We start from the raw sequence: 124,738 nt of genomic DNA, 5'->3' as shown, positions 1-124,738 counted from the left end.
CACACTCCAGGGAAAGAATGGCCAGTTCGGGACTCACACAGTAATGACTGGGAGGCCAAATTCCTGCCTTCCCAGAATCTCGCTGACAGAGCCCAGGGTCCCCTCATGAGGGTTTCTTGGTTTGGGTTTTGGTTTTTTGAGGCCATTTCTGCTTTCTTCAGACTTTTCTCAGATATTTGTGGCTCGCTTAATGACATTATCATTCAGACTGCTTGAAATCAATCCATGCCTGTCTCTTGGTTCCTTCTTACATAAAGTAGTCTCCTATTTGTCCTCAGCTGGCCTCATGGTTTCGAAGGCAGCCCTCCCTCTGAGTCTCTCAGGGGTTAGCGAGCACTTCCATCCATGTGGCTGGGAGCACCTGGTGAGCCTTATAGAGGCGGCACAGTGTCCCCGGGAGCTAGTCCCATGGTGATTCCTGCCCAGATTCTGTGGTCACACCGGAGAGGTCCCAGGTGACAGCTCAGAGACCAGCTCCCACACCACCTCCTGGGAGCTCTGGGGGCTCCGCTTCTGATTAGCTTTAAGACATTCTCTTGTATATCCCGCCTGGGCCCTGGCAGCCCAATGGCCAACGAAGAAAAGTCTGAAGCTGAGTAGCTTCCACTCCACTTTTACCCCCTCTGGTTCCTTTCCTGGAGCTTCCAGATCTCTGCCCTTCTGGCTCCAAATGCTCCCTACTAGTTCGGGCAGCCGAAGGACCGAGCACTCTCACTACTTGGACTGTTGAGGCCAGTTCTTATCACAAGCAATTTGATCTTCCTATTGTGCCCAGGCCCAGCCACTTCCTGCTCTCAGCTCTGCTTGGGCTGCCTCCTGCCGTCCGGCTTCACCCCTTGCCTCTGCCTGGGGGAGGACAGGTTCCCTAGAGGAAATGGGGAGCATCATGACCCAAAGGAGTGAAGAAGGGGTGCCAGGCTGAGAACAGCACGTCCATGCACTTCCAGGAGGTGAAGGTTCGAAGAGATACAGCAGGGGAAACCTGAGCTGTCTGTTGCTCCAGAGCCCTCAGTAAGAGTCAGCGGCAGTGTGGTGGCGTGAGGAGGGGGGGGAGGGGGAAATGGAAGGAGCAGGAGGAGGGCTGGGCTGTGCTCTGTTGCTCCAGAGCCCTCAGTAAGAGTCAGCGGCTGTGTGGTGGCAGTGAGGAGGAGGGGGAGGGGGAAATGGAAGGAGCAGGAGGAGGGCTGGGCTGTGCTCTGTTGCTCCAGAGCCCTCAGTAAGAGTCAGCGGCAGTGTGGTGGCGTGAGGAGGAGGGGGAGGGGGAAATGGAAGGAGCAGGAGGAGGGCTGGGCTGTGCTCTGTGCCTTGTATGAGGGCCGCCAGCTGGTGGCCAAGTGGGCTGTATGCCAGCCCTACCTCCCCTGTGTGCTCTGGCCCAGGCTTTGTCTGCTCCGAGGGCCAGCCCATTCCCACAAAGGCCCTGTATGAGCAGCAGTGGCCTTTCGGAAGAAAAAGATGTCTTTGTGTTGAGACACAAAGAGCTAAAATCCCTGAACTCACAAAGGCCAGCGCTGGAAAAATGATTCTAAAGTCTTGTAAAGGAATGCTGAGTGGGAGAATGAATTTGTGGCTGGTGGGGTAGTGAAATGAGGAAGGGTTTTGGAAAATCACTTTCTAGAAGCCAAGAGGATGGAGCCTGTGTAGGTTTCCAAGTGGAAATCAGCCTAAGGCATTAGGGCCTTAGCTTGGGGCCCCAGGGAGACCCTGTCCTGGGCCGAGGGGAACTGAGCATGGACAGCAGAAGTCTAGGGGAAGGGAACTAAAGCTATGGAGCACCCAGTCTGCGCCATACGCTCTGCACACACACTCTCATTTAATCCGCACGCAAACCCGCGAGCTGTGGGGACCCCCAAAGGGAGGCTGGGAAAAGGGAAGTCACTTGCCCAAGGTCACTGAGCTGAGCGATGGAAGGACGGCTGCCCCCCATGCCTCCTGCCCCCCCCCACCCCTGTGAAGTGCTCACCGAGAGAGCACTCCCCACGCAGAGACCGGGACACGGAGACTCAGAGGGCTGGAGGACCTCGCCCAAACTCGCTGGGCTGGCAGGGGCAGGGTCGGCGGCCACATTGGCTCCATGATGTCTTTGTAGGAATCTTGCAGTCAAATTCCGCCTGTGGGGTGAGTCGTGGTCTGCGGAGATTTCAGTGTTTCATTTCTCATGTTGATGGGTCCTTTCTCACCGTGGCAACAAAATTTGTCAGATTTTCCTCCTTCTTGTTTGAGAGATGCATCTCCACGCTGTTTATCAGGCACTTTTGTAGCAAGATACGTTCTCCCTAATTCCTCCTGGGGTTGACTGAAGTATGGGCTGGACCCATGTGCTGGGGAGAGGTGCGTAAGGGGTGGAAGTTGGCTGCTGACGCCGCCCAGCCTCCCTTTACTGGCTCACCGGAGCGCTGCTGTCCAGGGACAGTCTGGCCCCAGGCAGCTGTCTTCAGTGTATCCATCATCTTCTCATTTAGCTCATTTTGCTGGTTTCACAATCCCTCATGGAGAGTCCAATTAAAATCTTGGAAGGAATCTGGGCTCTGTACATTGTCCTCAGTGGAGCAACTAAGAGCTGAAAAGAGTAAAATGAAAAGTGAGACAAAGCCATTGCTCAGGTTAGGACAATTAGAATTCAAGGCTTCTTCCTTGTATAAAAGGAAAAAAAAAAAAACATTATGCTGGTGGTCTCCATTAGAGAAAGAAATGTTTTATTAAATCATATGTAATCCTGGCAATTGCTTTTTATTGGAGCTTGAAGAGAGGACTGGGAATGTTTCATCTCCCAGCGCATTCTTTCTCTGTACCTCCCTTATGACACTCTTTACTTGCTGCCAAGTTATTTGTGTCTGGTCTTAATGTTTAATTTTTGCTTCTAGATGGTATGTCCCTATATCTACTTCTGTGGACAATTTGCAGTGGTTTGTGTGCATGGAAGGTGTTCAATAAATGATGTAATATAAATACGTGATGGTTGGATGGATGGACAGACTGATGGATGGACAGCTGGTTGGATGGATGGCCCCTGATAGGCAGGTTGGCACAGGAAGAGTAGAACTTGAGGATTCAGGAGGGGAGGGGAAGAGGGGAGCGGATATCCATTGAACGTCTGTCCTTGCTAAACACTGTGTTTGGCACTTTATAACCATTTCAGTAATCGTTACACCAATGCAGTCAGGTGGGTTGTTTTCTCATTTCAAGGTGTTTAATGCCCAGAGGGTTAAGGAATTCGCTTAATGAGACCCTCATCTAGACCAGTCTGAATTGGAAAACCCACCACACTCTAAAAGTCAACCCAGCACCAAGTGGGCACCAAGAGTTGACTTTTATGATGTTGTTTACCCAGTGCACTGACCCCAAAAGTATGTGGATGCAGATTGGTGGAGCAGGTTTGGGCATGACCGAGGGTCTGCTGTGGGAGTGAGCGAGGTGCTGGCCTCCCCCTCCCCAAGGCCTGGCTGACTGAAGTGTCAGCCCAGGAAGACTGGCTTCCCTCTTTGGTTCCAGAGGAGCCAGGACAGGTGTGGCCATGCCCTGAGCATACCTATCCTAGAATGCTGTGTGCCTGGGGGCGCCTGGGGGTGGGGCGCAGTTAGTTAAGCATCCGACTTGGTTTCGGCTCAGGTCAGGATCTCGCAGTCGTGGGATCGAGCCCTACTTCGGGCGGAGTCTGCTTCAGATTCTCTCTCTCCCTGCCCCTCCTGCTCACACACATACACTCTCTCTCTCAAATAAAGAAGTAAATAAAAATCTTAAAAAAAAAAAAAAGAAAGAGTGCTCTGTGCCAGCAGAGGTGTCCTTCTCCCCTCACAGGTCCCCCAGCCCTGCCTTTCCCCGCAGACAGCCGACTGTACCCTTCTCGGTGCCTACTGCAGAGTGTAAGAGCTGAGAGCAAGGGTTTCCTGAATGGCAGGCCTCGGAGGAGGAGAGAGAGGAGGCCGCATTCTGCTAGCTGGGGGCTGGCTGGGAACACGTTTGCCAGGCCTGGCCTCAAGCTGATGTCACCGTCAAAGGAGACAGGGCTGGGAGCCAGCGGGCAGCAGGGTTGGGAGCCCAGACTATGCATTTGGTTCTGGAGATTGAATCCTTGGTGTGACTCCCCACATGGTGGCCGTCTGCCCTGCGGGAGCATCCTGGTTCCAGAGTCTGTCCCGACCAGACCTGGTGGGCCTGTCCCTCACAGATGACCTGTCTTGTGGGGTGGGGGGAAGGCTCCTGTCAGCAGGCCCACCCCGACGAACAAGCTGCCACGGTTACTCTGTCCTCTTTGAGGTGGAGCTTCTGAGCTTCTGACAAACCATAAAGCTACCCAGCTTTTGTGAACTCCTCACAGACCCCTCTCCCCACCCCTTGAGATACCAGTGCGGCCTACTGTTTCTTCCTTTAGCTTTGCCATCAACTACCCTCTGCAAGGCTTCTGTTATCGGTCATTTATTGGTGTGGGAGTCTAAGTGGAAACCACAGTATCTCTTTCTCTTATTTACACTTCAAGTCATTTACACTTCAAGTCATCTTATGGAGAAAAAGTTTGTCAGTCAAAGAATACTAATCCTAATTTCTGTTCATATGGCCTTCAACAGTAGACATTATTTTTTCACATATGTTGTCTTTCGGGGTGATTATAACCCTGTTTTATTTGCATCTCTGTGGGAGACTCATCTGCCTACCTGAACGCCTTGGCAGGCCCAGGCTGTTTTGGCACACATCTGTATGGGGACCCTCAGGAGTCCTCGTGCCCTTTGGAGTGGGTGCTTGGTTCCTGGAACACATCCCCAAAATGGATGAAGAGAGCACCCCCTCCCCTCCACCAGGGAGCTGACGAGGTAGAGGAGAAAGTCCCCGTGAGGTGGCAGAGGCTGAAGACACTCGTGCTGGACCTTGTAATTCTGTGGGGAGAGGCACTTTTGGGTAGGAGTCTGTGTAGTGCCCTATGAGTGCCCTATGACCCACATTATCCCTGGCTCCTTGAGCAAGAGGGCTATAGGAAAAACAGACAGCCAGCCCCTTTTGGAGACACTCTTAGAAACTGTAACACTGGTTGGGAGAGAACCCCTAACCCCCCCAAAGAGTGGAAAACAAGATGTGTGGGAAAGTGATAGGGTAGAGAGATGTCAACAGTGGCCATGGGAGAGAAGTGTGTCGGCACCCCCCTCACTGCGGGGCATCGGGAAGGAGAAGGGACAGGATGTAGTGAGTCACTCGTGTGAACCCCTATCTGTTCACCTGGGGCCCTGATCCCTGGAGGGGCTGAAGCATGAGTAGCTGAGGTCAGTCAGCGGGTGCTCCATGCCCATGTGACTGACCCCCGACCCCAGTAAAACCCTAGACATCGAGGCTCAGCGGCGCTCCCCTTGCTGGAAGACTTTGTACGTGCCACACATTGTGACTGGGAGAATAGGTGCCCTCCGAGCGAGCCCACCAGGAGAAGACCAGTAGGTGCTGCCGCTGGTTTCTCCAGGATTCGGCAATCTGTGCTTTTCTCCGTCGCTCATCTTAATCTCTACCCTTCCTCTGTGATCAGCCACAAGTGTGCGTAGCATAGCTTTTCTGAGTTCTGTGAGTCCTTCGTTGAACCTGAGGGTGGTCTTGAGGACCCCCGACAAAAGGTGCCAGGACCTGAGCCCCATGTTTGTTTCAAAGGCCCTACAGCAGGTGGTCTCACCCGCGTTTGGCACCAAGAAGCTGGTGGGGAGTGTGTATATTTTTCTTTAAGTGAAAGGGGGAGGAGATGCCCTGAAATCTCACCTCAGAGGCAGATCTGCTTCTGTTCTGGGCTTCGCCCCACCCACCCCTCCAGCCCCCCACCCCCCCACCCCCCCACCCCTCCCACCCCCGTCCTGCCCCGCCCCGCATAAAACCAGGACTGCAAGTCACTTCCCTTTCGCCCTCAGGCTCCTCGTCTGTAACACGGGAGGGCAGGCTAAACCGTGGGGAAGGGTGGCCAGCGCAGGCTCTGGAGTTCGGGGGGGTGTTCGGGCAGCTCCTTCCCTTGTGTCCCTGGCCTCCCCAGTGCGCAGCGGGTGAGCTGGAGGGGGGACCGAGAGGCCGGCGACGCTCGGCTTGTGTTCCCACTGCGCCGAAGGGGGCACTGGGCTCTGATGGCAGATCTGTGTGGAGGTTCCGCAGCAGCAGCCAAGCTCCCGAATGGCAGCGGTGTTGGAGCAGCGGGGCGTGAGCCCAGCCTGGAGTCCGCGCGCAGGCCCCACAGAGGTCGGGGCGCTCACTGCGCGGAGGCTGCGGGCGGAGAGGGGCTTTGATGCCGTCAGGGCAAGGGGGGGAGGGGCTGCAACGCCAGGAGAAGGCTGTGCCCTAAGACGTCTCCTGGCTGGAAAGCTCGATTCCGCCCCCAGTGCTTCTGCGTTATGCCTGTTAATTTATTTAGAATGAACAAAACTGCCGTAATCATAATTTCCCCCCACTTTTATTATTTTGATTTTTAACCAGTGGAAAAGGAAATCCCTTACCGGGGAAGGTGAGGCGAGGATAAGTGGGCTGTGGAGGAGCAAATGTTCCCCGTTTCTGGAACAGAGAGACTCTCTAGCCAGTAGAAACCTCCCTCCAGCCCTCTTGCCTCAAGCTCTGGATGCTGAGAAGAGAATCTAGGGAAGTTGGAACATGGAAGAAGGAGACAGATTGAGAGACTCTTGGGAATCTTGGGGTGTTTGGTTAATAGTATCAGAACTGGGCTGGCAGAGACCCTGTCACATAAACACTAAGTCAACGCTGGAGACAACATTTGTTAGAAATGTAATAGGAGATGGCTGGAAATTTGTCTTTTTTTTTTTTTTTTTTTTTTTTTTTTTGTGAGCGAGGGGCGGGTCAGGGGCAGGGGCAGAGGGAGAAGGAGAGAGATAATCTCAAGCAGGCTCCATGCCCAGCGTGGAGCCCAATATAGGACTCAATCTCACGAACTTGAGATCATGATCTGAGCCAAAATCAAGAGTCAGATGCCTAACCGACTGAGCCATCCAGGTGCCCCAGAAATTTGTCTTTTAAAGGAAGGAATGTTAGGGCTTACATCCAGCTTCAGTCCTCTGAAGCCCAAAGTCAGCAAGGTGGATCAATGATGCCCTAGAATGGCCTTTTCTGCGGCCTTTATCTGATGAGTAGGGTCCCCATCTCGATCTGCTGGGAGCCCAGGCTTCTGCTTCCTTCTGATCCATCAGAACCTGGTCTTGGAAGAGGCTCCACGGACAGTCATTTACACTTTAGTGAGAATATGTCATTGTACTCTCTGTCCCACAGATGTCTGCATTCCAAGACTGAACTTTCCCATGAAAGTTGCTACTGCTACGAAGGACATCCCAGCCCTCCAAGAGCAGGGAAGGAGTTATCCTGGGTCAAGGACAATGTTAGTTCACATTTTTTCAGTTGCAGGGTGACCTAACTCAGTCATAGACAAAGAGGGAAATTACTGGCTCGCACCGGTGGGAAGGAAGCTGAGGATCCTCCCAGATTTGGGGGAAGAAATGCAGGCGCCAGCCTCAGGGGGCACAGCTGGGCTAAGGCAGGCCTGCCTCTGCTTCCCTTTGCATAGAGGTTTCCTTCTCTCTTCCTGCAGGTTGATGCTCCCTGCAGCGGCGGCCGAGGGAGGACATCCACTGCCCCACAGTCCTTGCAGGCAGGATGTGGTGGACAGGCACTCAGCATCCATTCCACACTCTTTTTAGAGGGCTGCCCTGTATTGCAGAGACTAAGAGGCTGGAAACTATGTTCCCCAGACTCTCTTGCAGCTACCAATCTGGCTGAGGTTTAGATTCTGCGTGTTAGATGCATTTGCACAAGATTTGAGAGGCAGATCAGAGGTAGAGCCTCTGCTTCTGCTGTTTGCTGCTGGCAGCGGGGTGTGTCTGATTTTTCTGGAGTGACTTCTTTGTCAGGGTGGCCTTTATGCAAACGGCTGCTTCCTGATTGTAGGAGAGGTAGCAACCCTCTTAGGGACCTGGCTGCCTGGGTGTGTCTCTCCCCGAGAGTCAGTCCTGAGAGCTTCACCCAGAGTCTTTTCGGCTTTCCCAGTGACATACAGGCTATTTGATAGCCCAGGTTAAATACAAAGTAAAGCTCATTAGACCAAAAATAGAGTGAAAACAATGTATGGCCAAGCAGGAAACCTGATCCAGGACAGGGTCTGGGAAGGCTGTTCAGATGAGGTTTAGGGAGGAGAGATGGGTAACGTCTTTTAAAATCAGAAGACTGCAAATTCTGTGTCCCAGAGCAGGAAAGCAAAGTCTCCTAGTGATGCTGACAGATGTGTCCGTTGTGGAAGCACAGGGGGACTGGAAGGGGCCTGCTGGGTGCTGGTGGCGCTTGTCTCAGGATTATGGGTCCAGGTGTCTCTCCCAAGCACATAAGACCCTGGGGGGGGGCTATGGCACCAGGGCCCTGCAAACTGTTAGGCTGTCAGTGTCAGTGACCTCGGTGGCCAGGTCAGTGTTTATCCCCTGTAATAAATCTCACCTGCTTAAACCGGCTGCACTGGATTCTGTTGCATTAACTTGGCCCTGACCAGGGCACCAGGCCTTGCTTGTAACCTACGAGAGGAAAGGGCCACTCAGTCACCCCTGATCCTTGGAAGGTCAAGGAGGTGCTCCCTGGCCTGGGCCATGTGCCCTCCCTTAGACCAATGACCGTGTCTGAGGATGTGGAACCAGGGGTGATCCGGCCTAGAGAGAGGGTGCCAGGTACTGTATGTAGGTGGTCTCACTCCCTACATCCTCTTGTAGAGGGACTGTTGCAGGTGATGGTGACCATCTTCTGGTCAATGAGATGTCAGCAGAATGGCCCCAGGGAGGCCTAGGAATGCCACCTCCTGGGAAGGCTCCCTTCCTACTGCCTGCTGCTGGTGACACAGACGTGGGACTTGGAGGTGTGGCTGCCTCGGCACCTGAGGTGACCAGCATGAGGACCAAAGACAACATGCTAAACATGGCAGGTGGGAAGAGAGGAGGAGCCGGCCTTCCTGCCTTACGGCAGCACCTGCCACCAAACTCTGGTTATGTGAGTCAAATCATCCCCTTCTTCTGCTTTAAGCTCCTCTCTATTGGATTTCCTGTTACTTGCAGCTGAACACATTCCTAACTAACCCAGGAAGCACCCTGGGATTGACAGGTCCACTAGACCACAGGGAGAGGGGGTAGTTTTTCAAAAGGACAGGACAGGGACATATTGTTCCCAGAAGAAGGGGACAGGAGAACGTCCAGGACAGATAAAGGCAAAGGCTCCACGATGTACTCTGATGGGCCTTCTCAACACCCCTAATCCCTCCCCTGCAGGCGGGACTACCCCAACTACGGGTATGCCCAACTACCATGGTTTGTGCCTCCTGAGTGGAAGCCAGCAGGGCTGGGACCTGATGAAGAAGAGAAGGACTTGAAGAACCTGATCTGGAGCCATCTGAGGGGGAGGAACAGAGAGGATGGGGGTTGGGTAGAAGAGGTCTATAAACTCCCATGTTCACTGGCTGCTGAGATTACATACCAACTCCCCCCCCCCCCGCCCACCCCAGGGCGGCCCTGGACGTGGAGCTTTCTGAGGCCAGAGCTCTCGAGCAGCCCTATGTAACAGGCCTTGCGATCTGTGCCGTCCAACATGGTAGCTATTAGCCGCATGTGAGTGTTGAACACTTGAAATGTGGTTTCTGCAACTGAAGAGCTGAGCTGGTAATTTAATTAAATTTAATTTTAAATTCATTTGAATGGAAACAGCTGTGTGTGGCTGGTGGGTGCTGCACCCGACAGGGCAGCTCTCCAGCACGGTCCTGTATTGGTCCCGGAGGAAGCAGAGACACGTAAAGACAAAGGCCTGGAGCTCACAGAGGTTCCCACAGGGTTGGGAGTGTGTGTGGAAGCCGCAGTTTTCAGCAGGAAGCTGGCCAGCCTGCCACGGGCACGTTTCCTTCCATTCTGCATCCAGATGGCCGGTCCTGCTCAGTGTAGTCCATGGAGAAAGAAGGGGCACAAATGGTCCATGTTGGGTTAGGCACTCGGCAGATGTTTGCTAAGTGTGGTTCTTGAAGGAATCCCCGTGGACTCCTTCATTTCTCCCCTCACCCCCTGTTCCCCTGAGCCTCAGAGTGACAGAGCCCAAAGGCCCAGCCCTCACAGGGCTGACATGGACAAGGAGCCCCAGTGAGAGGGAGAGGCCTGCTGGCCATCAGCGAGAGGCAGCCACAGGGCAGAGGGGAGCCCTCATGGCCTCTCGTTAAGCCTTTCTTTAGTGATTCCATCAACATCCGTTCTGTGAACATTTCCCTCCAAATGGAGTAGCAAGAGGCCAGGGATATAATTTGCTTTGCCCAGACTCCAGTTCTTTTTTTATTTTTTGTATTTTTTAAAATTTAAATTCAATTAATTAACATATAGTATATTATTAGTTTCAGAGGTAGAGTTCAGTGACTCATCAGTCTTTTTTTTTTTTTTTAATTTTATTTATTTTTGACAGAGAGAGAGCACAAGCAGAGGAAGCATCAGGTAGAGGCAGAGGGAGAAGCAGGCTCCCCGCGGAGCAGGGAGCCCGATGTGGGAACTCGATCCCAGGACCCTGGGATCATGACCTGAGCCGAAGGCAGACGCTTAACGACTGAGCCACCCAGGCACCCCAAGGTTTTCTCATCAGTCTTACATAACACCCAGTGCTCATTACATCACATGCCCTCCTTAACGTCCATCACCCAGTTACCCCATCCCTCCACTACCCCTTCCCCCCTCCACTCCAGCAATCCTCAGTTTGTTTCCTATGATTAAGAGTCTCTTACGGTTTGTCTCCCTCTCTGATTCCGTCTTGTTTTATTTTTCCCTCTCTTCCCCTGCGATCCTCTGTTTTGTTTCTTAAATCCCACATATGAGATCGTATGATAATTGTCTTCCTCTGATTGACTTATTTCGCTTAGCATAATACTTTCTAGTTCTAGCCACGTCGTTGCAAATGGCAAGATTTCAGTTTTTTGATGGCTGAGTAATATTCCACTGTGTTTATATATATATATACCACATCTTCTCTATCCATTCATCTGTCGATGGACAGCCCAGACTCCAGTTCTTACAGCCAAGGGAGCACTCCATGTCCTTCCCCTCTTTGGTCTTGTCACTTGCCACTGTTCATGGCTGGGACACTCCTGCCCCTCGATCCCAGGACCCTGGGATCATGACCTGAGCCGAAGGCAGACGCTTAACGACTGAGCCACCCAGGCACCCCAAGGTTTTCTCATCAGTCTTACATAACACCCAGTGCTCATTACATCACATGCCCTCCTTAACGTCCATCACCCAGTTACCCCATCCCTCCACTACCCCTTCCCCCCTCCACTCCAGCAATCCTCAGTTTGTTTCCTATGATTAAGAGTCTCTTACGGTTTGTCTCCCTCTCTGATTCCGTCTTGTTTTATTTTTCCCTCTCTTCCCCTGCGATCCTCTGTTTTGTTTCTTAAATCCCACATATGAGATCGTATGATAATTGTCTTCCTCTGATTGACTTATTTCGCTTAGCATAATACTTTCTAGTTCTAGCCACGTCGTTGCAAATGGCAAGATTTCAGTTTTTTGATGGCTGAGTAATATTCCACTGTGTTTATATATATATATATACCACATCTTCTCTATCCATTCATCTGTCGATGGACAGCCCAGACTCCAGTTCTTACAGCCAAGGGAGCACTCCATGTCCTTCCCCTCTTTGGTCTTGTCACTTGCCACTGTTCATGGCTGGGACACTCCTGCCCCTCGTCAGCATGCTCAGCTTGGACAGCCTGCCTCTAAGGGCCTTTCCTGACGGCAGGGCAGTGGGCTGGCTGCCTCCCCTGGGTACTCCCACAGCCCAGGCTGTCCCGTGGATCTGTGGCACCCATCCTGCGTAACTGCGGTGCCCAGTCTCACGAGCCTGGAGGTCAGGGACAGTGAGGACTGTGCTTTCTCACCCATGTCTCTCCAGCCCCTGGGGCGCCTGGGTGGCTCAGTCGGTTAAGCGTCTGTCTTCGGCTCAGGTCATGATCTCAGAGTCCTGGGATCAAGCCCCACATGGGGCTCCCTGATCAGTGGGGAGTCTGCTTCTCCTTCTCCCTCTGTCCCTCCCCCCTGCTTGTGCATGCTCTCTCTCTCTCTCACTCAAATAAATAGATAAATAAAATATTTTTTAAAAAAAATTCTGGGGCCATGTCTCTCCAGCTCCTAACAAGAGGGGGTGGCTGGCCTTAAATTAGACAAGTTACTTACCCCTGTGACCCAGGACAAAATGGGGGAAAGTACCAAATTCCTAGGGTAGGTAAGGGACAATGAGATAAATATGCAAACTCTCGTCCAAGGGCCTGGCTTGGAAAATATAAGTTCTTTTTTCTTATCTTCTCCTCAGGAGAAGATAAAGGTAACTGACAATAGAAGGGAGAGGGTTGCCAGTCCATTGGGCATGGCTGGCAGCGGGTCTAAAATGGCAGAAGAATCATAGGCCTCCCATTTGAAAAGAAGGTAAGGAGCACCTTGTGCAGGTAAATCCCCCGCCTGAGCTGATTACACAGCTGGGGCCCAGGGCCCAGAGAGACAGGAGGGTTGAGGGGCACCAGAAGCCAGGCCCCTCCCATGCCACAGCTGGTGAATGGGACTTAGCTGGAAGCAGGGTAAGAGGACTCTTTCATTCCAGAAACACTGCAGGCCAGTGTTTTTCAAACTGCTGGGTGTGATTCATCAGGAAATCAATTTAACAGCTTTAACCGGCATTAAGACAAAACAAAAGAGAATGGAAAATAGGATACTGCGCGTCACTACAGTGCCATGAAACCTCTGGGGTTGGGGGAGAGAGAGTGATTTTGTAGATTGAGGTGGGCGGGGCCATACTTGAGTGACCTGTAAACTACTTCTCAGCTCCAGGGAGGGCACCCCAGGGAAAAGGATGACCCGGGGACGCTGTGGAGTTTGCACTATTATGATGGCACCACGGGCAGAAGCAATCATCTAGATGGAACCTTCTTCCCCGGCTGGCCCTGCAGAAGCAGTAGGGGCTACCTGGTCCCTCTCAGGGCGACCCTTTGCATTTGTGGAGAGCTGACACTTTTCAGTTCTCAGCCTCTCATTTACTTTTCATAAGACTCCTGGTGTGGGGGGGTGTACATGGTATCATTATCCCATTTTAGAGATGAGAAAATTGAGGATCTGAGCCAGCAGAGTGACTGCCAGATGCGGAACTAGATTTCAGGCTTCCTGGCTTCTAAGTGGGTGCGCTTTCCACACAATGACCAGAGTGCTCTGTGTTTAGAGTGTGGGTTCAAGACACTCCATTAGGAGTACCTGGGCACCTTCCACAAAACTCCAGTGTCTGCCTGAGCTCCTCCTAGGACTGAAATCAGGATCTCGGGCCGGGGGGGCCAGAGGCAGGAGCGGGACAGGGGGCGGGGGTAGGTGGGGGTGGGAGAGATGAGGGGTGGGGAGTAGGGGTGGGGTAGGGCCTGGGCATCAGTATTTTCTCAAGTTGCCTCTGGAGAATCTTGTGCATCACCAGGGTTGGCAACTGCTACCACAATGGGGCCAGTTTCCTCCGCGCCCATCTTCCCACCGGGCTCTGCTCTTAGAAACCGGCCCCACCCAATTGGTCCAAGCTGCCTGCGAGGTCCATTGGCGCCTCCTGGCTGAGATGGATGTCACCGTTGTATTGCTGAGTAATGTCCGCAGGGAGCTGCTGCTGGGGCCCAATCTGAGGAGCTGAGGTCTCCTGGGGCCCCTGAGAGGAGGTGTGATCAGGGAGGTGGGGAGGCAGGAGGCTCTGACAGACAGACAGCAAACAGCTCAAAGGGGTGGCAGGCTGCATTTTATTCATCGTTAATTTCAACACCCTTCAACTCCTCTCTTGGAGTACTGCTCAGAAAAATAAATGTATTGTTTAAGAAACCCTGCAGACTTGCCCCGCATGCTCTAACCCCCCTCCTGAGAGAACACAGTAGCATAGAAAATGATCTGTAAAGCGAGGGGAAGCTTCCCTAGGGAGGGGGGGCGAGGAGGAAGAGGCTGAAGGAAAGGGGAGGAGGGTCTCGGGCCCGTGAGTACAGAAATCCCATCGCTTCTCAGCGCTTAAGGAGGTGCCTGAAGGTGCCAGAGCCGCTCCTGGGAGGGGGCACGAGTCCAGGCCCCGAGTCCGCGCGGAGGAGCCGGCCCTGGCTCGGGAATGGTCTCCGCAGCCCTTCCCCCACCCCGGGCCGCAGAGCGTGCCGCCTCCGGCCGCCCCGCGAGCAGCTCGCAGTACCGCAGCCCTGCAACAGAGAAGCCCCAGCGCCTCTTCTGGACTCAGAAGGGCCCTAAGCAGTCTGTCTGGCTGTGCTTTCCAGACCGTGTGCGGGTGGAATTGTGCTTTTCGTTTGTTAAGAAGGTAAAAAGTTACAGTAAGACGGAACCCGCTGGCCCACAGCTCCTGGGGCCGCCGCCACCTCTGTGGGCTTCCATCTGCCTCGGTTCCCCAGAAGCTTCTCCTTTGGCTGTGAGGCCTCAGCCACCCTCACCCCGGAGCACGCAGGAAGAGGGCGTCTGCTAGGAGGCCTGTCTGAGGGGTGGAGGAGCCTGCGTAAATTTAGCAGCTATCTTCCACGGTTTGGCTTGGGTTTGGACGCCGGCTTCTATGTAAAACACAGATTCAAATTCATGCAAAGTGTACTCGAAGCTCCCCCAAAGCGGAGAGGAATTTTCCAGGCCCTAGTAGATCTCCAGGGAGTTAAAAATGGGAAAGCTTTCTTCTCAACGTGATCTAGACTGGGATTTTTCCTTGGGGAAAGGGGCTAGTAGCTCTTGGTAAGGCTGGTGTGTGTGTGTGTGTGTGTACGTGTGCGTGCGCGCACGCGTGTAAGTACACATGATGCTGTGATGTGTGAAGCTCCTGGGCAAATGCCCAGGACTGTCTGGCATTTTCCACAAGCAGAGGGCCTGACACAGCCTGAGCCTTCTGACTTTTTCTCCAGGCCCCGGGGGCTCTGGCTTCGATCAGAGGACAGAGGAGCCTGACCACCTGGCCTCATTAGCAAGCAAGGACATCAGGGGGGGCTTCCCTACCTGTCTGCTCATCCCAGAGAAGTCCCAGCTGCTCACTAAGACCCTGGCCTCTGTGTCACCACAGCAGGTGGCAAGGGCTGCTTAGAGCCCCACAGCCCCAGCCCCAGAGAGGTGAGTATAGGCCTAAGGTGAGACAGCAATCCCAGGAGTTGGGGGGTGGGAGTCATAGACTACAGGGAGCTACCAGCCGTGGGTCAAACTGGAGATCCCCACATGGAGGGAGAAGCCACAGCATCTAAGAGGATGGAGCCTTTGCTTAACCTGAGGTTCAGAAGAACCTGCACCAAAGGAAGGGTTTCCTATCAACATCATTATTCCCGAAATGATGGTAGGATCCCAGTCCTGGTATTCAACGCTCAGCAGGATGCCAAATAAGCTTGAGGCAGGGGTCTAGGCTCCAGCAATCCCCCTAACTTTGGGAGCCCGGCTTTTCCCCCGAAGAAGCAGCCACTGACACTTGGGGCACTGAGCTCTTCGGCCTGAGGTGAAGGACAACGATGGAATGAATTTGGGTGGGGGGACTAGGGGAACATGGGCGAAAATACAAGCACGCCATGGGATCCTGAGCTACTTTTGTATGTTGGAGGGCTGGTGTTTCTCTGGGAGGTTGATGAGAGGGAAGGGTCCCTTCCCTGTCCCCATTAAGCCAGGCTTATGGCTCCTTCAGAAGCTTGCTCAAGCTGCTCACAATTGTCTCCTTCCAAAGGCAAAGCATAGAAGTGAAAACAGCTAAGGCTGCAGCATGAGCAATTTAAGATAGACTTTAAGAAGCACTGCTGACAGAGAAGACTGCCAAGGAAGGTTGTTAGGTTTTCTTCTCTGTAGGTGGGTCCTGCTCCCTCCCGTGGAGACACGGTTCTGTGCAGTCTTGTGCGCTGGTCAGTGGGATCCCCTGGACACCTCTTTGGCCTGTCTAGCTCAGAGAACCTCATTAGCTAGGTCTTAAGCTTCCTGTGCTGTTGCTGGGGCTCACTTCACCTGGGTTGACTGCTGTTTTGCCTGCTGTCAAGTCCTCGTGGTCTAGATGCCTCCATCATGGGGAAATCTCACCCCTCTGTATGCTTCAGATCCCCAAGTTATTGCTCGTTGCCTGGGTGACACCTCTAATTGGATGCCTTTTCATCTTCCCTTCTCCTAGAGGGATGGGCGTGGCACTTAATTTCTAGGCCCTCTGAGAGAGCCTTGGCCTAGAGTGCGTGTGCGTCTCTCGGTGTGCTGTCACGGCAGTGTGAACGAAGCCATGGCTTGGGCGGGGCAGGGGTGCCACCAGCTGGCCTGAGTGCCGGTCCCGGTGACTCCGGAAGCGTGGCTCTCTGGAAGCCTACCCTTCAGGATTTAGCAAGACCTCTCTCCTGGCCGCTCTGCCTCACTGGCCTCACCCGCAGATTAGGGCCTGTGTTGAAATCCCAATCCCAATCCCAATGAGAAATTACCTAGAGTAGCTAGAGAGTCATTCAGATCCCAACACATTTTCCCCTTCTGGTCATGAACTGGAGGGGGAGAGGGGAGGTTGACATTCAAGCAGGACTCCTAATGCTGTGTGCATGTGTGTGCTTGTGGGTGTGTGTGCATGTGTGTGTGTGTTCCAGGCACATATGCTTCCTTTGCTGCCGGGGAGGGAGATTTCACGGCTTCCCATGCCTCGCAGGCATGCGGTGTAAGGCGTCCTGCTGCTTTTCTAAGACTTCCTGGCAGAAGCTGTAGATACTGGTGGGTCACACCGTGTCTGACTAGACTCTGGCATTTGTCCTTGGGATCATCTTTTTAGATGAGGAAAATGGGCCAAAAGAGCATTGTTCCTTTACAGTTCAAGAACCCCATCCTTTCAAGGAAGAAAGCATCTGACCTTCCTCCAGGTCAGGGACCTCTCTGCAGCAGAGGGCCGAGAACCGGTCCCTCAGCTTGAGGATCATCCAGCGCAAAACTAATTCCAAAACCGCTTCCATCCACCCATTCCATCAGCTCCCCGCCCCCCGCCTTCCTCCACCTCCAACACAGACTGTCAGTGGAGAAAACAAATTCACTTGACTATCAGTGGAGGCCAAACAGGGTTTAGAATGGGATCTGTCCCCAAAACATTATGGTCTCTGGAGCTAACTTCTCAGACATTTGCAGGATGGCTGCTGTGGGTTCCTGGTGCTGGGGAGCCCTGACTCAGAGGAGAAGGGGGTTCCGGAGGCTGCACTCTGCACCCTTAGGGGGAAAACGAGCTGCTCAACGGCAGTTAAGAAACGAAATCCACACCAACAAAGCAAGATCTTGTCCGAGAAGACCCAGACATTCCTAATTAGTAATGAAAAGCATTCCCAAGGATAACGCTGGTGAAAGGAAGGAGGGTTGGGGGATTCTGAGATGGGCCCCCAGCCTCAGAGATCAGCTGGCTGAAGCAAAGCAGGGCTCCTGCAGCCTGCGTGCTCCCCTCCCTGCCGGCCACCCTGGGTTTCCGGCATTAAAAGTAGCTGCCCTGTGTGCTGTGCTAAATGCACCAACCCCAGGCTGAGAAAGGCCAGCTGAGCCCCTTACCATCCCAATTTCCAAATCTCGGGGAAATGCCACAGTCCGCAAGTTGGTGCTGTGTTTCATCTCATTGCATAATACTACACCATTCTCCGTGTGTAGCGGCTGTTCTATTTATATACATCGGTAGGCAACATATGGCTCTCCCCACCCCCACCTGTCAAAACTGTGACTACATCACTTCTGACGACCAGAAGGAAGCTGCTAGGCTGGGCCAGGATTCTAAATGCTGCGGAGGTAATTCAGAGCCATGAGAAGTTGCACCATATGCTTTGGGGTTGCCGGCTGCTTATGTGCATGGGGACGGGGTTTAGTGCCAGTCCACAAAACCCAGGGATGGCCCTCTCCTCGCTGCGATATGCACCGGGTGAGGGTCTGGGGTGCCACTTTCTCTCCCTGGAGGAGAATCTGCCGGGGGCCACGGTTCTTCAAGAGGGGACCCACGAGGAAAACAGGCTCCCCCGAAACTGCCCTGGATAACATCAGGCCTGGCCAAGTAGTATTTCTTTAAAAAAAAATTTTTTTTTTTTTTGGTTTGATTTTATTGGGTAAAGATTAAGAAAGCGCCAGCGTCTGAGAGAAGGAAAGCAAACCACGGCCGGCGGCACGCCAGCCTGCCGAGGGTCCGTGGCGCGGCCCGGCGGTCTACCTGGAGGCGCTGGTCTCCGCCAGCCGGTTGTTCATGATGCCCAGCGCGCCCACGCCGCCCGAGAAGCCGTTCTGGCGCGTGTTGACGCACACGCTGCGCGGGTAGCCGTTGGCCGTCTCGGACAGCTGCTTCTGCAGCAGCGCCAGCGACACCTTGTTAGAGGCCGTGAGGTCGCGCATGGAGATGAGCTCGCCCGACAGGCGGCGGCCCTCGGCGTCGCTGTCGCGGGCCGCGGGGTCGGCGCCGAGCGCGGCCAGGCGGCGGCGCAGCCGGGAGCCCGGCGTGATGGCGTTGCGCCGGGAGAGGGGCGCGCCGGGCGCCGGGCAGCAGCGCGCGCAGCAGCGGCAGCTCAGCTTGCGCAGCATCCAGTTGAGCACCTGCTTGATGAGGATGGAGATGACGTTGAAGAGCGAGTAGATGCAGCACACGCCGAGCAGGATGAAGAGGAAGTTGCCCAGGCGGTAGAGCCCCTGGTTCCGGTAGGCGGCGTGCTGGCTGCTCACCAGGTCCCCGAAGCCGATGGTGCTGAAGGTGACGAAGCAGAAGTAGAGCGAGTCCACGTAGTCCCAGCCCTCCACGCTGGTGTACATGGCCGAGGCGCAGCACGACAGCAGCACGGCGAACAGGCCCAGGATCAGCAGCACGTGGTACACCGAGGGCTTCCAGCCCGCCAGGCAGTCGGCCTCCGAGAGCGCCGAGCCGCGGCGGAAGGTGGCGGGCAGCAGGCCGCTGCGGCGCAACTGGCGCTCCCGGCAGGCGCGCATGATGAAGGCCAGCAGCGAGATGATGCGCTCCAGGAAGAGGTTGAAGAACAGGATGGTCCCGGCGCAGCCGAACAGCCCGTAGGCGATGAGGAAGGCCTTCCCGCCCACCGTCGCGGGGGTGGTCATGCCGAAACCTGCGGAGACAGGGCAGGGGTCAGCGAGGCCCTGGCTGGGCGGGTGGCGCCTGCTGGGCGGCGAGCCGGGCGGGCCTACGCAGGTGCTACCGAGGCTTCCACCCTGAGTGGCTTCACTCAGAGGAGGGGAAACGGTGCTTGGACATTTCTCTCTCCCTTGGCGGCACTAGGCATGATTCCCGATCGGGGCAACGCCTAAACTGCTGGAGGAGACACGGCCCCTGGTCTTGGGGATCTGTAGATTGAAATGGGTGGGGCAGGATGGTCACTAGGAAGGACCCATAAAGACGCAGGAAATGAAACCACTGCATAGGTGCAGACCACTGAGATACCTACAAAGCTACAAAGAGATGTTTTGTTTTGTTTTGTTTTTAAAGGTAACCAATGGCACACATGGGCCTACTTAGGACAGAATTCCATAAAGGCTTCATTTTAACGGGGATTATTAGGGACCAGGTAGAGTGTGTTCAGTCCAGGCAGCTGTGTGTGATGCTCTCTGAAAGAGGGTTTATGAAACTGACAAAAAAATTGTTTGAGAATGAGTCCACATACTTCAGAGAGTGAGCTGGCTCTGTCGTTGAGTGTCCGACTTGGGGCTCGATCCCAGGACTCTGGGATCATGACCTGAGCTGGAGACAGCCGTTTAACAGACTGAGCCACCCAGGCGCCCCTATCAATCCACTTCCGTAGAAGGCTTGACTTTCCACCGGAGCGCGCCGGCCCCTGCCATCCAGGGCAGCGCAGCTCTGCCCCTCCCACTGAGCTCTCAGCCCACTGCCGCTGTGGTCTCCTCGTAGGACCCATGGTTGCCTCACTCTGGTTATAGAGGGGGTTTAGTCTCTTGGCACAAAGATTCACTGCTGCTTGGAGCCTGAGCTGGAAATGGATCATCTGTCTGAGCAGTACCGTGGCACCTTTCAGCACCTATGCAGCAAAAGTTCAGGGGCATCCTGTGACGTTTATGGCCCAGGTCAGGAGGGCTGCCTGTGTGCTGCTAATACTAGTGCGGCGAGCCAGGCCTGGGAACTCGGTGGAGAAGAGTTCTGTCTCCTTTGGCTTACTATTTCCTTAAAAGAGCCAGAGAAAAAAAATTTTTCAGTAATTCCTTAAGCCGATATACTAATCATTCTCTAGATTCCCCGGAGGAAATCTCAATTGCCTAACCACGGCCTTCATCTTATGCTTAATGACTTAAGTTAGGAGAAAAGCTTATGACGATACCCAAGTTGAAAAAGATGAATTATATCCCTAGATTCAGATTTTGGCCACAAGAGAGGAAAAACAAAAACACCAAAACCATACTAGCAGTGTAACCAATTTAATAGAGGGATTTTTCCACACTTTAAAGCCAAACCCAAGGGGTGCCCGGGTGGCTCAGTCGGTTAAGCATCTATCTGCCTTAGGATTGAGCCCTGCGTTGGGCTTCCTGCTCAGTGGGGAGGCTGCTTCTCCCCTCGCCCTTTGCCCCTCCCCCCCTCGTGCTCATGCTCGGGCTCTCTCCCTCTTCCTCTCCCTCTCTCAAATAAATAAATAAAATTTTTAAAAAAATCTTAGAAAAAAAAAGCCAAACCCAAGTTCTTGAATTCACAAAGAAATCAGCTCTGAATCCATATGGTTATATGTGGAGTGAAAGTGTTTGTTATTTATGTGTCTGTGAGCACATTTATATGAAGTCCTAGATCGATGACCCAAATATCCAGCACCATACCCAAGACACGGTCTATTCATACAAGGAAATAGACAACAACGAGAACGCATCAACCACAGCTACATATTCATAATATGAATGAACCTCACAGAAAGAATGTTAAACAAAGAAGCTGAACACCTTCTGTATTATTCCAGTATTTATAAAAAACTCAAAACCGGGCGCCTGGGTGGCTCACTCAGTTTAGTGTCTGCCTTTGGCTCAGGTCATGATCCCAGGGTCTTGGGATGGAGTCCCATATTGGGTTCCCAGCTCAGCAGGAAGTCTGCTTCTCCCTCTGCCCCTCCTCCCTCGTGCTACTCGCTCTCAAAAAAAATCTTTTTTTTTTAAGATTTTATTTATTTATTTGACAGAGAGAGACACAGCTAGAGAGGGAACACTAACAGGGGGAGTGGGAGAGGGAGAAGCAGGCTTCCCGCTGAGCAGGGAGCCCGATGTGGGACTCGATCCCAGGGCCTCGGGATCATGACCTGAGCCTAAGGCAGATGCTTAACGACTGAGCCACCCAGGTGCCCCTCAAAAATAAATCTTAAAAAAAATGCAAAACCAAACTATAGTAATTTTTTTAGGGATGCATTCTTGGTTGGTAAAATTATAAGAAAAATCAAGGAAGTGGTTTTTTTTTTAGTTTTTATTTATCTGAGTAATCTCTACACCCAACACAAGGCTCGAACTCATGACCCCAAGATCGAGTGTTGGATGCTCTCCCAACTGAGCCAGCCGGGTGCCCCTGCTCCTTTTTTTAAGTTTTTATTTAAGGGAAGTAATTTCAATAAAAGTCAGAATTGGAGTTTCCTCTGGGCGTGGCAGGGGGTTAAACGGGAGGGGATACAGGGACCTCTGGGGTGCTGGAAATGTTTTATTCATCTGGATAGTGGTTACATGGGTGTTGTATAATTATCTGTGTGTTTTGTAAGGGTTTTTTTTTTTTTTTTACTCTCATAAGAAAAACTGTAAAAAAAAAACTAGACTCTTAACGGTAAGGGACCTTCATTCTAATCCACCTCTCACTGTATAGGTGAGGGAGCAGGGGCAGAGGGGACATGACGTATAGCTTTTTGGGGATAGATACCATACATGTGTCCTGGCTTCTAGCCTGGTGCCTAGACCATTCTACCGGACACTGCCTCTACACACTGAGGAAAAACAGCACCTCTAATAGGGGATCCCTTTGCTAGATTCTGGAAGAAATGGAAAGTCCTGAGCCTGGAAAATTAATACTTGCCTGAGAGAATATTGAATGGGATTTTCCCAATCTTGAGGTTTTTTAGCTGAAGTTTCAAAGCTAAGAGTGACATGTGGTATGTTATACCCTATTTGAAAGAGAAGTTCTAGATACATCTATGCTGGATTACTAGAAGACCAAAACGGGTCTGGTTATTTAGCACACCCCACCCCACACCTCCAGGCTATATGGAAAGGCTAGAAATTATCCGGGGGTAATGGGAGATGGTCATGAAGCAGCAGAGCTTCTGTAGTAGAAGGTGCTGTGCCATCCCGCACCCACCCGCAGGACAAGTGATGGGGGTGCGGTCAAGAGCACCTCAGGCTGCAGCAGAGAGCGGGCAGCTCACCTCCGGAGGCTAGCCGAGCCGGGGACACAGGCAGGCCCAGCCAGGGTCACTGGCTGCAGCATAGTGACGGTTTGGGGAGAGCCGGTGGCATTTCCTAGAGTCTGAAACTGTGCTGGAGAGTTCTCTGGAGAGGCTGGCTGGAGCAGGACACACAGGCAGGGGTGGGAAGAGGGGAGCAGTCCGCACTGCCGACGACGCTTGTTGCATCAAGGGTGTGTGAGAGTGACACGGTGGAGCGGAAGGCAGCCAGATCTGAAGAGACTCTGGCGGACGGAGGGTTGCTGCTGGACGGAGGGGCCCCTAGCAGTAAGAGGCTAAGGGGCAGGATGCTGGGGCAGCACTCCAGGTCCTCATAGGCAGTAGGATGGAGAGGGCATGCCCACTGAGGGAATAGCACAGGGCAGTGGTCTCCAAACACCTAGAGAGGGGCCCCATGAAAGGGCCCATCTGTCCCAACAGTGGCCATGGCAGCGCCACCAGCAATAGCTAAAGAAAGGATTATAGTGGGCCCAGCGATGTCAGACCAAGAGCGAACAGATTGCCCCTCCCGCACCGCAGGCCCCTGAGCTGAGGGCCAGGCCTGAGCGGGAGGGAGAGGCGGAGCTTTGATTAGAAGTGAACTTGAAGACTGGATTTAGATTGGATTGAGCTCAGACTGGATATCTGAGACTGAGTTTCAATTTTAAAGCGGCTGGTACTTAAAAAAAAAAAAAAGACTAGTTGGAAAACTCCAGCATTTGCCCAAGATGTGAAGGGGTCCAAAGGGAAGTTCTTTAAGACAGCAGAAGAAGAAGAGGCCATTTCCCGGGTCAGCCCATTGAATAAACTGGTTCCACCTGGATTTGCTCGCTGCAGGGAAGGCCACCCCCCGACCCCCCTCCAGCGCCAGCCCCGCAGGCCTCCTAGCTTCATCTCTGCAACAGCTGTGAGGGAGGCACACCCCACTCCACAGACAGGAAACCATGGACCAGGGGGTTAAGTCGTTGCCAAGGCCCCACAGCATGGAAGGGTAAGCTGAGACGGAAGCCCAGGTCTGCCGGGGCCCACCGTCCACGTCCTTCCCACACTGCCTTCCGAGGGCACCGTGGGGCCTCCATTCCTCCTAGAAAACCTAATTTCCATCCTCCAGGGCTGGCAGCCAGGAGAGCGCTTTCACATGGGGAGGCTGACCCTCAGTCACGACTCCTGTCCCCAGCAGTCCTCTTTTCCCTGGTGGCTCTCTTTCCACTGACCATTGCTGGGGGGAGGGGCCACTGCTCCTCCTTAATGTTCCCACCAAGGTGGACTCTTCACCCCTCTTCTGGCGCAGTGAAGACAAGCATGGCTTTATAACCAGACTCAACCCCGGGCTTGGTTAGAGACAGCAGGAGGAATGCAATGCCAAGGGGACCTCTACTTTTGGCTAAAGGTCGGGCTGATTGCCCACAGGCAGGGGACTCATCTGCCCCTTGGGGCCCTCACAGGACTGCCCCTACCTGACCTACCCCCCTAAGTCAAAGGCCATGCCCTCCATCAGGAGCATCCTCACATTCCTCCAAACTCCCCCATGTCTGGCTTTCTGGCCCCTCTCTGGAGCTGGATATCTTTTTTTTTTTTACAAAGATTTTATTTATTTGACAGAGAGAGCACGCACAAGCAGGGGGGAGGGGCAGAGGAAGAAGGAGAAGCAGACTCCCTGCTAAGCAGGTAGCCCAATGCAAGGCTCCATCCCAGGACCCCGAGATCATGACCTGAGCAGAAGGCAGACACTTAACCGACTGATCCACCCAGGTGCCCCTCTCTCTCTCTTTTTTTCAAAGATTATTTATTTGACAGAGAGAAAAAACATGAGCAGGGGGAGGGGCAGAGACAGAGGGAGAAGCAGACTCCCTGCTGACCAGGGAGCCCGACATGCGGCCCGATCCCAGGACCCTGGGACCATGACTTGAGCCCAAGGCAGACAGTTAATCCAACTGAGCCACCCAGGCGCCCCTAGAGCTGGGTTTCTTGTTGAGGATGTCTCTTCCCTTGACGATGGGACTGAGGATGAGATGAGTTTCGTCACCGACCTTCCCTGAGGGGGTGTGGCCTTATCCTAGGGCCCTATAAGGCACAGCACTAGATAGGCTGCTGGAAGACCAACATCCACCCATTCACTCCTTCAGCAAACACAGTTTGGCAGGCTTTGTGCTAGGCTCAGGGATATGGTGGAAAACCAGACAGAGGCAGTTCCTGCCCTCATAGAGTAGCTGGGCTGTCTTCTTAGAGGTTTTGTACTGACTTGTGTTCCCCTGCTGCCGCAGGCTCACCCCTGGGCCGGGGCACAGCGTTGCCCTGCTGCCCCCACATAGAGGCTGGGCCAGAACTTGTTCTGGGGTCTCCTCATGGCCATGACCACAGGCTCAAAATGGTGCCGAATGCTTGATTGTCTGTGGGACCCTCCTCCCAGAAGGAAGGGGACAGACAGGTTAGGAGTCTCTCTGGCAGCACAGACGGTACCCAGTCAAGTGTCCCTCTCACCAGCCCTATTCCTGAGGTCTGGCTCTGTGTCCACTGTACCTCCTTTTGCTTTCCTACAGACGACACTGTCTGCTCAGCTCAGGAGATAGGGTGGAGGTGGCATTTCCTCCCCCCATTCACACCCATAGACTCAGAGCTCTGGGGGGGGGGGCGCTGAGGCCTTGGGGTCAGGCTTCTTGCTGAGGGCTGGGGGGGGCAGGGGGGCTGTCTATGCCTGACTCTGCTGTCTAGCCAGGTGCTTCCCAGAGGGGAGGAGCCGTCTCCCCCAAGCCCTGGCAATCTGTGGGGAGCCAGGCTGGCCCTGGAGAGGGGCCTTGAAGCCTCAGCCAGAGGAAAGGCAAACCCAGCCATCCTGAGAGTCCCTTCCTTCCCCCAGTCACACCCTGCAGAGGCGTAATCTGTCCCTGGGTTCGCACCAAGCCTGCTGTTTTGTTTATGCCACAATTGATCTGCCATCCCAGTTTGCAAAGAGCAGACACTTGGGGGCTTTATTATGCCACTTTGACAAAAGCTGTGAAGCTCGTTCCCACAGCCTGTCTGGTGCCGCCTTCGCAAGTGGGGCCCTGGTGACAGGGCCTCTGGAGTTCAGCTCAAAGAGGCTGGAATGGAGATGGGGAGACCGGTACTGATCTGTACCGGGTGCTCCTGGCGGGCAGCCTCTGGGCTGGACACTGGACACATATCCTCTCATCCAACCCCTCCAACCACCCTGTGAGGGAGGCATCATCAGCCCCAACAAGGACATGGGCTAAGGGAGCTGAAGGTGGTCGGCTGAGTTCCAGTTTGTAAGTGACTGAGCTGACCCTGAAGCCCTTTCCGCTGGGCCAGACAAAGCGGGAGTCTTTGCTCTTCACCTGGGGAACATTTTTCTGCTGGCTCCACGGTGTCAACTTGGAGAAGGGGAGATATAATTTATAGCCCAATCCAGTATACTTTTGAGAGTAAAAGGGGCACTAGTAATAATTACCTCAGGACAGCATGTAGAAACCAGGGCTGATCCAAGCAATTTAACATTTGTTAAAATGCAGATTCTAAAGCAGAGGCCAGTTAGCTCAGTTGGTTAGAGGGTGGTGCTAATAAAAATGCAGATTCCAAGGCAGGTCCCACTCCAGAGGTTTATTTTGTGGGTCATGAAAAGGGTGCAGGAATCTGCATTTTAACAAATGTTCCCTGATGATTCTGATGCAGACGGACTAAAGCCCGGTCTTTAAGAAACAATGTTACAAGGTAGCCCTGAATGCCCTGCTGGTCTGAATCTGCCCGGTTTCAAATATTTTGATTTATATAATTTCTTAGTTTCTTTTAAAAAATGGCTTTATTGAGGTATAATTAATATATAAAATTGTAAGATATTTAAAGTGTATATTGTTGATTTAAATTTCAAGTGGCCTTCAACACTTGCGGTGGATATTGTAGCCGTCTCCTTAACCGCACCTCCCACCCCCAACGCCTACATGAGGCAGCAGGGCCACTTGAAGAACTGACCCAAGTCCAGGGGCGGGCTCCGCGTTAGTCTAGCCAACGGAGATGACCCGCCCCTTACTGTGATTGGCTCAAGGATGGATAGGCCTAAACCAATCAGTGCAGGGCATTTTTCGGTCTACAGAGATGGGTGCAGGAAAGGGCGTGTGACCCCATTCAGGCGAATCACAGATGAAAGAAGAGTTTCTCCGATGGGTTTTGGGCAGAAAGATTGTCACTCTAGAGCTGCCCTGGATGTGGAGGGAGCGGGAAGGAGCCCCAGGAGTGGCTGGTAGCCATCTGTGGCCGTGAGGTGGAGCCAGCCTTAGGTGAAGCCGACAAGGCAGGAGGCCAAGTGGAGGCAGCTGAAAGAAATGAGGCCCTCAGGACCCCAGTGAGCGGTCAAATCAAGCTGGCCATGCTGCCCAGCCTACCTCTGGACTTCCAGTTGCTTGAGCCCATAAACCTCTTTTCCTGCTTACACCTTCCATTACACACAAAAAAACACCCTCCAACTAATGTGATGGTGAAGGGCCTGGGCGAGCAGCTCAGGGTCCAGGAAATAGGACCAGACCTGAGCTCAAAGGTTTGACCTCTGCTGTGGCCTCTATGGGCCAAGTGTGAAGCAAGTCACTACCACGAACTTCTCTGAGCCTCCATTTCTTCATCTGTAAAATGTAAACCTCCCAATGTGAACACTCTTTGTAAACTGTAATACGATATGCCCAAGTATGCTCAAGATGATAAAACAGACTTAATGGTGGTGGGGAGAATTCCCAAAATTAAAAAGAAAAAGTGGATGAACGTGAAACAAGTTTATTTATGGCAGGACTTTTCAGAGCACTTATTGTGTTACTGTGATTTATGAATCTGAGGGGGCTGTGCTAACACTATCCAGTGTTCCCCATACTAATCTGACCACAGATTGTATTTAATTGCCTCTGGTGAACTTGAGTGTTTCAAAGAATAACCTTTGGGAAATGCTGCATTCTACCCTCATGAAGACTTAAGGCTGAGACATTTTAAAAAATGCTTGAGGAGTACCCACATTTTTCAATAGTCACCGTGACAATGCAGTGCCTAGAATAGCCCCTGCTACGCAGAACGTGCTCGAGCTAAGCTTGTCGAGTGAATAAATAGACTCTCCCTCTGCTTGTTCGGAGCAGTGATTCTCAAACTAGATTGCCTAGGACCCACCTGGGGATCTTGTTGGATTCTGGGGCAGGGCTCCTGATTCTGCATTTGTAACCTGGCTTCAGGTGATGCCATTACAGCTGGTCAGTGACTTTTACCTTAAGTAGCAAGCACAGATGACGTACCGCATGAATTACCAGCGGGGGCCTGTCTCCACAATGAGACTGGAATCCCTCGCAGGTGGGGCCACATCATATCGGCTATTTGGAACTGTGTTTCTCAGGTTTGAATCCTAGCTCCACCACTCCCAGGCTGTGTGTCTTTAAGCAAATTAATTAACTTCTCTTTGCCTCAGTGTCCTTATCTGTAAAATGCAGATAACTTAACTACCTCAATAATTTTTTGTATTGAGTTAATATATGCAAAATACTTAATGCCTAGCACATTAGGAAGCCCTTAATAAAGATTTATTATTAATCTTTCTGTGCTCTACAGTGAACCAGGGAATCTTATGTAAAGTAGGCATTGATAGTTATTTGTTGACCGAATGAAAGTAAAAATTTTAAGAACCTCTCAAGCATGAAAGTTAACTATCAGAGACAGTGGGAAAGCAGAGGGGTGGGTTGGGGTCAACAGGCAAGGATGGGCAAGGCCTCATTAGGGTTGCCAAATAAACTACAGAACTCCGAGTTAAATATCAAATCACTTTTTAGTATAAGTATGTCCCAAACACTGCATCAGGCACACTTGTGCTAAATGATTCATTACTGGGCACCTGGTTGGCTCAGAGGAGCATGTGACTCTTGATCGTGGGGTTGTGAGTTTGAGCCTCATGTTGGGCACAGAGATTACTAAAAGAAATAATAAAATAAAAAAATGTTCTTATATTTTTTAAAAAGGGGAGGGTTATATATTAGGAGCGCCTAACTGGCTCAGTCGGTACATCATGCAACTCTTCATCTCGGGGTTGTGAGTTCGAGCCCCATGTTGGGTGTTGCAATTACTTAAAAATAAAGATTTACTTTAAAAAAAAAGATTATCTGAAATTCAAATATAACTGGGTGTCCTGTATTTTTATTTGCTCAATCTGGTGACCCTACCCATGGCTGCTTAGCACAGTTCTCTGGGAAGCCTTTCCCAACATCCTCATCTCATTTGATCCTTTCTGACTGGCTGGAGGAAGGATTAACAGCCTCACTTTAATAATCAAGGAACCTGAAGCTCACTGGAGGCTGGCCTTACTCAAGGTCAGGCTAGCAGCCAGGCCCTCCCATGCCCTTCCCTCTCCAAGCAGGGAGCAGGGGGAGATTCCAGGTGGGCTGTGGGCTGAGGGGTCCAACTGCCGTGAGGCTGCTCTGTGGCTACAGCTAAGACACTGACTCTCAGGGAGAAGGAGGGCGGCTCCTCCTTGGAGGAAGGCTGAACCCTTGAGAGGGCATCAGGCTATCGGGCCAAAGAGACTTCCCTGGGACACGAGCCCCAGCCCTGGAACCTTGGGGCTGCCTATTCATCCAGCTCTAATCACTACCCTGAGGCCAGGGGAGGGGGGCAGGGGAACAACTCACCAGCCTGGGTAAGCACCATTTTGGGAGAGCTGGGACTGGAAAACTCACTAAAGCATTCCGTGAGGAATAAAAACGTGGCGGGAGCTAATAATAGCTGACATGTACTGAGCCCTCACTACTTCTGGGCCCTGGGCCAGGACTTCAGGTATATCCATGCATTTCATCCTCACGACGACTCCGTGAGGCACTGGGTTTCATTCATTCTAAGTCACAGCTTTTTTTCCTTGAATTTTAACATGCCTGAAACCAGGATGCTTCTTACAATGATGACCTGACAGTTTATTTGGCAACATTTAAAATTCTTAATGGCATACAATACTAGTGCATTTATAATCGATGGTGCAGTTATAATCTCAGATGGGATGAACCACAAGTGGGATGTTATTATCATTCCCATTTCTGAGATTAGCAGATGTAGTCTCATTTAATAAAGACTCTGAAGTTAAATAACTTGCCCAGATCACACAAGTGGCAGAGCCAGGATTTGAGAGTGGAGGAAGGAGCTTGCGATGTGCTAAGGGAGAGAGTCAAGTGCAGGGGAGTTCGGAAGAAAGAGAGGTAGGTTGCTTTTGGCTGGAGCAGCAGAGCTTCACTCCCGGCAGCACGAGAGAATCACCGGGGAGACTTAAAGCTGTCCCCAGTGCGCAGGCGCGCCCACACCAGCGCAGGTCAGAATCGGGGCTGAGGTCCTCCGGCTAGAGAGAGGGTCTGGGAAAGACTGACGGAGGAAGGCATCTTTGTCCAGAAGGGTTGGTGGGGTTTCGAGAGAGAGGAAGTAGAGGCCGGGCCTTGAGAAAAGCATGCGCGCTGGAAGGGTGCCGGGCAAAGGGCCGGGTTGCGAGGGGCTCAGCCTGGCCCCCAGACGGTGTCCGGTAGCACTCGCCTACAGAGTGCGTGACCGTGTGGAAGAAGGAAGAGGACGATGTGGGAGAACTTCCCATCCACCTTGCTCTCAGGCTGAACTTTATGGGAGCGTTGCGGGAGTGAGGCCTCTAGAAGCTTCTCCAGCATCTGAGCCTGACATCTGGCAACATGCCCTACCTTGGACAAACTTACGGGCTCTGGAAACCTCAGGCTGCATGAGACAAAACTGGCGAGTCTCCATTCCCGTTCCTGCAGGCTTGGGAAGGGCAGGTCACCTTTCTTGGAGAGCTGAGAGCAGAGGCTGGGAGCAGGGACTGTGGCGTCAGGCTCTTGCCTCACTTGCTAACGGGGCAACATGGACATGTTACCCCTCGTAAAGGGCCTGCTGACTGCCTACCTCGGAAGGTTATTGTGAGCAGTCAGTGGGGAGGTGGTTCCCCCAGCTTCCCACAGTGCCTGGGGCCTGCTGAGTGCTCCCCAAGCAGCAAGCTTGACTGGCAAACAGCACGGGAGAGGCACGGCCCCTCCATCACAGCTCAGGGGCATCAGGTGAAACGTGCGAGCCAAGGGCCAAGCCGTGACTCGAAGTTTCAGCAGCCAGAAAGAGCTCCCCATCTACACACGGCGGACCCGACGCTCCCAATGAGCGCTTTCACCTCACCGGCCTCGGTTTGCTCGCGGCTCCAGGTGAGCGGCAGCACCCCCTGCGCGGGGCGGGAGGCCGGCTAGAGGCCCGCACCGCCTTCCCCGTCCCCACTTCCGGCATGGCCGCGCGGCGGGATGCTGGGGACGCGGCTGGCGCGGCCCTGCTGTATTGGTTGGCGCTTGTGGGTTTGTCTAGATGGCAAACTCCATGGCCCGCTTCCCGAGGACGGCAGCCCTTGGTTCCCTTCTCTCCACGGCCGAGCGTGGGGTGGGGCTCACACTGGACGCTCGGTGACTCAGGACAAAGTGGCACCGCTGGCGAAGCATCTGGGGAACGTGGGCCCCTCCTCTCCCGCGTGCTTTTGGCTTGTTCTGGGGAAGGCTTTGGGGTGACCTTTGTCTGAGGAGAGCAGGTGGGGGTGGCTGAGAGGGCAGAGGGCTAGGAAAAGAGGACTGAACACCCCCGCTCCCCCAAACTGCAGGCTGGTGATGTTTCATATTAGAAAACTTTTGGTAAACTGTGAGCGATGGGCAAGTGACCCCAAGAACTGGTCGTGAACCTTGGCACGGCTTTCCTGGCCCGCCGGGGCTGACTTGAACCTCCTCCTACTCTGTGCTGCTGCTGTGGGATTAAGGTGTTCTCTCCTCACCAGAAATCATTCAGCAAAATGAGTTCTTAAAAGCCAGTTAACTACTCCTGCCTCCGGGTAGCTCCCGCTTAACAACCTCTCCCGGACAGCAGCTGTCAAAGCCGGGCCCCGCGGGGAGATGAGTCATTTACATGGAGCCCGTCCTCCGTCCTGCCCCCCAGATCTGTCCCTGCCTCTCTGATGACTAATTCTTCTCAGGGATGAGATCACTGCCCCTCCTGCCCCCCCTACCCAAAGAGCAGAGCCCTAGCCTCAGCCCAGGGCCGGGGGCGGGGGGGTGGGGGAGGAGGCGGACTCCAAGGCTAGGGGAGGCAGAACGGTCCCTGATGGGACACAGGCCTGGCGGGCAGGAGCCTGGAGCCGGCCTGGTGACATGAGGAAAGCCTGAGGCCCGCCCTGGCCTCGCTCCTTGCTCTTGGACCTCTGGGGCCCCACAGGGCGGGGGTGAGGCTGCTCATTCAGGGAGGAGCTTGAGAGTGCGCCTGCTCGGAAGTGTCACTACAGTGTCAGCTGAATCTCTTGTCACCTCAAGTCCTGTATCGTAGGGGAGCAGAGGTTTTCAAGCCCATGGCGGTTCCCGTACGGCAGAGTCTTGCTCTCGCACGGACAGTTCACCTCTACTCAGTCAGTCCCGCTTTCATGCACCCTGTCCTTCATCCCTGCCTATGGAGCTGCAAGCCACATTTGAAGGAGGGCCTCCGTGCCCTGCTGAGGGGAGACACAGGGAAAGAAGTTGGGTGCTGGGAAGCTGGGTTCTGAGCCCTCAGGGACAGGCTTCCTGTGCACACGGGGGGCACTCTTCAAGGCCCTGGTCTGTATGCGGAGTTGTCCCAGCACTTGGCTCCTCCCCCTACCTCTCCTCACAGAAGGAGGCCTGTGGGCTGCTCCAGGGGAGTGATAAAGACAGGAGGCATGATGCGGACAGCGTCACTGTGGAGAGCTGCAGCTGGGGAAATGCTCTCGACAGTCCCCGCAGAACCCTTTGTCCGCCCGGGTGCCCACTGACATGCCCCCTGCCCTGTAGACCAGCAGACAAGCTAGAGGGGCTGCCACAGCGTCTCAGCACAGGGGTCTCTGTTAGGGCCTGGCTGTGTTGGGAGGCATTGGACTTGTGGCCTCTGGACTGAGGTTAAGGGGTCAGGAGCGCCTCTTCCTCCAAATGGGACAGGGTTGCTCCTGCACGTTCTGCTCTCAGCCACCTGCAGGGAAGGGTGGTTGATCACCAGCTCGCAGGAGGTGAGGGATGGGGGGACTGGGTATGGAGCCCTACCCCATGCCCAGCATTCTGCTCTTGCTTTCCCAGAGGTGCCCCCCAGAGCAACTCTTGGAGCGGGTGCTTCTGGTCCTTATTCAGGTGAGAAAACCAAGGCCCAGAGAAGTCAAGTAATGAACAAAAGAACACCAGCACACAGGTCCCAAACCCCACACCCACGGCTCTTTCCATTCCCCGCCCCCCTTGAGGCCCGATTCAGCCTTTGGCTCAGAGAATACCCTGTGATCGGGCCCTGAAACACCACACCATGATGGGGGAACTGTGGCCAAAATGCCTATCCTGGGTCTGGACATGAGTGTGCCTCAAATCCTGAGTGACAGGAGATGGAGGCTGGGGCTCAGTGGTGTTAAGGACCTCGTCCAGGGTCACAGACAATGGCAGACAGTGGGATTCCAGCTCAGGTTTGCCCGTCCCCAAATCCCACATTCCTCATCAGCTTGCCTTTAGTCTCCCTACCCCCATTCACAGAGAAGCCTGATGCCATGAAGCCCTCCTTCTGCAGACTGTCCCGGGTGGACTGTCCTGCTCAAGCCGCAGAGAGCTCCCGACAGGAGGACCCGGAATTTCTCAGACTGGCACTCAAGGCCCTGACCCACTTTTCTCGCATCATCTTCCCTCTTTGAACCTTCTTCCTGAGGCGCTCGGGTCCCCTCACTGTCTTATGCAGACACACATTCGTTCACCAGGAATTCACGGAAAGCCTGCTCTGTGTGAGGCACTGGTGGAGAGGAGGCGAGCAGGATGGGCAAGACTGCAGCCTGCACAGAGCCTAGTGTGGGGCAGATGCACCACAGACCCTCCCCCGCCGTGCCTTTGCATCTGCCGTTCCCCGCCGTGCAAGGCCTGCGGTGACTTCTTTCCTTTCTTTATATTTCTCTGAAGCCCATTCATCACCTGGCAGCACGTTTAGCTCTGTGGTGGCCCCTGTGCTGTTGACCATGTTCCAGAGTGTTCGTTACCCCTTTGTGCTTCTCTGTGTCGCCTTGTCAACGAGGATCCAGCCCATGTCTTATATTTCCTCTCTCCCTCCACGACGCAGGTGCTTAGGGAACAGCTGCTAATTCCCAAAGGAACTGGCACTTTGTCTAGTGGTCACGAGCAGGGCCTGTCTCAGAAACATGGTTTGTACCTTAGCTTGAGTGAATTCATCTCACGTGTTTTTGAGATCTGCTCTGTGCCAGGCATGGGGCGCGGGAGGGAACACTGTGATGGACAGTATCTATCGTCCGGGCCCGGCAGCCAAAGGCCACCAGGAACACACCTGCAGACACACAAAATTGAGTTTCCTGACTCATTGCGACAAGGGAGGTGTACACCGTGGGGAGCTGTGGGGCATCTCCACCAGCAGGTATCAGAAAGGACTTCTTTAGGATTTGGGCTTGAGTTAGGTGATTTTGGGGGGTGCTCAAGGAAGCAAGGCTTTGCTCCGGATTGGATGCTGCCAGGGAGCAGGGATAATTCTAGGAGAGGACATTTTAGTAACTGTTACCTAGAAGGTGGAAGTAATGGAGCAAGGCCAGAGCCGAGGTCAGAAAAGCAACTGTAGTCTACTCATCGAGACCAGAGGGGGTGTCTGGTCATGTGGGTGGCTTGGATGATGTTCTTATGTGGTCAGTGTTCAGACATGGTCATGGGTGAGTGGTCTTGTTTTTATCTAACTACCCTGTGGTCCTCAAGTGGCCTTGTCTGCTGTCGGTGCCCTGTGGGGTTATGTTCCCTGTCCGAACACCCCAGCCTAGATGTGAGCGCCAGCCCCCTCCCGGCTCCCGGGGGCTGCTTCCGTCTCTCTCAAGATGGTTCTGCACTCAGCATTCCCTAACAGCATTTTATTGGATACCATTCATTTTTTTTTAAAAGAAATTCCTTTTAAGTCTTTCAGTTTATTAGGGAAAAAAAAAAAAAATATATATATATATATATATACATGTGTGTGTGCATGCACATGTATTTAATTCTATAAGTGGAACACACCTCTAAGTTGTAGAAATGGGGGTGATTTTTATTTAATTTTCTCCTGTATGCTTTTATAAATATTTCACATTTCCTCTGGTACAAATGGGATAGTCACTACTTTTGAAATCGTAACTCCCCCCCCCCCCCAACAATGATTTTTAAAAAAAATTTATAAATAGGGGCACCTGGCTGGTTCAGTCAGTACTGTGTGACTCTTGATCTTGGGCTCGTGAGTTCGAGCCTCCTGTGGGCACAGAGATTACTAAATAAGTAAAATTAAAATGTATACATAAAAATGAATGAGATAAGGCCCCCATTCTCAAAAGAATGACCCTGATACTCTATGAAAATGACAGCATGGGAGACATCACAAGAAGCTGGCAAATAAGAGAAGAGGCCTAGGGGGCTTCTCAGAGGAGGTGTCATTGCTGAGCAGTAAACCTCCCTTAGCCAAGCAGGTGGAGGCTGGGAGATGGATTCAGGGGTCATATGGGTGAGACTTCTCGGAGAGTGTGTACAGTATGAGAATGAGGGCATTCTCTGGGGAACCCTGGGCGTAGAAGAGGAGCCTGTGAAGGAGGCTGTCATGTACTCAACAAATATTTATCGAGGGCCTACTATGTGCCAGGTGTTAGGCTGGGCCCTTGGGATCCATCAGTAATTCAAACAGTTCCCTGCCCTCACAAGGCTTATATTTCAGCTTGGAGATGGATATTAAACTACAAACATAATATGTAAGTAAATTGTGTTAGGAAGTGGCTGGTGCCATGGAGAAAAGAAAAAACTAGAGCTGGCTAAGGGGGTGGGGGTGCCGTGGGCTGGGAGGGGGCACCTTGCAGCATGAAGTGGGGTGAGTCAGGGCAGGCCTCACTAAGGAAGGAATATTTGATGAAGTACTGGAAGGAAGTGACGTCTGGGGTGAGAATGTTCCAGGCCAGTCAACAGCCAGAGCAAAGGCCCTGAGGCAGGGGAGCTGGAGGTGGGGGACGAGAGCAGGAAAAAGAAAGAAGAGACTGGGCAGAGGGATTAGTCAGCGAATCTCTCATGGACCCTCTCAGAGCAAATTTTAACTCACACAGATGCCCCAGAACGTAAGAAAAGCTATCTCTCTCATTTGATTTTTTTTTTTTAATTTTAGCATGAGGGATAAACAGATAAGCTAGTGGTCTTTAAAAAAGAGGAAGAAATATAGTAACTATTCAAGTAGATTTCAAAGGACAGCAGAAATGCTGCATATAACTGATAACTACCTTTTTTCTCTATTAGAATCACATGCCATTTTAGAAGGAATTAAGATTATAAGAACAACCATCAGCTGCTCAGTGTACAGAGCAAATTTTTATGGTTTATTTCCTTATTATTGAGAAAGAGTGCACACGAGCATGAGCGGGGTCGGGGTGGGGAGGGAGGTCGGTGAGGGGAGGAGGAGAGGGAGAGAGAGAATCCCAGACTCTGCACTGAGCACGGGGCCCCACTCGGGGCTCCATCTCATGACCTTGAGATCATGACCTGAGCCGAAATCAAGAGTCAGACACTTAACCAACTGAGCTACCCAGGTGCCCCTAGCTATTAAAATATTTACATGACAGTAATAATAACAACAACAACAATAACGGTAAAGCCAGTCTCTGGCTGCTGTGTTGAGGACACCTGAAGGGTCAGGATCTAGGGGCCCAGTTGAGAGGCTCCTGCACCGAACAGGGGGAGTGGCCCCGAGCAGGGTAGTAGCCAGAAGGGGACTAGGAAGGGGGCGCCAAAGGGAGGACGCAAAAGCAGGAGAGAACAAAGTCCCCGAAGCTAGAACAGACAAAGGGTTTGAGAAGCACGGATGATGGAGCCAGGGGTCAGAGACTTCTAGAAGGATCTAATCAGATAGAAACCTGACAGGTCCCCTGGGATTTGGCAACTGGGAGAAGCTGGCTCTAGGAATGAAAGGAGGGGGTAGGGCCGCATGGCTGCCAGGCTGCAGGGGGGACGCAGAGGTCCTGAAAGGGGAAGAAATGGACACAGGGGAGGAGCCTGCCTTTGAAGCAGTTTATGGGGTGGGAGGGGGGAGGCTAGGACACCCCCACCTGGCAAGGCTCAGGTCCAAGACAGGTGCTTCACTTACTTTACCTCGGGGAGTGTTGCGGTCTTAATGTTTGTGTCCTAGCCCCTGAGGAGACGGCATTACGAGGTGGGACCTTTGAGAGGTGATTAGGTCAGGAGGGCTTCTCCCTCATGAATGGGAGCCATGCCTTTGTGAAGAGACCCCGTGAGCTCCCTCATCCCTGCCATCATATGAGGACACAGAATAGGTGTCACCTGTGAACCACAAACTGGGCACTCACCAGACACCGAATCTGCTGGCACCTTGATCTTGGACTTCCCAGCCTCCAGAGCTGTGAGAAATAAATACTGTTTCAGCCACTCAGTCTCTGCTACATTTGTTATAGCAGCCCAAACAGACCAGGTGGGGAGGTGAGTAACTTGCTCCAGTTATCAGAAGACTGCAGCGGTTAAAATCCCAGGCCCTGGAGTCAGAGGTTTAGGTTGTCCCCAGCTCCACCCTCACTCAGGGCTACCGGGCATGCCCGTGTCTTCATCTGTCACTTGGAGACAGCAGGACCTCGCAGGGTGGCTCTTGTACTCAGAGGAATGGACATCAGTGTGTTCAATGTTAAAGTTACACACCCTGCAAGGGCAGAGAGGGAGAAGTTCCCAGCTGGGCAGAACTCTGTCTTGGAGGAAATGCAAACAATGCTCCTAAGATTTCAGGTGTCAGATCTTGCTTTTAGGCATTCACTCCCTGTCTTAGTCCGTTCGAGCTGCTATAACACAATTCTATACACTGGGTGGCTCATAAACAACAGAGATTTACTCCTCACAGAGCTGGAGACTGGGAAATCTAAGATTAAGGAGCCAGCAGATTCAGTGTCTGGTGAGAAACCTCTTCCTGGTTCACAGGCACCTTTTCTCTGCGTTTATATGAGGGAAGGAGTGAAGGAACTCTCTGGGATCTTTTTTATAAAGTCACTAATCCTGTCATGAGGGCTCCACCCTCATAACCTAATCACCTCTCAGAGGCCCGGCTACCTAATACCGTCATCTTAGGGATTAGGTCTCAACATCTGAATGTTAGGGGGACACGGACATTTCAGATCATACCACGCCCTCACTTACATGTGCCCTCCACTGGTCTCTCGCTTCTCTAATGTAATGTGCCTCTATGTGTCCGCCATGAGGGGTGTTCGCTGTGCCAAGGGGCTTCGTGTCTGGCTCAGGAAGTGGGAGGACACAGGCTCACCCCATTAGAGGCTTGAACAGGAGCCTGGAGGCTCTAAGCAGCAAGCCCCCTCTTGTGGGGTCTCCAAATGCCATCTCTATGCTAAGTCAGGTCATCAGAAAACAGCTACTGTGGACCATACTGTCCTTGCTCCCCACGGAAATGCTTTCAGAAATGATTTAATGTTTTACCGCCTGCCTGTAAGAAGACCAGGTCTGTGTCTTCTGCAAAACCAAAGAAAAAATATTGCCCATGTCCCTGAGTAAAGATCCATGAGGGGCGCCTGGGTGGCTCAGTCGGTTGGGCATCCGACTCTTGATTTTGGCTCAGGTCATGATCTTGGGGTCCTGGGATTGAGCCCCGAGTCGGGCTACACGCTCAGTGGGGAATCTGCTTGAGGATTCTCCCTCTCTTTCTGGCCTTCCCACACTCTCTCAAATAAAAATAAATAAATCTTAAAAAAAAAAAAAATCCATGAGATTTGCTTCTCCTTGGATGTAGATCTGAAGTGTTGGTGTCCTGGGGGCACCTATGCGCTTGTTTCCTCTTCCTGAGCGCGCTGAGCGCCCAGTGTGCCTGCTCAGGGGAAGCTCAGGGCCGAGGTAGTGACCAACTGCTGTAGGACTGTGTCCCAGCACTTGGGACAACTCTCATTGGTTTTTAATTATTTTTTAGCTCCTTTCACCCCTCCCTCCCTCCTTCCCTCCTTCCCTCGTCCTCGTCCACAAGATCTGCCGAGCACCTGCTCTGGGCAAGCACCGTGCTAGGACACAGCCCTGCCCTCTTAGAGCTCACAGTTCAGCTTATTTCTAAGTTTTACCACTAAGTTTGCTCACAGTCTATGGAAAGAAACTGGCTTTTAGGGTCCCTGGGTGGCTCAGTCAGTTAAGCAGCTGCCTTCGGCTCGGGTCATGATTCCAGGGTCCTGGGATCGAGCCCCACATCAGGCTCCCTGCTTCCTGGGGAGCCTGCTTCTCCCTCTCCCTGCCGCTCCCCCTGCTTGTGCTCTCTCTCTCTCTGTCAAGTAAATAAGTAAAATCTTTAAAAACAACAACAACAAAAAAAAAACTGGCTTTTAGTTGTATATAACAAGCAGCAACAATTTCCAGAAATCAATTCACAGTGGTCCCACCAAATACATGGAATCTCTTTCTCTAAGGGGGTTTTTAAAATGCAGACCAACTCTCCTTCATCAAGGAAGGTCTCCGACAGGTTTCATTCTAAAGGCAGGGGGATGACCTCGATGACCTCTTGCTCCCCCCAAATTCTTATGTTGAAGTCCTAACCTTCCAGTTCCTCAGAACATGACTGTATTTGCTCATAGAGCCCTTGAAGAGGGAATTAAGGAAATATGAGGCCATATAAGTATAGGCCCTAAGCCAGACTGGGGTCCTTATAAGAAGAGGAGATTAGGACCCAGACACACACTGAGGCAGGACCACGTGAAGACACGCAGGGAACACAGCCACCACCTACATGTCAAGGAAAGAGGCCTCAAAAGAAACCAGCCCCAGGGGCGCCTGGGTGGCTCAGTCGGATGAGCGTCTGCCTTCGGTTCAGGTCATGATCCCAGGGTCCCGGGATCGAGCCCCCACATCAGGGTCCTTGCTCGGCGGGGAGTCTGCTTCTCCCTCTGCCCCCCCACCCTGCTCTTGTGCTCTCTCTCCCTCAAATAATTAAATAAAATCTTTAAAAAAGAAAAGAAAAGAAAAGAAACCAGCCCCGGGAACACCTTGATCTCGGACTTGGGGCCTCCAGAACCATGAGAACATAAGCCCCTGGGGCCTGTGGCGCTTTGTCCTGGGAGCCCTGTGCGAGGCTACGGGGGCCCTGCGTCGCTGCACCCTCGCTCATCCTGGCGCTTAGAGCAGTGGTGGCAGCGGGGAGCCCGGATCAGGAGGCTGTGTTTATATTTATCCTGCTAACTGCAGGGGACTGTTTATACCCAGAGCAATAACCTCCCGGGCAAGATGAGGGCAGCCGAGGAAGCAGCGGCTTCCGTCAGGCCTGCTGGCATGCTGCAGCCGGGCCCACGCTGTCAGGCCCCGTGGTTCTCAGGTGCTGCCTCCCTGCAGGCTCTCTGTGATGCCAGCTCTCCTCACCCCCACACTGGGCCGGAGTGCTTTCCGGAGCACAGGCGGATTGCATGGAAGCTGACTATAGCTCTCACGCTCCCCACAGCGTGCACAGCCCAAGGACTCCTGCCTTTGCAGACAGGTCTCCATCCTAGTCTCACTCCGATTCACCAAGACGCTGGGTGTTCAGTAGGTGCTCAATAAATAGAATGAGGAGGGGTTTGGGTTTAAAAAAGCTCGTCTAGACTTCTACCTTCGTAAACTGTCAAGTGCTTGTGCCCCCCGTCCTCCCTTCTTGCTCCCCTTCCTGGGAGCTCTGAGGGGAGGGTCTCCTGGGACTTGGGGCCCAGCCACTCTGGGAACGTTCAGGGCTCTGACAGCCGGCCTGGACTTCCAGGAGCCGATGAGAGGTTTCCACAGGACTCTGGCCCTAACGCACAGATTGTTATTTTATGGGAGAAATCACTGCCGTGCCGTGGCCGGGGAGGTCCCCGCCCGGGGAAGGAGTGAGATGCGCGAACCCAAGCCAGGTGAGGGGGCCCAGGCTTCTGCTGTCTGCAGAGAATTCCAGTGTGCGTGCACGGTAACAGGCGAGCAAAGACACAGGCCTACAGGTTTTCGGCGCCGGCTGGAGGAGACACTGTCTGTACTCCTGGGTGCATAAGTACACAGGTCGGTCTCCACACTGACACGCACACGGGTTCTCGTCAAAGGGGTTGTTTGAGCGGGAACGCTTACTTACTTGAGCAGCTGTGTCAGTGACACCGTGAGAAAGGGAGCTGTTGGAGCCCAGCCTCACAGACCCCGTCACAACCACGGCCACCACCACAGGCCCAGATGACAACTACCTTGTTGAGCTCTGATCCCTACTCTGTGTCCCTTTCCTCACTGGGTTCCCATGGGGGTGTGCGGTTGTGAAGGTCATCTTCACGTACAGTTTATTTGCCTCTCCTCCCAGCCATCTGAGGTGGGTGCGATTACCCTGTGTTTCGATGCACAATCGGACAGGCATGGTCTGAGGCAACAAAGTGGTGGAGGTGGTCTCAGAATTCGGGTCCGTGATCCCACAGTGGCTGACGCTACCCGCCTTTCGGGTCTCTGACAACACTGTCCCAGGGTTTCAGAGCAGAAACTCCTCGGAAGCTTGGCTGTCCCACTAGGTGCTGCTGTCCTACCAGGTGCTCCTGCCCCTGACTGGACAGATGCCCCGGAAGCCAACGGGCCGTATTCCCCTAGGCATGTGCTCTGTTGGCTCTCTGGGAGGAAGGGCAGCGCGGGGATCCCCAGGGTCACGTGGCCCTGACCACTGGCCACGGACTAGCCCTTTGGGAGCCAGGCCAGCGAGCTAGGGCTTGGGGATGGGTCATTCCCTCCTCCCCTCTGCTGCTATGATTCTGGAGGTCTGTAGAACGTGTGCCATCTTTACAGTCTATTTCTCATCTCTCTGCCACACAGTGAGGCATTGTCCACCCAGACTCAATTCTCATAGCTCTTTCTTTTTTTTTAAATTTTATTTATTTGACAGAGAGAGAGACACAGCGAGAGAGGGAACACAAGCAGGGGGAGTGGGAGAGGGAGAAGCAGGCTTCCCATGGAGCAGGGAGCCCGATGCGGGGCTCGATCCCAGGACCTGGGATCATGACCTGAGCCGAAGGCAGACGCTCAATGACTGAGCCACCCAGGCGCCCCTCTCATAGCTCTTTCTGTCCCTGATGAGAGGAGGTCAGGGGCTCTTTCCACCAAGGAGCCAGGAGGACGTCCTGCCCATCACTGCTCCTAGGAGCAGGGGTCCCCAGATGTGGCACTGAGTTCCCAGGGCCTGCCTTCCCTCAGCTCTTGGTGGCAGCAAAAGGGCAAGCAACATTCTAGAAACACGACCACCAATTTCACCTCTCTTTCTTTTGGACTGACTCCATGGTCTCAGAGGAGAGTGAAGACAGACCTCCACCCAGATGACAGACACACAGACATGCCCGCACTCCCGCTTCACTGCCTCATCCCCCCACCATCCCCCTCAACACACACAGGGTATATAACAGGGATAAAGCTAGGCCAAGGGGATTCTCATCATCAGCTCTTCATATAGCTTCAGCCTGTTCTTCGGCCAGGCCTCGTAGCCCGGGGAAGCCCTGGCCTCTGTGCACAGGGCCTGCACCTCACCAGCTCTGAATGACTGGGATTGTGGATGGCGGACTATGGGCAGCATCTGGGAAAGCCTTTCTCCTTCAGGCAGCACTTTCCCAGGCCCTAGAGATGGTTAGCTTTATTGTTCCCAGGGCTCTCACTAAAACACATCAGTCCTGTGTACTTTCCTGTCTGAGTAACTCATAGATTGCAAAAGCTATAATTTCATGGGATTTGTTTTAAATGCCCTTTGTTGGCAGACGTGGGCTCAGCATGAGCACTCGGTAATTTTCCAGCCTCCTAAGTGGCCCCCCTGTAGCTAACACGTATCACGCACCAAACATAACCCACCCTTTTTCCACCCGCCAGACAACCTGATTACTCACTCGCATGGTCTTCACCAAGGCCCTCCTGGCAGGGTGGGGGGTGGGGTGGGGGGTCCCTGGCCTAGGTCTTGTGGGGGAAGCATGCGTGCTTCTGACAAGCTATGGCACATCCTCTCCAAAGAATACTACGCACCCAACAACAGGGATGCTTTTAAGAAGTTTATTTCTATATTATGTATCAATAATGTAAGACCTGAATTTCTTCTCCAGAAAAAAGACTCCAAGGCAAATCTCTGTCATAGTTCTATTTTAGTGGTAGAAATATTGGAACACTTTTTCTTTCACTTCTGTGTGCTTCTCTCTTTATCAAATGTTCAATAATAAGCATATAGTATTTGAATGGGTTAAAGACTATGTCATTATTTTTTAAAGGCTGGGTGTAAGCGTCTGGTGGGAGGGAAGTCATACGTGTGTGGTCAGATAGTCTCTGGCAGGAGTGAAATAAAGGAGGGTCAGTGGAGGCTGAGTTATCAGGGTGGGCTCTGCTGAGGAAGAGGCCCTTGAATGCTGTGTGGGTTTTGGAGAAGTGAAGGGGGGAAGACGGGAGAGGGCTTTCTGGGCAGAGGTGATGTTGTAATAAAGAACAGAGGGACGCGGTACCAGGTCATTTGACTAGAGCTGAGGGCGGAGCAAGGAGAGGCTTGGAGAGGCTGGGACCAGTTTCTAGAAGCCTGGAGGACACCAGGCAGGCTGCTGCCAGAGGATGGACCCTTTGGGAGACCTGGATACAACTCCACGTCTTGCCTCAATTCAGTCATTTACTAAGTCCCTTTTCTGTCTCTAAATCCCCCATCATTCTGGCAGCACCAGCTTTGTGGCAGGGCGGGGTGGGCGGTGGGCTGGCTGAGGAGGAGGCAGGGACCCCTGCGTCAGAGTCTCCTTTCTGTCACTCGCTAGCTCTTTGATCTGAGAAAGCCCTTTAACTTCTCTTTGCTTCAGTTTTCTCACCTGTACAGTGAGGCTTTGAATTGCACCTGTTTCCACAGGACCGTGATGAGGATTAAATGAAATAAAGTATGTAAAGCGCTTAGCATCAGCCTTGGAAACGTTGACCATTTGTGCTGTTAGAGAACAAAGAACAGAATTTCTAGAGATAGGAGATGAGGAAGAATGGAGAAGAGAAAGGTGGCAGAATAAAACTCCCAGACTGAATTTCACTAAGCTTCCTTTGTTTTCTTTGGGTAAATAATTGGCTCAGGAGGCCAGCTGGTATTGTCTACATGTTCTCTTGGGGAAGAACCCACCCACATTAAACTCCCAGAGAGAGACAGCTATGGACAGGGAAAAGCCGTAAGTGAAACCCACATCATAGGTGCCCCAGGAACAGAGGAACAGCCCCTCCCTTGTCAGAAACTTCCAAGGAGTTCCAGAGCCTAGAGCTGTGGGTCCCAGTCATCTGGCTTAGATTCTCACAACTCTGCATTTATTGCAAAGGCATCTGAATCCATGTGTTCTCAGCCATAATAACTTTCTCCTACATGCCTGTGCTATTAGTTTCCAAATATATGTGAAGTAAAACCATGAATGCATTTAAAAGTGGGATTGAATTCAGAGGACTTTGTGTGTGTCAGTATGTATTTTCCCTATTAATTAACAGATACTGAAAGTGTATGTAACTTCTATCATATGGGTTCTGTAAAAATATTCTAAATAAATAAAAATATTTCGGAATGCCTGGGTGGCTCAGTCAGTTAAGCGTCTGCCTTCGGCTCAGGTCATGATCTCAGGGTCCTGGGATTGAGCCCTGCATCAGGCTCCCTGCTCAGCGGGGAGCCTGCTTCTTACTCTCCCTCTGCCTGCCGCTCCCCCTGCTTGTGCTCTTGTGCTCATGTGTTCTCTCTCTCTGGCAAATAACTAAATAAAATCTTTAAAAAAAATTATTTTTAAATAAAAATATTTATTATGTAAAAATATTTAAAGTGATCCTCACCTTTAAAAAAGGTTTGGAGACTTCTGGTTTTTAAGATGATCATCTAATCACCTGGATTGATCCCCTCTCCCTCTAAGACCCTGTTAAAATGACAGTAAAGGGATAGAAAGGCATAAAGCAGGAACACTGAAAATGGGGAGGGAGGTTTCCAGTAGATGAGGAATCTCAACATACTTCTGGAAGGTGACAGCAGGTGAAGGAGTGGTGACTGGTGAAGGTGGGTGTGGCTGAGGAGGCGAAGGAGATGAAGTGACCCTGGACAGGCTTGGGTGAGGGCAATACCACAAAGATAATGGCTGGCTGCTCACTAAAGAGAAACTTGAGCCGACAAGCCCCACCCATGCAGTCAGATTTTCTATTTTTAATTCGTAAATGTGAATGGACAGCCACAGTTCAGACATTCGCAGAAAGCCTGTGACCTCGGTTCTCCTCCTAGCTTAGCCACTCCTTCAGCTTTTGGATCACTAAGACTCAGTCTTCAGATCACTTCTGAGTCCCATGATCACTCCCTTGGCTGCACATTGGAGTTACCTAAGGACTTTAACAAGATATTCATTCCTATGCCCTACCCCTAAAGAATATGATACAGTTAGATGGTGGGGGTAGGGTGGTGGTTGGACATTAGGATTTTATTTTATTTATTTATTTATTTATTTATTTTTAAAGATTTTATTTATTTATTTGACAGAGAGAGACACAGTGAGAGAGGGATCACAAGCAGGGGGAGTGGGAGAGGGAGAAGCAGGCTTCCCGCTGAGCAGGGAGCCCGATGCGGGGCTCGATCCCAAGACCCTGGGATCATGACCTGAGCCGAAGGCAGACGCTTAACGACTGAGCCACCCAGGCACCCCTGGACATTAGGATTTTAAAAAGCTCCCCAGGTAATTTTAATATGCAGCCAGAGTTGAGAACCACTGCCCTAGCTGATTTTTGGCAGGGCATCAAATGACACTTGTAAGAGTGGTTCTCACTCCTGCCTGCACAGTAGAACCATCTGGAGAACTTTAAAAAGTATCAGTTCCTAGGTCCAATCCCCAGAGATTCTGATTGAATTGGCTTAAGGTCAAGTCTGAACATTGACTTTTTTTCTAAGTTTCCTAAGTGTTTTTAATACCACTGCAGTCAGGGTTAAGAACCACTGGTCTATAAAAAATTGATATCTCAGCCCTGAACTCTCTCTTGAGTTCTAGATTTGCATATCCAACTGCCTGACATCCAACCTGAAGTCAAGCAGGCATCTCAAAATTATTATCTTCAAAACTGAGCTCTTGATTCTCCTCTGCATCCCAGCAACTCCCGTTCTTGATTTGACTACAGCCTTCCTTATCTCAGTAAATGACAAATCCATCCTTCCAGTTGCTAAGGTCAAGAATCTTAGAGTCCTTTTTGATTATTTCTTTCACACCCTCTATCTGATCCATTAGTAAATCCTTCCATTCTACCTTTGAAACATATTCAGAATTTAACTACTGACTTTTGCTTCAGGCCATGAAGGAGTAGCTGGATCCAGACATACTTCCCACCATAAACAACGGGGAAACTAGACAAAATCTATGAAACAATTATTTTCAAACAGTGGAAAACAGGTAGTACAGGCTTATGGTCCCTGAGAGAAGGGAAACAACAAGGCGAGACCTTTGATTGCCCTGGTTTTCTGCGTGGAGGCAGTTTTCAGACAGCAATAGAGGAAATGGGGATCGAAATAGAGCCCAGCACTCACTGAATTGAGGAGACAGAGATTTGAGTTCAAGGAGGACAAGGCAGCTATCAAAAAGGCAGTACTTGTCGGGTAGTGTTTGGGAAAGGAAGGAACTACCGAGAGAAAAAGCATAGGGGTTTCCTTGAGTCTTTGGAGGAATAACAACCTGTGCAGGTGTAGGGTGAAACTTCTTAAGACCAAGAAAAAAACAACTTCCAGGAAAGGACAGCTGCCAGAGCTGTGTAAGCCAAATCATTTCTAGAGCTCTTACAGAGCCGGGAATCACCCGAATTCCCACCAGCAAAGGTTTTAATGAATACACAAGGCATTCAGTAGAAACCCCAGAAAGGTTATGCCTTAATAGTGGGGCTAAACTAGCCCTAGAGAAAAGTCTCCTTTATATCTGTCTTTAAAAAGTTTAAAAACAAGCCTGGAAAAGATAAAATGTATCTCTCAGTAACTCAGCTGTCTTCCAGAACAAAGTCCAATCCTTTTTTAAAAACAAAAAAAATTGAGAGTGAGAGAGAGAGAGAGAGCATGAGCAGGGGAAGGGGCAGAGGGAGAGAGAATCTCCAGGAGACTCCCTCTCAGGCATGGAGCCCAATGCAGGCTTGATCTTACAACCCTGAGATCATGACCTGAGTGGAAATCCAGAGTCGGAGGCTTAGCCAACTGAGCCATCCAGGCGCCCTGTCCAACACTTTTTAAAGGAGTACAGCATAATCATCAAAAATGTAAAATTCACAATGTCTCTAATAAAATTATCAGACATGCAAAGAAGCAGAAATCCACAAATGAGAAAAATTTGTCAGTAGAAAATGATCCAGAAATTCTAAAGATTAGGGAACTAACAAAGACATTTAAACAGCTATTTTAAATATGTTAAATATGTTCAAGGATTTAAGAAAAAGATGAACATAATGAGAGAAATGGGAAAAAATAAGAATTTCTAGAGATAAAAAAATAAACTATCTGAAATGGAAATTTCACACTGGGTAGGATTAACAGTAGATTAGCCACTGCAGAAAAAAAAAAAAGATCGAACCTGAAGACATAGCAATAGAAACTATCCAAAATGAAGCACAGTGAAGAAAAAAAAAGTCTGAAAAACAAAAAAAGAAGCAAAGATAAGAGCTGCTGTTACCTGTGAGACAGTATCAGGTGGTCTAACATATATGTGTAACTGGAGTCCACAAAGAGATGGTGGGGGTAACAAAAAGAATATTTGAAAAACTAGTTGTCAAAAATTTTCCAAAGTTGGTAAAATTTATAAACACACAAACCCAAGAAGTTCAATAAGACTCAAGTAGGATAAACACAAAGAAAAAACCATGCCAAAGCACATCAAAATCAAATTCCTGAGAATCAGGGTTGAAGGAGAAATCTTAAAAGCATCCAAAGGAAAAAAGGAACACTACTTACATATAAACAAAGATAAAAATCACAGACTTTTTGTCAGAGACCATGTAAGCCAGGAAACAATCTTTAAAAGGCTGAAGGAAACAAAACAAACAGCCCTTCAACCTAGATTTCTATACCCAGTGAATATATCTTTTCTGCAATCTCTTCTGAAAGATCTCATCACTTCTTCCTGGCTCCGCTGTTAAAACCTGGTCCAAGTCACCATTGTCTCTCACCTGGAATATTACAAAAGCCTCCTAACTGGTTTCCATGCTTCTACACTCACTCCCCTAAAGTTTTTTTCCTGAACAGTAGTCAGAGTGATCTTAAGATATAAGTCAGATTATCTCCCTCCTCTTCTCAGTACCCTCCAGTGGCTCCCCATTTCACTCAGTGAAATACAAAGGCCTTGCCTACAGACCCTGCATGATCCAGTCCTCGGTCGTGGTTCTGACTTCACATTCTAACACTCTCCCACTTGACCCTCCTCCAAACACTATTCCAGCCACATGGGCCTCACTGCTGCTCCTCCAACAAACTGAGGAAGCTCGTGCTTATGAACAGTGGCTGGAATAATCTTGACTAGGAAGCCACGTGGCTCACTCTCTTACTTCACTCCATGGCTTTGCTCAAGGGCCATGTTGTCAGAGACACTTTTAGATCACCCAATCAAAAACAGCACCCCCATTTCCATCACTCTTTATTCTCTTAACTTGCTTCTCTCTTTTTGTAGCCTTTATCACCATCTGACACTTATTTTTTTTTAATTTTTTTCCTTGTGATGAGATCTTTTTTTTTTTTAAAGATTATTTATTTAACAGAGGGAGAGAGAGAGAGAGTGGGTGTGAGGGAGTGGCAGACAGAGGGAGAGGGAGAAGCAGGCTCCCTGCTGAGCAAGGAGCCCAATGTGGGGCTTGATCCCAGGACCCTGGGATCATGACCGGAGCCGAAGGCAGCCGCTTAACTGACTGAGCCACCTAGGAGTCCCTGACACTTATTTATTGACTGTCTTCCTCAACTAGAATGTTAGCTCTTTACAATGGGGACTTTGTCTACTTGTTCACTGCTGGGATGTGGAATGTGAAATCAATCACTCCCACGCATACACACATATACACACTGTATCCCTACCTCATGTTTTTCTGGAACTCTAGTTCTAGACTCCTTGATGCATAAAACATTTTGGTGCCCTCAAAGGGGCTGGGAGGAGTTCTAAATGACATATGTTTTAGTACAGTGGCACCACTCGGGTTGGAAACCCTGGAAACGTTACAAGAGGCAAAGGCCAGGGCCTTACAGATGTTGGCTCATTCAATCATATTACATGGAGAAGTTGGGCCTCTCCCTGCAGGGTCTGAATCATCTCCTTCCTCCCTTCTCAGCCCTGGGGAGTGGGGCAGGGTCAAGAACTGGGATAGAATTAATCAGAGCACTCAGCTCCAAGTCTGCAGCTGGAGTGCCCTTCAGCCATAAACAGCTGTAAAGAAGAATTTTTTATGGAAAAACCATTTAAAAAGAAATCAAGCAGATTTATTTGGAGGTGAAGGTGGTTCTAGGAACAAAGAGGCTGTGAATTAAGGTCACTGCTACATACCAACCTCTGTTGCAGACTTGCCACCCTTCCCTAGCACCTTTCTCACCTGCAGGGCACAGGAGGCTGCCCTCTGCGATCTGTGGGCTGCCCTGCTGAGCCCAGATTTGGAGGAGGGGCTTTCTCCTCCGGCCTCAGCCTGACTCCCCACCTTCTGTGCAGTTGGAGCATCTTCAACTGCCTTCCCCCTGTTATTCGACACACACAACTCTGGATGTATTGTAGAGATCCCCAGGCTCACTTTCAGTCCCTTACCCTGCATCCTCATGTGTGGCCTTGATGTGGAGAAATGGCGACAGAACAGAGAACAAGAAAACCCAAGAGTAGTAGAGATGGTGTTAAGTCATGTTGAGCGCCAATCACTAGATCCTGCCATTTGGTTCCTGAAAACACCTCTCTCAACTTCTCTTCTGTTCCCTTCCAAAAGCCACAGGATCCCCGGCCCCCGTCCCTAGCCCCTCCCACCCGATTCACTCTGCACACAGATATTCAGCATCCTGGGTTGCCATATAAACAAATGAACAAACCTTTATGGACCCCTGGCCTATTATGTGAGGGTCTTCCCTGCAACCCTGTGAGGCAGACATTATTGTGGGAAAGATTGGTATGTAGCTGCGAAGTCTGATGTGCCAAATTCTGCTAGCTCTTTGTTCAATGTGTGTACACCAGTAGCCATAAAATAAAATTATAACCTTCATAGATCATGAGCCACTTAGAGCTCATGAAGAAACAATACACATTGGCAATCCTTTTGAATGAGTTTGGAATCACATTGCAGTTCAGAGCTAAATATACAAACTAAGTACCTACTCCTCAAGGATTTACCACCCATATAGACATGTAAGCTCCCCAAAAAGTGCAGGGGACAGCTGGTAGTGGGCTGATTTAAATGTTTGAGGTGAACAGCCAAAACGAGGTACTTCACAATTATCTGGTGGTTTCCAGGCAGTCTAGAGAATGACAATTTGGACTAACTAGATTGCCTGATTTAATGACCTACTACATAGTGACCAATAAGCCAGAAATCTCCTCCGAAACACTCATCCTCACATTGCCCTCCTGCTCAAGAACATATAATGGCTCCTTACTGCTTTCTACGCCAAGGCTAAACATTTCTGCCTGGCTTTTCAAGGCCTGCTGATACGACCCAAACCTATAAAATCAGTTTTACCTGTCACTGCTCCATAACATGCCTAAGACAGGCTGGTCCTCATGTCAATCACTGTTCCTCCAGGCTCCCTACCCTGCAGCCTGAGAGGTGGTGTCAGACACAGTGGAATGAGCAAAGGCTCTGGGGTCAGAGAGCTCAGCTCGGGTTCAGCTTTGCCACTCACGGTGTGACCTCAGCCACATTATTAATAAAAACACTAGCTCGGGACGCCTGGGTGGCTCAGTTGGTTGGGTGTCTGCCTTCGGCTCGGGTCATGATCCCAGGGTCCTGGGATCGAGCCCCGCATCGGGCTCCCTACTCAGCAGGGAGCCTGCTTCTCCCTCTCCCTCTGCCTACTGCTTCCCCTGCTTGTGCTCTCTCTGACAAGTAAATAAAATCTTTAAAAATAAATAAAAAATAAAAACACTAGCTCACTTAGAGCGCTTATTAAATGCCAGGGCCAGACTAAGCACCGCACTCATTATCTCCTGTCATTCTCTCGACAACCAGTGAGACAGGCATTATTATTACTTCCATTTTCTAGATGTGAAAACTGAAGCTCTGGAAGTGCATTCACTGGTTCAGCAAACACCTGGTGCTCTGCTCAGCGACAGGAATATAACCGTGCATGAGAGAGGGAGGAACTCTGCTCTCAAGGAGAAGGCAGTGGCCAGAGGTCAGGCAACTGAGAAGCAAACAAACAGATACACGAACCAGATCATTTATGAAAGCGGTTCCTGCTCTAATAAGACATGGAAGTGTGATGAGCAGGGGTCGTCAGGGGGGTCAGGGAGGACTCCTCAAAGAGGCACATTTTAGCTTTCGACATTGAGACTTGAATGCGGTTGAGCAGTCAGCCATGCTGAGACACAGGGAACAGTGCTCTAACGAGCAGGAACAGCAAGTGCAAGTCCCTGAGGTCTAATATCCAGTTTGGGTGGAGTGACAGGAGCAAAGGGGAGAGCGGCACCGGTGAGGCTGACAGCAGGCAGGGCCAGATCCCACAGGGCCTTGCAGGTCACAGTTAAGGAATCCGATTTCCTGCAATGGGAAGTCATTGAAAGGTTTCAAGTGGACAACTGGACAAGAACTTGATCTGATTAGACCTTTAAAGATCTCTGTGGCTGCTGTGTAGAGAAGAGGTTGTCAAGATGCAGACAGGAAGCTGAGGGTTGGTTAGGAGACTGATTCAGTCGCCCCAGTGACAGGTGGTAGTGGTGGTGGTCGGAGCAGATGGTACTGATGGGCATGGGGATGAGGGGATGGGATTGGCATATATTTTGCAGACTGAACTGACAGGAGTTGATGATGGATTGGATATGGAAGGTGAGGGAGAAAAAGGAATCAGGACAGCTCCTTATGTTGGTGACATTTATTCAGATAAGGAAGACTGAGCTGGGGCAGGAATCAAGAGTTCTTTTGTTGGTCTTTTTAAGTTTTGATACCAAATTAGCCATCCACATGGAGATGTCAAGGAGGCCGTTGGACCTATAGTCTTGAAGCTTAGTGGGGAAGATTGGGGTTATTCTTCTGGAATTCATCAGCAGATAGGGTTTCAAGCCATGGGCTGCAAGGGGATGGGAGTCTGCAGACCCAAAATATGCAACTTTGGTGTAGGATTATTTTGAGCTGAAGGCAATGGAGAAACAGCAGATGCAGGAAAAGCTCTCTACCCTTCCCCTATCTGCCTAAATGTAGGGTATAAAATTTCCTTTGTGAAGATGTCTTCCCTTCCCTCAACTGTACCAGAAAGAACTCTTAATCACCAGAGACCCTCTTATCACCCTGATCACCAGAGACCCTCTTATCACCCTGGTACTGCATGAGATTGAGTCTGCATAAGAAACCCTACTAAAATAACCCTTATGTTTCATTAGTTTCCCCTGCCTACAATTTATTACTCCTAGAAAGCTAAACCCCCTTTCCTTTGTCTTATAACTTCACTATTTATTGCTCTTCATTAAGATGGCATATAAGCCCCTGGCCTAACTGCTTCTTTGGGTATTCAGTTCTTTCCTTAAAAGACCTCCACGTATAAACATAATAATCCCTTTCTACTGCGAACCTGGCTTTTGTCAGTTTAATTTGCAGGGCCCCAGAAACTGAATCTAAGAGGGTAGAGGAAAAAGACCTTCCCTCCCCCACAGGTGAAATGAGATTGTCTGAAGAGAGAGCAGAGAGAAGGGTCTGAGGACTGAGCATGGGGCTCTCCAACACTGAAAGGCCACACAGAGGAGGGGACCCAGTGAAGGAAACTGAGGAAGGCAGCCAGTGAGGATAAAGGAGAGCATGGTGTCCCAGAAGCCAAGAGAATAGAGGATTTCAAGAAGGAGGAGTGGTCAGCCATGTCTAATATGCTGGGATGCTGCGTAAGATGAGAACAGGGAAGTCATCATCGGATTTGCAGGAGGCTGCCGGGGATCTTGCAAGCTCAGACTCTGGAAAGGTGGCATGACCTCTTGATTGATGAGGATCCGGAAGAGAAGGGAGGGGAGGAAGGGAGATGTTGACTACCCTTCTGAGAAGTTTTCCTGTAAATGGGAGCAGAGAAAGGAGGAGGTAGCTGGAGGATGATGCAGGGGTCAAGGGAGGGGTCTGTTAGGAAGGGAGAAAATGCAGCATGTTTGCATACTCATCGAGGACACTCTGATAATGCATGGGAGTGGGTAATGGCAGGAACAGAATCTTTGAGCAAGTTAGAGGGGATGGGTGGAAAATTCATCTGCTGTCGTAACAGGGAAAGCAGCTCCATGTGATGAGTGGATTTAGGGGTGTGAAGAGAAGAGAGTCCCTGTCTGATTCCTTTTATTTTCTCCATGAAGTGTGAGCAGAGTGAGGGGTGTGGGAGGCTGGAGGTCGGAAGACAGGGAGAAGCGGTGAACTGACATGGTAGGAAGGCGGTAGGAGGGCCTGCCAGCTGGAGTGTCCAGCCGGCACCTGTGGATCACTAACATAAAGTTGGATCAACCAGCATGTTGGCATTGTTTTCTCCTGCCACATTCAGCTGCTTGGGTGCAGGAGAGGGATGGGTGGAAAGCTGGTGTTTTGATGGTGGCAGAGTGGGGGTAGGGGCACAGCACACAGGGAGAAGGGCAAGGAAGTTAAGGGTCCCTGCAGAGGGAGTAAATCCAGGCTGGGTTAGAAAAGAAGTGAGGGCCCAAACAAGATGACGGGAACATAAGAGCAGGACACCGTAGGTTCTGAGGTCCCAGGATCGCTGTTTTGGGGCAAGAGAGGAGGAGAGCTGGAAGGACAGGAGGTGATGGTCAGAGGGAGGGATGTTTGGAGTCAAATGCTTTGAAGGTAGGGCAGGATCATAGCAAGAACAGCGGGAGAACCGCGTACCTGCAGAGGGGGACAGAGAAGAGCATGGTGGTAGATGAGATGTTCAAGGGACATGAGCCCTGGGTCTTCAACGGGTCCCGCTCGGCAAACGGGAGTGGGGTGCAGAGGAAGGCAGTGAGCAAGGCTTCCTTAGTGATGGAGCAAGAGACGTGCCCCAGCAACTGGCTAGTGAAGGACAGAGCTGAAATTCAAACCCCGGACCAGGGCTCTCAGCGCTCTCCCTGTCCCCTGTGTCCCACTGCCAGGCGTCTGCTGGCGATGCAGGTTTCCTCATTCTGCAACACCTGCCGCCTGCTGACCAGTGCGAGCCAGGGAGATTCGTAAAGCATTTTGCACGCACAGCAGGTGCGCAGTCCAGTGTGCAGCCCCGTGGGTACGAGGGCGCGCTAGCCACGTAGGCTCTTGGCACTCCTGCTTCTCAGATGCCCACCGGGCCGTGCGGAGTGCTCACTCATTTGACCACAGTGGCCTGCCATTAGGGACTGCGCTGCCTCAGGGGTTTAAGGCTGGTGTGTAGGTGGTGATGGCAGCAAAGGGGACTGTATACGGCTGCTGGGCCCCTGACATACTGTTTGCATGGTGCGGTGCACTCTACATGCACTGAGGTGGCTGGCTCTACTTCCAGAAGCCCTGGGATGACTCCTTCCACAAACTGAAGCTTTCTTGGACACGGCAAATCGTCGGATTTTCACATTTTACTTTTTCATAAACGGGTGCCTAGGTAGACTTGAGAATCTTGCAAACAGCCATTCAGCTCACAGATATTCCTGGAGCCCCTCCCATGTGCCAAGCCCTGTGCCAGCCATGGCGGCAGCCGGGAGCGGAGGGGGGGGGGGCCGCACAGCAGAGATCAGAAGATGCAGGAAACCGCCCCCCCCCCCCCCACTGGCTGCTGGCGGGGTAGGACCCTGCGGTTCTGCATCCAAAGGCAACGTCCTCTTCCCTGCCTGCTACCCGGGGCTTTCAGATCTTCCCCAGCACTGGCTCACCTGCCATCTCACCTTTCCTTCCCTACCCTCCATTTAAAAATAGAAGCCAGCCATCAAAACCTGCATGGTCTCCAAAGTGCACCCTGACCTCCTCAGAAAAGCCAACAAGTTCAACGTGGGCAGAGTTTTGTGTATTCCTTTCCCTCTGGGCCCGGGCTGTCTCTGCAGCATTTCTGGCAGGCCCCGGTGTGAGGAGCTCAGAATTCAGAACACTTGGCAGCAGGGAATGAGATTGCGGCCATTTGGAAAGGATTAGGAAGAAGTTACACGGAGTGCGGTTTGGGGTTTGTGTTTATCTCAACTGTAACTTTCCAGAAAGCTGGGACACCCAATTCCAATAAAAGCCTCCCCAAGTATTTTTGGGAGGCATTGTGATGCCGCTGGATTATGTGGGTGGGGGTGGTTTTCCCAGTTTGTGCCGTGTGTTTAGTTACTGGGACAACTTCTGTCCAATTTGTGAACCAACATGTGATTCCCAAGGGATGTGCCCTGGGCAGGTGAGGAAGGTAGCACTGCTGGGCTGAGGGGTACAATTCAGCAGGGCCTCCTTAGAGCAGGGGCTGTGGCCAAGGCCAGGCCAGACAGGGAATCAGAGTCGGTGGGAGAGCCGGGACCAGGAGTCTGGCTTCGTTGTTCCGGACTGAACTTCTGCTACCACTCCTGGGGTGACGGGCTGAGGCTCTGAATCAGCTGGTGTGGGTTCACGCCAAGGATCGTGTAGGGCCCCAGGCAGGGTAGGAAAGGACCAGGCAGACTCAAGAGAGCCTTGGAGGCAGCGCTGCAGGCCCAGGGGAAACCCCCCCAGCACGAGCTGGCTGCCTGGTGCACATCTGTCAGCCGCTGAGATCGGTAAACCAGTGGCCCAGCAGAGGGGCCAGGGCCCAGCCCGCCCCTCTGGCTCCAGGGCAGAGGGAGAGGGAGGTGCAGGGAGATTCCTGGAGCCCAGCCTGGGCCCAGCTTTTTGCATTAAAAAAAAATTTTTTTTATTACTATGTCTAGCAGTCCAAGGTTTTCAGTTACTCACACTCATTTATTCATTCCATCCATTCAACATACGTTGATTAATCACCTATTTTGTGCCAAGCATTCTGCTCCATGATTTACAGAAACTCTCTCTTTGCTTTAATTATCTCCATCTATCTCCAGACACAGTGCCCCTTTATAGTAGTCGTTCAGCGCACGGCCATTATTAACTGTAGCAGTGACAAGCCCTACTAAGACGGAGTTCCTAACGTGGAGGAAGAGGGAGAGTAACTTCTGACACCTACTGCGTGCTGGGTCCTGTGGCAGCTATTGACATAGCTTGCATTATTTCCAGGGAAACTGGCATAGAGACATATAGTTACCACAAGTCTGGGAGCGGTAAAGGGGACTTCATAGAAGGTCTCGCGCTAGTGGGCCCCTTTGAGCTGGGCCTTGAGGACCAAGTTCACTGGGTAGAAGAAGATGGAGAGAAAGAGAAGAGTATTTCGGGTGGAAAGAACAGCACAAGCCATGGCCTGGAGACTTGAAGTGCCTGTAGTTTGGGGGTGGGGGTGAATGGGAAGGGTTGGGGTGGAGTGGGGTAGGGGAGGGACAGCGAGAAGTTAAGAGTGGCTAGAGACAGGGCGAGGGGCGGGTACATTGGTAGGTGCCTGGTTTCATGCGCTCCCCTAACATCTGGGCAGGGTTGCCTCCAGGACATGACCTTGAGCAGAGTCTTCCATAAAGCAACTGGCCCTCGGGAGCTGAGCTGGCCGAGTCCCCAGACTTTGCTGGCTGGTGTGCGGACCTTCTGGTTATTTGGTTTTGTGTTCCCACCTCTCCGTGTCCACTGCTGCTAGCCCAAGTGCAAGGCTGAGGACCCTCAGGGCCCGGGGTCCCCTCTCTGGGCAGGAGCTTGGCACAGAGTTCCACACAGGCTCCCAGAGTTCTGGTGAGCTCTGCACAAAGCACTGTGCTTGTCTCCCTTCTCTCATCTGCCTGGCAACCCCCCTCACAGAAAGGAGTAGGCTGTAAAGGATGGAAAGCAGGCAGCCCTTGGTTCAGTGTAGCCACCGGGGCTGCAAGAAGCACAGCAGAGCCAAATCTGAGTCCCTAAATTGTGCTTAAACCCTTGCTGATGCCTCCTCATGTTGTCCTCCTCCACCCCCACCACCCAACACACCTCAGAGTGGGCTCTGATCCTTCCCCATCTGTGGTAATGCGGGGCTCAGGGGCAGAGAGGATGCCGGATGGTCAGGAGTCCTGAATCCTCTATGCTGCCAATGACTCACTTGCTGTGTGACCCCAGGCAAGTCACTTGACCTCTCTGAGCCTATTTCTTTGTCTGTGAAATGGGATAATAGCGTCCTCTTTGGTGTCCTGAGTAAACATGGGTGAGAGCACAGTAAACCGGCAAGCATGGCATGTGTATGAGGGGGAGACCATCAGTGAGAGTAATGAGGCTTCCCTTCCCTCTTGCTCCCCACAACAAAGGCCCGGGCTGCTGGCAGGGTAGAGTCTGGAGCTGGGTGGGGGGTGGGGGGGGAGGACGGGTTGCTGGCAGGCCCTGCAGCCTCCCCTGTCCTGCCCTAGGAGTCTCTGACTGGGCGTGCTTTCTCTGCTGGTCAGGTGAGCTGAGGTAGCCCCCTGGGGAAAGAATGTAGGTGCTGTCAGGGCCTGAAGACCTGGAGCGCCACCCTGGCTCCCACCCACAACGGGGCTGTTTGCTGCAGTGCTGTCCTCCAAGGCCTCCACCCGCAGTCCCAGCACCAGGCCCACCTCAGGGAAGTGTGGCCGGGCCCGACTTCAGCCGGCGCTGGGCTCTGCCCGTCTCAGCTCCGCGCCCTCTCCCTAAGCCCAGGCACTGCCAGGAGGCCCCAGCCCACTGGGAGACCACGAGGGTGGGCAGGGGGTTGGCTTGCCTGGGCTCTGTGCTGGGAGTGGGGAACAGAGAAGTGCCAGGGGACACTGGTCTAACCCACCACTCAATCATTCATTCGGTTATTCACTACATATGCTCTTTAAAAAGATTAAAGAGCACACAGACGTGAAGAATTATTAAGACAGTCTAGTTGAGGAACCAAAGAAAATGCATTTTAAAAAGCACCCTCCGGGGCCAGTTATGTAACCGTGCAGGACAGCAACATACCCCAGAGACAGTAGCCAATGAGAGGGCAGCAGATGCCACACTGCAGGGGTAGCTGAGGCCCAGAGGGCTGTGCACAGGGTGGTGTATGCGGCTGAGCTGCGGGGGAATAAGTAGTGCCTCAGTTTCCCTCCTGCGCAGTGAGGCAACTCGGGGCTCGCCAGTGGGGCCAGCCCAGCTCTGGGCAGCTGACGCTTCCTGAGGGCTGGCCAGGCATGTGGTGCACACAGCCTAGCTCGTTCGGTCCTTACAGTAACACCTCGTGGGGCAGGAACCCTCAGTATCCTCACTTCCCAGAGGAGACCCAGGTGCGGAGAGGTATATCCCCTCTCCAGGAGCACCGGGCTTGTAAGTGGCAGAACCAGGCCTGGGACTCAAGCAGGCGGGCACGGCTGGCATGTTCAGTCTCTACTACACTGCCCTGGGACCGTGGGAGCAAATCGCCTTCCGGGACATGAGGACATCAGAGCTGGAAGGGACCCCAGGGACTCTGGGTACTCGTTCCTTTTAGGAATGGAGAAACTGAGGTGCCGGGTGGTAATGTGTCCTGCCCAAACCACACAGCTCATGAGTGGCAGAGCGGGGGTCTCAGCTGCGGGTCCGCTGATCCGCCACTGCTTCTCTACACCCTGGCTAGTACAGGTGCGGCCTGGGGACCAATGATAGGGGGATCCCTGGGAGCTCATTAGGAATGCAGAGTCTCGGGTTCCCCCAGACTTACGGGGCAGAAACCTGCATTTTGACAAGAGCTCAGTGATTCACATGCACTTTCTAGTTTGAGAAGCAGTGCTCTGTGCTGCTCTATGTTCCTGGTCTGTAGTATCTTTTACCGTGAGTTCCACGACATTGTATCCAGATACAGGAGAGCCTGACATTAGGCAATTCTGGAAGCTCCATCCCAGGCTCACATGGGGGTGAGTCCTCTGGGGCCTGGGGGAGGCAGACAGAGCAAGTCCCCCAGAGCTTGGTCCTCTTGGGCTCAGGCACACCAGTCCCCACTGACCTGCTGCTCAGCTGGGAGCTGAGCCCTGAGCTGGGGCTTGCCAAGCCCAGGGAAGAGGTAGCACTCAGACAGGGTCCAGAGCATCCTCCAGCATCACCGCTGATGGCCGGGGGAGGAGGCCTAGACTCCCGTGAGGAAAACCTAGGCCCGGAGGCTGTCCTGGGAATGGCAGGTTCAGGATAGAAGTTCCTGGCAGCAGGGGTGGTAGCCAAGAGCTTGGGCAGGGCTGAGGGCCAAGGAGCATTGGTTCTTTCTCTGCTCTCTCCCAGCACCTCCATGCGCACTGTGAAAGGCTCTTCTCAGTCCCATGGAAAGGCCTATGTCCTCACAGCCTGGAGACCCTCCACCTCCCCACTCTTATCTGCACAGAAATCCTGCCACTGCCCCTGAGTGAAGTCAGAGGTTGAGATGACCCAGCGTGCCCACCGCAGCCCCACACTCATCCTGGTTTGCTGGCTGGCAGCCCCTGTCGTCCACCCTGGGTCCTGGGGAAGTCAGCGGATCTGGGCAGAAGACTGGGGAAGACCCCGGGCTGGGAGTGACCACAGGAACACAGTGGCCTTTTGCTCTGTCTCCCAGCTCCTCTGAATCTGAGGCAGCTACGCAAGGGCAAGGAGAGTCCCACTGTAGCTAGCAGGGCTGGGGGCACCGAATCCACCTTCATACACAGCCCGCCTTCAGATGGAGCAGGAGAGGACACCTCCAAGGCCCCCGGCTTACTTGCTGCTCCTCTGATGCCCTAGTCTTCTCTCTACATGCTCTTCCCCTTTCTCCTCCATGTACAGCTTAATGCTCCTCTGACTTGCTGTGTAACCTTGGGCAGCCTCTCCCCCTCTCTGAACCTTATGTGAAATGAGGAACAAGCCTAAATTAGCCCTCTTCAGGTGGGTCTTGGAGGGGCTCTAGGGCTCCTCAGAGCAGCCTCTGGGGAGAGCATAGCATCCAAGGGTAGGCCTGATGGGCAGGGCTCCAGCCCTTACCTCCAATCAGAGCAGCTTTGCTACTCTCCGATTTCTATAATGGGATGTTTGTTGGCTTTCCTTTTTTTTTTTTTTGGCAAAATGGTCTAAATGCTTGGGAGAAGTTCTGGAGGACTTTTATAGTACTGTCCAGCTGGAATCCCCTAGGGGTAGATCTTTGCTCCATGTGGCACAATTCTGGGCCGTTCCAGACTGGGGCCCAGTCAGGGCTAAGGGGAAGGATGCTCTCCCTCAGCTGGCTTGGCCCAGGAGTGCAGAGGACTGGAGGGAAGAGGGTCCAGGTACTGGACCTCTCTCTCAGTCTTTGCTACTCCCTTCTGTTCCTCTTTCCTGCCCTCCTTCACTCACCCAAAACTTCCCAAAGGAAGCAGCTCTCATTAAGTCAGTGGAGGCTGACAGTGTTGAAGCCACAGCCTTGTTCAAGGGGTGGCTCAGCCCCTGGGACTGAATGCAATCCCGGCGGAAACCAAGTGGCCTGTTTTCCATGGAATAATCAGCTGGATAACTGTCCAGTCTCCGCTAGGCCATGTAGAGGTGTTGGCTCAGCTTGGGGGAGACCAGACAGTCCCTCACTCTGAAGGGGCTGGCCACCGAAGCCAGGAAGACAGCAGTATCCACTGACTCAGCAATTTCATCCTGGGAATTCAACCCAAGGCGATATTACAGAAAGAAAAGGCCATCTGCATAAAGATGATCACTGTGGCATTACTCAAAATAGCCCTAAACAGGGAACTACCCAGCTTCCCAGCAATAGGGGTAGTAAATTATAGAACATCAACCAGATGGAATATTATGCACCCACTAAACTTAGCATGTGAAGGCTATGTGGAAACATGGAAACAACACTGATGATAAAATGTTAGCGAAAGGGAAGCGGCTCTGCACACATCAATACTCTTTCTTTTCCCTAGCAAAGGTGTGACAGAGAACGGCAGCTGTATTATGAGTGACTCGCTGTGTCATTCACTGAAGAAATAATGATTGTCTCCCATGTGCTGGGGCCAGGGCTGGGTGCTGAGGATGGAGCGCGGCTGAGAACACCTTTCCTGCTCTCCATCTAGCGCCTCCAATCTAGTCCTGAAGCTCTTCCCTAAATGGCCTTCAAAATTGTCACAGCGTCATCTTTCAATAAGAGGTGGTTGATGAGGGAAATAAGGGAGGAGAGGTGCTCCTCTCCTTCCTGGGAATGTTCGTTGGCTCCTGGGATCAGAGCCACCTCCGGCTGGAGTACATACATGTCAGAAGAAAACCAAATGTCAATGTGGTAGTGACATTTCGGTCTTATAATGTCTTAGTTTCCTTTGAAGCAAAAACAGTTTTAAAAATCCATGTTAAAAAGGAGGAAAAAAGTTAGGACTTGTTACTAATCTAGCGGCTGAATAATTAAGTGTGCCTAATTCTGAAAGTAGCAGGCGAAATTATGCAGTGCCAAAGTGACAACTCCCATACCTACACCATCCCGTCTCTAGCAGCGTGGTTTTAACTTTATAGCTAAACTACGCTGCCAGAAAACCTAATAAAAGGAAGCAAAAATATTTCTGTTTATATCAAGCTGCCATTTGAGAAAGACTTTTAAATATGTTCTTCCCCATGTGTAAATCTGACAGCAGTTGCATAATTAAAACCCCAGTGGAGAGTTTCCTTTTAATCTTTTGAAAGTAAACCGGTAAGACGTCCTTTAGGATGTGAAATGATGGATTAATACTTGGCTATCTTTGAGCCTCTGAGAATATTGTTTAGTGCTGAAAGAACACAAGCCACCATCTTTATCTGTAGGAGTTCATGTAAGCACAGGAGATGCAGATAACGATGTGCCAAAGGGCACACGGGCACCTATGATGAGTTCTGCTCATCTCGGATTTTGTTAAATGGAGGACCGAATAAACAAATGCATTCACATGAAAACAAACTTGATTTCAACCCCTTAGGAATATGTCACGTAGCATAGATGAAAGAAATAATAATTACCCAGGATTTCAGTTCAGTGTGAGCAATCAATATGAATGATTTAGACCACAAAGTGGTTTTTTATTTTACTTGAGCTGTTCAGGTTGACTTTCTAAACAACCTCAACTACTGCCGAACAATCACTGGCAAATTTTTTCTGGATCTGTACCATGTGGACACACGTGTGTCTCTACAGTTGCAAGCTGCCTAGCTCTGGGGATGGGGCCCTGTTCAAGCCAAATGTCCAGACAAAGATTTCATCTTATCATGATGTTCCATCTAACCCTGAATACACATAGCCACACCTGAACTTTTCTTCTGTGTCTCCCTGTAGCTGAAGGCCCATTCCTGCCCCTTCTTCCCCTTCCCTGCACATACACGTACACACGTACACATGTACACACACACACACACACACACTGGGGCAAAAGAAGGCAGAAAGCAAGTGGTTTCTGTCTTTGTACCATTCTGATAAACATCAGAATGTCTCCTACTTGCTAGCACCTCTGTCTCTGACCTTGGTATTGGCTCTTGCCTTCTCAGCTTAGACCCGCCAGATGCTTCTAGTCTGTCTGACCTCTAAGATACGTTTGATCCTTCACGTTTTCTCAGGACTCAATCAGTTGTTGGCCTGACCAACAGACCAGTCCTCCTGCCCAGCCCTGCCCTGCTGTCAGACCCACACACACCCACACCCATTATTAAATACTCCAGTCTCAAACAAGGATGTGCCCACTAATTATATGCATGAAATTGGTAAACCAAGCACTGCATAACATGGATTCTGGACCCAGCTGAACATATAATTAACCGTGACCTGAGACAAGTCCCTTAACACTCTGCACCACATGGGATTGGACTAAAGGTCTCCTCCTTGTTCTAGTCATCTTTAGTGAAAATAGCCAGGATATGCCGCCCATAAACACTGTGATCCATCTATTGGTGGAACATGCTTTAACCTGTGTCTTGTAGGATAAGCTTTAACTTTTCAAAATGTAGCACCAGGACCGACATACACAATTCATCATATTTATAGAATAAATAAAAGAAGGGTTTTTTTTTTTAATACTAAAATCTAGATGCATCATTTAGCAGGGTCCACACAATACAAAAAAGGAATGTCCACACTACAGCATGGACCATATACACCATGATCTTACACTGATCAGATAAAACTGAGTGCATGTGAATTTCCCTCCTCACTGGATGAGGTGACAGGCAGAGAATCCTGACTGCCCATTTTGGACTGAGCTTTGGCTCCCTGAGCCACTAAATCCATAAAAGCACCAATACTAATAATTGTCTCTGAAGACTCAGGGCATTTAAGGGAAAGAAACTATATAAGCAGAAGAGAAACTGATGTATGTAGGTCTTTAGTTAAATTTCATTGAAGTACATTTTGCAAGAGAAGGCTGAAATGACAACCATGCTACTTTGGGATTCAGCAGAACTTATCGGACGGACAGAGTGACTGATTTGAACCACTGGCCCAGACCACTAGAGCAGGTGGATAACTGACAGCGGTCCTGCTACTCACGTGGCTGTCCTGCCATCCCCGCAAAGGTCTGTTTCGATGCTAAGCTGTCCACAGCCTAGTTCTGGTCCCTGAGTGCAGCTCCCCTGAGAGATACATGTCTCCCTGCGGCAGATTTTGGAAACAGTGTGCTGGGTCATTCGTAACACAGCCACATGCTTGAGTGTAGCCCTCCTACACTGCTTGCCTACATCTGAAAACACAAATCAAGAAAGAGAACATAGCTCCTTTCTGCTTGACTAAAGAACAGCCACTTCTGCCAGTAGATTAAAGGCTGGGGCTTGGAAAAATTTGCCAACACACAGACTTGATTTTGTGCAAAGACTGAGAGAAGCTTTAGGAGCTGTGGCTGGGCAGTGAATGAAGAAATTGATGGGAGCTCCATCAGAGAGGCGCCAAGACCACAGGTCATTGGCATGGGACCCCATTCGGGTGGACTCACTGCCTATAGGGGAAGAGGATGCTGCTAACACCTTTCCCTTTAGCCTGTGAGTTCCATTAGGAAGCTAAAGCCAGAGTGTGTAAGTGGGAGAGAAATGCTGTCACCACCCAAAATGTGCACAGGTGTGCCTCTAGGTGGAAGAAAGCAAAAGGGTATGTTTACAAGAGGAAGAGCACAAATCAGTAATGAGCGATGAAGGCATGATGTCATCCTCTAGGACTAAGCATCCTTAGTACTTTTAAAGCACTTAAAAAAAACTCTAGTTGCTATAGCAACTTGATGCAGCTCTTAAAAGGGGATTTTTTTTTTTTTTTGAGGGGGTCATTTTATATCTTCAATCACCATAACAACATGATATAGCTTTTAAAGGGTATTTTTATCCAATTTGTGTGTGCTTTGGGCTTGGGCCATATTTGCCTTTTCTACTTAAAATAATCAGATCAAGCATGACACATGAAAAATCATTGAAGGAAAGGAAGCCCTTTCGTAGACTATACATATACACTCAGAAAGACATCTCTAGCTGCTCATATCCTGCACATGGATGAAGGCTTTCTGTCTCCCAGCAGCCATCTGCGATGGCTTACACTGGCCAGTTAGTCTGTGCCCGTCTCTGAGCTGGCATAGCAAACTAGCCCAGAGCCTACCCATGGAAGTTGTGTCCATGCAATCCCTCACTGCTCAGCCCTGTGAATCCAGCCCCCTCCTCGAAAACTACCACCAGGAGATAGTGCCTAGGGGTGACTAGTGATATGGCCAGCCAAATGCCTTCTCCCACTCTGGGACTCAAAGCAGGAGCAGATGGGACACACAAAATCTCACCAAAGTGGAAATCCTGTATTTATTCTGCACTCTCTAGTAGCTGGGGAGGAGATCTGTTCACATGACACCCAGGGTCCAGGGAAAGGGGGGATGGGGAAAGTGGGTGCCAGGAGAAGAAGTAAGACAAGGAAGGGGCAGAGTGGGGAGCAGCAAGGGACTCCAGGTTCTCTACAGGAGAGGTTCAGAGGAGGGGTAAAAGTGGGAGAAGTGGGGGGCTTATTAAAGGAGTATTTAAACAGCATGTTGTGTATGGTTGTGAAACCGTGAGCTGTTTATCCCAGAAATAACGAAAAGGGATAATAAGTATAGAGAAGCCACCCCCTCCCCCACCCCACCCAGCTACCCCTTGGTGCCACTATTGGTTGGAAAAGATGGCAAGGTAACAGGAGAGGTCAAGAAATTGGAGAAGTCGGGAAGGGGGCAGAGGGAGAAGGGTGAGAAGGTGGGGGGGAGCAGAATAACAGCGCTGAAGTCCGGGCCTCCAAGTCTAACGGGCTTTTCTTTGGGGGAGGTGCGGTGTGGACCGTAGGAGAAGCGGGTGGGAAGGAGATCAAGGAAAGTGGTCGCCCTCCCCAGGGTAAAGGGCTAGAGGATACTGAAGGAAAACGCGTGGCAAAAGAAGAAAGGAGAAAGAAGAGAGAAAAACGCTATGAGTGAAGGTAAAGGGGGCTTCCCAAATCCTCTGGATGAGGAAACAGACCCAGGGGGCGCGAGAAATGCAAGGAAACAGCAGGCCCTGGACGCTTGTTCTCACGAGTCCTCTTAGAGGCGAAAACTGAGGCGCACAGAGGTTAAGTCATGGAGCTGGCAAGCGCTGGAGCGCGCGGGCGGCCGCCGGTCAGCCCAGAGCCTGGGTGAGGGTTCTCCCCATTCGGCCGCACTGCCTGGCGAGTCACCGCTGGGTGAGCGCCAGAGATGGACCTCTCAGGCTTCCCGCGCCGACAGCCGGTTAAGAAAGAGAAGGGTCAGGAGGAGGGGGACGGACAGAGAGGTGAGGGCAAGAGGAAAGTAGGCGGTGGGGTGTTAGAAGGTAAGGGGGGAGCCAAGGGACGCGGACCCAGCCTCCTAGCGGTGGAAAGGGCGGCAGGTGAAAGGCACGGAGAGGAAAGACGCGCGCGGGGCGCGCCGCTCACCTATGGTCGATACCACGGTGCCCACGAAGTAGAAGGCGCCGGGGAAGTCCCAGCGCGGGCGCAGCGCGTCGGCTCGGACGCCGGCGGCCAGCGCGGCCTCGTAGTGCCGGAGGAAGGCGCGCAGCTCCGGCTCGGCCACGCCGTGCGCTGCGCTGAAGTTGCGCAGCGTGGCGCCCCAGCGCGCCCGCGCCTCCGCCTCGCCCGGGCTCTCGAGCGCAGAGAAGACTGTGGCGCCCGCCACCAGGTAGAGGCCGATGAGCGCCGCCAGCAGCACGAAGCGACCCGTGTCCTCGTTGAGGTGCGAGCGGCGGCAGCAGCAGCAGCAGCAGGAGGGGCGCGGCAGGCGGCGGCGGCAGCGGCGGGGCGGGGGCCGGGGGCTGCGGGAGGACATGGTCCGGAGCTCAGCCCCGGGGCCGGGGCGGCGCTCGGGGCCCGGGCCGCGACATCCCCCCCGCGGGAGCAGAAGCGTGAGGATGGTGGCCAGGGGTCGGGGGCCGCCGCGGAGCCCCTTGCCGCCTCCCCCAGAGCCCGGACGGCAGGGCGCCTCGCCCCCGCCTCCGCCTCCTCGGCGCTCAGGCCGCACACGGGTCCCGCGGCCCTTCGGGCGCCCGGGCTGGGACGCTCCTCTCCGCGCCCCGACGCCTCGCCGGCTCCCGCAGCTCCTCACCCGCCACCCTCGGGCGCAGGGGTCTGAAGCTAGGCCCCTGCCGCCCTGTGGCCGGCGTCCGCGGGGCCCCGGGCCTCATACTCCTCTCCAGACAGGCCGCGGGCGGCGGGCGGAGCGGGCTGGGGAACCCGGGAGCCTAAGACTGGGACGCCGCAGCAGGGCACGAAGAAAGCCCCCGGGGGCGTCCCATGGGGCGTTCCCCTCTCGGCGGCTCCCAGGCGCAGCCTGCGCGGGCAGTCCGCTCCCACCCCCGGGCCTGAGCTGGCGGCGTCGGCTTCGGAGCCTCAGAACAGAGCCGAGTCCCGGGAAGCGCTCCCTTTCCAGCTCCAGGCGGAGAGCCGCCCGGCACGGAGAGGCGGAGTCACCGGCGCCCGGGGCGGGGTGTTGGGGGGGAGATAAGGATGGAAGGAAAGGGGTGGGGAGTTGGGCTGCTGCGACGCCTCCCGGTCGTTCTGGCGGCACTAAATGCGGGGCACCGAAGCAGGTGTCGGGACTGCGGTGCTGGCTGCCCCCCTGCTGGGGAACCCTGTCCGGCCCCTCCCTGAGCTTCGGCTTCGGAGTCCCTTTTTTATCTCCAAGCTGCCGCCAAACTTTGCTCAACTTGACGGTGCCTTGCGGTCTTCGGGGTTGGGGGGCCACACGACGCGAATCTTCCAACACCCTGTTCTCGGGCTGCAGTCCGAAGTTTAAGTTCCCTCTTGCTTCTTCTTCTTGGATCCTTCCGCAGTGCTAGGTCTCTGAGGGTTCCTTTGGGGAAATGATCCCGCCTGGGAAGGAATGGGGGTGGGGTCACTCGGCTCCGGGCGACCTGGGAATGAGGGCGTCTCCTCCCCTCCCGACCGAGCAGGCGGCCGGCGTCAGCACCGCGGACAGCGCATCGGTGCCGCAGCTCGAGGGCGGGCGGCGCTAGGGCTGCGGGGGCCTGCAGCGCGGGGCGAGGCCCGTCACCCTGCTGCGCGGTGCTCCCCAAACCCTGTTTCCCTTTCTCCTTCTCCTATTCCCCCCCTCCCCCGGTCGGTGGCAGGTACAGTTGCTGAGCAGCGTGCTGACAGGGCGAGGACGCTGCGGAACAGAGACAGGGGAGGAGTCAAGTGCGAGTAGGGGATCGAGGTGCCACCGGAGGAGGAGGCGTCCAGACCCACCCTACTGCTGGGTCTTCTTTCGCCACCCCAGCTCCCTGACTTCTCCAGCCCGGGGTGGGGGAGCTTGGATAGGAACCTGGCTGCGGCAGGGTGGGTAGAAGAGGTGCAGGGAAAGCTCCCTAGCAGGCTCGCTCCCCCGAGGCCGGCGTGGGGCGCGGAGGAAAGGGTGTGCTTTTGAGAGCGGCGGGGGCGGGCAGTCGTCGCCCCCTCGTCCCGCCGCGACCGGGAAACAGCTGGTGCTCCGCGCTACCGCGGGAGCTTCTCCGCAGAACACAATCCCGGCTTGGCCTGGGTCACAAAGTTCTGTGGCGAGTGAGGAACACCCTCGGTACGGAGGGACGGAAAAACATCCTCTTCGGGCAGCCAGCCCCTTCTCTGTCTGCCACCTTCCCATGATGATGATGAGACTACGCAGATAACAGAAAACAAAAACAATAATGGTGACTGTGTTTAGACACGCTAGGTGGGTGAACTGTGGCAAAATGTAGAGCTATCTCCCCACCCATTTCCCAGCCTGTCTGGCCTCCACACCAGAAAACACTCAAGCTAAGGTCAACCCAAAGTGGTGGCAGCATCGTCAGGCCCCTTAAGGGTCGGGGCGCTCAAAGTGGTTTCTGAAAGAGCCTCCGCTACTCACTGAGCATTTCCTAGCTTAGAAACTAGGTACCTCTCATCAAAAACTAATGATGTAATGTGTGGTGATTAACATAACAATAAATATTAAAAAAAAAAAAGAAACTAGGTACCTCTGAGCCCATGCCACCACATGGAGACTGGGGTGGGGTAGGGTAGGGTGGGATGGGAGCAGGAGAGCTATTAGAAAGCTAAAAGGCATCTGACTTGGGGCATTGGTTTTCTTAAACCAGGCACATTGGAGACTTGGATCTTCCTAGAAATGCTGTTCGGTTTGTAGATAGAGCCAACTGCACTCCCCTATGCTTTAGGGAGGGACAGATGAGAAGAGACTCCACCACCATAGTCAGAACTAGGATTTCTGGCTGTGAGTGGCATGTGTCAAGTTTTGCAGTGATCTTCTTAGAAAGGAGCAGGGGAAACTTTGCATGAGGGGGAGAATATCTCATTCATACTGGGAGCTTTAAACAAACACAAATTATTGCCATTGCACACTATTGCTATTATTTGCAAAATGCACTTCAATTATTCTCTTTCCAGGTCTTTGCCTCTCTTGGGCTTTACAAAAGTGCTGTTTCCCCAACTTCTTCTCTCTTCCCTACAATACCCCCATCTCTACAAGTTCCTGCAGGCAGGGAGGACAGCCCAGCCATGGACCTTTGGAGCTGGATTCCACTTGACTGGTCAGCCCTGACAGAAACCCTGAGAAGTGTCATTCCAGGAGTTGGCACTGGAAGCCTCCAGATGCAGCTGAAGGGAATTGCCAGACCTCTCAGTGGCTTTCTTTGCCCAGACTCCCAGGGCAGGGACAGAGTGCTTTGCTGCAGTGTTCTGTGCCTCTGGACCAGTTCCTTGCCCAGTTGGCAGAGGACCTGCCTTGTCCTCCAGCTTATTATTCTAGATTGATTAGCAGCAAACCCCTGGCATCAATCTCAACTCTGAATGATCTAATCAATTTATATAATAGGAAAATGATGAGTTCCCTGCACATAGGCACGGGGTCCTTTGGGGGACCAGCCCCATGATGAATGCCCCTTGTGCCCACTGAATCAATATTTAAGTCACTGATTTCCAGCTGGCTATCCTCAAAGCCTTTACCTTGGCCCCGAATTGCTGCAGGAGCCTCCTAGGGATGAAGGCTTGCTATCTCAGATGTCTCCCTTTTTAGCTCCATCCTGCTTGCATCTGCTAGTCATTGCTGTGATCATGCCATTTGATCTGATCATGTGACTAATGTCCCTAGATTACAGTCTTCCATGGCTTCCCCAAAACTATAAAAATTTAGTCTTTAAACCCTCGGGGCTGCCATTCAAAGCCCTTGCTGATGTGATTCCCAGCAAATCATTCCAGCTTCACCTTCTGCTATGTCCTGCTTATCCCCCAAGTACTCTATACTCAGCCCAATCATCAGGCCTTTGCTTGTGCTGTGGCCCCTGCTGGAGTGCCATCTTCTTTCTCCTTCTCTCCAGCTCTTCAAATATACAGCTCAACTCAGGTTAAAACTTTTTTCCAGAAGACTTTTCCTTTGAAGGATAATTTGACCCAATCACTTTGATGCCATCATTTCAATCCTAAGATCATTTGATTCCTCTTTGTCCTTGCAAACTTCAGATAAGACACCTGAGCAGGTACAGGTCTTCACTTTTTCTGTATCTCTCTGTCTTTTATAAAAGAAAACACAATGGCAAGAGCATTAACCAGGAAAATTAGGGAAGGTCAAATGCGCCCAATTGGCAATTCTACCCCTACCCATATACCCAAGATTAATGGAAAGATATATCCACACAAAAGCTTGTCCATGAATGTTCATAGCAGCATTTATCAATAATAGCCAAAAAGTGGAAACAACTCATCAAGTCCATAAGTATCCATCAACTTATGAATGATAAATACAATGGGATATAGCCATACAATGACATATTCAACAATAAAAAGGAATGGAGTACTGACACATGCTACAACATGAATGAATCTTGAAATATCACACTAAGTGAAAGAAGCCAGTCACAAAAGATGACCTATTGTATGATTTCATCTGTAAGAAATATCCAGAGTAGGAAAATCCACAAAGATAGAAGTAATTTAGTGGTTGCTTTGGGCTGAGGAATTGAGGAGGAATGGGAGTGATCGCTAATGGGTATGGAAGTTTCTTTGGAGGTGATAAAAATATTCCAAAATTGTGGCAATGATTACACAGTTCTGCAAATATACTAAAAAGCACCAAATTATATATTTTAAATTAATGAATTGTATATTAATTACATCTCAATAAATCTATTAAAAATACAAATACAACTACTTGATCAATTGCTTTATTGAAAAAATAGAAATAGAAAAGAATTGATTCCAAGGAAAATGATTTCTTTTTTTTTTTTTTTAAGATTTTATTTATTTATTTGAGAGAGAATGAGAGACAGAGAGCACGAGAGGGAAGAGGGTCAGAGGGAGAAGCAGACCCCCCAGCTGAGCAGGGAGCCCGATGTGGGACTCGATCCCGGGACTCCAGGATCATGACCTGAGCCGGAGGCAGTTGCTTAATCAACTGAGCCACCCAGGCGCCCAAATGATTTCTTTAAAATAGGAAAAATTGTGGAAAGTTTAGCTGCACTAAAGAGAAAATTGATTATGAAATTAACTTGAATAAAATAAGTTTGCTCCAGAAAGTACTTTCTCTTAAAAATTAATCTCTGTTGGTAAAATTCTCATGAAAAATTCTGCATTCCAAGTAACAAATTCAGAATTTCCTGGGTGCCTCCAAACCTCTTTCATCTTCCTGATCTCAGAACTCCTCTATTATTTATTATTCATTTGCAATTAGTTGTGTAACAAGATATAAATAAAGTCTGGGTCTGGAGAAGCTGATCATCTCTATCATGTGAAGGGTCACTTGAGTTGTATAATTGCAGAAACCCTTCTCCCCTCATTCTCCTGGAATTAGGAAAAAGGAAGACCTTTTATGTTTTATGTGATTTGGCAAAAATTTCCTCACACCATGTTTTACAGAGCTGGTGGCTGAGGAGGACCAAACCGATTCCACCCAGGACCTTCTGGGATGGAAAGGAAAGATGTCTGATTTGTCTTCCCTGAGTTTGAGGTCAAAGAGGTTTGTTGAGGAAGGGTACAGAGGGCAGTGGCTAACCACAGCCCAGGAGCTGGGAGAAAGGCCCTTTGAAATGAAATTATTCTGAGGGTGAGGAGTCGGATTGGAAGCTAGGCTCAGACAAGTGTCTAAATGCTTTGGTAGCAGAGGATGTAACCAATGCCACATGTCCCATAGGCACATCTCCCTAGCACTCTGTGGGATCTGAAACCCAGAGTTGGTTGAGCCTGGGCTTGTGACCTGAGAGGAGAGTATCCTTGGTACCCAAGGTGGCACCTCATGGTAAAGTGCGTCTGAGCAGTGATAGATACGCAGTGCTACAGATGGTACAGAGGTGCTTACAGTAACAGGGTCGATCATGTTCCTTTTCTTTCCAATTTGCATTTGGGGGAGGGGGTCCCTTTTGGACTGAACAAGGCTCCATTTTCTTACTGATCCTCTGTCTAGATTTTCTATCCATTATTAAATGTGGGTATTTAGAGGCACCTGGGTGGTTCAGTCAGTTAAGAGTCTGACTTCGGCTCAGGTCATGATCTCAGGGTTCTCTGCTCAGCAGGGCGTCTGTTTCTCCTTCTCCCTCTGCACCCCCCACTCATGTTCTCTCTCTCTCTCTCAAATAAATAAATAAATAAGTGGGTATTTAAGTCTTCAATTATTATCATTAAACTCATTTCTCCCTTCAAATCTGTCAGTGTTTGCTTCATATGTTTTGGGGCTCTGTTATTTGGTGCATATGTGTTTATAATTATTATAGCTTCTTGATAGATTTACCTTTTTTTCAATATATAATGTCCTCTTTTGGTCTATTGTAACAATTTTTAATTTAAAGTCTATTTTGGGATGCCTGGGTGTCTCAGTCCATTAAGTATCTGCCTTTGGCTCAGGTCATGATCCCAGGATCCTGGGATTAAGTCCCACAAGGGGCTCCTTGCTCAGCAGGGAGCCTGCTTCTCCCTCAGCCTGCTGCTCCCCCTGCTTGTGCACTCACATGCACTCTCTCTCTCTGATAAATAAATACATAAAATCTTTAAAAAAATTAAAGTCTTTTTTGTCTGAAGAAGACATCCAAATGGCCAAAAGACACATGAAAAAATGCTCCACATCACTCGGCATCGGGGAAATACAAATCAAAACCACAATGAGATAACACCTCACACCAGTCAGAATGGCTAAAATTAACAAGTCAGGAAACGACAGATGTTGGCAAGGATGCAGAGAAAGGGGAACCCTCCTACACTGTTGGTGGGACTGCAAGCTGGTGCAGCCATTCTGGAAAACAGTATGGAGGTTCCTCAAAAAGTTGAAAATAGAGCTACCCTACAACCCAGCAATTGCACTATTGGGTATTTACCCCAAAGATACAAGTGTAGTGATCTGAAGGGGCACCTGCACCCCAATGTTTATAGCAGCAATGTCCACAATAGCCAAACTATGGAAAGAGCCCAACTGTCTATCAATAGATGAATGGATAAAGAAGATGTGGTATATATATACACAATAGAATATTATGCAGCCATCAAAAAATGAAATCTTGCCATTTTCAATGATGTGGATGGAACTAGAGGATATTATGCTAAGCAAGATAAGTCAATCAGAGAAAGACAATTATCATATGATCTCCCTGATATGTGGAATTAAACAAAACGGAGGATCATAGGGGAAGAGAGGGAAAAATAAAACAAGACAAAAACCAGAGCTGGAGACGAACCGTAAGAGACTTTTTTTTTTTTTTTTAAGATTTATTTATTTATTTATTTGACAGAGAGAAAGAGAAAGCACAAGTAGTCAGAGTGGCTGGCAGAGGGAGAGGGAGAGGATGAAGCAGACTCCCAGCTAAGCAGGGAGCCTGAAGCGGGGCTCGATCCCAGGACCCTGGGATCATGACCTGAGCCAAAGGCAGAGACTTAACCACCTGAGCCACCCAGGCGCCCCAAGAGACTCTTAATCATAGGAAACAAACTGAGGGTTGCTGGAGGTGAGGGGGGATGGAGGGATGGGGTAACTGGATAATGGACATTAAGGAGGGCACGTGATATAATGAGCACTGGGTGTGATATAAGACTGAGGAGTCACAGGCCTGTACCTCTGGAACCAATAATACATTATATGTTAATTAATTGAATTTAAATAAAAAATATTTTTAAAAAAATAAAGTCTATTTTGTCTGGAGTATAGCCACTCCAACTCTCTTTTTGTTACTATTTACATAGAATGTCTTTTTCCACCCATTTACTTTCATTTTTTAAAAAAATTAAAAAAATTTTTTTGAGAGGAAGAGTGTACACAAGTGGGGGAAGGAGCAGAGGGAGAGGGAGAGAAATCCTCAAGCAGACTCCCCACTGAGAGCAGAGCCTGATGTGGGACTCAATCCCAGTACTCTGAGATCAGGACCTGAGCTGAAACCAAGGGTCAGATGCTTAATCTACTGAGCCACTCAGGTGCCCCATCACCCATTTACTTTCAATCTATTTGTGTCTTTGGATCTTAAGTGAGTCTCTTGTAGATAGTATATAGTTGGTACATGAGATTCCTAATTGAACTTGTTAAGAATGCCTATGATTAGGGCGCCTGGGTGGCTCAGTCTTTAAGCATCTGCCTTCGGCTCAGGTCATGGTCCCAGGGTCCTGGGATCGAGCCCTGCATCCGGCTTCCTGCTCGGTGGGAAGACTGCTTCTCCCTCTCCCACTCCCCCTGCTTGTGTTCCTACTCTCGCTCTCTCTCTGTCAAAAAAAAAAAAAAAGAATGCCTGTGATTGTTCAGCTGCTTCCTGGTATATTCCCAAATAATCAATGAATAGACATTTACTGAGAACCTATCAAGTACAAAACAATGTGATGTAAGTGTGTGTGTGTGTGTGCATGTGTGCGCACATGTGTGCACGTGCTGAGCTCTGCTGTCCCTTCAAGAGCTTAAAGCCTGGCTCAGGAGTCAAGATACACATATATGAAGCAGGAGGGACCATGACACAGCAGGTACAGGTAGGAGCTGACCGTTTGGTACTCATCATAGATGAGAGAAAGGAGCCTGTGGTGAGGACCACAGGAGTCAGAAGCAGCTTTGGGTAGCAGGCAGAATGGCGGCTGGTCCTGAAGGATGGGTAGAATTCAGATGGACTGGAAGAAAGGGAACATCCCAGTCAGGAGAGTGGATCTGAGTGCTAGTGTGGAAGCAGGAAAGAGCATATTGTGTTTAAGGAACTGTGGCAAGCAGAGAGGAAAGTTCCTCTGTCTTTTACAATCCATGACTCCATTGGCTGGCCTGTCATCCTTTTAATACCCCTTGAGTGCATGCAATAACCGGCCTGTGAAACCCAATGGGGAGTGTTTTTCTTCCAGGATGAGTGTCAGATATCGAATATAGGTGGATTCATGAAGCCAATTTTATGGCAAACTTTTAGTTTCCCCATAGACACACCACATTGAGGGGACTGTTGATCAAGTTGTATCTGCAGAGGAAAAGAGGGACAAATGAGGAACATATTAGGTATAGAGCCACAGGCTCTAGTGTTTAGACCTCCCTGGGCTCCAGTTTCCATATCTGTCTTTGCAAAGAGTGTACAGTCTTCTTCTTCTTTTTTTTTATTTTAGAGAGAGAGAGAGCAGGAGCGAGGAGGGGCAGAGGGAGCCCTCTCTTCCAATGCCAAATCACTTCTTAATTTTTAAGTGTCTATTTCAACTTTTATTTAAAAATCTGACCCAGATTTTTTGTCCTGTAGGTAAGACCATATGTGTATTGATTTGTCCCAAGTGGACTTTGACATAAGTTTTTAAAGACTGTATAAATAGGCCAATTTTGGACCGCCAGGGGTGGTGCGTACCACGGGTTCCCCGGGCAGCTCGCCTCTGCTCTCCTGGGCTCTGGGATGATCGGCCAGAAGATGCTCTACTCCTTCTTCTCCCTGAGCCTCGCGGGGAAGCGACGTGCCCGCAGTCCCAAGCTGGCCCACCCACGGACCGGCCTAGCGGCGGCAGCTAAACACAACGGAGATGCAGCGGCCAGCCCTGCGAAGACGTCCCAGGCCGGGCAGGAGGACCCCAGCACACTGCCCTCCTCGCGGCTGACCCCGCCAAGTTGGTCCGCATCCGGAGGAGCAAGGCTGCCCTGCTCAGACTCGCCGCACGCAACGTGCCCGTGGGTTTCGGTGAGAGTTGGCAGACAAGGCTCAGCGCAGCATTCGGGAAACCGTATTTCATCAAGCTAATGGGATTTGTTGCGGAAGAAAGAAAACATTACACTGTTTATCCACCCCCACACCGAGTCTTCACGTGGATCCAAATGTGTGCCCTAAGACATGTGAAGGTTGTCATCCTGGGTCAGGATCCGTTTCATGGACCCAACCAAGCCCATGGGCTCTGCTTTAGTGTTCGAAGACCCGTTCCACCGCCACCCAGTCTGGAAAACATTTATAAAGAGCTGTCTACAGACATAGATGGTTTCGTTCATCCTGGTCATTTATCCGGGTGGGCCAAGCAAGGTGTTCTCTTACTCAACGCTGTCCTCACGGTCCGGCACATCAGGCTAATTCTCATAAGGAGAGAGGATGGGAGCAATCTACTGATGCGGTTGTGTCCTGGCTAAGTCAGAACTCCAGTGGCCTCGTCTTCTTGCTGTGGGGCTCTTAAGCTCAGAAGAAAGGCAGTGCCATCGATAGGAAACGCCACCACGTGCTCCAGGCTGCGCAGCCCTCCCGGCTGTTGGGGTACAGAGGGTTCTTCGGATGTAGACATTTCTCTAAAACCAATGAGCTGCAGCAGAAGTCTGGCAAGGAGCCCATCAACTGGAAGGATCTGTGACCCTGAGCTGGAGGGCTGTCTCTGGGCAGTTTCTAGAAGCTGCTATCGAAGTATTTGCCAGGAGTGGCAACTTGATCCAGACAGAAGCAGCGAAGGCTCTACCTTGGGACCAAATGGCGTCTTTGCAACATGGCTCTGGCCTAAAACTTGAGGTCACAGTATCTGGGAGAGAGTGGAGGTCAAATACACTTAAGACTTCTTCTGTCACCTTTACGGTAAAAGGGGACAGGGGGACAGAAGCACCTCTTTGGTACAGCCAGCTGCTACTTGTTTTTACCTGGCAGATTAGACTTGAGGTTGTAAGGTGTCAGGTGTGTTTATCTAGAAAGCCCCCCCTCTTTGCCCCACCTGGCATTCCAGTTCTTGGCCAAGTACACTGCTCCCTAGATCCTTCCCCGAGCCCTCAGGCCCCTCCTTGAAGGAAACAGGAGGACAGTTTGCAAGTGCCCAGAAATTTAGGGATGAAAATTCCTGAGGACTGATCCTCTGTGTGAGCCTTCACAGACAGGCAGAGGGAAGTGAGCTGGAGTTTGTTTTTACAGTTATCCTGTGGGTGTTCCTAGGAATGAACAGTAGAAGTTGGACTGGAAGAAAGACAAAGGGACATTTTTTTAATTTTATTTTTTTTAAGCGAGGAAATGCTTTTCTCCTAGGTGTATCCTGAGTTGGAGTTTTTAACACAGCAGACTGCCAAAGGCTGTTTTTTATGGACTGAAATCACATGGGGATTTTTTTTTCCTGCAACACTGGTGAATTTTGCTGTTTTAAAAATACTTACGCAGATGTATATATATATGTATATATATGTATATATATAGTAATCCTTTGTTGGGGAGACAATTTTTGTTAGGTCTGCACCTTTATCCTAGATCCTATTAGAGATGCTGTTGATGTGTTAGCCAGGGAAAGAGTTAACCCCGAGTGAGTTTGGGAATAAAAGATTGTTGGTTTAAAAAAAAAAAAAAAAAAGACTTGTATAAATACTGTGTAATTAACATAGAATAATTGAAAAATTCAAGGGACGCCTGGGTGGCTCAGGCGGTTAAGCGTCTGCTTTCAGTTCAGGTCATGATCCCAGGGTCCTGGGATCGAGTCCCACACAGGGCTCCCTGCTCAGTGGGGAGCCTGCTTCTCCCTCTACCTGCTGCTCCCCCTGCTTGTGCTCTATCTCTCTCTCTGACAAATAAATAAATAAAATCTTAAAAAAAAGAAAAATTTGATAAAGCAAAAAAGAAGAAAACAAAAATCATCCCAAATTCCATCCCATTATCCTGAGAGAATTACTGTTGTTAATCATTTTTTCCTTTTTTTCTTTTTTTAAAAGTAGGCTCTACACCCAACGTGGAGCTCAAACTCATGACCCTGAGTTCCAGAGTCACATGCTCTATCAACTGAGCCAGCCAGGTGCCCCTGTTATTAATTACTTTAATGATTCCTCTGCCTGGTTGACTGGCTCTGTCTGTCTGTCTGTCTGTCTATCTATCTATCTATCTATCTATCTACACATATTTAATTTTGCTAAAATGATGGGATATTTTACATTATAGGTTGTTAACAATTTTTTCAATTATTTCTCCCCCCCCAATATTTTAATTCAAATATATTTGTTGAGCACGTACTATGTGCCAAGAACAACTGCCCCAGTACCTGGGTTGATTAATGATCATGGAGCTTATGTAACTTTCGTATCTGTATCTATACCTCTGTCTGTCTATGGAGAGAATATTGTTTGTTGACATTGTGTCCACACTGGCAGGTCTTCCTCAATTTTTTAGGTTCCCCCTCTTCCCTCTCCCTTATCTTTTTTCATCACTCTTTCCTTCCCCATTAAAATATCAGTAAATGTTTCGGTTTGCCTTCTCAATGAGACTGCTGGTTCCTATTCAAACCCATTCTCCACCTCTTTTTCAGTAGTAATTTGTTATAAATTAACATTTTCTTGGCACATACTATGTTGCAAGCATTATTCTAAATGCTTTAGATAGGTTAATACTTTTAGTCCTCACAACAACCCTATAAAGTAGGTATTACTATTGTCCCCATTTTACAGATGATAAAATCGAGGCACAGAGGTTAGCTTATTTGCCCAACGTTATACAACTAGCAAATGGCAGAGCTGGAATTTGAACCCAGGCAGCCTGGTTCCAGAGTCCATCCAACAAATAGAGTCCACAGGGCTGTGGGGTTAGTGGGGCAGGCAATCAGTGCAAACATGCAATTTTGACTGAAATGTTCAGGATGGAGGACATAGCTCACCGAGGTAGATCTGCGTTAATAGGATGCCACAAGAGGTGAATTTGTGATTGTAAAAGGCTTTCTGTTGTACGGTTTGCCTTTTTCCCCCCGAGAGGGAACAGTCTGTAAGGACTGTTTTTATATGTTTGTGAACTGACCAGGTGGGTTGGTTAAAGATTTAGGAGCCAGTGGGGAGCATGGTGAAGCTACATGGGCGCAGAGCAGAGCGAAGGCAGGGAGGGCAGGGAGGTCAGCCTTGTTTTCTAGCTCCCAGCCTCTCCATCCTACCAGGCACTCTCCACAACTATATTCTTCATTCACCTCCTGTCCTTTCCTCCAGCACACTGGATTCCTTCCACATTTCAGAAAGACTGCAAATCATCTCCCTTGTCCTCTTGAGAGAAGTGTCCTGTTTCTTAGACAAGGAGCTAGACAGAGATGGTTAATTAAATTTTCACGTCAGTAGGCAGTGGCTTCCTTACTTCGCTGGAATGCGGGTCAGCACTGGTTCTTTAAAAAGAGCTTTGTAGAGACTCAGCAGATTCTGAATATGAGTTGGATGCTTGCCTGACTTGGGCCGGGACAAAGGGCCTAGTTCGCACATTCTCCCTGCTTCTGGCCTACTCCCACCTCCTTACTTCTGGAGGAGCTCAGTGCCTGCAGTATTCCTTCATCCAGGCATAGGACCTGAGTGGGAACAGGGGTGAAGTCCCTGAGGTGGGTCATTCCCTGCCCTGGAAGATGGAAGCCGCCTGGAATGAATGCCTTCTGTTGGATATATTCCTTAGTTAATCATCACCGAGTATATAATGGGGGCCCTCGTGGTTCTAACTGTGTGCACGAGAGAGACAGAGCAAGGAAGATCTTGGTTTGGGCCACAGGTTGCAGAAGGAGATCCAGGAGAGGAGGACTTGAATCCTGTGTGAGAAAAATGGCAGCCTCAGGGAGGGAAAGGACAGGGAAAAAGGCACTGTTCGTTTCTCTCTTTTACTAGCTCTATGTTCCTGGACCCAAATCCACTATTCATCACTGAAATAAAACTCCAGAGGGTCAGCTACTTCCTGGTAGAGGAAAGGCTGTTTGGTGGTCAAAGAAGTGATTAGGGGAAAGCCCACGTAGTCAGTGGGGCTGTGAGGGCCGCTAACCATGTTTTCTAATCTAGAGTCAGGACACATGGTCTGATCCAAATGTGATATTGGGACAGATGACTAAAAGTTAGGACTGCCAAAGAACTCAAGACCTGTAGTCAGGTCCACATACATAGAAATCATTCCCCTCATGCTATGTCCTCCAAAAATGTCTCAGCAGGAGGAGAGGGGGAGCAGGAAAGAGAAGGACATGAGAAGTCACTCTCTTTGTGGTCCTGGAGTAGATATTGTTGTTTTTGCCCATCCAGACTCCCTCCCCTTCTCAGTCTTCTGGTTTGGGTTGGGCAGGTCCTATGCAGCTCACCCCCACTCCTACCCTATCCCCACCATAGGGATGGCAAGATCCAGCCTATCCAAGTGGTGCACTCCATCCACCTGCCATGGGGTTGGCTCAGGCAAATGAGACTTAAACCTGGGACTTTTAACAGGTCCTTTGGAGAAAGTGAAGCTCTCATTCAATGGGGATCACTAACTTTAGGGACAGTGTCTGAGTGGAGGGTCCAGAAGCTAGCATGTGGCCAAGACTGCCAAGGGGGCAACTACTAATCAACTTTCTATTTCTATGGATTTACCTATTCTGTATATTCCATATAAATGGACTCATACAATGCCTGACCTTTTGTGACTGGCTTCTCTTACTTAGCATCATGCTTTTGGGGTACATTGACACTAGCATATGTCAGTGCTTCATTCCTTTGTAAGGCTGAATAATATACTGTTGTATGGATGTACCACATTTTGTTTATCTATTCACTTGTTGATGAACATTTGGGTTGTTTCCACCTTTTGACTATTGTGAGTAGTGCCACTAGGAACATTCATGTACTTGTTCAAGTGTTTGAACACCTGTTTTCAATTCTTTTGTGTATGTGCCTGGGAGTGGAATTGTTGGGTCATACATTAATTCTTTGTCTACCTTTTTTGAGGAATTGCCAGATTCTTTTTCCACAGCAGCTGAACACAAATCCCCTTTTTATTGTCCTGTGTGACTCAAGGAGAGGTGAGATGCCAAGGTTGTGCCCTTTACTGTTCCCAGGGCCCCCAGGAGCATGGTCCTCACTGGTCTGGAATTGTTCTTGGGCTGGTGACTCCGACGGTGCAAACTGACACCCAGGAGTGATCACAGCTGAGGAGCCACATCCCTAAGACCCCTGAGGAGCCATGTCCCAGAACAGCCTCTCTCTTCAGCTGCTGGGAGAGGCACTTCTGGACAATGTCCCTCAGTCTGTCTATTCATACTTTCCTCCTGGGTGGCCTCCCCCAGAGCAGTGCTGAGAGGTGGCAGGCTAATTTGGGCTGAATTTCAAGGAGGGTCGAGGCTGTAGAATGGTCTCTCTCTCCATAGACCCAGGCCTTTGGGTCTATCCCTCATAAGGTATGGGAACGACAACCCAGGTGACTGTGGAGAGAGTCAAGCCAGGGCCAGGACGATTGTGCTTTATCTGCTGCCTACCCACTATGTGACCTTAAGTAAGTCCCTTCCTCTCTCTGGGCCTCAGTTTCTCAAGTGTCAAATGAGAGGGGCCGATGATCACACTGACCATCTTGGGGCTGGCTGCCTCCCACCCCACTTTGCTCCCAAACTTTCCTTCTCTGAATCTTCATGAAAGTCTAGGATTTGGGGGCACCTGGGTGGCTCAGTTGGTTAAGCATCTGCCTTCAGCTCAGGTCTTGATCTCCAGGTCCTGGGATCAAGCCCCGCATCAGGCTCCCAGCTCAGTGGGGAGTCTGCTTCTCCCTCTGCCTCTGCCCCTCCCCCTGCTTGTGCTCTCTTTCTTTTTCTCTCAAATAAATAAATAAATCTTTTTTTAAAAAGTCTAGGATTTTGCAACTGGCCAGAGGCACAGCAATAATCCAAACCACCCAGTCTGGCCCCCCGTTCCCGCTCTTGGTGTGTGCATGCTGGTTTTGACTGGCCATCGTGTGTGGGAGCTGAGCCCCGTCTACGGAGGGCATTCATTACCAGCACCGGCGCGTTCCTGCAGCTGCTACTCTGCAAACAGCAGCTGCCCGGCAGGTGCATGATGAGATGTGCCCCTCACAGCTGGCCCCTAGTAATGTTGTGACTTCCGGGGGCTGCATGGGGAGGTGGCTCCCTGTCTAAAGGCTCAACTCAGTTGTCAAGTTCTTCTGTCTCAGCAGTGGCACAGCTGGGTGCCCCCAGGTGCTCATTGCCAGGGGCCTTGGGGGGCTGAGCAGCATTTGAGGTGCCTGTCTGTGTGTCTGTCTTTCATACACATGCAAACAGCTGTCATGGAACCTGGCCCACACATACTAAGTAGCCACCTGAGAATGCCTCTCTCTAATATTCTATTATTCTAATCAAATGTTCCCTCTGTTTTACAACATATATAAGTGTATTTGACACACCCAAAATGCTATGATAGAGTAAGGTGTATTATTTCTATTGCTATTGTTATTTTTATTACCCATCTCTTATAAATCCAACAGTTATAAGTGACAGTTTTCTAATTGCAGTTGTTTGGGTTTTTTTTAAGATTTTATTTATTTATTTGAGAGAGAAAGAGAGAGAAAGAGTAGTGAGACAGAACACGAGCAGGGAGGAGAGAGAGAAGCAGGCTCTCCACTGAGCAGGGAGCCCGACGAGGGACTCAATCCCAGGACCTTGGGACCACAACCCAAGCCGAAGGCAGATACCCAACTGACTGAGCCACCCAGGAGCCCCTCTAATTGCAGTTTCATAATGATTCTCAATTCCTAAATATTTCTAAGTTTCTGTATAGAAAATCTAATGCTCTTGAACTGGTCTTTTGAATATGACATAATAGAAACCAATGCTCAGACACCCTCTGTCTCTATGGGAGGGGAGGCATGTGTGGTTTGGGGAATGTTCTATTCATGCCACAGACCCCTGATTTTCAAAGGGCCAGTAAATTGCCTTATTGAAAGATGGGTTTTATGTGATCCCTGGGGCTCCATTGCCCTATCCCTTGATGTCCTCTCAAGGAACAGACGTTACCGAGGCTACTGATGGGGTAAGTGCCCTTGACCACAGGTAGCACCAAGAGGCCTTAGTAATGAAGGACGGAAGGTGTGGGCAAGGCCATGGTGGAGAAGGTGGGCACTGGAGCTCTTGCTCTTTTAGTACTATTGATGTTCACAAGGGGATGCAGGAGATGGATGGGGGGGTGGGGGCAAGGGGATGACTAAATGACCCCTAAGCTGTTCCCCACCCTGAGATCCCAGACTCTGTGGTAAAAACTATTAATTGGGACTGCATCCCCTGAGGATTTTGTGCCATATGGCCCCACCCTGCCCAGGGAGGCACTCTTGGGCTCTCTACCAGCCCTCTGCATCTGCCCAGGCAGGGTAGGGGGATGTGCTTTTGCCCACAGAAGGTGGCCCAAGGTAGGCACACGTGCCTATAGGAAGGACTCGCTCTTGATGGAGTGACTGACTGTGGGTGGCAGTGTCAGGAGTGGGCACGCATGTAGGAGACCCCTGCCCCTAGCATTATCTTTTTCTTTGTGGCCCCCAGGGACTGTGCCAACTAGCAGAGCAGGATAAAGGCACAGAGAGGGTAAGGCTGTGTGTGTGGTGGGGATGCATATGGGACATCCATTCATCAATCCAGTCAGACCCATGCAGGCTCCTTCCTGGATCCCTCCCTGCTCTCTGTCCCGCAGGCCAGGGCTATGGACTGCCCAAGGCCAGTTGGATCTGTACTAAGGGGAAAGGGCTCGCAGAGCCCATGAGCCCCTTCCTTCTCATTTCTCCAGTGAGCCAAGAGGCTCAACCCAGGGGAGAACCCTCTGACCATGATGACCAGGAGTCTGTGTTGAGCTTTCGCCTAGGCAAAATAGACAGCAGCCTATGTGGTATAACTTACGAATTAGAAAAAATTCCAGTGCCACCCTCAATATATTTCTCTTTGTTGCCTGAAATCTCATCACTAGCGGTTCTCACCTTTGAGTTTTGATGACTTAAATGTTTATGGAAAGGGCAATGTTACACTTGAAGACCTGTCCCTCCCACATTTTATTTTTCCCATGATAGAAGGGCCCTGGAGTGACACAGCTCCCACCCCCACCCCTGGTGTGGAGCAGGATCAGGGGAGAGGTCCCTCAAGTGGGGCAGGTGTGTAGAAGACTGATGTTCTTGACTTGCCTGTTCTGCTGTGAGCATCACAGCAGTGCATGGAGGAGTGGACAGGAAGGGGAAGGGGGGAGGCTTGTTGTGAGTGGCTGCTGTGAATTTTAATTCAATTCAGTCTGGCTGGCTTAATGATTCAATGTTGGGAAAACACAGTGCTCTCCTGGGAGGAGAGGTGTTTGGTATAAATAGAAGGTATTATCATTGTGAGGCAATTGGGGGACGTCATGTAGCTCAGTACAGCTCAAGGCAGCAGAGAGAGTCCCAGCTGTGGGCTGTAGGGCTGCAAGCGACGTGCTTTCATTTGCTTGTCCCAAGAGAAAGAGCTCTACCTCTATTCAGGGCTCACTGTCAATGTGGTCTGAGCAGATCCAGTGCCCTCTCTGGGCCCTTAGCCTCTTCACCGCTGGGCATATTGGGCCACATCTGTTCTCAGGGAGCACTTGATAGGGTCCTAACCATGCCGGTGAACCGATGGTAACAAGGGCTTACCACTCTCCACTCAAACTCTGAGCGAGAGCTGTGCCTTCCCCTGATACTGTGTTCTTTATTTTTTTTTTAAGATTTTATTTATTTATTTGACAGAGAGAGACACAACGAGGGAGGGAACACAAGCAGGGGGGAGAGGGAGAAGCAGACTTCCCGCTGAGCAGGGAGCCCAATGCGGGGCTCGATCCCAGGACCCTGGGACCATGACCTGAGCCGAAGGCAGACGCTTAACGACTGAGCCAACCAGGCACCCCCTGTGTTCTTTATTTTTAAACAGCTTTATTGAGCCAAAATCATTATACCATACAACTCACCCATTTAAATGTATGGTTCAGTGGTTTTAGTATATTCACACATAGATACAACCATAACCACAATAGAACATTTTCATCACCCCCAAAAGAAACCCTGAACCCTGGGGCGCCTGGGTGGCTCAGTTGGTTAAGCGACTGCCTTCGGCTCAGGTCATGATCCTGGAGTCCCAGGATCGAGTCCCGCATTGGGCTCCCTGCTCAGCAGGGAGTCTGCTTCTCCCTCTGACCCTCCCCCCTCTCATGCTCTATCTCATTCTCTCTCTCAAATAAATAAATAAAATCTTAAAAAAAAAAAAAAAAGAAACCCTGAACCCTTTAGTTATCCCCTGCCATTGCCCAATCAACACCCAAGAAGCAACTCTACTTTCTATCTCCATAGATTTGCCTAATCTGGACTTTTCATATAAATGGAGTCATTTAATACATGCTCTTTTGTGACTGGCTGCTTTCACTTAGAGTAATATTTTCAAGGTTCATCCATCTTGTGATATGTGGTTCTTTTTTCTGGCCAAATAACATTCCATGGTATGGATATACCATGTCTTATTTATTGCTTGGACATTTGGGTTATTCTACCTTTTGGCAATTATGAACGGTTGTTTTTATGGACAGGTGTTTTCATTTCTCTTGGGAATATATCTAGGTATGAAATTGCTGGGTCATATGGTAACTTAATGGTTATCATTTGAGGACCCTCAAGTTGTTCTTAACAACAATTATTAAACAACTTAGATTAATCGTGGGCCTTCCAGGCAGTCATTTGACAAATACTTCTATAGCTCTTCCTTTGTTCCAGGCCCTGTTCTCGGAGCACTGTGAATAATGGCATAAAGGGCCGCCAGCCATGCAGCTTTGCCACGGTAAGAACTTTGGCTCTTACTCCACATGAAATGCAGAGAATTTGGAGGTTTGTTTTTTCTCCCAAATGGTTTATCAAAGTATAATTTACAAACAACAAACTGTACACATATAGAGTGTGCAGCTTCATGAGTTCTTACATGTGCATATATCCATGAAAATATCACCACAAGATAGTGAACATCATCCCCGTAAGTTTCCTCGTGTGTCCCTTCGTAATCCCCCCTCCTGCCCCTCCTTCTGTACCTACCCCCGGGCAACCACTGATCAAACTACAGATCGGCTGCATTTTTCTTTTCTTTTCAAGTAAACTCTTTACCCAACATGGGGCTTAAACTCATGATCTTGAGATTAAGAGTCACTTGCTCTACTGACCGGAGCCAGTCAGGTACCCCTAGTTGCATTTTCTAGAATGAAACAGTATGTGCTCTTTTTAGTGTGGCTTCTTTCACTTGGCGTAATTATTTTGAGGCTTGTCTATATTGTTGGTTGTATTGATAGTTCATTTTTATTGCTGAGTAGTGGTCCATTATACATATGTATGACAATTTGTTTACCCATTCCCCAGTTGGTGGACATTTGGAGTGTTTGTAGTTTGGAATTATTACAAATAAAGCTCCAATGAACATTTGTGTACAAGTCTTTGAATGGACATATGCTTTGGTTTCTCGAGTAAATGCCAAGAGTGGAAAGGTGGGATCCTATGGTAGATGTATGTCTAACTTACCAGAAACTAACAAATTGTTTTCTGATGTGATTGCTCCATGTCTACTTCTACCAGCAGTATGAGAGTTCCAGCTTCTTAATTTTAGCCGCTATAGGTGTGTAATGGTGTCCCTCGTCATGATTTTAATCTGCATTTCTCAATGACCAGTGATGCTAAGCATCTTTTTGCGTGTTTATTTGCCCTGTATCTTCTTTGGAGAAGTAAGTGTCTGTTCAAGTCTTTGCCAATTTTTAAAAAAATTGGGTTGCTAGTTTTCTTGAGTTTTGCGAGTTCATGTTATATACCAGATACAAGTCTTTTATCCGACATGTGATTTGCAAATATTTTCACCTAATCTGTGGCTTATCTTTTCATTCTCTCCTTTTAAAAAAAGATTTTATTTATTTATTTGAGAGAGAGAGAGCACAAGCACGGGGAGGGGCAGAGGGAGAGGGAGAAGCAGGCTCCCCAGAGGACCCTGGGATCATGACCTGAACCAAAGGCAGACGCTTAACCGACTGAGCCACCCAGATACCCTGATCTTCTCGTTCTCTTTACAGTGTCTTTCAAACAGCAGACATTTTTTTTTTTTTAAGACTTTATTTTTAAGCGATCTCTACACCCAACATGGGGCTCGAACTCACAACTCCAAGATCAAGAGCCACATGCTCTACCAACTGAGCCAGCCAGGTGCCCCACAAACAGCAGAAATTCTTCATTTTGATGAAGTCCAATTCATCAGTTTCTTTCATGCTTCCAGTGTCATAGCAAAGAAAACCTTGCCTAACCCAAGGCCACAAAGCTTTCCTTCTGTTTTCTTCTACAAGTTTTATAGTTGTAGGCTTTACATTTAAGTCTATGATTCATTTTGAGGCCGTTTTTTCATATAGCGAGAGGCATGAATTGAAGTTCATTCTTTTGCATTTGGATCTCCAGTCGTTCCAGCACCGTTTGATGAAAAGACTATTCTTTTTCCTCCGCGATGCCTCTGCACCTTTGTTGAAACTCACTTGTGCATAGATGTATGGGTCTATTTCTGGACTCTCTATTCTCTGCCATTGATCTATTTGTCTGTCTTTATGCCAATAACAACCCGTCTTGACTAACTTTATAATAAACTTGAAGTCAGGCAGTGTTCCTTCGGCTTTGTTCTTCTTTTTCAAAGTTGTTTTGATTAGTCCATGTAAATTTTAGAATCAGCTTGTCAATTTCTACAAAAGAGCCTCCCAGGATTTTGATTGGGATTTCATTGACTCTGTGGAACAATTTGGGGAGAATTGACATCTTCACAGCATTGAGTCTTATGAGCCATGAGCACAGGATATCTGTCCATCTGTTTAGATCTTTGACTGCCCTCAGCAGTTGTGTCCCTTTCAGGGTCCAGGTCTTTGCAGGGTATATGCGCTCCCACATCTCAGCGTAGAACGGTCGCCTACTAGGTGAGCTCCACACCTGTAACAAGAATTATTCTGGTTGACTGATAGAGCAAGGACCCCCACCTGGGGCCACTTGCTGGGGATGGGGAGGTGGTGATGAACTTGTAGTATCAGCACCTGCCCACTTTCCCTGCCAGAAAGTACATGCTACTGCTGCTTGGGGATTGATGAGCTTTTCTGGCTGCCATCCTGCACGCCTGCCATCCAAGTGCTGTGGAGCTTCAGGCCCGACCCAGGCCTGGCACTGACATCCACAGAAGTAGGGCTGAGCCTGTCCTGCAGAAAGCCAGCTCCTTCCTCATACTCAGCTTTGTGCACGTCCTACCTGACGTGGACTTATCATCTCAGATCTGCATATGTCCCCTGAATCATTTTCTTGGACACTACTCTAAGTTTTTCCAGGAAAACACCCACAGATGAGAAATAGCCAGATCGGTGCTGTTGGTGCCAAAAGCCAAGAAGTAGCATAAGGTAGGGTAAGTCTGGAGCCCAGAAGGACACGTGTGGATTCTTCCTAAGATTGGTCAGTTCCCCTCACCCATGCCACATCCCCTCATGCTGGGTTAAAGCCATGGATGCCAGGCTGGATGCCTCTAGACTCTCATCTCCGAATAATTTCTGCCTGGGTTGGGCTAGATTTATCCTTATATATCACTGTATATTAATCAAGTTCCTCTCCTGCTCAAGAACCATCTGTGATTCCCCAGTACCCTCAGGTATATAAGATTCAAACTCCTTGGCCTGGTATTTAAGGAAACCCAACATCTTTTCCTCTCCCACATATCCCCAACACTCTATTCCAGCCAGGCCAATCTTCTCACTGGCCCCAGCATGCTCCCAACCCAAAACCTTTGCTCATGTGTGCCCTGTCCTGCCCTTCCCCACACTCACCTTCTCAGATCTCAGCTCCCCTTAAAGATCAGTTCAAATCCTATTTTTCTATGAATGTTATTAACAATTCTAGCCCACCCAGCCACCTTCTGTTCCTTAGGTTTAACCAGGTTTTTTTTTTTTTCCAGATTTTATTTATTTATTTGACAGAGAGAGAGATAGCGAGAGCAGGAACACAAGCAGGAGGAGAGGGAGAAGCAGGCTTCCCGCCCAGCAGGGAGCCCAATGTGGGGCTGGATCCCAGGACCCTGGGACCATGACCTGAGCCGAAGGCAGACGCTTAATGACTGAGCCACCCACGTGCCCCTAACCAGGGATTTTATTTACAACTTGATTTCATCTTCATTAATTCTACTTAAAATAATTTATTATATAAGGGCACCTGGGTAGTTGGTTGGTTAAACGTCTGACTCTTAATTTTGGCTCAGGTCATGATCTCAGGGTCATGAGATCGAGTCCCACTTCAGGCTCTGCCTCCGGCTCCATGCTTGGCGGGAAGTCTGCTTGAGATTCTCGCTCCACCCTGCTCGTGCTCTCTCAAATAAATCTTAAAAAATAAGAATAAATAAAATAATTTATTAACTAATAATAATTAATAAAATTTCCTACTTAATGAGAGCTCTGATATCTATGCCAGACACCACACACACACACACACACACACACACACACACACACTTGCACATTTTTTTGCTTGGTTTATAAACGTTTGTTTCCTTGTAAAAATTGTTTCTAACTCAAACATCAAAAAGTCTGGAGTCCCAATAGCCCTAATTATAGATGGTGACACGGAGATTCAGAGAGCCTAAGTAACTTTCCAAGTCCCATAGCAAGTGAGTGTTGTAGGTGGGATTTGAGCCCATACCTGTGTCCTTCCCACTCCCATTCCTGGAGGATAAACAGGGCTGAGAGCCTCATGTTACAGAGGATGGGGATTGAAGCTCACGAGGTTGTTCCCTGGGACACCTGGGTGGCTCAGTTGGTTAAGCCTCTGCCTTCAGCTCAGGTCAGGATCCCAGGGTCCTGGGATGGAGCCCTACATCGGGTTCCCTGCTCAGTGGGGAGCCTGCTTCTCCCCTGCTTATGCTTTCCCCATCTCTCTCTGACAAATAAATAAAATTCTTTAAAAAAAAAAAAAAAGAGGTTATTCCGTTCAAGATCACACAAGAAAAACAAGTGGGCCCTTCCATTTTTTTTAAAAAGATTTATTTATTTTGAGAGAGAGAGAGAGAGCATGAGTGGGAGGGGCAGAGGGAGAGGGAAAGGGAATCTCAGGCTGATTCCATGCTGAGCATGGAGCCCAGTGTGGGGCTCCATCGTACCATCCTGAGGTCACCACCTGAGCCAAAACCAAGAGTCGGATGCTTAACTGACTGCGCCACCCAGGCACCCCAGGGCCCTTCCATTTAAAAAAAATTGTGGTAAAAAAAATAAAAAATTTTGGTAAAATACACACAACAAAATTAACCATTTCAAAGTGAACAATTCAATGGCATTGACTACAATCCAGGTGTTGTACAACCAATATCACTATCTCGTTCCAAAACATTTTCATCATCCCAAAAGGAAATCCTGTGTCTGTTAAGTAGTCACTCCCCATTACCTCCTCCGCCCAGCTCCTTCCTGCCTCTGTGGATTTGCCTATTCTGAACATCACATAGAAGTGGAATCGTGCGATGCGTGGCCTTCTATGTCCAGCTGCTTTTCACGGGGTTCTTTCATTTCAGTGCTGCCATGTTAGACATACCATCTGTGCTGTAGTTGGAACTCATGTGTCAGATGGCTGTATCAAAATGGATAAGCCCTAAATGGTGGCCCTCAGCCTGGAGAACCTAGGTTTTATGATACCTAATGGCCAAGAAAATGCATCCTGCTACCTGCCCTGGTGCTTTGAGTCTGGCCCACAGCCTTGCCTTTCCTCTATTTCAGAGAGGCCCATCTTGCTTTTCCTCCAGACCCTACTCCCACCCAAGAACACCCAGTACTTGACACGGAGCTGGGCAGCATCGGTGTTGCCTGCAGCTAGCAAGGTGTCTGGCCCCCTGTGGCGCCAAGGGCCCAGCAGGCAGAGCTCAGGCCTGCCTCCACTGGTCCAGCCACAGTCCCTACTCCGCATTCTCCAGGTCCAGCCATCAGCATTGGAGCGTGAGGACCCTTTCGCCTGTGTGCTCTCTGAGGCCCGTGCTGACTTACCCCGTCCGGAGGTTGTGCAGCCCTGGACTGGGGTCTTCCCTGTGCGAGCCGCTGGAAGGAGCACTCCCTAGCAGCTTGACTTCTCCTCCTACACTCTTTGGATTCCTCAGCTTCCAAGGGAAACGTATCACCCATACATGCAAAGCTGGTTAATTCTGAGTCTGGGGCAGGTGCTGATGTGGCTACGGCAGCTAGATGTAGAATCTAGTCTCCTGCCAGCTCAGCAAGTCGAGGAGCAGGTGACCAGCCCTCGAGACTTCTAGAGAGCACTTCCTGCCCACGTGTGATCTTCTCGCTCAGCTTTCTCGACCTGGAAAGCAATGCCTGGCTACTCTTGCTCTCTGCTCACTTAGCCAGAGAACATCTTCTGTTGAGTGGGATTGGAGCATGATTTTCTGCTCTCAAGGGACCTCACCTCCCTCATCAAGTCCAGTTTTCTGCCCTTACCTCTGGTGCTCAAACCCCCCACCATTTGAGGATCTTCTTTGGTGGATAAGGCAGGACTGTCTTTATGCTTCCGGTCTCTAATAGAGGTAGCATCAAGGATGGCAGAGAGGGTGGTGAGCTATAATCTCCATTTACAAATAAAAATGCTGCACTTGATAGGCTGACACGGCTTCCACCCATGCCCACCGGCTTCCTCCTAACCAGATTGCACTCCCCAAGCCCTTCCTACGTACACATCCCGGAGCCACCCCTGACCATCAGTATGAATGAGTTTATCCAGCCTTTCCCTGTAAGGGAGACCCACAGTGCAGACCTGTTCTAGTTGCTGGGTTTCTGCACCTCAAGCTCTAGGTGTGGATATGAGGTCGGTCCTCTGCCTCTGTCCCGTGTGCCTCTATGCACCTGCAAGCAGATGTGCAAGAAACAGACCCAGGTTTGCCCCACCCACCGCTGTTTGCCTCTCCCTGGCAGCTGTCAGACTTTGCTGTGTGGGGCCAGCCCTGATTTAAGGAGCTGTGTGGTCATAGCTCCTCCACCCGCCACCCAGTCCGAAGTGCTGCATTGCTCTTGAGGTCTCCCATGCCCCAGCCATCCCTTAGGCTTCCCTAGGCCTGGATAAGCTAATGCTGTGCTTCCCACCCTCTTGCTGCGGTATTACCCTGTGTGTGACCTAACTGAGAGGCAATAATTTCTTTACTGGGCATTTCATTTGTCTCCAATTGTTAGGCTGTTATAAATGATGCTCCAAGGATCATCTTCATGCGTTCTGTCTGTCATTGAAATGGCCTCAATGGGAGCCAGACAAAGACAGGAGGGATGCTCAGAATCCAATTGGATTTAAATTTATGCAAGAGGTGTGGCCCTGCCAGATTGGGAGAACGTTAAAAGAATTCAGAATGACATTAAGCAGTCAATGGAGGGGCTAGTGAGGAAGGAATGGGGGCCGGGGGCGCAGTTTGCAAACTTCGACCAAACATGATGAGCAGGGGGAGGTGCCATCCAGGGCACGGGCTGTGAGGCCACTCCGTTTGGAGGGTGTGGACTGGCACTCACAAAGTTTAAGCAGAGCTACTGTGTAATTGTCCCTGTTGTCATGAGAAAAGTCTCCTTAGGCGTCTGCAGCTGCAGGTCTCATGTCCCACCCAAAACTGTGGCCATAACATCGGTCCAGCAAGAGAATGGTAGTGCTTCAGTGTTTTAAGTGTTTTTTTAAAAAGTTTTATTTCATTTATTTATTAGAGAGAGGGAGAGAGCTCTCTCGCATGAGTGGGGGGAGGGGCAGAGGTTGAGGATCTGCCTCTGAGTAGTCAAGTAGACTCCCCACTGAGTGTGGAGCCCAACATGAGGCTTGATCTCAGGACCCTGAGATCATGACCAGAGCCAAACTCAAGAGTGGGGCACTTCGGGCGCCTGGGTGGCTCAGATGGTTGGACATCAGCCTTCTGCTCGGATCATGATCTCCAGGTCCTGGGATCAAGCCCCACGTCAGGCTCCCGGCTCAGATGGCAGTCTGCTTCTCCCTCTCCCTCTGCCTTCCCCCTGCTTGTGCTCTCTCTGTCTCTCTCTCAAGTGAATGGATAAAATCTTAAAAAAAAGAAAAAAAAAAAAAAGAGTGGGGCACTTAACTGACTGAGCCACCCAGGCGCCCCCATAAGCATTTGTTTGATAACAGTGACTGCTAGATTCGCCAGGGAGCCCCTTCCCCGGCCCTCCCCCACAGTGGCTCAGCCCAAGGACGGTATTAATTTTGCTCTCCTCAACCAGGTAGAATGGGGGCCTGCCCAGTTTCAGGGGGCAGGCGAAATCAATGTTTCTGTGGGCAGGGGCTTGGTTCCAGAAGAGCACATGGAACGGGAGCACTGCTGTGAGCTGCCAGGGCCATCCAGCCTCTTTGAAGCCACTAGCTTTGCATTAGCCCCTCCCCAAGGCCCTTCTGGCCTCATCCACCACCCAGTGCCAAAGCCCCACGTTTCAGGCTTGACTATGATAGTGCCCCAATCTCTCTCAGGTATCTGTTGCTACACACTTTACCATCCCCAAACATAGTGACTTAAAACAATGACACTCCTTTTTTTCTCATGAGTCTTCATTTCGGGCAGGGCTTAGTGGGGACAGCTCATCTGTTTTCCACTCAGTGTCAGCTGGAGCTGCTGGAAGCCTGGGGCGTGGAATTCCACTCCGGAGGCTTTCTCCACATGCCTGGCCATTCATCCTGGCTGCAGCTAAGGCTGAGACCGGCAAACTCACCCAGCCCTTCCCCATGTGGCCTGGGCCTCCTCACAAATGATGGCTGAGTTCCAAGGCCAAGTGTCCGGAGACAGAGAGAGAGGTTGCTGGAAGCAATATTGCCTTTCGTGGCCTAGCCTCATAAATCCTAGAGCCTCCTTTTCACCACATTCTGTGTTGAGGTAGTCATAAAGGGCGGGAAATAGACTCCACCTCTTTTTTTTTTTTTTTTAAGTAGGCTCCACACCCAGCATGGGGCTTGAACGCATGACCCCAAGACCATGCTGTACCGACCGAGCCAGCCAGACACCCCTAGACTCCACCTCTTGATGGGGCAGAAACAAAGTTCTGGAAGAATGTGTAGGACAAGAGATATTGCTGTGGCCCTTCTTGGAAATGATCATCTTTGCCATGCTTCTGCACCGGTCTGTCCTTGGCTATGGGCTACCCCAGTGCAAAGGAACTCCCAGGTGCTTGCAGCTGGGGAAGGAGTGACCTAAGGGCTATCTTTCTGAGACAGTCGCTGGCATGGGGTGTTCAAAATAAAGGTGCATGGAATTTGAGCAAAAGGTGCACAGAAACACTCAGAGGTAGATCTGGGAGCTCTGGGAGCTCTGGGAGACGTACCAACGGGGTCTGTTCCAGGATGATAAAACAGAATACTGACATATCAGAAGGCAAGGTGAATTATACCCCTGTCCCTTACCTCATGTGATCACAGAAATCTCGGTCTTTTAGTGAACATTAAGTGACAGAAAATGTGAACTCAAGATCAGCTAGAGGCTCATTTGTAACCAAGAGCTGGCCCAACCTGGCATGTCCATCTCTCAAATCCTTGTGATCTCTGACCACTGAAGGGATGGATCAGTGACCCTCCCCTAAATCATGCCATTACTTATCCATGACTTGTTTTGATCTAACATAGATTGGCACATGATCATATATGCATGCAAAATGAAGAGGCCTTTATCTGCTGAACATGTGTTTAAATAAGGGTTTTTTTTTAAAGGACTTTTTAAAGATTTTTATTTATTTATTTGACAGAGAGAGAGAAAGGGAGGAAAAACAGGAGGAGCGAGAGAGGGAGAAGCAGGGTCCCTGCTGAGCAGGGACCCGGATGTGAGGCTCCAACCCAGGACCCTGGGATCATGACCTGAGCTGAAGGCAGATGCTTAACTGACTGAGCCACCCAGGTGCCCCAAAATAAGGTTTTGATTATAGCTACCAAAATCTTTTTTTTTTTTAAGATTTTATTTATTTATTTGAAAGAGAGACAGAGCATGAGCATGAGCAGGGGGGGAGGAGGCAGAGGGAGAAGCAGGCTCCCCGCCGAGCAGGGAGCCCAATGCAGGGCTTGATCCCAGGTCCCTGAGATTATGACCTGAGCTGAAGGCAGACGCTTCACCGACTGAGCCACCCAGGTACCCCTACCAAAATATATTTAAAGATCTTTGTTGGGCCACAAAGACTGTAGTGTTTTGGGTATGTGAACTAGCTTCTCTGAGAAAACAGTGAAAAAGATCTTTTTTTTCCTAATGAGCAAACATGTTCATGGAAGGCGGGCATAAAATAGCTATAGAGCGTGCTCCTCGGCTGCTGACACCAGGAAGATTGTTTCATATATTTGTTAGGACGGTGTCATGGAATAGATTTCTCTACCATTATGCTGCATCTAGAAGTTTTTCTCTTCCTGTCCAAATTTCATAGGCACTTAGACCCTCTCTGACCATCACGGTGTAGCTCCCAGAATGCTCTGAATGAAGGGCGAGAGGACTCTCCCCGAGGGGTCCTAGGCCATCGGGGGGCTCATGAGATGCCGTTCCCAGCTAGAGCAGCCACGTCTTCTGCTCTGTAAAGCTGTCTCTGAAGGAGTCAGCCTGACTCCAGTTCTGACATCACGGGGAGAAGAGTCTGTCAAGCTGCCTCAGTTTCCTCAGTGTAACTACAACTAGACTGGTCTGAAGAGACCCCACTGGAGGCAGGAACACTTAAGGTCAGCTGTACCACTTGTGCCTGGAGGTCCAACAGGCGAGCCACACCCCACACCCCCTTCCAGAGGGGCTGTGGCAGGGTCCTGGTGCTCACAGGACCAAAGGTAAACATTCAGTGGTATCTCTGGGGACCATGAGCTTCTGCCGCTCTAATGTCCCAGGCCTGGGACTGGGACCTCCACAGCTAGATTCTATATCTCTTCTAAATCAGACTCTCTTCTTCTGATCCATCTTGGAGCCTTCAATGGAGAAAAGTCTTAAAATGCAAAGTGCCTTCTCTGGAGAGAGCACTCACCTAATTCCAGGCCTCTGTCTCCTTGGAAAAGTAATGAACAACCCCAAACCATAAGGGAAAGCCATTGTAAAATCCCAACGCATGTGTCTGGGCAGCCCCGAAGAAGGATGACCAGCAGTGGAGAGATAGAGCAAATTCTTCTACGGGATTCCAGGGTTGTATTCAGCCCAGACCTCCCTCCTTTCTCTTCCTCTTTGGTGGATGCCATGGGAGTGAGGAGATCTGCTCTGAGCTTTGCTGATAGCATGGTTCCATTGGGCAATGGGGAGTGCACCAGATTTGGAGATGGAAGTCCTGGGAATAAGCCCCAGTTCACCCCTTACTAGCTGTGTAACTGGGGCAAATCCCTTAGCCTCTCTGGGCCTGCTTCCCCATCTAAGCCTGCCTTCCCTTCCTCATAGGAGGGAGGTGGTGGACAGGTGAGATGCATGGAAAAGAGCTCCGCGAGTCCCAAAACTCTCTGTCAATATAGACGGTCATAACTGGCACTGACTCGGCAGAAGGTTCCAGGTTCCCTGTCTGGGACATTGCACAGAATCTCTGCAGGACATTCCCGAACAGAATTGAGTGATGCCTCCTTTCACTGGGCTGCCCTGAAGACAGACATTGCAAGGCCTGGCTCCCTGGATGCATCCTTGAACTTCTCAAGCATGCAGCATCTCAGAGCAGTGCTGTGGAGGGTGGACTGGCTGTGGATATGGTGAGAAGAATGAGTTCCCCCTGTTACTGGCTGCTGACACAGAATGCAGAAAGCTAGCTTACAGAATTCATGAAAATCTCAGAGAGAAGCAAGAGCTGGGATGAAATGCTAGCATCATGCTGGGGGATGAGGTATGATCAGTGAACTTGAATTTGTGGCTTGACCTGGGCACCCTCCTTCTTCAGCTGCCCGGGGCTCCCACCTAACAGGATGGGCGCTCAGGAAAGGCCAGCTGTCAGTCACTTCATCTTTGAAGAAATGGAAGCCACTGGGCCCTTCTCCTTTAGGTTTCTGCTCTCCCAGTGCAGAATGGAAGGCATTGGCCCCAGAATTAAGGACTATCAGCCCTCAACTAGCAGGTCAAGGATGATTCTTAGGGGTAAGAGGGCTCTTTGGTGTCCCTGAAATTCCTTGCTTTCCGTTTTCGGGTCAGGCTGAGCTTGGAGAACCCCAAGATCTGGGCCACGGGGTGTCTTGGAGATCTTTGGGATGATTTTCAACTCTCAGATGAAAGAAGCGGGTCTACAGAGGATCTCTGCTCTGATGCAGATGGGGCACTCAGGGCTCATCTGACAGCTGCAGGGGTCACCCCCTGAAGCCCGGCTGTTTTGCCCAGCTGTCTATATAAAGGGGCACTTATTGGGGTGCCTGGCTGGCTCAGTCAGAGGGACGTGTGACTCCTGGTCTTGGGGTCATGAGTTTGAGCCCCCCATGTTGGATGTAGAGATTACTTGAATAAATAAAAACTTTAAAAAGAAATAAAGGGACACTTATTAGAATGGAGGTTCCTCAAGGTCAAAGGCCACTGGGGAAGGGTCACCAGGAGTCCAGACATGGGAGACAGCGGTATGTGCATGGTGCTTCCAGGAGCTGGGAAGGAAGCCTCGCCTCTCCTCCACACCACCCAACTTAAAAAAAAAAACAACCAAATTGTTGTAATCTGATCCTTGGGCTGCAGCTAAAATGCCAGTTCCCCTGGGAAGGTCATATTACTTTAGTTACTGGCCATTTACCCTGAGACATAGCCTCAGAAATCTGTACTGGAACAAAGCAGGATGGTGAAAAACAGGAGCTAACAGCTGTGGAATGTGGGGTACCAGGCGGTGGTACACACTAACGTGAGTTTTCTCATGTTGGTCTCACAGTAACTAGGTAGAGGGGGTCTTACCCCGTTGTATAATGAGGACATCGAGGCCCAGCAAGCGGTCTTCTGAGGTCGATCAGCCAGTAGCCATCAGCAGCCAACACAGCTGACGGGGGCAAGCCTGATCAGCCTGGCCCCAAAGCTATAAGCATCCGTCTGCCCCTCCGTCCTTCTTCAGGGCAGAGGAGAGGAGGCGGTGGGTAGTGACGGAGGGGAAGAGTGGGGACCCGACAGCGGGTGAAACATCAGGCTGTGAGCATGTTTGTTTTGTTTTTACAGATTTATTTATTTGAGAGGGAGAGAGTGTGTGCGCTCACGTGCTTGAGTTGGGGGAGGGGCAGAGGGAGAGGGAGAGAATCTCCAGCAGACTCCCCGCTGAGCGCGGAAGCCCAACGTGGGGCTCCATTTCAAGACCCAGGAGATCAGGATCTGAGCCAGTCAGACGCTTAACCGACTGAGCCACGCAGGTGCCCGAGGCTGTGAGCATCTCAGCACACAGCCCCGGGACTTCAAGGAGAGGCTGTTGTAAATCACCCTCCGTGCCAGTGTGCTCTGCAGTGGTTGGTGCTGGGAGTCTAGAAGAAAGGAAACCCAGCACAGTGGTTCTCAATCTTCAGTGTGATCGGGGGGGCTTGTTGAAACACACATTGCTGGGCCCCATCTGCAGAGCTTCTGATTTAGTAGGTCTAAGAACGAGGTATGAGATTTGCAATGAAAACAATTTCCCAGGTGATGCTGATGCTGCTGGTCTGGGGACCACATTCTGCAAACCACCGACCTAGGGCATGTCTCAGGGATTTTCTGTATGGTTGAAGGCAGAATATACACCCGTAAACCAGCAGAGAGTTTTATCAGGTAGGGCTGAGGCGAGGCTGCCGTGATAAAGAGACCCAACAATCCATCAGTGACTTAGAGAACATAGAAGTTTCTCCCTAAGTGACAGTCTGCAGTAGATGCTGTGGGGCACACCCAGAGACCCCTTTCAGGACTGAGGCACCCTTTGCCCAGATGCTGGTGGAGGGTTGTTGTTGCAGGCTCATAGCTGAGTCCCTCTCTGGGAATTGCCCTTGGCCAAAGGGATCTGCCTCATCCAAGATACACCCTTTTATGGGGACAGCCTGCATCCAAGAAGGACAGATAGATATGGAGTTCAATAGTCCCACCCCCTTGTCTCAATCTAGGATAACTCTGAAGGACCAACCTAACTCCAGGGCTCCCCACTGGATCAGCTGAAGCCTCTTGTCTGACTTCATTGCAGTTCAACTTCTGCCCTGAAAACTTACGGGTTCTGTTCCCGAGAGTGTACCCCAATAAACCTCCGGGACAGAGTCTGCTCCAAGTAAGCCCACCTAAGACACAGTCTGAAGTGAGCATCCCCAGTTGGCAGGTAGCTTTGCTGTGCTTAGCCAGTGAGGGGCCACGTTCTTTCCATCTTGTTTCTTTGCCATCCCTTTGGCTTTGCCCTTGGCTGAAGCCAGGTTTCAGGTCCCTCTGTGATCCCATTTGTGGAAACAGGAAAAAAGAATATGGGGGGGGCCTGGGTAGCTCAGTCGGTTAAGCGTCTGCCTTTGGCTTGGGTCATGATCCCGGGGTCCTGAGATAGAGCCCCACGTCAGGCTCCCTACTTGGTGGGGAGTCTGCTTCGCCCTCTCCCTCTGACCCTTCCCCCATCTCATGCTCTCGCTTGTGCTCTCTTTCTCTCAAATGAATAAATGAAAAAAATCTTTAAAAAAAAAAAAAAAGAATATAGAGGTGGCACAGCATGCAGGACACCAGGCTGGGGGTGGCACACATTACTTCTACCACTCCAGTGAATTACTTAAACTTAGTCACATGGCTACACATGACCGCAGGGATGCTGGGAAATAGTGTGTGGCTGGGCAGCCGTACCGGGCTGTAACTCCTACTTTGGAAGAGGAAAAGAGGAAAAGAGATGATGGTAGACGGCCAAGGGCCCCCAGGGCAACCTCTGAATATGAATTTGGATGGCCCCAACTACATGAGCCACAAAGCTCTGCAGCCGGAGTAGAAACATGAGCCTGCTTACCGGGCACAAAGACCCCTAAAGCATTGCCTTCCACATGCATAAAAGCCCCCAGAGCTACTCAGGATGTGGCTCACTGTGGGCTCTGCATAAAAGGCTACACTGCAGGTTCTGCCCGCTATCTGGAGTGCTATAACGCTAGTCATGTCTCTGCCAATCCACAAAAGCTTCGCCGGACGGAGGTGAGAGAAGGGGACCTGGAGAGATAACCCTAGGTAGGCTCAATAAAAAGGAAATAATTCCCTGGGGCGCCTGGGTGGCTCAGTCGTTAAGTGTCTGCCTTTGGCTCAGGTCATGATCCCAGGGTCCTGCTCCGCAGGAAGCCTACTTCTCCCTCTCCCACTCCCCTGCTTGTGTTTCCTCTCTCGCTGTGTCTCTCTCTGTCAAATAAATAAATAAAATCTTAAAAAAAAAAAAAAGAGAAAGAAAATAATTCCTAAGCTTCAATTTTTTATTATTAGCTACAAATGACTTGTAAAAACCTTCCATTTGGTCATGACATGCAGTTGCTTGCTTTCACCAGTCCGCTCGTCACCCGGGGAGAGGGGGCTTGACGGCGCTCTCTCTGGCGGAGGGACTGCGTATTGCATCGGGATGGGGCAGACTGTCCTCCATCCTCCTCCCGGGAATCCTGCCAATAGGCCTGGGGCACAGGGTCACATCATACTGACTCCACCATCCCCCCTCCCCTCCCCTTATCTGGCTTAGAGTTCACAGTCCATCTTGTCATGCCTTTGTTGCAAATACCCTTAACTTCCTTGTCACCCTGCTTGAGCCCTAGCCCCCCCCCTTGCCCCCCACCCCCTCACCCCCCCACCCCCCCACCCCCACCCCGGCTGCAGAGGTCCATCATGCATCCAGGCTTTGCCGCCTCTTTAGGTCCCCAAATCTCAGATGTGCACTCAATACCATCAGGGAATCCTTGTACCCCTTCCTATCCCAGGGAATCCCTTTCCTGCCTGCCCTCACAGTGTTTGGCCTTCTCCCCTCCCCTCACAGCCACATCCCCCTGCCCCCTTTGCAGACGCCACATCCTTTATGGAGAACACAGCCCATCGGAGGGAACGCCTCACTGACCCATCACCCATGCCACCAGTGCCCACCTGCCCCTCACTCCTGTCCCAACAGAGGAACCGTCCCTGTTTCTGTCCAAGGCCAAACCCTCCTCTTGGTCTATAAATCCTATCCTTAAGCTCTGGTGTTCATGTCTGCAGCCACGGCTTCTCTCTGAGCCAGAGACTCAATCTCAGGCACCTCCACTTGGGTCCACAGGGGCAGAGGAGGGAGACACAAAGCCAGACAGGCCTGATCACTGCCGGGTCAGTTATGGGGGAAGGTGCCCACAGAGGAGGAAAACTCACCTCCCAGGCTGTTGAAGAAGACATCACTGAATTGGGGAGATGACTGAGGGGAGAAGCCGTGGCAGGTCATCTCTGCTAGGAGGGAGCAGCCCGTTTCCTACGTCACAGAACAGACCGTGAATGGGAGGGCTTGGCAAAGGCCCCCTTCACTTCTGCTCCCAAGGTCCTGCCGGTGGCTGCCTTCCAGCCTCTGAAATGACCCTCTTCTCTGGGGGGAATGTCAAAGCTGACCTGTTGCTGAGCAGGCAAGGGATTGGGGCCAGACCCAGATGCTCATCCCACTCCATCTCAGGAGGTACCTGAGAGGAATTCTTGACAGCCTTTGTCCTGGCGTTGCTTCTGAGTGGGGAGAGCAAGTGCTGGGGGCGGAGGGAGACCCCCACCCCTGCCTCCCTGCATGCCCAGGCTCTGGGAGCTCCAGACTCCAACACTGTCAGCAGAGGCACCTTGTTAAGAAGCCACCTGGCCCTGGGGGAGGGGACAGGCTGTTCGGTCACCCTGGTCACTGACCCATCCTCTCTCCAACTCCCCCCACTTTCCAACTAGCTTGTACCTTGGCCAGCATCTGGGAACCAATTTATTCAGGCCCTGGAGTTTGTTTTGTTAAGGACTTTAAAATGTATTAAAAATGTAGAACAGGCTTTGTCATCATTTTTCCCTTTGGACTGTACCTGAGCAATTGGATCAGGAAGTACCTGCCTGCCAGCCAGCAGGGGTGGTCCCAGGATGAGGCAGCCAGCTGGGGCTCAGTCCCCTTCGCCACATAGCCTGGACTATAATGACCTGAGCCAGGAGTATGAGGGGGCAGTGGGGAAAAGGGGCTTTGCTCTGTTGTTTCCCCACTCCTTGTTTTATAGGGACTAAGTGCCCAGGAGGCAGAGCCCAGGACTTCAGGGCCCCAGCACCCTGAGTGTCACTGCATGGCACAATAAAGACTTGAGTCATGATAATGGACTGAGATGGGGGCAAGGCACCTGTCTACGTCCCGTACGGCTCTCCGAGTCCGTCTCCCATGCCCCATCTCTGGTACATGCTCAGGCACGGCAGGTCCCTAGGATCTCTCCTGGGAGTTCTTCCGTTGGAGAGGGTGTTTGATGTTGCTCTGATCTGAGCTCAGTCACCGAAGAGAGAATACTCATCTCAAAATGGGTTTAGAAGCTCTTATGGGTCCCATCATATTCCCCTCAAAACAATATGTTCAAGTCTTCACCCCCTGTACCTCTGAGTATGATCTTATGTGGAAATGGGGTCGTTGCGGAAGTCATTAGTTAAGATGAGATGGTACTGGAGTAGGGTGGGCCCCTTGTCCAGTATGACTCGTGTCTTTACAAGAAGAGGCCAGGGTCACCCAGAAGACAGCACGTGACCATAGAAGCAGGGATTGGATTACACCCACAAGCCAAGGAAGTTCACAGATTGCTGGCAAACACCAGAAGCTGGAAGACGGAAGGAAGGACTCTCCCCTCCAGGGTTCAGGGAGAGCATCAAGAACACCTTGATTTCAGACTTCTGGCTTCCACAACCCATTTAAGCCACATTAAACCTGCCAGTCGATGGTGCCAGTATGGCCCGGAGTCTCATCAGTTACCCTCCAACTAACCGCTCCACTTCCGGAAGGCCCCAGGTGGGGTCTGGTCACAGTCAGGGCAGGAAGCCTGAGTGATGAGCCCTACTGGAATCGTGGGCAGAGATCAGGCCTGGGGTCAGGGAATGATGGTCCGTAGACCTGGATTCTAGTCCAGGCTCTCAGTATGTCGCTGCAAATCCTCAAGAGGGCCCACTCCTGGGAAATCTGCAAACACAAATCTGCTGAGTTAATGTGATTCAAATGAAGGTCTCAGCAAAACAGAAATTATTACAGGTCACGAATCTTCAGAGTCAACTGAAGAATACTTGACACTCTGAATGTTAAATGTGTGAATGCCGAGGGCATGGCAATGACTCTCCCAGCGTATCTGTAGCCTGCCCTCATGCCGAGGTTGGTCCTGAGTGTGCACACCTTTGCTGGGTATCATGCTTGGGGGCTCTGCTGTACTTCTCTTATGCTTACCACCAACCCAGAGAAAACTCAGCTCTCCTAAAACCACCCCTGAATGGTCTGAGAAACAAATTCAAATCCTTGGTGATAATAATAAGCCTCATTCTGTTCACCTCCTAAGCACTGTTCCTGGCCCCAGGCCATTTTACCCTCCAGGCAGCTCTCTAATGTGGCCTTTTATCTCCTGGTTACAGATGAGGACAGAGCTGCTCAGAGAGGTTGAGGACTTGACTCAAGGTCACACAGCTAGTGATAGGCAGAGCCAGAACAGAGTCCCAGTCTGTTTGACTCCACGGCCCCGATTCTGTCGGCTCTCTCCCAACAGGGGCTCACTCTGCCCTCTTCCCACGACAGCTACCTACTTTCTGACAGGAGCCTTTTAGAAAAACCATAATCCTTAGGAATTTTAGGTACCATGATGCGCCGCAGATTGGAAAATGTTGGAGCGGCCAAGTCCTTCTGGGGCAGCCTTTATGCTTATGCCTGTGAATTCGGAAAAGTCTTGATGCTTAGTTCAGGATCTATTTTTAGCTCCTCTCAGTCTTTTTTTTTTTTTTTTAAACATTGTTTTTTTGTTTTTTTTTTTAAAGATTTTATTTATTTGACAGAGAGAAACACAGCGAAAGAGGGAACACAAGCAGGGGGAGTGGGAGAGGGAGAAGCAGGCTTCCCGCCAAGCACAGAGCCTGATGCGGGGCTCGATCCCAGGACCCTGGGATCATGACCTGAGCCGAAGGCAGACGCTTAACGACTGAGCCACCCAGGCGCCCCTAGCTCCTCTCAGTCTTGCTTGTGGCCCAGGCGTGGCCTGAGGCTCAGCTGGCCTCCTCGGGCAGAGCTGCCAAGCCAATTGAACCCTACCTATTGAAATGCTCGTGGCATTTGAGATGAGGTGCTCTTCCCAGTTAATTCCAACCTGTCAGTATTCATTTTTTCCTCTGAAGCCCAAATAGCAACGTGTCACCTCCCTAAACAAAGGGCCTGCTTTGACTTTCATTCCCCTTTTTGGGTTAGAGTCATGGAAGGTGCCAGAATCCGGGAGTTAGGGCTTGTGTTTGTGTGTGGAGGGGGAAGGATCATGGGGTGACATAAACTGTGGGGCACCTATCCCATGGAAAGCAGTGCAGCATTAAAATGTCAATGTTTATCAATATGAAAAGGTGTTTATAATATATTGTGGAGTAAAAGAACTGTGTGCAGCATAACCCACTTTGTATTTTAAAATATATCTACACATAAAAATTACCAGGAAGACATATTCTGAAATAATTATAATTGTTATCTCTGGGGGGTGAGATTTTGGGTGATTTAGTTTTCTTTTATCCACTTATCTGAGTTTTTTTTTTCTTTCTAATGTTTCCCCCAAATTAAACACATATATGTTTAAATTCAAACACAATACATTTACTGATAAATGTGGAACTGTAACAGCAGACCCTGGCTCTGACTTTCAGTGGTTACTGGTTTCTCTCAAATCAGGTCAGAAGAAACTTACAGTTGGATGAATTTCTATTCAGGCCTATAGTATATTCTTTTTTTTTTTTTTTTAAGATTTTATTGATTTATTTGAGAGAGAGAGAGTGAACGAGAGAGAAAGCACAAGCAGGGAGAGGGGCAGAAGGAGAGGGAGAAGCAGATTTCCAGGACCGGGAGATCATGACCTGAGCTGAAGGCAGAAGCTTAACCAAATGAGTCACCCAGGCTCCCCAGTTTTTTCTTTTTCTTTTTTTTAAGGTTTTTTGTTTGTTTGAAAGAGAGAGTGCACATGCACAAGTGAGGGGGTGGAGGGATGGGTGGGGAGGGGCAGAGGTAGAGGGAGAACGAATCCCACATGGACTCTGCAAGCCCAGAGCCTGCTGGGAGGCTTGATCTCACGACCCTGAGATCATGACTTGGGCTGAAATCAAGAGTCAGGTGTTCAACCAACTGAGCCACCCAGGTGCCCCTCTATTCTTTTTTTTAAGATTTTATTTATTTATTTGACAGAGAGAGACACAGCGAGAGAGGGAACACAAGCAGGGGGAGTGGGAGAGGGAGAAGCAGGCTTCCCGCGGAGCAGGGAGCCCGATGCGGGGCTCGATCCCAGGACCCTGGGATTATGACCTGAGCTGAAGGCAGACACTTAATGACTGAGCCACCCAGGCGCCCCATCTTATATAATTTTCATTTGCATTTGTTTTATTGTGGCTAAGTCTGAAGCCAGTTGCATTTATTTATTTGAGAGAGAAGGAGCAGGGGCAGACGGAGAGGGACAAGCAGAGTCCCTGCTGAGTGGGGAGCCCATATATATATATATATGCCTAGTTTTCTATTTTGAAAAACTTAAAAGCCAGAGAAAAATTGCAGGAATGGTACAAGCAACACCCAAAGTCCTCTCACCTAGGTGGATGGATTGGTCGCGGTTTTGCCACCTTTGCTTTATCTCTGTACGTTGTTGTATGTATTTCTTACCCCCAGCACCTGTCAGTGTTTTCTGTGAATGAATGAATGGTTGTAATGGCAGGAAGGCCAGTCCTTCCAGGGCAAGGACTCCTGAGCAGGTGAGGCGACAGAGAGGTAGGGGCCATGGCTCTGGGTATGGTGAAGGGGAGGACTCCAGGATGACTCCCAGGGTCTGGCTCGGAACGTGTGAGTGGGGCACACAGAAGGAGGTGAGTGGGGCACACAGAAGGAGGAAAGGCCCGTGCTCAGGGGTGGGAGAGGGGGGAGATGCTGACTTCAGTTTTGACGCATTGTGGTTGAGTAGCCTGCTGGATATCCAAACAGAAATGCCCAGCAGGCAATTGACTAGGGCTCTGGATGGAGCTCAGGGCCAAGGACAGGTCTGGACATGGAAATTTTGAAAACCTAAGAGTGATGTGGGTGGTTGACCATCGTGCTGGCTGGCCTGGGCAGTCCCTGTTCATGCCTGTATTCTAATAGTTTCTCCTTTCACTTGCCCAGTTTAGACAATAATTTATAGGGCCACCCTAAAAAGTTGAGGCCAGTTGCATCCTGTATTCACCTAATCCCTGGCCTGGCTCTGTGGGTGTTTTATTTAATTTATTTTTTTTTAAGATTTTTATTTATTTATTTGCCAGAGAGAGAGAGAGAGCACAAGCGGGGAGAGCTGCAGTCAGAGGGAGGAGCAGACTCCCCGCTGAGCAAGGAGCCCTGATGCAGGGCTCTATCCCAGGACGCTGGGATCATGACCCAAGCCAAAGGCAGACGCTTAACCAACTGAGCCTCCCAGGCATTCCTCTGTAGCTGTTTTATATTGTATGCAGTGAATTACTAGAGGTCCATGTCCTCTGTCCTTGGGTATCCCCCACTGTGCTTCACTTGGTATCCTTCAGGTAGATGGTGCCTAAGAAACATTAGCCTGTCCTGTGGTTGAGAGATCACAGGTCCCCATCTCCTGAAAGGAGAGGGCGTGGGAGAGGTTCTGCGGGCTTTCTTGAGGGAGGCTGGTGGACTGAGCTGCTCCCCTTAGACCAAACCACTATTAGGTATGGAATTTAGGAAATGTCGGAGAGGTGAGGAAACTCTAAGACATTCTCTGTTCTCCCCACTGGCCCACCTGCTCCCTTCCCTCACCCTCTGCTGGGACTGTGACAGCTGGAGTGCTGGTAAGACCTGTCCCTACCAGACTTCCTCAGAGACCCTGTGGCCACCCAGTTCTGAATAAGTCCTTCTGGAGCCCACCCTTCTGAGGAGAGCCACATCTTGGACATATGTTTGGATAAGCCCTGTCCACCTTTACTTTCTGCTGTTCCCTCTATGTGGGCTTTTCAGCCAAACAGCCCTCAAACACATCGGAGCACTTTTGCCTCTGGGACCAGGAATGCCTTTTTCCCATGCCCTCATGCCTCCCACTCTCATGTCTAACTGTTGAAATCTACCTATTCTTTCTTTTTTTTTTTTCTTTTGAGAGAGAGAGAGAGCGTGGAGGGTAGGGGGCATGGGAAGGGCAGAGGGAGAGGGAGAGAGAGAATCCTAGCCTGGGTTCCTGCCATCGGGCACCCAGGCCAATGTGGGGCTCGATCTCATGACCTGAGCCGAAATCAAGAGTCACTTAACTGACGAGGCACCCAGGCATCCCGAAATCTACCTATTCTTTGGAGCTGACTCAAATGTGACCTGGTGCCCCAGGAGACTGTCTTGGATCCCTCCCTGCTGGGCACAACACTCACTTCATCTGGAATATCCAGGGGCACCTACTGTCTTCCTCATTGTTTCATCTGGGCTCTTGTTTAACTCTTTGGAACTCTGGGTGGAGATCCTTTCTTTTGTATTTTTGTAATTTTCCACAATGCCAAACATGGGAATGATTAGTCCATGATGTGTATAGAAAGTGTGTGTAATGAATTGCCAAGGATTTAGTCCCCAGGTAAGAGGCCCCCATTGAGGGTTACGAAGCAGGATGAAAACCCAATTTGCATCCACTCATTCAACAGATATTTATTGACAGCTTGGACCTACGAGACACTGTGTTGCATAAGGGATTTACAGAAATAGTCACTGCCTTCAAGGACCTCATTATTTAGAGGTGAGAGGGAACAAGACTGACCTGTAAGTAAAGAGTTACCAAACAATGCCACACATGCCATAATAGCGCCAAGACTGGCTGCACAGTGGAGTCGGGAAGGGCTTCACCAGGGAAGTGACATTTACACTGGGTTTTGAGGCATGCAGAGGAGTTTTCCAGGCACGGGGGAAAGTGTGCTGCTGGTAGAGGGAACAGAAGAGCAAAGGCACTGAGCCTCAGAAATGATTGTGAAGGGGACTGGAAGAAGTTCAGTGCAAGGGGGGAGGGGACGATGTCAGTCTGTGGGGGGAGGCAGGAAATGCCAGGAAGATCAAGCAGGGGAGAAGGAGGGGAGCCCGACACTGGAGGCACAGGGCAGGTGTTTAAGGAGAGGGGAGTCATGGCGGCTATAGCAGCGAGGAGAATGGAAGAGTGCTTACCCTGGGGCTGCCCTGACCGCTGTGCTTGCGATGGATAGGAGGGCCCTGCAGGGAGCTGCCTGCCTCACACCCCTGAGTTGCCAGCAGCAGCTACAGATCCCAGTTACCTCCTCACCTACTCTCCTGGAGGAGCACTTCTGGGGACAGAGACCTTGGCAGGACTGGTTTCTGGGCTGAAACCCCCTGTGCCCCTGGCAGGAAGATGCACGCACCCTCGGGGGCGGGGGGGGGGTGGGCAGATGGTGAGGCCCACTTCCAGCTAGGCAGCTGTCCTGGGCTGCCAGTGCCCTTTTGAGCATGGAGGAGCCAGCAGGGGCCCGCAGGCCAATATCCGCCCTCCCAGGTGTCCACACTTGGCAGCCCCACCTGTCTCCAGCCAACTGTGTCCTTGCAGATGAAACTGGCAGAAGGAAGGAGCTGGGCTCCTAAATGGATTCTTCAATTTTTTTAAATCACAACTTGGATGTTTCCCGTTCTGTCCAGTTAGACTGTCAGTCCTTTTTGGACTACCTCTTAAAGCTTCCTTTGTGCCCTTGGTCAGCCTGGGGTGCGGGGACTGTCCCCCTCCCCCAGCCCCCAGCACTTACCTAGCCTTCCTGGCCTGCTAGGAGAGCAGGTGGGTCTTTCAGTCTTGTGGGGAACATTTACACAAATGGAAAATGCCAGCATTTAATCTGTAAAGGAGCCCAGGCTGGGAAGTTCCAAAAGCAAATGTTTGAAGGTGCAGTGTGCTTCCTCTGAGCGAGGTCCACGAAGGAAAGCTGGGTCACGTCAGCTCACAAGCTCCCACTTATTCAGCACATTCTGTGGGGAAGACCCCCTGGGAGACTGGGAAGACATCCTGCCCTCCCGGAGCTTCCACAACAAAAAGACAAATTTACAGCCTGTTAAATCCCAAAGTCCACACCAGGCAGGGAGGGTTTGATGGAGGAAGGGCTCACTGTGAATTGGGCTGGGAACCAGGGTGGGGACTGAGACACTTCCAAGGGGGAGACAGGAGGAGTGAGGAGAGCATGTCAGGCTATCGTAATAGTACGACCAAAAGGCTAAAGGAAGAGCTCAGGGACAGGGGGTGGCAGGCCTGGAGGGTGGTGGACAGACTCAGGGAGCCTTGAACACCTGGCCAGGGAGTTGGGCCGTTCTGTATGTAGGAGAGGTGGCACAGGCCTGTGGGCACATCTAGTCCTGGCTCTGCCGCTAATCAACCAGCTTGAGCCTTGGGCAAATTGTTTCTCCCTCTGGGCCCAGCTGACAGGGGTGGGCAGAGGCAGAAGTTCCCAACCAGGATGACAGGGGTGCTCTTGAACAAATACACATGTCTAGTGCTAGTCGTACTGCTGAATATCTCTGGGGCATGGCCCGGACATGTCTCTGTTTCAAAAGATGCTGGACTTCTTGGATGAATTCACTTCTAAGATCCCATTAGCTCTAAAATGAACATGTTTCTGAGGTATGAGAGGATGGTAATGTAGTGAAGGAAAAACTTTTCCTCTACCCTCTTAGGTTCAGGGACTAGATACTGCAAATTAAACTGACAACAGACAGCAACAGGAAGAAGATGTTTATTTACACGTGCGTCACGCATATGTGAAGGAGTTCTCAGCCATGAGTAACTCAAAAGGGTGGTTGGAATTTGGGGCTTATATACTTAATTTACTAGAGTAAATGGAGAGAAGGGGAAAGCTCCTATGGGAAGAGCAAATAAGTTTCTTAGGAGAGCAAATGGGAGATAAAGTTTGTGATGACATTTGTTTATGCAGATGCGAGTGGTCTTTCTTCCTTCAGAGCCATAGAACTTCCCTGGGGAGGTGATTGATGGCTTGTTTGCTCTTGATCTGTCTCCTGGGAGTAGACCGACACCAAAGAGGGAATTTATGGCAGTCCTCATTTCTCAGAAGTTTCTGCTTTTAGTCAGATAAGAGAAGCTCCGAGAAGGCTTTTATCTGCATCTGTTGAATCTCAAAGGTCTTTAGCTTAAAATAATCTTTATACCAACACTGAGGGTCTGAATAGAGCCCCATGGTGAAATGGCTAACATGAAGGAATTCTTGGCCAGCCTGGAGCCGACCTTCACAACCAGTGGAAACCAGTGGCTGAGGATTCATTCTCACTGTGTAGACCATGCATCTGAATTGCTGGGGTTATATGGATATTACAGGGGTAATTTCAGAGCAAAGCTGATGCAGGGGGGTGAAGAGATATTTTGGGGGCTCAACGATCCAGATAATTGCAGTGGTGCTGATGCCCTCCCAGCATGCCCTGGGGTGGTGGGAGCACATTAGTCATGGGTTGGGGTGAGGAGAGGTGGTTGAGGAATAGGGAATAAATAAAAGGAATGAGCAGTCATGTCTCAAGTGGGCCTGCGAGGGCGGGGGGTGGCTGCCAGCATCCCAGGCAGGGAGACATGAGTCACACCCTGAGACGCTGACCTGCCAGCACCCAGCCTCTCTAGAAGGAGGGTGGAGGAGGCAGGCTCTGGAGATTCCAAATGTCAGGCTTTGCCTCTTGCTATAGCCTTGGGCTTGAGATTTTTGTCATCCTTCATCATCAACCTTCACAAAGCTACATGACAAACTGACCTCTGTTCATAGGTCTTCTGCTGCTCTTTATCCTTAAGCCATCAGAAGCTCTAATCCTGACGTTAGGGGCCACAGCCACGCGGTCACTATCCTGGGCTGTAGTAACCAGGGTACTCTTACCTCTGGGGCTGCCCCTTGGGACTGCTGTCTGTTCTAGACATTGGGGCTGGTTGGTGACATTGGGAGGAAGGAGAGACTTGTCACTGTGTTCTCAGCATCCTGCTCCTCCCCAAGGCCTTCCTCTGTGCGACCCCTGGCCTATCCAGGAGGTCTGGAGTCACTATTTGGTCAGCTCCTAAGCTGATCTTCCAGATCCTCCTGGTACTGAGCGCTGGAGTTAGTGCCCCTTTTTTTTCTCCGCTCTGTGTTCTGTGACCTCCGAGGTCACACCCTCACCCTCACCCCCACCCAGCGGCCCCCCCATCCCTCTCCTAGATCAGTGCCTACACCCTGCTCTGTGCCCTGGCCTCAGGCAGCTCTGGAGTGCGGGCCCCTGGGCTGCAGGCCTTCACCTCGCCAGGCGCAGCCTGGGTGGAAGTTGAAGATGAAAGTCTTTTGCCAACCTTGGCAGAGATGTGCCGAATCTGTCTCAGGTAATTGAAGCCATTTTCTGCCTGTGTGAGGGATTTTTATTCCCAGAGATTCTGCTTGACTGTGTGGGGCAGCCCTATGGGGCTAGCTAAGGGTTCATATTTTTTCCCACAGCTGGATGTTTACAGTGTCTATGATGCACTTGCCTTTTAAAAATGTCATCGTCAAGAATAGCTCCGTTTCATTTTATGCTCAATCTCCCTTTTTATCTTTAAGTGGGAAATGGGGAGACCAGCATGAGGGAAGCAGTTACGAAGCTCGCCTGTGTTCCAAGCAAGGGACATGAGACTGCTTCCCGTCCCCCCTCCCCCGCAAGTGTTTTCCAGAACTAAAGAGCAGAGCTTGTATTCCAGCCTCGGATGGGCCCCTTGACCCTGAACCAGGCAAGGCAGACAGCCCTGGAACAGGAGTGGCTGCTGGGAAATAACTGGGAGACGTCGTCACCTCCGAGCAGAGAAAAAGCTGCAAGGAGACAGGAGGCTTCACCTCCACAGCCTCTGGCTTACACAGCGCCTAGGTAGACAGCCCCTGGGACGGGAAAGAGGAGCCATTTCCCCCAGGGAGGGTCCCTGGGGGAGCTGCCTCCCTCCCAGCGCCGCGATGTGGTAGGTAAGGTGAGCTTCCCGCTGGGGCTGACCATCCGACGCCGCGGTCACAGCCCTGCGAGGTTGTGAAAGCCAAATTCAAATAAATTACAGTGAAGTAAAGTTTAAGCATCAGTTCCTCGGCCGCACTAACCGCATCTCAGGTTCTCCATGGCCACGTGTGGCTGGTGGCTGCCTCAGCAGGCAGCGCAGATACGGAACGTTCCCGCCATTGCGGAAGGCTCTCTTGGAGAGCCCTGCAGGTGTTCAGGAGAGCCTTGACAGAACTCATCGAATCGCCTTTACAGTGACCCGACTATAAACTCGATGCTGCACACATGCCTCTCCCACCCTTGGTGGATGTTCAGAGGCTTCGTTTGTTCTACAGGCCGTCCCAAGCTGCTTTCTCACCCCAGAGAACTGGCTGCGGTGGCCTCCCTTCTAGAAGGAACAGGTAGCATGCCTCTGATAACCAGGCTGGCTCGGCAACCCTCGGACACCCCAACCATCAACTAAGAGCCTGACGTTTACTGCCCAAACGGAGACCTCTGTGTCCAGCTGATGAAGTTTTGGAGTATGGGTGAGGGTTGGTGAGGCGGGTCTGGAGCCGACGACCAAGAAAGAATTCTTGAGGCGTCTTTGGTGCAGAATGGTGGTTTCTGAAAGCCTGGGGACAGGACCCGTGGGCAGGAAGAGCTGCTGCCCCGGGGCTGTGAGCCGTGGCTGATTATGTACTATGGGGTTGGGGGAGGTAAGGAAAAAGGGAGGTTTCAAAAGAACTTTCATGTATCAAAGAAGACTCACAGGATACCAGAGTCCTTGCCATTGCCAAGTTCAGGTTGTTTACCCCTCTAGTAAGGCATTAACATTAAGATAGTAGGGAGCTTCCTGGAGGAACATTACACTCTGCCCTCTTCAATTATCTGTCAATGGGCTGCAGGTTATAAGGACATTTAATTGTATTTACATTTCCTTCTGCCTCAGCCTCCCTCAATTTTATGGAGGGGAGGGTGATGGTAGGGCTTTAGGAAACTGAGTTATGGGTCTCTGGAAGTTAGGCTATTGATTAGAAAGCTTCTTCCTTGTAAATCACTAGGACATTTGTAAACTTAGGGAGACTCCTGTCTTGCAGGACTGTGATCTCTACAAGTTAACCTTTTGTTTTTCCTGTAGGGCAGCCAGGAGTGCCTGAGGAATGTCACATATATCCCATGGGGAGGGGGGTTGTGGGGTGTCAGCTTCTGCTTTGTCCTCAGCTTGCCTTCTGTTCCCTCATCACAGAAGGCCATCCTTCTGTCCCACTGCTACTTAGTAACTGGTTCACACTGGATGACGGGACCCATCAGACACGCTGATGTCTGAGCATATTTCCTTCTTGGCTCCTGAGTGTCACCCCTGCCTTCCCCCAAGCACCATTACCCAAAATAAAAATGTCTGTTAATATCCTAGGTGCCGGCCACGAAGCTCCTGCCTCAGAATTCCTTGGTGGGGAGGGGCTTGTTTATTTATTTTTTTAAAAGACTTTTATTCATTTATTTTAGAATGAATGGAATGAATAGAATCAGAGAGAGCATGAGTGGAGGGAGGGAGAGGGACAAGCAGACTCCGCGCTGAGCACGGAGCCTGATGTGGGGCTTGATCTCACGACACTGAGATCATGACCTGAGCCGAAATCAAGAGTGATGCTTGGGGCGCCTGGGTGGTTCAGTCGGCTCAGGTCATGCATGATCCCAGGATCCTGAGATTGAGTCCCGCATCGGGCTCCCTGCTCAACGGGGAATCTGCTTCTCCCTCTCCCACTGGCCCCTCCCCAGCTCATGCTCTCTCTCTCTCTCTCAAACAAATAAACAAAATCTTAAAAAAAAAGAGTGATGCTTAACCGACCGCTGCCCAAGGTGGGCTTGTTTAAAAGGCAGATTTCTCAGCCAATGGAATCAGAATCTCTGGGGTGGGTCCACTGACTTTGGGAGCCACTGGTTGGCGGGGGAAGTAGCTCAGGAATCACCCCAAGAGTCCCTGAAAACTAGAAGTCAATCCCTTTTGCATTCTGGGGTCTCTGGTATATTGCAGACCAGACCACCCTTAGGGCTGAGAGCCGGATGCTGGTGGGGGGTGAGTGACGGCTGCTTCCCACCCCCTAGGTACACACACTACTTGCCCATAAGGTCTGCTGGACAAAAACAGAACTTCACCTAAGAAAAGCCTGCTCCAGACCTGGCCTTGGGGAGCGGGGATAAGTGCCTGGCCTTCTCTCACTCCCCTGCGGCCTGGACTCCCGCACCCAGCCCCCACGGCCTGCCTCGGAGAGACTGTCTTCCTTTTCTCTAAATTAGGGTTTCACAACCTTTATTAGTCCTTGCTTCCCTTTGGTGAACATAAAACTCTACCTCTGGGATTCTAATGTGCTGTTGTCTCTTTCTTGCCTCCCCTCCCAAATAGTCTGTAGTTTGTGTTACGTTTTCCAAATGTAAAATTATATGCACATAATACTTAACAGAGTATGAAGGTATAGTTCATTACAGGAAAGAAAGTCATCCTCCAGAGCAGAGTTTCTCCAGCCTGAGCCGTGAATCAGAATCCCCTGCAGGGCGTGTGAACCACAGATGGCTGGGCTCCACCCCCAGAGGCTGATTCAGGAGGTCTCGGGTGGGGCCCGAGAATTTGCATTTCTCACACGTTTCCAGGTGGTGCTGTTGCAGCTGGGTGGGGGGATCATACTTGGAGAATCACTGCTCTAGAATGATTATCCTCACATACTCCCTACCTAGAGCCCCCAGGAAGGGCCAAGCCTTTTTTTAAAACGCCCAGATGGGGGCGCCTGGCTGGCTCAGTCTGAGGAGCATGCGACTCTTGATCTAGGGGTCATCAGTTCCAGCCCCAGGTTGGGTGGAGAGATTACTTAAATAGATACAACTTTAAAAACAAATAATAAAATTAAACACCCAGATAATCACATGGGGGAGGGTCCCTTCTCTCTCTAGTCTCCCTCCCTCTTCAGACTGGAGCATCTATAAAGCAAATCAACCCTGTTCTCAATAGCCCTGATGGCCTTACCGGGTGAACCTCCCCATTGTTATTCTGACCCAGTCTATCCCTGCAAAAGATGTTATCCACACTGGCTAGCTGCGAAAGGAGAAAGGAAAGGTGACGAATGAAGAACCCTTTCTTGCCAAAATAATACTGAACACAGGTTTCAAACTCCACGTCTAGGAGGTTGGGAGGGGGGGTTTGTGCATGGTGTGTGTGTGTGTGTGCACGCACGCGCACGTGTGGGCACGTGGGCATGTGTCCACGCCTGCACGTGGGACCACATGTGCTCATATGCATGTTTACTGCTCTCTAGATTTCTGGGCACAATGTGTAGTAACCAAAGCCGAAAACTCCTACGGTGAATCAGAACAGCACGGATGGAGAATGCAGGCCTCCTATCCCAGCCAGGGCTTGGAAGGAAAACAACAGCATAGCTTGCATATTTATCTGGGCCTTGGCGTCTCAGCAATGAAAAAGTTTGTGGAGTAAATGAGCAAAAGATGGAGAACTTTTCTGCTCTGTATTTATAGGTTTTGGCTTTCCCCAAACAATCCATCTTGAGCTATCCCCATAAAGCAGGCAAGCAGCCTCTGACGCTTGCATCTTGTTAGAAGTTTTACACTATTTATTTGATTTTTTATTTTTTGCCCTGGGAAACAATCTAGTTCTCTGCCACTGAGGTTGTCAGGCAGTAACCGAGTGCCTGAGCTCATGCAGGTGTTTCTGGGGCTTTCTCTGAAACCGTCAGCCCTTTTCCACAGATGGGAAAAGCAATGAAAAATCTCTCAGCAACAACCGTTGAGGGGTCCATCTGTCCTCAGCTGTCCCCACGTTGCTGCTTATTTGGTATCTATCATGCTGTTTAGCTAGTCTCACCTGGGCTGCTCAGTCTCACCTGGACAGTTACACTCCGTTACAAGAACTTTGAGAGGAGAAGGACCCGCATGGGGAGGGGAAGGACTTTAAATGATGCCTTATGAGGAAAGACACAGGGGGCGTGGAAGGTGTCATCCAGAGGCGTCTACTTGGGCACACTGCCCCGTCTTCAAATATCCAAACAGCTATTATGTGGAAACATCTTGAACTTGCTTCCTGTGCTTGCAAGGGACGTCCTGACTCCTAAGTCAGGCTATTTGCCGGGGTATCCTCCTCTCCAATCACCTAACGTTAGTGTGGAGCCTTTTCTCCCCCTCCTTCCTCTGTAGGCAAAATCATTGCTTCTCGTGGCTTTAAATATCATCTTTGAGCGGGCAACTCCCAAATATATATCCCTAGCCCAGATCATGTATATCCCTAGCCCAGATCATTACACTAAAATGTATATCCCTAGCCCAGATCATTACACTAAAATACAAACTTGTATGTTCAACTGCCCACTCACATCTCTACTTGATGTCTCCCTGACATCGCCAACGTAATATGTGCAAAAGTGAGCTCTTGATCCCCACCCCCCCCAAACCCAAGTCTTGTCTTCCCACGGCTTTCCCCATCACAGTCAATGGCACCAGCCTCCACCCAGTTGTTAACTCAAGAACCTGGGAGTCAGTTTCGGCACTTCCTTCTCATTCATACCCCACATCCAATCCATCACCAAGCTTTGTTTATTCTCCCTCCAAACTATGCATTGAGCTCCTCTACTTCCCTCCCCTTCAAACCCGCCACCCCCATTCAAGCCTTTCGCAGGCACTAGTCCATGGCTCTCCAGCCGGTCTTTCCTGCCTCTAACCCTGAGTCTAATGTTCAACACACAGCAGCCCACGCAACAGCCAGAGAGGCATCGAGATCTCCCCATCTAATCATGCCGCCCCCTGCTCAGACCCTTCAGTGGTGCCCACTGCAGTTAGAATACAGGCCAGGCTCCTCCGGAGACCTGCAGGACCTCGCTCTCACCTCCCCACTGGTCCCACCCTCCCCATCACTGTGCAGTGGGCCTCTCGTCGCTCTGCAAACTCGCCAAGCTCTGTCCTGATCCCTCTGCCTTGGCTTGCCATCCCCCGGCCCCCCATCCCCAATCCTACTCAGTCTCTGGCTGTTCATCTTATGTGCCACTCTCCCAAAGAAGCCATCTATTTTGGTTATCTGCTCTGCATAACAAACCATCCCCAAACCTAGTTGCTAAAAACAACCACCATTTTATTATTTCTCACAATTCTGCAAGTTACCCAGAGCTTAGCTGGGTAGTTCCTCTGCTGGTCTCGCCTGGGGCTCTCTCAGGTGGTTGCAGCCGGATGGGAGCTGGGGTTGAAATATTCATAATGCCTACACTTGCATGTCTGGCATTTTGGCAGGAACATCCTAGCTGGGACACCGGGATGGTTGGGTCTTTCTGCGTCACCTCAGGGGCTCGCCCTCTCTGCATGGTCTTCCCGAAGGATGGCTGGATGGATTGGGGCCTGGAATGATCCCACTAAACGCCTTGTTAGAATAGCTGTGGATATGTGTAATTGTCAACGTGACTAACTGGTTCCCGGGAGTGATGGTGCGGAATAGTGTAAAAGAACCAGGCTTCGGGGCCCCTGAGTGGCTCAGTCGTTGAGTGTCTGACTTGATTTTGGCTCAGGTTGTGATCTCAGGTTGTAAGATCAAGCCCTGAGTTGGACTCAGCACTGCTCAGATATACCCAGAATCCAAGTGGCTTAGGATTCTCTCTCTCTCAAAAAGAAAGAAAGAAAGAAAGGGAGGGAGGGAGGGAGGAAGGAAGGAAGGAAGGAAGGAAGGAAGGAAGGAAGGAGGGAAGGAGGGAAGGAGGGAAGGAGGGAAGGAGGGAAGGAGGGAAGGAGGGAAGGAGGGAGGGAAGGAGGGAGGGAGGGAGGGAGGAAGGAAGGAAGGACCAGACTTCGAAGTCTAATGTTCAAATCCCACCTCTACCATATGTGATTCTTGCTTACTACTTAAGGCTGTTTGGTTGCTAGCAATAGAAAGGATGTAGGCTAGCTCTAGCACAAAAGAAAATTTGCAGCAAGGATCACACGCAGGACTGACAGCCACAACTCAGCCGGAGCCAGCAGTGGCCCTTGCTCTTGAGTGTTGCCCCTAACCTGCCTTAGCTTTGTCTCGGTGTCTCTCATTCTTGAGTTTCAAGTCATGTCTGCATGTCCCTCAAGACTCTATTTGACTCACTCGGTTCCAGCATTGGATTCCTGGTCAACCAACGGAGGCCAGGGCAGAGTCATGTGGTACAGACAAAGTTGCTGGAGGCCCCTGAGAACGGGGTGCAGGGCCAGAAAAGGAAGTCAGTGTGAGACCCTTGGCGACCTTAAGCTGGGTTCAAGGACGCTAGATCAAGTTACTGGTAAGCCTTTGTTTTCTTCACAAACAAGTTAGGATAATCTACTTCTCAGAGTTATTGTAAGGATGAATCAAAATAATATCTGAAAGTGCCTGACACATAGTGAACACTAAATTTATGGTAAGTGGTATTAATGTTTTTACTACAGCAACTTTAGCACTGCCGAAGAACTGAACAAACACGTTAATAGCTTCAGAACATTATCATAGTCTTCAGGGAAGGTTCTGTGCTCATCTTGTGCTTGGCTTGCTCCCTCCCCCTCGGGAATTAGCTGTTTCTCCAAGGAGCGCTCACTCCCCGGAGGTGGTATGGAAAAGGCTGTTCAGAAGCCAGTTCTGGGCCCTAGATGTGCTCACTGCTATTGGGATTTCACTGTCTCCAGGGGCTGTCAGGGGACAGAGCTAGAGAACGCACACACCTGTCTGGGTCCACATTTGTTCCTGTCTCTCTGTAAATGGAAAACCACGTGCTCACACTGGTACTTCTAATTCCAACCACCACAGGGTTTATTCTTGTATTTTCCTAAATTGTTCATTTCCTAATTTTGATGGCTGTGTTGTAGTTATGAAGAAGAATTTTTATGAAGGAGAATTATTTGAAAGAAATACACACTAAGGTATTTACCCAGTAGGGGGATCATGAAGTCAGCAAATTACTCTCAAATAATTCAAGGAAAAAAAAATGTTCCTTGAACCATACTTGCAATTTTTCTTTAAGTGTGAGATTTTTCAAAAATGCATTAAAAACAAAATCGGGGCGCCTGGGTGGCTCAGTCGTTAAGCATCTGCCTTCGGCTCAGGTCATGATCCCAGGGTTCTGGGATCGAGCCCCGCACCGGGCTCCCTCTTGGCAGGAAGCCTGCTTCTCCCTCTCCCACTCCCCCTGCTTGCGTTCCCTCTCTCGCTGTGTCTCTTTCTGTCAAAAAAATAAATAAAATCTTAATAAATAAATACATAAAAATAAAAATAAAAAAACAAAATCCATCATACATGAATAACCCTGTACATACATCATTTCCTTCATGGGCAGGTATATTCTAAAAGAAGAAATGCTGTGTCCAGGGTGCCTGGGTGGCTCAGTCCATTAAGCTTCTGCCTTCAGCTCAGGTCATGATCCCAGGGTCCCTGCTCAGCAGGGAGTCTGCTTCTCCCTCTCCCTCCGCCCCTCGCCGTTTGTGCTCTCTCCCTCTCTCTCTCTATCAAATAAGTAAATAGAATCTTTAAAAAAAAAGAAAAATGCTGTATCTAAAATTACATTTGTAATTTTAATGAATGTTGCCCATATCGTGCGCCATAGCGCTCTTACCAATTTATATATACTCCCACCCGGAGGCAGTGAGAGGCCCTTACCCTCCTTAATACAGTGTCTTATCAAATTTTAATTTTTAAAAATAATTCAATTGGTGAAAACTGTTCTCTTATATAATTTTCTTTTCTTTTTAAAGATTTTATTTATTTATTTGACAGACACAGCGAGAGAGGGAACACAAGCAGGGGGAGTGGGAGAGGGAGAAGCAGGCTTCGCACGGAGCAGGGAGCCCAATGCGGGGCTCGATCCCAGGACCCTGGGATCATGACCTGAGCTGAAGGCAGACGCTTAACGACTGAGCCACCCAGGCGCCCCATCTTATATAATTTTCATTTGCACTTGTTTTATTGTGCTAAGTCTGAAGCCAGTTGCATTTCCCTTTCCTGAGTGGCCAGCATGCAATTTTTACCCATGTTTTTATTGATTATTGTTCTTTTATTACTGTTGTTATCTTTATGGATTTAGATATGAGGGAAATTAAGGTGAAATGAATAGTAAATATTTTTCTCCATCTGACACTTGTCTTTGGACTTTTTGGAGATTGTTTTGGTCATGCAAATAGTTTTTATTATCATGTAGGCACATTTATCACTCTTTTTTGCTTTATATCAACAAAGGATTGTTTTAAAAACCTTTCCTCGGGGCACCTGGGTGGTTCAGTCAGTTAAGCAACAGATTTTTGACTTCAGCTCAGGTCATGATCTCAGGGTCATGGGATCAAGCCCCATGTTGGACTCCATACTCCGCACAGAGTCTGCTTGAGATTCTCTCTCCCTGTGCCCCTCCCCCACTACACTCTCTTTCTCTCTCCATCTCTAAATAAATAAATAAAATGTTAAAAAAAATACCTTTTCTCTATGATTTCTCCTAGTATATGTTTTAAAATTTTATTTATACACTTAGAAATTGGACACATTTGAAATCTATCCCATCCAACACTTCTTTCCTCAGACGGCAGCCCCATTTACTGAATAATTCCTCTTTCCCCACTGGCCTGAAATGCCGCCTTTACTGAACCCCGAACTCCTCTAAGTACTGGGGTCTCTTCCGGGGACTTCTGCTCGGTCCATGGCTGTGCCACAGGCACCCTCTGGAGACATGATTGGAGAGAACCTTGTCTCCTCTGGTTCTCACCATGTCTCTGGCCGCTCCTTCTCAGCCTCAGCTCAGCTCTCCTGCCCTCCCTCTCCTGTCTCACGGCACCCACCACCTCCTCTATCCTGGTACCTTTCCCTTCTCTCTCTCTCAGGCAGGTCTTACCAGCTTCACTGCAAATGCCTCCTGTGCTTGGATGGCACGTAGTACTCACTTCTCTGGCCCAGACCTCTCTCTCAACTCTAGACTCCTGTCTTCCGAGTCTCCACATAGAGGCTTAATCTGCATTCAGACTTAACATTTCTGAATCCAGGCTCCTGATCTTCCCCAGAACTTGCTTCTCCCACAAAGTTCCCCACCTTCAAAACAGTAGCTCCATTCATTCCAAAGCTCAACTCAAAAATATTCAAGTCTTAACTCCTCTCTTCACATTGGTTCCTGTCAGCTCGGCCCTCAGATATACCCAGAATCCAATCGGCTCCCACCACCTCCATCCCTGCCCCACTGTCTCTTACCTGGGTTATGGCAATAGCTGCTTAACTGGTCTTTCTGTAGCAGCCCTGATTCCACTTCCCTTAGATTTAAAAATCTAAGTTAGTTCAAATCCTCCTCTGCTCAAAACACTCCAGTGACTCTCAAAGTCCCATGAAAGTCCCCAAGGCCTACTTGACCTGCTCCTCCCCTCAGACCTTTATCCCCTTCCACATACCTACTCTCTTGCTGAGCTCCAGCCACACTGGCCCCCCTTCTGTTCCTTGAACATGCCAAGACAACTCCTGCCTCAGGGCCTTAGCACATGCTCTTTCCTCTACTTACAATGCCTTTCCCCCAGCTTTACACATGCCTCTCTCCTTCACCTCCTCAGGTCTCCACTCAAATGCCACCTTCTTGGAAGGTCTTCTCTGAAAACTCTATATCAAATAGAAACCCTATCCTGCACCCCCACCTTCTGTCCTCTTACCCTGTCCTTACCAACCCTAAAATATTATAAACAGTATCAACAGTATTCATGTATTTATTTATTATATACCTATTCTTGCTAGCAGGTAAGTCCCCACGAGGGCAACAGCTTGTCATTTTCTTTTACTGACACTCTTCTGCATCTGAGAATGCCTGGCATATACCAAGTATGTCATAAATACTTGTTGACTAAATAAATGAATGAATGAATCTGTTGCACTCTAGTAGTACAGTGCTTGAATTATTGTTGCTTTATAATAACCTATTTTTCATTTAATCCAAGATGCCATTGATTGTAAAGTCCACTACTATTTTAGGTACCACCAAGAAAGAAATGAAACCAATAACTGCTAGTTAAAGCATAACACAATGCTTAAAATTTAAAATGTATACTTACAATTTTAATGTAAATGTTTCAGGAAGTCCTGAAAGAGCACTTTTAGACTTATGTAGACATAGAAGTTTATCATATATCACACTTGGATGTACATAAGAAAGAAAATCTAAGGACAGTAAATTGGCTAAGGTAATTCTAAAATGTCCTCATATTCCTATTTTGATTCTGAGCACTGACGTCCTTGTTTTCCAACAAATACTATCCTCTGTGTCTTCAAGAGTGTAAGTTTGGTGATACAGCATTTCTTTAAAGAATACCCCACTCTTGATCCAGGATTTTCTTCCAAGTCTCTGACAATCTCAGCCAGTGTTATTTATGTGCATGGACAGGCAATGACTACCACCTCAAGGACACCCTTTAATTTCAGACGTGTTAAATTGTAAAAACGACTACAAAGAGAAAACAGAGTCAGTGACTTATGGTACTTTCTCGTAGGGTGAATTCCCCCTACTTATTGCTCTTTTCTGAATTTTTTTCTAATCTTGCTTATTTTTCCTTTATGAGTAGTTGAATTCAAAAATCTTATTTATACAAATAAATGACAATAAATGACAAATAAATGATAGTATCAGCACAGAAGAGCCAGATCTACGGTTAATGATTTTATGTATCAACCCTGCCTTTTGCATTAGAGTGAAATCAACAAACACCTGGTGGTCCCTCCCTCTCCATGGCCTTGGCAGACATTACTAATCCATCAAGGTTCTGTTTTTCACCCATCTCAGAAGAGGCCTTCAAATCCTTCTCAGCGCAGCGTTGCTGGCGGTGACTAGCAGCTGAGTAGAGTCTGTACATAGGACTGAATCTCCCCCAGCTAACAGTCACCCAGGGGAGGTGGAGGTGAAAGGGCAGTCGAGGTCTGTTATCATTTCTTCAACCATGCTGGATGCACACTCTATCAAACTTAGTGCTCCCCCTCCTTTGGGAAAAATCATCCAGTATCAGTTGAAGGATATTTAAAGACTCCCCCCGGGTGCCTGGGTAGCTGAGTCGATTAAGCGACCAGCCCTTCATTTCAGCTCAGGTCATGATCTCAGGGTCCTGGGATGCAGCCCCACATCCAGTTCCATGCTCAGTGCAGAGTCCACTTGAGATTCTCTTTCTCCCTCTCCCTCTGCCCCTCCCCCCACTCAGGTGCATGCTCTCTCTCTCTCTCTCTCTCAAGATTTTTTATTTAGAGAGAGAGAGCACAAGCAGGGGGAGTGGCAGGCAGAGAGAGAGGGAGAAGCAATGAGCTTCTAGGCTAGCTTAGTTCAGGGCAGTAGCCCCCCCAGTAGACTACCCATGAACGGAGTTGTGTAAGACCTACTTTTGGCAAATTTGAAGGCCAAAACTTTTTTAGTTTTGAAGTGTTCTCTTTTCCCACCCTAAAGTATTCTCCGTAGAGGATCCCTCATTCATACTGAGGAGTAAATGACTGCTAGCCCAGGGTCCAAACACCTTATTCTAATTAGAGTGCCTGAACCACCTGGCCCTCCTGTTACAATGCAGGCTCCAATGGGGTGGGCTTCCGGTCAGGCTGGGTGCTGATGGTTCACAGACTGGAGAAGCTAATTAGCTCACACTGCCATAACAAAATATCACAGGCTGAGTGGCTTGAACAACGGAAATTTCTCACAGCTCTGGAGGCTGGGAAGTCAAAGATCAAGGTACCAGCAAGGTAGGATTCATTTGGAGACCTCTTTTCTTGGCTTCTATGCTGCTGCCATCCCACTGGGGGCTCACATGAGCCCTTCGGGTGAGCACAGGGAGAGATCTCTCCGGTGTCTCTTCTTTTTTATTTTTATTTTATTTTATTTTTTTAAAAGATTTTTGTTTATTTGACAGAGAGAGAGAGAGAGCACAAGTAGGCAGAGAGGCAGGCAGAGGGAGAGGGAGAAGCAGGCTCCCCGCTGAGCGGGGAACCCGACTATGCGGGGCTCGATCCCAGGACCCCGGGATCATGACCCGAGCCGAAGGCAGACGCTTAACGACTGAGCCACCCAGGCGCCCCATTTCCGGTGTCTCTTCTTAAGAGGACAGTAGTCCTATCTGATCAGGGCCCCACCCTTATGAACACATTTAATCTTGCTTCCTTCCTTAGAGGCCCCATCTCCAGATAACCGAGAGAGGGCTTCAGCATATGAATTTTAGGGGGACACATACATTTAGTTCATAGCACTAGGGAACAGAGGGAGAATGTCCTACTCTGTCCTGTTACTGGGGAAAGCAAGTACTCCACGACATCTGCACTGGGACTGACCTCGACACCAGGGATGATCAAGCTGAAGGATTTATCAGTGACTGAGGCCAGCAATATTTGTTGCTGGCAGGAAAAATGCATTGTCTAGTTATGAACCTCGGCATCCTAGAAGTATGGGGCAAAGCCTGTTTTCAGTTCGTTTTAAGAGCACTTCTCTCTGTGGCAATTCTAGCCAATTAAGCCAACTCTGTAGATGCCCAGGCAGAGAGGGCTTTGTGTATGGGCTATATTTAGTGCCCAGGTGGCAGGTGGACATCTGCCACACTGAGCCCAGCACTACCTTGTTCCCCACCCTGGCAGTGTCGAGATGACGCCTGGGGGCTTGTCTGGCAACATGGAGGCTTCCCCTCCCCCCACCCCCGAACCCTGCACTAACCCAGACCCCCCCTCCCCCACAGTGGCTTTGGAAAAACTGCCTCAGGTGGCACAGTGCCTCTTTATGGGCACCTTGCTCTGGGCCTGCTGGCTTTTTAAGGGCCTATAGAAAATATTTGAAACCCGAATTTAAAATATATGGCTCCAAGAGACAAAATATTCTAAATTGAGAGGCGCCTGGCGGGCTCAATTGGAAGAGCTTGCAACTCTTAATCTCAGAGTTGTGAGTTCGAGCCCCAGGTTGGGCATAGAGATTACTTAAAAATCTTTCTTTTTTTTAAATTTTATTTATTTATTTGAGATAGAAGGAGAGAGAGCACACAAGCAGAGGAGGGGGCAGAGGGAGAGGGAGAAACAGACTCCCCACTGAGCAGATCCCAGGACCCAGGGACCATGACCTGAGCCGAAGGCAGCTGCTTAACTGACTGAGCCTCCCAGGCGCCCTGAGATTACTTAAAAAATCTTAAAAAGAGGGGCGCCTGGGTGGCTCAGTCGTTAAGTGTCTGCCTTCGGCTCAGGTCATGATCCCAGTGTCCTGGGATCGAGCCCCACATCAGGCTCCCTGCTCAGCAGGAAGCCTGCTTCTCCCTCTCCCACTCCCCCTGCTTGTGTTCCCTCTCTCGCTGTGTCTCTCTCCATCAAATAAATGAATAAAATCTTAAAAAAAAAAAAAAAACTTAAAAAGAAATTTCTAAATTGAAATCAGTAAATGTTAATATCCAGAAAATGTCAGTGGGCACCTGCAATTGAACTCTACTGTTATATAAATGCCTACTAAATACAAATTATGTTATTATATAATATATTTATATATGACAATAAGGACAGCATGGATGTTTTAGAAAGCTAACGTGGATAAAAGCCCTTTCCAATTTCCTAGAGCAAAGAGAGATATTTAACGTGGGGTATGGGTGTGTTTTAATGTTTGATATGATGTGAGAGGTCCATTCATGTCATCATGCCCAGGCCTGGCCCAGGCATGTTTTCTAATGGCCGTGAAGACCCTGACCCTTGGGCAAGGCCTGATTCTCACTCAACCTGTTGCCAAGGTTGTGAGGAC

General features: G+C 50.3%; 1 protein-coding gene and 1 pseudogene across 1 annotated transcript; one reads left to right on the top strand and one right to left on the bottom strand.

Annotated features, from left to right (window-relative positions):
* Nucleotides 1-16,996: 16,996 nt before the first annotated feature.
* Nucleotides 16,997-65,734, bottom strand: KCNK12 (potassium two pore domain channel subfamily K member 12). Its single transcript, XM_036121645.2, has 2 exons — nt 65,318-65,734; nt 16,997-19,066 (listed from the first exon to the last, which is right to left on the bottom strand). Exons 1-2 carry the CDS (start codon nt 65,706-65,708, stop codon nt 18,165-18,167), a joined length of 1,293 nt encoding a protein of 430 aa, XP_035977538.1. The 5' UTR covers nt 65,709-65,734; the 3' UTR covers nt 16,997-18,164.
* An 8,987-nt stretch (nt 65,735-74,721) lies between these two features.
* Nucleotides 74,722-75,652, top strand: LOC118554270 (uracil-DNA glycosylase pseudogene; annotated as a pseudogene).
* Nucleotides 75,653-124,738: the final 49,086 nt, after the last annotated feature.

Source organism: Halichoerus grypus, chromosome 10 (assembly GCF_964656455.1).
Source record: "Halichoerus grypus chromosome 10, mHalGry1.hap1.1, whole genome shotgun sequence".
NCBI classification, from domain to species: domain Eukaryota; kingdom Metazoa; phylum Chordata; class Mammalia; order Carnivora; family Phocidae; genus Halichoerus; species Halichoerus grypus.
The sequence above is the reverse complement of the archived record's forward strand: the minus strand, read 5'-3'. Positions and strand labels throughout refer to the sequence as shown.

What these genes read in the sequence shown, in the direction of transcription:
- KCNK12 (XM_036121645.2), bottom strand. Translation starts at nt 65,708, where the DNA reads ATGTCCTCCCGCAGCCCCCGGCCCCCGCCCCGCCGCTGCCGCCGCCGC. An exon ending in CACCGTGGTATCGACCATAG is followed by an intron (nt 19,067 to 65,317) that starts GTGAGCGGCGCG and finishes CTGTCTCCGCAG; the next exon opens with GTTTCGGCATGACCACCCCC.